The sequence below is a fragment of the Oryzias latipes genome, chromosome 2, assembly GCF_002234675.1.
Source record: "Oryzias latipes chromosome 2, ASM223467v1".
NCBI lineage: Eukaryota > Metazoa > Chordata > Actinopteri > Beloniformes > Adrianichthyidae > Oryzias > Oryzias latipes.
Window position 1 is genome coordinate 18,293,656 of NC_019860.2, and position 144,179 is coordinate 18,437,834.

The 144,179-nt window shown below is 40.3% G+C and overlaps 4 protein-coding genes across 9 annotated transcripts; 2 read left to right on the plus strand and 2 right to left on the minus strand.

Annotated features, from left to right (window-relative positions):
- Positions 1-10,520: 10,520 nt before the first annotated feature.
- c1ql2 (complement C1q like 2) lies at positions 10,521-12,481 on the minus strand. The gene is made up of 2 exons (XM_023965670.1): positions 11,562-12,481; positions 10,521-11,095 (listed from the first exon to the last, which is right to left on the minus strand). Exons 1-2 carry the CDS (start codon positions 12,147-12,149, stop codon positions 10,916-10,918), a joined length of 768 nt encoding a protein of 255 aa, XP_023821438.1. The 5' UTR covers positions 12,150-12,481; the 3' UTR covers positions 10,521-10,915.
- Positions 12,482-20,427: 7,946 nt separating this feature from the next.
- Positions 20,428-39,171, plus strand: steap3 (STEAP3 metalloreductase). 4 transcript variants are annotated; one of them, XM_020708762.1, is made up of 9 exons: positions 26,624-26,735; positions 27,318-27,558; positions 30,962-31,228; positions 31,305-31,832; positions 34,469-34,633; positions 37,425-37,484; positions 37,623-37,740; positions 38,801-38,863; positions 38,948-39,171. In XM_020708762.1, the coding sequence occupies exons 2-9, from the start codon at positions 27,331-27,333 to the stop codon at positions 39,019-39,021; spliced, it is 1,503 nt and encodes a 500-aa protein (XP_020564421.1). In that variant the 5' UTR covers positions 26,624-26,735; positions 27,318-27,330; the 3' UTR covers positions 39,022-39,171. The 4 variants fall into 4 exon arrangements, with proteins under 4 accessions (XP_023821390.1, XP_020564421.1, XP_020564407.1 ...); XM_023965616.1 differs by lacking the exons at positions 26,624-26,735; positions 27,318-27,558 and having other exon boundaries at positions 31,122-31,224; XM_020708748.2 differs by lacking the exons at positions 26,624-26,735; positions 37,425-37,484; positions 37,623-37,740; positions 38,801-38,863; positions 38,948-39,171 and adding exons at positions 26,982-27,128; positions 35,890-36,887.
- A 2,029-nt stretch (positions 39,172-41,200) lies between these two features.
- Positions 41,201-51,336, minus strand: LOC101169670 (vasoactive intestinal polypeptide receptor). 2 transcript variants are annotated; one of them, XM_020708790.2, is made up of 13 exons: positions 51,251-51,336; positions 50,116-50,215; positions 49,663-49,773; positions 48,657-48,757; positions 46,886-46,995; positions 46,676-46,805; positions 45,297-45,450; positions 45,150-45,210; positions 45,004-45,073; positions 43,146-43,237; positions 42,887-43,025; positions 42,769-42,810; positions 41,201-41,658 (listed from the first exon to the last, which is right to left on the minus strand). In XM_020708790.2, exons 2-13 carry the CDS (start codon positions 50,153-50,155, stop codon positions 41,473-41,475), a joined length of 1,236 nt encoding a protein of 411 aa, XP_020564449.1. In that variant the 5' UTR covers positions 50,156-50,215; positions 51,251-51,336; the 3' UTR covers positions 41,201-41,472. The 2 variants fall into 2 exon arrangements, with proteins under 2 accessions (XP_020564449.1, XP_004066628.1); XM_004066580.4 differs by lacking the exon at positions 51,251-51,336 and adding an exon at positions 50,338-50,700.
- cfap221 (cilia and flagella associated protein 221) lies at positions 50,878-96,990 on the plus strand. Of its 2 annotated transcripts, XM_023965578.1 has the most exons (25): positions 50,878-51,021; positions 51,318-51,463; positions 51,549-51,649; positions 53,430-53,516; positions 53,606-53,701; positions 53,835-53,935; positions 54,055-54,158; positions 58,117-58,276; positions 66,998-67,115; positions 67,295-67,421; positions 68,404-68,500; positions 68,701-68,788; positions 74,305-74,394; positions 74,868-74,963; positions 77,231-77,300; positions 83,261-83,352; positions 83,494-83,574; positions 85,274-85,381; positions 85,467-85,613; positions 85,707-85,792; positions 87,838-87,916; positions 88,010-88,110; positions 93,946-94,038; positions 94,138-94,245; positions 96,319-96,990. In XM_023965578.1, the coding sequence occupies exons 2-25, from the start codon at positions 51,343-51,345 to the stop codon at positions 96,443-96,445; spliced, it is 2,478 nt and encodes an 825-aa protein (XP_023821346.1). In that variant the 5' UTR covers positions 50,878-51,021; positions 51,318-51,342; the 3' UTR covers positions 96,446-96,990. The 2 variants fall into 2 exon arrangements, with proteins under 2 accessions (XP_023821346.1, XP_023821357.1); XM_023965589.1 differs by lacking the exon at positions 50,878-51,021 and having other exon boundaries at positions 51,257-51,463.
- The last annotated feature ends 47,189 nt before the right edge of the window (positions 96,991-144,179 follow it).

The following is a 144,179-nucleotide window of genomic DNA, read 5'->3' on the forward strand; positions in this document are numbered from 1 at the left end:
CACAAAGCACATTGTTGATTTTAATACAATACATTTCTCGTCTGAACAATTTTAAGTGTGTCTTATTGTACAAAAACATAGTAATCCTAAATTGTTTAAATTAGGCCAGTCTCCCTTTTTTATTTTTGCCCAAAACCCTGAAATGAGCAGCTTGTAGCCACATTTAAAGTGGAATGCACCATTCACATGCACGTTCCACAGAAATACCTATTTTTGGAGTGGAATCTCTTTGCACAGATAAACCTGCCGAACAGTCGTCTGTCTTCATCCAGCTGGACGTTTATGTAACACTTAAATCACTAAAAACCTCCTTTATATACCTTATAAACTGATTACATGCAGATTATTCCTAGACCAGTTTAATTCCTATCAGGGTGACCTTTCAAATTATCCTGCCAAGGGAAGGAATCAGCTTCCACTGCCTCTGTACTGGTGTTCCACAGGGTTCTAATGTTGGGCCCCTTCTCTTTTTATTTACAAGATTTGTAATTCACCTTAAATAAAAGTGTCTGTTAAATGTGGACACATCTGTAAATACTTTATTTCACAGCGTGACTCTAAGGGTCTATTCAGACTGGACACATTTGGTTGTCTTAAAGTGAACCAGAATTAGTTTGCTCCGATATTCTAGAAAATAATTTTAGCCTGAAAACATCCAAGTGGCCCTTGGTCCGGGATCAGGAACCGCTCTCTGACCCATCTTTCAAGGTGGTCTCAGTTCATTTCCAATCGAATCAAGCTTCAGTCCGCTCTGAGTTTCCTCAGTCTAAATGCGCTTCATACTTGGAGTGGAAACACTGAACCAAAATGGCCACCGGAGTCTGACTTTTTGTGACGTAAACACTGTAGCAGAGCAACAATGAGACACAGCAACTCATTGAAATCTGGTTGGAACACATTGCTTCATTGCGTTAGTGTACCTTCTTAGCTGTCGTCTCCACAGTAACCGCCTTCCAGCGTCTCTCCACTGTACCAAAGTAGCAGTTAAAAGTCTTGAACCTGACGTTGATGTAGACGTTCAAAATTAGTCTGCGAGATATTAAGTATGAATAAGTGAACTATCCCCACAAGGATTGCGAAGCACAGAACTTCCATAATTTCTGCCTCTCGTTGCTTTGCCCCACGCTTCAAAGTCTTAGCCAATGACTGAAGAGATCTTTATGTGGTTTTGTTAACAAAAGTTTTTGTCCAGAATGGTCTGAAAACAGTCCAAATGCCAGGTTTGGACTGCCATTTGGACTGTCCAAACCTGGTCATTCCTGGTCACACTCAACACACTCTAAGGTTTTGTTCATTAAAGCCTTTTTAACCGGAGAAAATCTGTGGCTCTTTGAAAACTTAAATGATTTGCAGCGTTTGAATCATCAGTCTGTGAGCTCTGAAAATCCCCTCTGCGAGTCGGGGTCTGCAAGAGTTTTTCTGTTCAAAGGAATAAAGGTCGCAGAGACACAGTGGAATAAAGCAGTCACAATAATGGATGAACACACTGCCACAGGCACCTTTTGACAGGAAAAGCTGTGTTTGTGAAAATTTGCCAAACAACCTCATTTCCCTGAGAAAGCCTTGAAGGGTTGCAGCTGTTTCTTTTTTTCAAACGGCTCAAGCCATTCTTTGTGTTCTTTGTTGTTGTCTGTCTCTTTCCCTCATTTGGCCGATTCAACGAGTGAACAGATTTCCAAAAGTGCAGACTGACAGATAGCATGAGTCAGCGTTTGTTTCAGTCATTATCCAGCGGACGTGCTGCAGAAAGCCCAGAGTTGGGTTTCAGGGATGACTTTTTGAGGTGCATCACTCTAAAAAACGTTTAGGCTGCGGCTCCACGGACACGTCGCATCGGATTCACTGAAAGAGACAGTTATTTTAAAATAATAGTTCTCATTTATCACCAAAAGAGGATATTAAAAGGCACAAAAATGGTCATATAAGATATAGGTTTTACCACTCTGTGACTGATAACAAAAGAACCAAGAAGTCCACTGGCATGTTATACTGTAATAAGGATTAACTGGTATAAAAACAAAAAGAAGCAGTTAATTCAGATTAATTATGTTTAATTCAATTGAAACATTAAACTTGCTATAACATAAAAATTTCTTTGCTTGTGTTGAAAATAACATGTTGGATGAATACATTTGTTAGAATAAAAGTGCTTCCATACATATTTCACCTGTCAGGTGATTTACACAGTAAAAAACAAAAAATAAAATAAACCTCTGTCTTTTATAATTAAAACACAATGTCAGGTTTACTAGAACTGTATTTTTCAACCATTTTAATTCTAAACAGAAAATACTATATTTGTGTTTGAGCTGTATTTAAAATTGTATCTACGTTGTTTTGCTGTACCTTAAACTTGGATGTCTTGAGGGAAAATTCTCACTTTAGGACTTTTATTCTGAAGGAAAGTCCCTTATTATTTAAAAGGTCGTAGGAGGAAGCTGTTGAAATGAACGTAACGTCTTCTTGACGGCCTCGTCTTTACTTTGGCTGATGCCTCACACAGGTGCTCTTAGTTTCCCCGCTTAGCTCCGTCTCTAATGCAAAGACTCTCCGCTCTAACCTCCTCTTCATCCTTTGACACAGCCAAATAACAAAAGGAGAGGAAGATAAGCTGAAGATTTTCCAGCGCGCACATCCTCCTGGGATCTGTTTTGATCTCCCTCTTCATATTTCACTCATGCCGTGTCGGCATTTGCATCTCAGGCATGAACACGGATCAATCATTGCGGGGATGAAATCGTTGGGGTGAAAGAACGAGGGGAGCTTTTAAAAAAAAAAAAATGCCCCAGTGATTGGCTGCCTGTGCAGACAGCTTGTCAGCCGTAATATTTCACGCCGGTTTGGCAATCAAGACGCGCTGTGGAATGGAGTGGAGCAGGCTGCTCTTTGCTGTTGGAGACCCGTGTGGCGTCTTTGGTGGAAGATCAGACTCTGTAATCATTGTAATTAATTAGAGCCATCATTCAGGAAGATGGCGGAGCTCGGCAGCTGGAGCATGCCAGCGTTTTTCCAGCATGTGACGCCTGTTGCTCAGTTGCCCGTCGAGCTGAAATTCCCCCAAACGGCGAAAGTGTGTGCGTGAGGCCTTGGCCCCCGCTCCCCTCATCAATCAGACTTTCACAGCTCCGCCTGTCAGTCAGTAATCGCTCACTGTCAGCCTGACCAAGGGGGCACGGAGCGTCCCGATCATCTATCGTGCTGAAAGATTCGCGGTAGGGAGGGAGGCTGTTAGCAACACATACTGTTGATGTCTCAGTTGGCATCAGCGATTCCACTTTTCATCCCAAATGTGTCTGAGGTGGAGCCAGGAGCCCTAACAAGGTCATCTTTAAAGAGTTTAGAAAAGCCTCTGCTGATGACACCGGTGCTTCAGCAGACTGTGTTGTTACCCCGCTCCATTTATGGTAGAGCTCAATGAGAAGAAACACAAGCTTTTACTGTTCAAAGTGCCAAAACATTTCCTCTTTGGGTGCAACACGACAAGAACAGAAATGTGCCCGTTGCCCTTCGTCCGCCCCATTTGAACTCTTCTTCAGTGAAGATATTTGTTATTACCGTGTTTTCCAAAGTACAAGTCGCAGGAGCCAAAAATGTGTAATAAAGAAGTGTAATCTAAGGCTGCTTCAACGCCAAAAGCAATTCAAGCCCCATATTTTGCATCCACTGCCTCTTTTTTGATGCAGATCAAAATCCAAATGTTTGATCAAAGGTTTTCTCTTAGATTAGATGCTCTGTTTTGTGTGTGGGAGGAGCTACTGTCGTGTTTTTAGCCTGATCGCCACATGGAAGCTCTCATTTACAACACATGGAAGAGGCAAAATGATGTTGAGAGATCCGGTTTTCATTCATTTTGAAGAGCTCCAAAAAACCATCAGTAAACACATCTCCATGTCTGGGTTCATGAGATCCTTTAGAGACTCTCACAACGTTGACGTTCACCATCTGTAACTGGATGGCGACCGCTCTTAAGCAGCACTGTGACTCCGTTAGTCAGAGGAGGGAAGAAGATTTTCATTGTTGTCTCAGTTTGAAAAACAGAAAATATAAGTTCAGGGGGAGAACGACCAGATTCTCCTCCATTTTAGTTTTGGACTCCACCCGCTGATCGCATCATCAACACGTCACGGGCTAAAGCTGAGCACCTGATTGCTTGACGCAACGCAAATTTTTAGCCAAAGCTTAGATTTTTGAACTCTTGGTGCCCCTGCCAGGCACACGCGCTGTACCCGATGCTCAAGGACCTGTGATCGCATCTGAACATTGACTTAACATTGAAACTGGACGCCTCTGATGTGCATAAGAGATGATCTTGGATTTCAGTAGGGAGGCCACTACTTGTTGAAAACACCAAACTTAGCGGCGTTTTTTTTCTTGAAAGTTATTCAATTGGTAATTAAAAAAAATTGGGGTTAAATTTTGTTTATCAAACAATAGTTATTTGATTTGACTGTTTAATACAGATTCATATTAGTGAAAATGTTGAAAACCTTTTAATTTTTACATTTCCCCATTTGCATCTTAAAAGTGGACAAAGAGAATGTTTAAAAAATTAAGGACTTTTTGGTATTTACTTAATTCATTAGCTTTCCTTCATGGAAATACAGTAACCCCTCTATGAAATGCAGTTCAGCTTTCGCAGTTTGAATGTTTTGCAGATTTTTTTGCGCAGCTATGCGTGCTTCTTTTCCTTTTTTAACAGCAGATTGTGTTCTCAGTCCTGATTGGCCGTTGTGTCTCCTGTACAGAAGGCGTTTAATTTGCTAAATGTTCACAACTCTACAATCTTTGGTTTCATTTCATAATAATGGATTAATTTGTCTACAAAGGTTTGAACTTTGAGTGTTTAAACGAGAGAAAAGTATGAAACGTGAATAAAAGTGTGTAGTGAGTTGTTTAAAATAAAAAATAAAAAGATGACTTTAATGCGTATCGCACGTTCATTTTAGATCGTAACACCCACGATTAATTAAACTCGGGCTTAACTTTTCACCAGGGATTTGTCCAGAAACTTGAGTGTCTGTGTTTATTTTAATTGCACCTTACAGAGTATTGCAATTGAAAAAGAGCATTATGCTAATTTGTTAACAACAACACACTAACAACACAGCGGTTGTTAAGAGCCTCAAACTTTTGTGAATGACCCTCAGCAGACACAAACTATAATATCTTTACATGCTGATTTATAGTAAACAACCCACTTAAAAAATTCACTTTAAAGAGTGTGCAACAGAAAAATGGACAAAAATGTGAATTTTTGTTCACCTTTGTTAATTTAGTTCCACTTCTGTTTTTTAAATTGTTTGCATTACAGTAACACTTTAATTCCTACAAAATGTAAGAGTTAAAGTGTTACACAAACTCCTTTTGAAAACAGATGAAACCCATTAAGGAACCATACCAAATAAATGACTAAATGTTAGGACTGTGTATCCTCAAAACTCAGATCCCAAACTGGAAATTTAATGCAGTTTCTTTAATTTTGCATCTGCAGGAATGTATGGAACACTGCGAAACCCAACCCACCTTCTCAAAACGTTTAAAACAACACAAGTTAAACTGAAGCAGCCAGGACAGAGGAACAACCTTCCCTCCAAGCTGACTTGGTGTGACTCTTTTCTTAATTCCCGTCCTTTTTATGGGTCAATTGCTCGACTTGCTGTGACATTCGGTGGGGCGGCTATAACAGCTGACTAATCAGAGGACACCAGGGGCAGAGATGGTCTGAGAGTTCGGAGGGACCTAATCCAACGACTAAGATGTCTTGAGTACTCATCAGTAATGCGCTTCTCAGCAAAAAAAAATATGATCCATATTTAAGGCAGTGACTAGCTGCAGCCTGTGCCGTCAGCACCGTAGAAATCCTATTTGATTCCAGCTTATCTGCAAGTTTAGAGGTCTTTTCCTCTTAAGATTCAACACTAAGGGAAACCAACCACTAAGATCATATTTTATATTATATGTTGTAGAAATACAACAGCGTATGACTGTTTTATTTTGTCTTAAATGGTCTTCCTTGACCAAATTGCTGGGTCAAAGGTCACATACCTATAAATACTCTGTGTGCTTAAGATTTACCAGCTCTGTGTTGGGTACACCATGCTTTGATCTTTTGTATTTTCTGTACCATAGATAAACTTGAGTCTCACTGTAAAATCTATGTATTTAGAGACCAGTTCATTTAACAGACACTTTGCATTTAAGGTAAAAATTAAAAATCTCGTAAATGAGAAGGAAAAGGGCCCAAGATTAGAACCCTGTGGAACACCAGAGCAGAGGCAGTGGAAGCTGATTCCTTCCTTTGTCTGGATAATTTGAACATTTACCCTGATAGGAATTAAACTGGTCTATGAATGATCTGCTTGTACTCAGTTTATAAGGCATATAAAGGAAGTTTTTGGTGTTACATAAACATCCAGCTGGATGAAGTCATGCAGGCTTATCTGTGCAAAGAGATTCCACAATAGAAAACAGGTATGTCTGTGGAACGTCCATGTGAATGGTCCATTCCTCTTGGACTGAAAAATGTGACTAAAAGCTGCTCATTTGAGGGTTTTGGCAAAAAGTAAAAAAAGGGAGACTGACCTAATTTAAATAATTAAGAATACTTTGTTTTTTTAACTATAAGGCACACTTAAAATCCTTTAATTTTCTCTATATTACTTGTGTATAAATTACTGACCTAGAAATTCTTTTTTTGAGGTACATGGCGCTCAAAAATCTGTCCAAATATTTTAGTAAAACTTTGGTAAACTACAAAGCCCGATGGATTGTTGGAGCACTATGGGGACTGTAATCGTGAACCTGGCAGAGTGGTACACTTTAACACAATGAACTGAAAAAGGGAGAGTTTTGTTTTGTATTTTTATGTGTTACTTCTGAACAATGTTATTGTGAACAAAGTTGGACTCCACTGCCATGGTAGTCTCTCTGCAAAGGCCGATTATTGCAGATAAAAGACACAAACATGAAGAATAAGACAGTTCATTAGAAAAACTTCCCGTCAATCCCCCAGACCAATCCACTGCTGCCTGTTGGCCCCTCCGGGCACTCTGGGTTGTGTAGTCATTTCACATTATCTCAGTGCATGACTTTGCTTAATGCGCCCTATAATCCGCTGCACCTAATGGTCCCATTATTATGATCAAGCAAAAGTTACCAAACCAAAGTAGAACAGTCTTAAGTGAAGATAAAAATGGTGTAGTTACATTAAAGGGCCAAATCTTGAACCACTTTAGTCAATCTCAAACATTTATTGCATAAACAACTGATTCACACACACGTTTTCATCCTGCTTTACAATGGAAATTACAATTTAACATTAAGAGAGCATTTTGGATGTTTAAGCATTACGCATAATGTGTTTTTACGCACTTGCTCTTTTGCTTTTAAAATATTAAATCCCAAAACCCAATGCGAGTAGCCTTTTTTCTTTTCTCACTATATTTCTGGCATAACTACACAAGATAATCCTGAAAACTGGCAAAGACAAACGTGAGACCGGAGGGAGAGTTTTTAAAGCAGCTCAGACTGACAGTCCTCTCAAAGGACAACAGTTTGTTTGTTGGGTGCAAGAAAATAAGCCAACACCTTAATAGAGGTTTATCTAGGAGGACATGCCAATATTTGTTTCTCACGATTTCCATTTAAACCGGCCGGATTGATGTGTAAACAGCTGGTTTGTGTGTGCTCCAGAGGGGATGGATTCATAAAGGAAGAAAAAAAAATCCAAAACACACACAAAACAGCCATTATCTTAATGACATGTTTGGGTTCTGGAGCAGCATTTGTAAATATCACTACAGGCTTATGTATGAGGAGAGCACAGGAGGCGGCAGCAATCGCTTTTCCTCTGCAGCTTTTTACTCTTCAGAGGTTTTTAAAATTAAAACTAAAGTCACAATTATTTTTAGAAAAAAGCTAAAAAAAAAAAGAAAAAAAAAGAAAAAAATATAGCCAAATCAGCTCAAAACAACATTTTTCAAACAATTTTATTGATATATTTGTGAAAAGAATCAACCAAAACCAACATGAAAACAGATTTTGTGTAACTGGTTTACTTCTTGACTATACTGAAAGCACCCCCATTTAAAATGTTCTGGCAAAACAAACTTATTGCCTCAAACTAATGCATTTAGTTGATATTTTTAAAAAATTCCAGTATAATAAAAAATGCTAATAAGCTTCCAATAACACCCTTTGTTCAAAATAGCAGCAAACAGAATTCACAGTAAAAAGATTTTCTGTGCCCCCTTGAAAATCACGGTTGATAAAGTGAGAGAGATTTTCTCCATAGCCCACACAATTGTCCCTCCTAACTAACGTAGGTGCAAATCACAGAAGGAACTGTAAAAAAAATATTAAACATGTGTGTGTTTAGTTGATATTTCTTCTGATGCTGTCGGACAATTGGATTCTTATTTATTTACTCTTATAATTTGGATGCATTTACAACAAAACCACTTTTGTAAGGTAAGAAACAGATGTAACATATCAAAGAACGTTAAGAGAAAAGCTCCAGTGTTAAGCTACGTTCAAACCGGGCATGTGACACATGTTCTGTAATGCGGTAATTCTGTTCACACTGGGCAATCAGGGAGGGGCTTCTTCTATTTATTTGCTGCTGTTTACTAGCACGTGTCCACCACCTGCAGTTAAAGGAGACTTGAAAGAGTGTGAAATGTCGAAGTGGTGCAAATCTTGCTCCAGGCTTTTTCTTTCACTGCTCTGTTCTGATATAGGAACGACTTGGTGTCATAATTACAGCAGGACAGAAACGCAATTATTAATTGATGACCAATTTGCAAACAGTTGGCACTCCCTTGAATTAAATAGGCTCGCCATCCATTCGTCACTACCATGGATGATACCCTGGTTGGTCAAAGTTCCACCAGGTTTAGCTTGAAAAACACGCTCTATTGTCACACATTTTGCACGTAGAGCCCAAAAATTGTCTTCAAAATGTGTATATCTAAGCGTGAATGTGAGAGTTTTGAACGCAGATGTCATGACATTCACATTTACACGCACTTTTCATTGAAAGTAGTCGTTTGATCCCACATTGCAGAGGGCTGTGTGAACGTAGCCTTAAGAGGTTAAAAGATATCACCTCAAGACCGAAGTTGGATGTTAAACTACGTTAGCTAAAAGTCATGCTAAATGCACTTTAGCGCTCCTCAGTCAAAACTGTTTTTGAATCATTCTTATGATTCACTTCAATACAAATAGCTTTATTTTATCCAAAACATTTCTAATGGCTAAGAGTTGTTGAAAACTTTGAGAGACCTCAGTGTTCAACAGATAATTCAAATAGGATGTGATTTTATAGCAAGCTACTTTGTTAGCTCGGCAGTTCTTTGTTAGCAAGAATTTTCTATAGTAAACAAAAGAAATGGTCAACAGTCGACTAAGATGATATAGATGTTATATATATATATATATATATATATATATATATATATATATATATATATATATATATATATATATATATATATATATATATATATATATATATATATATATATATGTATATATTCATATATACAGTTGGCTCAAACGGAATGTTGCGTCACACAGCCACTGCGTACATTTTGCGCATATATGTGAAGAAACTTGGGAAAAAGGAGATTTTCACAGATTTATCACAAATGAACCACATTCAAACTACAGAAGTATAAATAAACCACGCAAAGAACACGTAAAGCAACGTAGAACATAAAGCGTACGCGATTATTTTGCTGTTTACACACAATTCATTAGTGATTCGTACGTCAATTACGTCATTTTGACTTAATATGTGTACTGCATACGCAATATAAAAGTTGTATTTCGGAGGTACATGCGTGAAAAATCTGTTAGACATACGTGGAACAGTCGTGGAAAGCCACAAATTTGCATATGCATTTAGCAAAAATTGCACACAATTGCATTAGATTTACATAATAATTGCGTATAAACAATATAAAATACGTATAAACCACGTAATTCTCAACCAACCAACAGCTCAAAACCAAATTTACTTAAAGGCCCGTCGGCCAAAACCGTCGACGTTCATCAATGAATGACGAACGCAAGAAACACCTATAAATAACGTAAATCATGCATATGTCATAAAAGACTGAAATTTCAAACGTTGAAATTGCGCAAAATGTTTATAGCGGCTTTGTGACAAGACCTTTAGAATGGTGTAATGGACTAAAACAATAAATCAGATCAAATAAATAATAAATCAGTCTTTGACGTGTGTTTGACATTTTCAACATAAACATACTTCTGTCTACCATTCACTTTCACCACATTTTGATGCAATGGTGTAACTTATGATTCGGTTTTGAAGCATAATTGTGGTTCAGATAATTATTTTTGTGGACCTGCACAGCATTTTATCTTTTTAAACCTTAACATTTTTTTTATAAGTATTGAACGCTTTCAGGCGCAGACAACAAAAAGTAACTTTTCCAGTAATCTCAATACTGTTTTTGCATAATCAGCATGTTTTTTTGCATTCAAACTCAGAGTCCTTTATAGGTTGATAGTGAAGTGTCGAAATTTAATTTATCTTGTATGTCTTTGAAATTGAAGTTACACTAAAATACTGTTTTGTTTTCTTTCTAATCTCATGCTGGGCCATCAAACCATAAAATACCTACAGTCAATATTTTTTAAACTAAAACTTTAAGAAGTACTTTCAGTAACTTATTAAAGGATCCTGTTAACTTTTTGAAACTTTTTCTCACACTAAGACACCACTCTCACACAGATGACACCAACTTCCAGCAGAACTTAAGATAAATTAAACATCAGATAAACACATCTATTTTTTTAATCTTGACACATACATTTTTGCAAATAAACCTGCTAAGAAGTAAAACATTGATTTTGGAGTGGATACAGTCCAGCGCGTCCTGCAGGAGGTTCAGTCAGGGTACAAGATAAAGCCAGAGAAGGTGCTATACTTGTTGTTGTTCCCTCCGTGGGCTTTGCCACCATCCAGCTTCACATACACTTCATCTCCAGAGTCCAAGTGCAGGACTGCACTGTTGCTGGCATAGTCGTAGTTCTGGTCTGCATCCTGAGCGATGGCACTGGCACGAACCTGGAGGGGCAGAAGCACAGGACCACTTATTGGGGGGGGGGGGAGTGAAGCAGCAGCTGCTGCTGCCTGAAAAAATGATTCCAAATTTAAACATAATCCTGGAGATTTGAATTGGCCAAATTAAACAAAAAAAAAGCTTCTAATTTGAGCTTATATAAGTTTGATCTCAACCTTCTGTCAGAACCTATAAAGGATAATTGCAGCTGCAGTCTGACCCTGCGTCCTTCTGCAGAGGGAACACTCATCCAAGGATTTACGCATGAGCGCCGCCGCCAAACAACTTAGGCGAATGCGCTCGCAGATCACCATAAATATCACTGATGTTTGCTGCAGTTTAAGATATAAGGCGCTTACATAACTCTGCGTCACTGTGCGTAAATTCCTCCTTTGAGGACGCTTCTTTAAAATGAGTCACGTGAAACTAAGTTTTTTTTTTTTTGCGCTATTCTCCGGGTCTTTTGCGCACCTGTCCGTTCTTGCACAGGTCCGCCCACATGCTGGTGCCGTCTCCTCCGCGCATCAGTACGTGATAGGTGAAGAAATAGATCCCTGACACGTGGCACGTGAACTTTCCGGTGCTTTGGTCGTAGTGGTTCCCCAAGTTTGTGATCACGTCGTCAAACTTCAGCACCTCGTAGCCCTCGTGCGGGTTCTTCAGACCCACGTAAAAGGCGATCCTGAACGCGCTCCCCGTGGAGTTCATCCCCTCCGCGTCCCCGGCTTCAGCCCCCGAGGCTCCGCTCAGAGCCGGGAAGGACATCTTACTCCCCCCGCGCTCTCCCGGTGGCCCCCTCGGACCTGGGGGTCCGGGTTCCCCAGGTGGACCGCGGGGTCCGGGTTTGCCGGGTCTGCCCGGCTCCCCGCGGGTCCCCTGCGCCATCGGGGGCTGCGCGCCGTTTTGGATCACCTCCATGGCGGTGGCGCCCCCCGGTTTGGTGCTGTAGGGGTCGCACACCATCCGACAGGTGCCCATCATCTCGTAGTAGTGCGCGGTGCTCTCGGAGGAGCGCAGCAGCAGCAGCGGCACGGCCACGGTCAGAGCCAGCAGGAGCATCGCGACTGCGGTCACGAGGAAGACCACGGACCACTTCCTCCGCGCCGTTCGGGGACCGAAGGACGACAGAAACCCCGTGGAGCCGCGCTGGGGGGGAATTGTGACAGATGGAGGGGAAGTTGGGGAAGAAGAAAACAAAGTGCGCCCTGTTCGGTCCAGCCGCTCCGACTGCGGCTCCTTCCCGCCTCTGGGCGAAACTGCTGTGACCGGGGAGCGAGCGCGCGCCTGAGTGGGGGTGCGCGCAGCCAGCTGCGTCCAGCTGTTTGTGAAGAGGAAAGTAAAAGAAGCTGAAAGTAAAACTAGTCAAGGAAGCATGATGGTAAACACCGGCGCGCTCCCAGTGCTCAACCCCGTCAATAATTCATGCATGGTCATTCTGTCATCTGAATGAAAACAGCACAAACATCAAACAAATGAACAAAAAAATATGAATCGTGGTTGTTCAAAAGGAGAAACATCCACAAACTGTAATGAAGTGACGGGGATTCAGAAAGTCAAATGAAAACTCAGACTTCATTTGACTCTAAGGGTGTATTTAGACTTAAAGTGAAACAAAAATGAGATAGTTTCCCTGATAATCCAAAACAAATTTTCAATCTGAATAAGATAACATAAGATGAGATAAGATAAAGATACTGTATGGGTTGTTGGAATAACTATATACATGCTCAGTACAAACAAACAACGAGTGACAGCCAAGCAGACACTGCAGGAATCGCTCTTGGACCCATCTTTTGAGGTGGTCTCGGTTTCGGACTGAGCTTCAGTTCGCTCTGAGTTTCCTCAGTCTTATAGACTCTGTGGTCAGAGCGGAACACCTGAACCAAAACGGCCGCTGTAGCCGGGCATTACAGGATGTAAACAGAGTTGGAAGGACACATCCATGACAAGGAGACACAGCAATTTATAGAAATTTGGTCGGATGAATGCAGGCTCATTAAAACTACTTTGAAGTGAAACACATTGCTTCTCATTGTTTACTGACAATCTATACATCAGAAACACTTATCAGCAAATGTTTTTAACCTGTTGTCCCCTCAGTAACTGCCTTGCAGCATGCCTCCGCCAAAGTAACAAGAAAATACTTTTCCAAAAGTTTTCAGTTTCCATTTCTTCACATTTGCACTTTGACCTGTCAATAGTACTTGAAATGCACAATGTGCCTCAGCCGAAAATGTTTTTCTTGAATAAGATACTTTTGATTTTGCTCTCTCTTGGATAAACGGAACCGCACTTTGTTGCAACTTGTGACTTTATTCTGCAGATGTCCATGATGGCACAAAGTCACCGTCACCGACACACACAAATAAACAAACGTAAAACTTTAAGTTTAGACATGATGGATAACATTAACAAAAATGAAAACACGTACTTCTCTGGACACATGAGAGAGCCAGAAAATTCTTTAAAACAACTTGATTAACGTTTTTTCCAATCCTTCTGCTGTATGGAACTCCTTTTATAACTTTGTGCAACAGCAAAACACATTCTTCAGGCACACAGCGTATAACAAGGGTTCTACCCAGAAATGCACAAAAAAACAGGATCCATACTTAGTGCACTGACCACACTGACACTGGCAGTTCAAACTAATGTGTAAGCTTCTGTTAAAGCATGCAAAATCAACTTTTTGAGCTTCTTGGTGCATTATAATGTTAATTCCTCAACCCCAAAGTGCTATTTTGATCCATTCATGCATTTATGAGCATTCCTTTAAAAACCTGCTCTCTTGACCACCAGCCCCTCCAAATGCACAAAAACGAGCGGGTTCCACATTATGACGTGGACCGGTGAGGACCGCCCCTTCCATGAGGAGTCCGCGCTGCCAGCACCGCCCCCAGGCCACCACGCACGCCCACTTTCTCCATGGAGGTAGCGGAAAAACCCATTCATTTTACATGCACGATATGTACATCCATCTTTGCAAAAGTTTGGATTTTGTTTGTTTTCGTGGGAGAAACACGGACATGCTGCTGAGGTCAACTCTAGGTTGACGTCATAAAATGGGTGGCACCCACACGGAGAGAAAGGCGGAGCCTCAGAGAACAAGTTGTCTTACTTCTGGGTAAGAAAAGAGCTCAGGAAAATAACTAATATTTATTTTAAAATCTGTTCTTAAGTGTGCCAAACGTAACATATTATCATATACTTTGATGTAGTTTATAGTTTTCTAAAAGGCTTTACAAAAGAATAATATAGGCCCATTGACTACTGATTGCTTGCAAGGATTTCCCATGAAGCCAGTGAATTTACGTCACCATTTAGGTACCAAAGTCCTGCACTATAAAAGAAGAGCTACAAAAATACAAAGAGAAAAGGAAAGATTAAGTTAATATTGAGAACAACACCTAAAACATCAGCAAAAGGGCAAAAAAATACATGAAAATAAAGGAAGTAAAAGAGAATAAGATGCCACCAATTATTTAAAAACCATTCTGGAGAGGTTAATCTTGACATCTAAAAGGGTTTAGATCTGATATTATGTGCAGCTCTGGAGGAATATCATTATTCCATATCTGGGGGCCGACAACAGACATCTCACGGTCACCCCAGTGTTTCTGACATGGCCCGGGTCCATCAACAAACCAAGTCTTTATTCCACAACGTGTGGATTTTACATCTTGATGTCACTTTGCCCTGCCTAACCTCAGCCACACATCCGTCACACACAGCCCAAATCCTCCTCTTCGTCAGTCGATCCTTCACCATTCCCACCATGTCACAACATTTGGACCACATCTGGCAAAACCGGCCAGAACCCAAGTCAGGCCGGGTCATATCCGCTAGGCCACATCTGACCTACATAACACTCAAGTGAACCACCAGTGAAAGGGAATAACCCAGATTTGGCGTGTGTTTGTTTCTGCTGTCGGGGCCTGTGCGCTGAAACGCTGACAAGTGTCATCCTGTATAATGAAGTGGGCTGCCTGCTGCTGCTGCTGCATATTTACACTTATGTAATCTGCTGGGCTAATCACGGACCACGTCTAATTGTAAAAGACACATGTGGGCAGGGCTTTCTAAATATTAGGATTCCATTTCAAAAAGGCCAACCTGGACTTTTCTTCCTCAGTATGCTAGGAGTTTAAACATACACTGTTTTAGCATACGTGCCACCAAAGCATTTAGCAGCATTCCCAAACCCAACTCAGTTGGGATAGGCAACAAGGGCCGTTTGCAAATCCCAAAAATTACATTTAAAATGACTTTACTGGAATGGGATCTGTTTAAAGTCACAAACATGTCAGTCAGACTAAGGTCCAGGCTTTAGAGAGTCACTCTGATGCTTTCGACATGTTCTAGTGGCATTTTTTCCCATTATGGAGGACATATATAAAGAGAACTAGACTTACTGAGTATTTCTTAATAAAAAATGTTGTAAATCAGTGGCAGATGTCAACGATTGTATTTGCTTTGCTGAGCGGGCCACAAGTCCCCTGCTCCACTACATTCTGATTCTTGTATGGGCGGCCGTGGTGCAGCGGTAGGGCGGTCGACCCGTGATCGTAAGATTTCTGCTTTGCACGCTCATGTGTCGAAGTGTCCTTGGGCAAGACACTGAACCTCACCTTGCCTCTGGTGGAAAGTTTGCATCAGTGTTCGGCAGTGGAGCTGTCACCATTGTGTGAATGTTTGTGTGAATGGGTGAATGGGTTTGTGACTGTAAAGCGCTGTGGGCCTTCAAGGAAGGTAGAAAGCGCTGTACAAGTATACGCCATTTACCATTTGTAGATGAGTGCCCACTCCAAAGTGATGGACTTCTTCGTCTTTGTCCTGCAGATTTACCCAAGAGTTCTTGAGCTTGAGATCACAGACTGATGGTTGGAAATTCTTCTTCAGGATTACTTTGTAAAGGCCAGAAGTTACGGTTCAATTAGTCATGGTGAACTGTCCCGGTTCTGAAGCTCCAGACCGTCAGACTACCACCACCATGTGACGTGCTTCTTACAATAATGTTCATTTATTTGTAAATAGGCCTACTCTTTCTAAACTTTCCCCTAATGTCTCATTAGCTCACAAAGCACTTTTCTAAAGGTCTTGGAAAAACCTTGATGTTCTTGTCAAATCTGGGACAAATCCTTGGTCCGAAAGTCTTTTTTCAACCGGAGTCAAGCGAGGTCTGCAGCACTCACCATGTTCTTCTGTTTTTTTATTACCTTCTGGATGAATCTTCTGCGTTTCCTTGGTGTCTCTGTGGTTGGTTGTTCAGCACTGCTTTTAAGTTTGTTTGTTTTACTCCCCGTATTCCCGTATTAGTGTTTCCCACTAAAAAGGGAGAGGCTCTAGCGAGCCCCATGTTCCTTCTTGAGATGAACAGAGGACTGCCCAGTCCTGGTCCTCGAGATCTACCATCCTGCCTGTTTTCCAGCTGTGCTCAGTCAATCAGAACATGGACACAGCGGAGCCAGCTAATCAGCAGCCAGGAGGGAAGGGAATGCTGGCAAATAGGAGAACAAGGATTGGGCAGCCCTGGAGTAAAACAATCGACGGATGGATGAATGGAGGGATGGAGTATTGATAGATGATGAATAAATGGACAGTACATGGATGGATGGATTATAAATGAATGTAGATGGATGAATGGATAGGTGTATGGATGGATGGAGAGAGGAAAAAGCCCAACTATGAGTGAGTGAACACCATTGGTCTCAGTTCTTCTCTATCCGTTCATCCGTGAGCATCCCTGAACGCCAAACTTCTGCACGGCGGTGTTTACAAATGTCAGAGGAAGAGGCTTGTTTGTAGAAAGAGAAAAGCCTTCCTTCCCGTCAGGCTCCACATGCCGGCCAACTTTGTTTTGAACCTGAATGAATTCAGGTCAAAGTCAGACGGAGTGAATGACTTCAACTCACAGCGGTTAAAGACATGACCAAATATTCGACTCAGACTGTGACTCTCGCAGTCACATCATGTGGCCCAGGGCAGGTTCACAAAATGGTGACATCAGCTGACAGACTGTGTTGGTTGGAGGGGAAGGGGGTGGGGGTGGGGGTCAGCTTATGTCTGCTGGAAGTGGACCAGCAATGTCTGACGGCGCTGCGAGCCGCGGGGAAATATGAGATGTCTTGTTTCATGAGCGCCACGAGCTTTGAATTCCGATTCTCAGTCAAATTAAAATTCATGGCGTGCAGATTGTCACCCCCTCTGCACGGATACCTCTTGAGTGCTCCTGCAAGTGTGCTTGAAAAAGACTTTTATCCAAGTCATTGGGTATTTTCTGAGATGTGAGCAGCTGAGGAACTTAATACAGTATGGATTTTCAAGTAATTCCTTGAAAGAATTGGTGGAGTTGGAAACGCAGAGGTGGCTACACATCCTCAAGGAATGCCTTTCAAAAGTCAGATGAAGCCCCTCCCCCTTACTTCAGTTCCTGATTTTGCCTCTAAGATGGTGGAAGTAACTACAAAAGGGGAGACACTAAATAATACATTCCAGAAAAACAAACAAACAGGAAGCCCGTTACGCTCTCTAACTTTGCTGCATGACCTTTAGTCAGGATTAATACAGTGTACTGCGCCTTCAGGCCATGGTGAGCCATGGTGAGCCATGCACCGCGCACTGTCCACATTATGCACCTCAACCTCTGAGATCCCCCCCCCCCCCCCCCCCCCTCCAGCAGCGGCATCCTGCCTTGCTAGAGTGCTGCTGCGTCAGACGTGCGGAGCATACCATGACGCCAATTAAGTAATCGGTCATTAGCATCTGGCGCACTTAAAACGATGTCATCAGCTAAAAGTTCATTCATGAAACAGGATTCTGATTAGTTTATTCAATAAACCAACATGGGGGAGGGTAAAAGAAAAGGAAACAAAAGGCACAAAAACATTTAATTTATTGACATCACAAAAACGTTCAATACTTCATGTTATGCTTCTGCATGAAAGATTCTTGTTTTAGCCGGCAAAAGGTAGGGATTTGCAGCCTTTTTTCTCACCTCTCTGGCTTCCCTTTCTTTACAGGATATGACATCAGAGAACCCGATTGCTCCTAAAATCAACAAAGAGGTAAGCCATGCAAGCCTGGGCATTTGTGAAACCAGTGACTGTAAATGAAACCCATAGAAAATGACTTACTTCTGGCTCCAGCTAACTGAGTCAATTCAATCACAGATTGTTTTGCCATATGGACGCTGCCATGTTGGAGCCAGACATTCTCAGTAAGCAGTGATTGGTCCAAATCGGTCTGAATGGATGGCAATTGGCCAGAGGGATTGATGGGAAGTTTTCCTAGTGAACAGTATTGTCCCCATTGACGGTATATGAGAACTGGGCCGTGTGAATGTGACGCCACCCATAGAAAATGGGGAGGGCAGCCGTGGTGCAGCGGTACGTTGGCTGACCCCCCCATCGGACGACTGCAGGCTCAATTCCCACCTTTCCCACGCATATGTCAAAGTGTTCTTGGGGAACACTTTCCTCCGGTGCAAGGTTGGCGCCAGTGTTCGGCAGCGTGTGAATGGGGGATAGGGACTGTGCCGGTAAACCGCCTTGGGCTTTCGAGGAAGGTGCTTCTCCAACGGTATGAAGTAAATTCAGTTGAAGTAAAATGACTCGATCTCTGAGGCACCGGCATTCGCTCCTTGTGGGGACAACGTCAACCTACAGCCGTGTCTGCATCTCGCCCACGGAAAAAAACAAATCCGAACTTTTGCAGAGATGGGTATGCATATTGTGTGAATAAAAGGAATCACCGCTAGCTCCACGGAGAACGTGGGTGTGTGTGTTAGCCTGGGGGCGGTGCTGGTAGCGCAGACTCTTCATGGAAGGGGCTGATCTCAGTTTCACAATGTGAGAGAACCCATTCGTTTTCGTGGATTGGGAGGTACTGGGGCTCAGAGATCAGTTTTTAGTGGAATGCGTGAACAGATCAAAATATTGCTTTGGGGTGTTTTTTTTTTTTTTTGTGAGGAATGAACATTAAAATACACTTAAAAGCTCAAAGAAGGGAAAAAGTGGATTTTGCACGCTAAAGGCCCTTGAAAGTGTTGGATGTCATCGCAAAGCTGCTTTTTTTCAGCTTTCAGAGCCCGTTGGAATTACTTTAATTACTCAAATGGTTAAAGAATAACGGTAATACAAAGACAGTGTGTTGTTTCCTGTTGTCTGGGATGAATTATATGATGGAAGGAGCATGTTTACACAGCAAATTTAGGATTAGATTGGAATAATGGTGTGTTTCTATTCAAATATGTGGAATTTCTAACCTTTTCAGGACTTGGACTCAACTTTTTGACTTTTCAAATTAGGTGACATCTTGCTTTTTCCCTAAAAAAACCCGCTGGCCATTGCACCAGTTTTCCCATCTTAAGTGCTGACATTCAAAGACTATTTTAGCTGGAACTGAATTAAATCCAGATTAAGGCATATGTGGGATTACTCATTCCAAATGTGAGGATTGTTTTGTATTTTTTTAAGTTTGTTAAAAATCATCGTCATCGTTTCATAGCAGGGCTGATTCCACCCCCCCAAATCCACCATACAGTGTTTCTCTCAGCTTTGCTCTCATCAGGCACGTGTCGTTGGCGGCCAACGACTTCATTCACTTTGCATCAGTGATATCCTGTATCTGCTGGCAGACATATGTCATAGACCATTCCTACAAAAAACTGACCATCGTGGAACCCTGACTGGACAGCTACAGGAAGTTGCAGCATCAGCTCCTGTCCTAATGGGTGACCCTAATGCCACACAAAGGTCACCGAAGACACCTCTGTCCTCGTCGGCTCGCGTGCCTTTACCGACGATGAGGTCCTGTCGGGTCATGGCAGGGGGCTTCTGTTAATCTACCTGCACACCTCCAGCAAACCTCTTCTGACCTTTCGTCTCGTGCTTCAACATTTTACAACTTCAAGCCGGCAAAGTTCAGATGAAATGAAAGGAAGAACAAAAACCTGCAGTTTTGGTCCATTCTCTCCATCAAACTGAATCAGAATGAACTCCATTGATGTGATTTGGAGAAAGAAATGGGCTACCACTCCAAGACATCAGCAATTGAAAGCTGTGAGTGAGGAGCCTTCAAACCACATACATGTGCCGAGGACCTGCAGCGATGTGAACAAACACGAGTCGCTTCTGAGGACGGAAAGGCCGTGTTTGCCAGGGTGTGTGTGCGAGAGGCAGCACGGCCAGCCGGGGGGGTTCAACCTTTTGCAAGTGGCAAAGGCAGACATGATGAAGTCATGGTGACAGTGCGCGGCCCGCGGGCAGACATCTTTTTAACACGCTTCTGCTTTTTTATCCTAATCCTAGGGCCAGCTTATCAAATACACCAGCTTTGCAGCGTGAGGGGGGAAATGAGAGCAGAGCTGCAAGCTACAGAAGCCGGGAAAAAGGTATAAGACCTCATTTATTCATGCAGTATTTCACTATTTAGATGATTTAACGCGCCAAGAGCTCCACATCTGCATTACTCTTGTTCACAATTTAATAGCCTTTTTTAAAGGAGGACTGACGAGACATTCTTTTATTCTTTCCTTGAAACCTTTCATTATTTAGGTGCAAATAAGTTAAAAAGATGGACCAGAAAAATAGACCAGAGCAAAACTATGAGGGACTTAAAGACCCACCCTGATGAAAATTGCGTTTTCAACATGTTCTTGTAGCATTTTCCTGTTGATGGCGGACAAATATTAAGAACATAAGTTGAAAATTGCATTTCTGAGTCTTTTTTTAAATTCTAATTGTTGTAAATCAGGAGCAAACGACAAAAATGCCAGAGATTATTTGAGATGTTAAAAATACAATGGGCGGGCCACGAGCTCCCTGCTCTGCTCCATTCTGATGCATCCACTTGTGAACGGCTAGATAAAAAATGTCCTCGTCCGAGCTGGGATCCAGCCTGAAACTGTGGGGCTTCACAGCTCTAATGTTGCTCGCCATGTTTTGTTGCACCTCTAATGTTAGATTGTGGGTGTAAGAAGCTGTAAGCTAGCGAGAGGGGGTGTAAACAGAGAGCTCTCAGCAGCGATGAGGGGAAGGGTACTCCACGCTAAAAGACCGGCCTACAACTCCTGCCGGTCTGTAGACACTAAGTCCCAGAAATCGACCCAGATTATTTTAATTTTTGCTTAAAAACGACATAATCACGGTTAAAAGATGACAGGGAATGGTTTGAAAATTGATCAAAGGGTGATCAGAGGTTTTGCTCCACCTGGCAACAACTTTAAAAAAAGTAAAGACTACACATTTAAAAAAATTACCATATTTTCTGTACTATATGTTGCTCCCAGGAATAAAGAATAAAACATAATTAAGTCACTATTTCAGGGACGATTAAGAAACAAAAAACGCACTAAAACAACTGAAAGGCAATTTATTTAATAGAATAGAAAAATAAAATCTGAATTTATATATTCTTCGCTAATGTAACTGATTGATTCACAAGGCTTCACTGAAAGGGGGGGGCAGGGCGCCGGGGGGAATGTGGCAAGGAGAGTGCAAGGCTGGAAGACGTAAAATAACGGTTGCTAAATTTATGAATAAAAACATTTTTGGGGGGAAAATGCACAGAAAGAAGCACAACTTTAAAAAGGAATATGAATAGATGAGCTTTTCCTTTCTGTCAGGAATATATTCCTAACTACCAAATCCACACAAGCAGCTGCTGTAACTGAGTGATGGTCTCATTTTAATGCACAACCTTTCAACTGTGTCCTTTAAACCAATTTTATTTACATGATTTATACAATTAGTGATGGATAATTAAGTTTAGATCATATTAAAACTCACATAAAGATCAAAACTAAGATTTTTGTCAAAAGACCCAAAAATTAGGTGTATTTTGTTGATGGATTGATAGAAAGTAGGATTGAATTTTGATGGTTTTTATTAAAAACCAATGGTTCTCTATGAGTGAAATTGTACTGACTTGTTTGAGCTAAGAAGAATCCATTGAAGAAATTGTTAAAGTCATCAGCTGGTCTTTTATCACTCTAACAAGGCTGTATTTATCAATAAAACCAAAAAATGTGAGTGTAAAGAGAAAACAAAGTCAGTCGGAACCTAGGACCAATTGATCCTTGTCAATGAGAAGCAAAAGATAATGGGGCAACTGGAAAACAGGCAATCTAGAAGAACCAGGGTCTTAACATTGAGCCTTGAGGTACTCCTTGAGAGTGACGATCCCACTAGTTATCAATTTCAAGACATTCTGCTCTTTTTTACTTAAAATAGCAGAATGGTCCTTTTCAGTGAGTAATCTGAATGTTTGCAAGATCATGGAGAGTTTCTGCTTATTAAGCTTCCTCCTCAGATTGTCCTTTTCTACTTCTGATAAAGACATCACACTTAGGACATGCACTAACACCCATTCACGGGTCAACAGTATTTCCATTGAAGGAACAAAGAAGAAGCTTGCATCCTTTCCTCCACAAAGGCAGTTACAGCTGTGTTCCTTTTAGCCTGAATCTCAGTCGCCGCCTTTGACCTTTTGTTCCTTTAAATAAAGAGCATGAAGGCGTTTGGTGGCTTTTCTTGACAAATTCAACCTTTCTGCACACATAAAGCAGAAACAGAACCAAGGTCTGGATGTAAAATGATTGGTTGGACCCCAATCTGTAGGCAACCACTAATCAGGCAATTAAGCTAGGGGGAGGCTGGGCGACGGTTGTTCCACCAATCGGGGGTTCGTCTATCAGCTGTCCCCGACCTATCCTCCTTCCTCAAACAGCACTGTTTTAATTGCACCTTAGATATGTGCGACCCTTTGTAGTGGCGGTGCTTGGACATCACTGCCAGCAGTCAGGAGATGTCCTCTCAGTCCCCTACCCACCAATTTTAACTGCACCCTTTAGTACACACACCGTTTACCCTAAAACAATATATACTCCTACATGCATGCACACACAAAAAAACAAACAGACACACACACGCCACACTAGGAAGGTGGGACTTTGGATTTTCTGTCCCCTAACCCAGCGGTCCCCAACCTTTTTTAACGCCGCAGACCGGTATGACGTCATACAAAATTTTCACAGACCGGTCTTCAACATGTGGCGGACGATTAATGTAGCAACGCTACGATGAAGGAGGAACAGAGACCTGACGAGACGAATCTCGAGCTTTTATTTTGACACGCATAGCATTGTACACCGCACAGGTGTCATCATCCTCTCCCCTTCCCACACTCATGGTGCAAAAAAGAAGTACTGTCTATTAAATGTAGCTTTCTTTCTTTTGGAAGTTGATTTTCCCCTTGGCAAAGAAACGTTCCAAAGACGTTTGTTTTTTACTCATTTTACTAGCTCCTGGGTTTTATTTTAGCGGTAACCTATCACGTAACCGAGAAGAGCGCCTTGGCCTGCGTCAAGAGTGACAGCTGCCCCAACCCATCCCTGGTGGGGGGAACCCTAAAGATTGTACAATTGTTGATTGTAGATTAAATTCTACTCGACAAACATTTGATTGTTTTAATCTATGGCATAAATCAATCTAGATCTTAACAGAATAGATCTGACACACTTAAACAGGTAAAGTGTGTTGTAGTTTTTCTGGCTGGCTACAGAACACAACACAGAGGTTGTTCATTTACAGAGTTTTGCATAAATGATAAACATTTGCGTGCAGATCAGCTGCATTAGGGATCACACAAAGTGAAACCAGAAGCATCTTCAGCTGACAAAAAGCTTTCATTTCATTTCATTTCTGCCATAAAACTTTAGTATGTCTGACCTGAAATATGCTTTACTGCATTTTTCTGCAAATGGTTCAAAGATCATTTCCCATAAAACTTCTGTTCAGCTTTAAAAAAATGTTGTCTTAAATGTATTTTTAACTATATTGTAACCTGTATTTTTTTCTGAAAATTAAAAAAACTATAGAATAAAACCTTATCAAACAAATATTTGCAGAACACCTTACTTGCTACAACTAAATGAAACTTTTTTATTGTTTTCAAGAAGTATATGGAAGGTTTGAGCACAGATAACTCTCTTCACTAGTTAAGCATGGCGATGGAAGGGTAATGGTTTGGGTTTGTCAACTTTACATTGTAAAGTAGCTTGATTGGTTCCTTTGAAATAAAACCTTGTTTTTCTATTAAAAGGTGCTATTTTTTTTTAGCTTTTTACAGTAAATCCATACATATGATAATATGTTACCTTTGGAACACCGAAGAACCCTTTTTTCCCACGAAAACAGACCACATCCTCTCTTTTTCAAAGATGAAAGGAAAGCGTTTAGCCGATCTCCACTGGCTCCACGGAGAAAGTGGGTGTGTCTGTTGGCAGGAAGGGGTTGTTCTCACTTATATACGTCAATAAGTGAGGACATGTTTTTTCAGAGGTTGGGAGGGCAGGGTTTTAGAGAAATACGTGAGAGAGATGCGTGAATGGATCATTTGGGGAGAACTTTTTTGAGGAATTAACATTATAATACACTTAACAGCTTAAAAAAGGGAATTTTAAATGATATTGGCCCCTTATACTTTTTTAATTATCGCTTCATTGTCTTGAGACACTGTGTTATTTGGCAGTTTTTGGTGATTTATTATAGGATAATAATAATGTAAATCCATTGCAACCTGCTTGATTTTTTTCTCTCCATTTACCAAACATACGTAAGAAGTTATCTGATCTTAAATCGTCTTCCAGAAGAAGTCAAATAAGAAAAAAAAATCTTTGTTTTCACTTATCTCCAACCAAATAAACAGATACTTTGTAGGCGTATCTAAAATGTAAATAACAGAAGGAGGTACAAGACAATGCAGATTAAAAAGAGGAGCAAACATACCGGGGAGTGCAGGAGACAGATAACAGATGTAAAGCTGGAGCAAGGTGTCAGATAAGAAAGGGAGTCGACACAGTCAGTTTAAGACTCGTCACACAAGGGAACAAAAGCGGTGGAACTTAAAAAAAAAAAAACTGCAGAAAATGCTTTTAACTTCTGCCTAAAAATACTTCTATTTACTTCTGATATGCTGAAAAAGAATGTGTGTCATAATTACACAGAAGGTTAATTTAAAGACTGTGTGCTAAAACAACCATTCTACCAGAAGGATGCTGATAAAACTAGAATGCCAAAATGCCATTGTTAGTGTTCCACATTGACAACAAAACGGATGTTTTTTACTCTAAATCAGGGGTAACCGAACTTCTGACGAAGAGGATCAGATTTAGTGTGTTTTAGGGCCAACCATGTCGCTGACATTCTTTTCACTCTGATTATACTTGAAAAACAATTTAATGAAAATTCTAGTGCTATACGATACTTTTTGTTTCTTCTAAACATATTGTGCGTTTTCCCCCCAAAAATGCTGTGAATTTCAGAGGTGAATGAAAAAAGCCTGTCAAAAAAAATAACAAAACACTTTTGTCAATGTTAAATTTTCGATTCAAATGAAAAGTTACATATCAATTACTATTAGATACCTCCACATTTGGATTGTATCAACAAGAAATAAATGTTTTTATTTTTATTTAATGGTATAAACCATGTAATATTTATTTTAATTCATTAAAAAATACTCCAATCTATACTTAGTCCGACTGGTCTAGCTGTCAACTTCTTTTTTATTATTTTCCGTCCTCATTTTAGAAATGAACCAACCAAAGACTGCCATCACCCACTTGTCTTCTTACTGTTTCTTAGCACTGTTGTCACTTTAAACTGTTATTATTATTATTATTATTATTATTATTGTTATTATTATTATTATTATTATTATTATTATTATTATTATTATTATTATTATTATTATTATTATTATTATATCATACGTATGCAGTATATTTGACCACTAAAGCTGACTTCGCTTGATTTGACGCAACTTAAAATGAACTCTAAAGTTACAGAAGGGTCCCACCACAGTGATGTCACAGGTTTACAACGGCTTATACCGGAGTTTAGCCAATCACGAATCAAGAAATCGTACACACAATATCAGTGATTTTATTACAGGAGCCTGCTGGCCGGTGGAAATTTTAAGGCAGGCCGTATTTGCCACAAGAGCCGGACTTGGGACATGCCTTCCATAAACTGTATGAAAAAAAGCAAAAATTACAAATCTCAGAAATCTGTGAGATACAAAACTGAGTACATGTTTAATTTTTATCAAACTTTTGTGGAATATACGAATTACATATTCATCAAATAATATAAAGCATAATTTTAAAATTAGAATTTGCTTTACAATTTAAGAGTTACAGGTCTGTTTCAGTAACTGCTCCACTTATTCGCAGACGTGCATCAAATAATTGATGCAATTTACAGTTAATGATATATTCTAACCTTTTCTGTCAGTTAAAAAAAGTTTTAAAGGAAGACTTTAATTTATTACAGCGCTACATAAATGCTATAATCTTTTACTTTGATTCTGTTTGGATTGTTCTTCTTTCTGATATACAAAATGTGAAGATACATTTGGATGTAAATGTGATGTGTACACAAAAAAATACCTACGTAAAAGTATATATTTTTTAAATTTTAAAAGAAAGAAAAAACAAAACGAAAGAAAAGAGGGGCGGGGTTATGTCGCTTTCGTCACTCCCGCGTGGTAGGGCGTGGCTTCAGCTACCGCGTGACGTTATCAGGAAGAAACAGGACTGCAGATTACAGTAAACGGCGACGCGGCTCCATAAAACAGCTGCCGGTAAGTAAGAAAATACAGTATTTAATTTCCTACATCATTTGCTTTATATGCATTGCAGTCCTGTGGTTTTGTTTTTCCATCCGGCTCGTGTTTCCTTACTTTTACCGCGCGGTGTTTGAATAAACTTTATTTGTAGCGTAAGTTCTGACACAACAAGGACGACGTGCAAGGTGGTTTCTACTAGCGGCTTTGCCGCTGAATATCTGCGTTCATTATGGAGCATTATCGTACTGCTGCGTGTTTATTTTTTATCTACGTGCAGTATATCTTATTTAGTGGTGATTTTAAAGACTTGGGGACTTCTTTTGACGCTCCTTTAAATAGTTCATCAAGGGAAAATTCAATACAAGTAAAAAAAAAAGTGACCAAAGTCGGAGAACATACAGCATCTAGGTTGTTTGTGGTTTGCCTTAATTGTTGTATTGTATTTTTATCCTTTTAATGGGCAAAAAACAGCTTTGAAACTGTAGTTACAGATTGAAAATCTCAGCTGAGTCTCGCGTAACAATATCCTGCAAAAATATTTGTTTTTGGCAACAAAATCCTCTTTTCCCTTAGTGTAATTTCTTATTTTGTCTTCAGATTTGCAGAAAAGATGCCGGACGAGATGTCACGGCCACTGGTCCCAGGGTGGAGTGAATCAGGAGGCTCCAGACAGCTTGAGGCCTCCCTGTCGGACCCCAACACCCCCACGATCGGCATTCTGGGAACAGGTGACTTCTCCCGCTCGCTGGCCAGGCGACTGGTGGCTTCTGGTTACCAAGTGGTGGTGGGGAGCCGAAGCCCCGCTCGGTCTGTGGCTCTGTTCCCAGAGGAGGTCGAGGTAACACAAACACATGCAGGCTCACACTCGCCTTCATAATTGCTGTTTTTCTGGTGATAATTGCACCTTTTCTGACTTTTTCCCCTCTGTTTTCATGTATACACAATTGATCTCAACTTACAATTAGTTGACTTTTCTAAATACGAGATTTTTGAGGCCTTGAGTATTCTTTATATGTGATATCATGATGCATTTTTTTGGTAAATCTCTTTAAAATCATGACGTTTCTTATGTTATTCTCTTATCTACGATATGAGAAAAACTTGCGATATTAGCGAGCAATAATGCAATGACGATATGACTTACGATGCATGAACAGATGGCAACAAAAAAAAAGGAACGAACACATCATTTCCATTTTGCTGCAACATTTTTATTTGATTAAAGTCAACATAGAGTTAAATTATGCTCCAAATGACCCTCGTCTAACATAAAAGAGCTCCGTTTGATTGGCTCTTAAATACTTTAAGCTGCCATTAAATTGTTTTAGCATTTAAGAATGATCATTTATCACATTTTATCTTTTGCAATACACATATCACATAGGCTGACATTGTGCGAACGATACATTTGTGATTTGTTCTGCTGGCCTGCCTTTTTTGTTCTTTGCTGCAGAAAGACTACAATTTCTCTTAAATCGAGGTTTCACATGGTTTTTTTGAAGGTTTATTAATATTTTTTGGACCTTTATAACAATTTAAGCATTAAAATCCTGCTCAGCTTAGTTAAAAACCAAAACCAATGATGGAGCCAATGTTCAAAAATGGTCAGAACAGGTAGAATAGGGCAAAAGAAGGAAGTGGCTGATCCAAAAAAAAAGGATATCTAGACGAACACACATTTATCTCATGACTTTTTTGTTCTTTTTTGGTTCTTGAGTGATTCAGAAGTCATTGTGAAGTATTTTAAATAAACAACACAGCCGTCTGGCACTTTTCAAGCCGCACCAAAAATATGTTTTTTCAGGAAAGCCTGAAAAGATCTGCCGTAAAATTTTAATTATCAAATCATAATTTCGCTCCTAGAGGGACAACCAGTCAACGCATGAGAACTGTCATACGTTTTTTTTACGATGTGCTATCAGGAAAAAAGGAATTGATCGCTTGGCTATGTTGGTTATATCTCTAGGTTTACTCTGAACCTTTCTAAGTAGTATTTCAGTGCTTTAGAAAGAGGAATTTGAAAATTCTTATGTTGCAAGGATTCATACTTGAAGATCACACTTTTCCAAAAACAAAAAAATCTGTAATCTGAATCACCTACATAAATCTATTCTCTAAGAATTCAGTTGTTTTTTCTATTTTTTCCTCTACTTGTAATCTCCAACAGTTTGAAAATAAGTTCCTCAGCAACAGTTTCACATCCATAAAAATCTTAATTTGTTGCTGCTTCATTAAGATGAGGAGACGAATAGTCACTAATTTCGAATATGATGTCGACGATTTTACAAAGTGAAAATCTAATCGATATAAGCATTTTGTGACGACTATTTATGAACTCACTGTTCTGATGAAGAAAATGTTGATGGTTGATTTAAAAAATATGTTTAAATACTTTTTTTAAATTGTTCAAACGCAATGCATTGTGGTCTGTACTCGCCATTCTAGTAAGCATCGATGGACAATGTTTTTTCGCAGAGCCTTCTGGGAAATGTCTAAGGCACTGGATTTTGGAATTGTAGATTCGGACAGCACCATAAAATGACAAACGCACTATATAGTGCACTATGTAGTGAGTAGGGAAGGAAATCTGGACACAGCCATTGTGTTAGAGGGATAACATGAATGGAAGTGGGCTAGCTTTGGGCAAAAAAAGCTTAGAAGTTCCTAAAAACGTACTCCTAAAATAAATATTTTGCTGTCACAAATAGTAATTGAATAACTTTTAAGCCTCTTGAGGAGACACAACAACAGCAAGTTGGTGTTTCTGCTTTTATTTTTAGACTTGAACTGGAGCCAAAAAAGTAGGAAAAATCAAATGAACATTAGTCACGAGTCCCAAACCTAAAACTGAAGTCTGACTCAAGTGCTCATCTCTGAGATTAGGCAGTAACACCTGGTAATAGCTAGTGAGAAAAAAGTTGAAAGTACGCAACTTGGCAACAAGTTTCTGAGAAATTGTAGAAAATGAAAACTGTATCAATGTTAGAAAATCTCAGTTTTTGGAACAACTTTTTACAGAACATTTCCTACTCATTGGGATGTGTGTAAACGGAGTTGTGACTCGTACTCTGTAGGAAGTCTTATAACTACTCCAGCACTGCCGGACAACGGCAAAGCACCATCAGTAGTTCTAGTATAACTACATCTAGTTTTGTTGGGGATTTGAATGGTGATGTCAGTAATGGTCAATCTATTGGAATCACACTTTGATTCATGGAGGACTTAAGAACAGGAGATCGATCCGAGTAGCGTTGAGAATTGTAAAATCTTCTTTTAACAGATTACGAGGACATTATCGGTCACAATAAAATGATCCAAACTTTGTCTACTGAGAAGAACATTCTTGTCTTTTGGTGCTGTTGATTTGGTGGGTGTGGAATGACTTCCAATGAAAAGTCCATGCAAACGCGTGTTTTCACGGGAAAAACTCTTGTATTCACGCGTAGCTACGCAAGTTTCAACCGATTTGGTAGTGACACATCGATGGCGTACCTTTGAGTTCACATGGAGGCGAAATTTTGTGTCTGACCAAGTATTTCAAATCCATGGAATTGAGCGGGGAGGGGAAAGACTCGGAACAAGATTCATGAGATTTGCGTCGCCTCAATATTTCGCACCAACCCTCTTCCGACTGTAGTCAAGTAGACATGCGAACATGGGCTAAACACGGCCAGTGTGAACATAGCATGAGCTCCAAACATCTCCCTGCTTTGTTCAACAGAACATGAAAAAGTGTGACATGTGTGAGTTAATCTTGCAGATTAGGAAACAGTCTTTACAAGTTTATCACATTAACGTGAAGACTTTGAGTGCCCACTCTCATTTGTCTGGCAACTGGACTTGGTTTGGCTTTAATTACTAAACACAAGATGTCTTGAAACATCTTTAAAAACAAAGGATATACAAAGTCTAGTTGCTTTTTTCTACCTACTATTTTAAAGTTTTGTGAATATTATTTGAATTTGTATGAAGGAATTTTAAATGGATTCTTGCTGGCCGGAGTGACCTTTTAATCAAGTCAAATCCCTATAATAAATGGAGTTTAAGGACAATGATCAAAGAGACTCAACCAAGCTGGTTTTGTACTAAGGCAAAATAAAACTTTCAGTAGTTTGTAATAAGGAAAGGCCTGGTGTTGACATTGATGAAAGGGTACACCCGTCTGTCCATGCAGATGTCGGACTCTGAAACTGCTAGGATCCTCCAAGCATCAACAGAAAGTGCCCGAACTGTTCTTGCAGGTGTCATCCCAGATGGAGGCAGCGACCCAGGCGGATGTCGTTTTCGTCGCAGTATTTCCAGAGCACCACTCTACGCTGGTGACCCTGAAGTCCGCTCTGGCCGGGAAGACGCTCGTGGACGTCAGCAACAGTTTAGGCATCAACCGAGACGGGCCGTCCAACGCCGAACACCTCTCCAACCTTTTCCCAGACAGTTTTGTGGTGAAAGGCTTCAACACTTTATCCGCCTGGACGCTCCAGATGGGACCGCGGCATGGAATCAGGCAGGTAGGACTCATCAGCGGGTACTGAGGGTTTTTACATTGATGGGGTTGGGTTTGATGTATGTTTTTGTTTTGGGCAGGTTCCCCTGTGTGGCAACAGTAGTAAGGCCAAAGACTTGGTGAAGCACATCTGTCACAGGATGGGCTTCATCCCTGTGGATATGGGCTTCCTGTCATCTTCCCTGGAGGTGGAAAACCTCCCACACCATCTGTTCCCTTCATGGCGGATCCCTGTCCTCTGCATGCTGTGCCTTTTCATCTTCTTCTACCTGTACAACTTCATTCAGGAAGTCATTCACCCCTTAGTCAAGACGGGAAAGGGCGCCTTCTACAAAATGCCCATCGAAGTTGTCAATGCGTCTCTTCCATCGGTGGCGCTGGTGATGCTGGCCCTGGTTTACCTTCCAGGCTTGTTTGCCGCCTTCATCCAGCTTCAGTGGGGCACCAAGTACAAACGCTTCCCCGACTGGCTGGACCGATGGCTCACCGCGAGGAAGCAGTTTGGCTTGTGTAGTTTCCTGTGTGCCGTCACGCACGCCGTTTACAGTCTCAGTCTTCCTCTGAGAAAGTCCGCCCGCTACAAACTCTCCAACATGGCTTACCAACAGGTGAGTAAAAAGAGCGAAGGAGTCTCTGGTCATTAGTCAGACGGCCTTCAATCTATCTGTGCATCCATCGATGCTTGCTTTTTCCTAGACAGAGCTAAAGATGGTGTATAAATATGAATCTGTGTTTTAGGTAATCAATACAAAAGACTAGCTTTAAGGATTTAAGCAGTAGCTTAAGTCTAAAAAAAGCTCATTTAGGTTACAATTACAATTATTTTCCGGACTATAAGTCGCCCTTTTTTTCATAGTTTAGCAAGGGGTGCGACTTATACTCCGCAGTGACTTATATTAAATACATTGTCAACCCTCCTGTTATGTTCATTTGTGAGGAACAGAGATGATGTTCCTGGGTCAATTTGATGTATGAGGTATGTTAAGTGTTAAGAGTATGTTAAGTGACTCAGAGAATCAGCAAACTTTTTTTAAAGTAAGATCTTGAAGGCTAACAACATAATATTCTATTTTCCAATGATTTCATAGATTCAGAAATGCAATAAAAATGACAACTGTTTCTACAAATACAGGATGAAAACAGAGTATTAGTTGGCCAATGATGCTTCATGAAAGGAATAAATAAATAAGTTTGAGAAAGAATTACTGTGAAATTATGAGATAAACAGTCTGCTATGATTGTGTCATATAAGGTTGTGCAAGTTATTAGTTCTTGGTCTCAGATTTTGTCAAATAAATTTCCCGTCAAACTTCGACTTATGTGTTTTTTTCTACTTTATAATGCATTTTCGGGCTGGTGCGACTTATACTCCGCAGCGACTTTTAGTCCGGAAAATACGGTAGTTTTTTTTAAGTCTCAAACTTAAAATGACAAAAAACACCATTAATAGCTTTATTATTAATAGCTTTATTATCACTAGCGGCCGTGGTGCAGCGGTAAAGTAGTCAACCTCTGATCGGAAAATTGCAGATTCGATTACCGCCTCGCCCGCCCATGTGTTGAAGTGTCCCTGGGCAAGACACTGAACCCCACCTTGCCTCTGGTGGAAGGTTGGCACCAGTGTTCGGCAGGAGCCACCACCAGGGTGTGAATGGGTTTGTGACTGTAAAGCGCTTTGAGCCTTCGAGGATCCCAAGTATTACCATGTAGTTACAAAGGTTAAAAAAAGTATTGGCCCCCTTTTGTGTCTGCTTTGGTGCAATAACTACCACCCGCTCGGCCGTGCACTACTTCATGTTGTTTGATGTTTCCTTCCAAACAGGAGCCTCTCAAATAATTTGCATATTCAGAAGTTGTCGACAATTAAATGGCAAAGCCCAAACATGGTGGCTGTAGTGTGGTAGTGCGGGACTGTTTCAGTACATGGACGACTGCCCACGATTGTTGGAAGTCGTGAATTTTGTGATCTGCCGGGCATCCTGGTGCAGGGGGTCATCCCTCAGTTCATTAGTTAAGGGCAACTCCCAGTTTTGGGGCAACGATGATCCTGAGGAAACGGGCAATTCTTCACTCACTCCAAGAACCAGATTGTTTTTGCAATTATTCTTTCTTCCTGCGCCACATACCTGGAAACTCGCCCAAACTTGCACGCACCTCTTACTCGATGAAAATGACTGTGACGTAGTTAACGGCAGGTTGTTTTTTTTTTGCCTCCCAGGCCAGATTTTATTTTCTGAATTTGCTAGATATGCTTTTGTAGCTGTGCTATGGGTTCAGATGGTTTTGTCCACTTTCGACGGTCCAGTGTGAAAGTAAACCAAAAGAAGACAAGACTGTAATGTCATAAAAATCAGAAGATGGGGGGCATCAATGCTGCACGGTGGCGCGGTGGTTAGCGCTCTTGCCTCACAGCGAGAGGCGGTTCAAGTCCCGGCTGGGGGATATGAAACACACAACATCAATGGGGGACCTTTCTGTGTGGAGTTTGCATGTTCTCCCCATGCATGCGTGGGTTTTCTCCGGGATCTCCGGCTTCCTCCCACCCTCCAAAAACATGCTTCATTAGACGCTGAGTAGCTCGGTTGGTAAGGTGAGAGACTACCATGCAAGAATCCAGGGTTCGATTCCCGGAGGGGAAGAAACAATGGTACTGGGGGCAATTACCATATCAGTGGGGAGCAATTAACCTCACTCAGTGAGGGTCCTTAGGCAAGACCCTTAACGCTACTGCCAGTAGTAGTTCAAATGCGGAGAAGAATTTCCCCATTGAGGGATAAATAGATTATCCGAAAAAATAAATAAATATAAATAAATAATTGGCAACCCTAAATTGTCCCTAGGTGTGAGTGTCAATGGGTGTGTGATTGTGGACACTCTAACCCTAACAGACTGGCGACCTGTCCAGTCTGTTGTGCACCTGTCCTGGTCCCTGGACACCTGTCCACCAGGACACCAGGACAGGTGTCCAGGCACCTGTCCTGCTTTCACCCACAAGTGACCGGGATAGGCTCCAGCAGCCCCGTGACTCTGAAAGGGAAAAACGGAATAAAAAAATGAATGTGTTCAAATCTGGACCATAACCTTAAATATTTTGTTGGTGAGGAGAGTATCATGCTAAATAAAACATACTTTTTTTTTTAAAGGAACAGTGTGAATTATGAATAAAATTGTCAGATAATTTGAATTGGAAAATAACAGTTTAAAGGAAATTATTCATTTCATGCTCTTATTTTGACGCCGTCAGGTCAAAGCTGGGGTTGAGGATTCATGGAACGACGAGGAGGTGTGGAGGATGGAGCTGTACGTCTCTGCCGGCATCATGGCGCTCGGGCTGCTCTCGCTGTTGGCCGTCACCTCACTGCCGTCGGTGGCCAACACCCTCAACTGGAGGGAGTTCACCTTCATCCAGGTGCTGGCACGTGCCGAGGCTTCCGCCTTCTCCCGCTTTCCGGCTCTTCCCGTGCCTTCTCGTCTCCGTCTGAAGCTCTCGCTGCTTTCGCGCGCCGGTAATCCCCCGGCTGTCAGATTAGTCCCATCCAAGCAGACGGTGCGGTCTCTGCCCGGCACTGCAGGCCAAAGCTGCATGTGTGTTTGGAAATACTCATCCCGGATTTGACCGCTTTCTCAGTGTTTGACTTCCCTCTGCAGGGAGAGGGGGGATGTTTTCACCGTTTAGGTAAACGCTTAGTTTTCTATATTTTCATATCATTTGTCATTCTAGTACCTTTTACAAAGGTAAACCCGGTTCTCTTAATTTACATTAATGTTTGAGATAACTTTATTGAGAAAGGAACGATGCACATTAATGAACATTAAAACAAACGTGAATATGCCAGATTATAGCCACAGGCTCATTTCCATCTTTGGCAGGTTGATGTTAAAAGAAATAAAGTTTAAGCGATTGACAATAGATTATAAAACACAGATTTCCATTTAAATATAGAGAAAAATGTATCATTGTAATCATTGAAAATCCTCATTTATAAATATTTGAATATTTTTTTAAATATTTTCAAAAAAGGTCAAACTATTTCTAATTTGAAGCTACTTTACAAAACTAAATTCTAATTTTAGCTTTAAATAATATAAAAATAGATGAAAAATAAAATATACATGTATTGTTAATAATTAATAAACAAAACATTAGAATAAAACTTTATTGTTTGCACAAAGGGGAAAATGACTTGTTACTTTATAACAGCAGATAGACAATAAATAACACTACGAATACACTTTAAAAAGTTAAAGATCAATAGTAAAGTAATAAAATAATGATTGTTTAAAAAAATTAAATTCACAAAAATTACTAAAGAAGAAAACCGAATCCTGATGCCTAAATATAACTGAAAACAAAAATTTTGATAGAAACTGAAATAAAATTTAGATCTCATTTGAAAAGAAGCAGTTTCCTGTTGATTATCATACATTCTTTAGAGCATTTCTGTCAAAAATCCTAGTAAATTTATCAACTTAACTACTTTTTTATACATGTAAAAGCTGAACAGATGTAAAATCTTTGTTTTTTGCGTCTTTAGTGGTTTAAATTCTTTCAATCCTAAAGGGAAAGCTGGAAAATCACAACACCTCACGGAGCCTCGGAATGAAAACAAACCAGGTTTTCCTCCCCAACAGTCTTCAGATCGGCTCTCCTGTGCTGTTTTTCAGTCGTCTCTGGGTTTCTGCGCCCTGGTCACCGCCACGGCCCACACGCTCATTTTTGGGTGGAACCGCGCCTTCGCCGCAGCTCGCTACCCCTTCTACCTGCCCCCGAGCTTCGTCCTGGTCCTCATCCTCCCCTGCTTTGTCCTGTGCGGACGCCTGGCTCTCCTCCTGCCCTGCGTGGCCGCCCGTCTCTGGAAGATCCGCCGCGGGTGGGAGAGGAGCCGGCAGATCCGCTTCGCCCTGCCGGGGGAAGACTGCCGCAACGGAGTGGAGGACGTCAGCAACGTTTGAGAAAAGGACGATAAGCTACGAGTGAAGTCACTTTCCCTGTATCTCTGGGATGGAAAGCTCACATCTGGATCCAAACACGCTAACGCTACACTTTAAACAATCTATATGTGTTTAAACAGCACAATCTCTAAGAATAAACTAGATAGCTCTGTGACAAACTTAAAAAAATAGTTTCACTCATTTCTGTTGCAGTACCACTGATGGCCACTAGGCGCTGTCCTTTATATCCTCCTTGAAAGTCTCCCACCGTCCACAAATTGCTGAATTTTCCCTTTTTTTCTGATGACGTTTTGTTGCTCCTTAAGGTTTTTTGTGAAGAAAGTCTATGCTAAAGAAGAAACATCATTAGGCTGTTTGTTGGCGACGCCTTATTGATCAAAGACTCCTAATTGGTTCATGTGTTTATTTATATCTTCAAATATTGTTTAAATTTAAATACCAAAAAGTATTTATGTTACTTTTGAACGTGTCAATCAGTAAGTTAGCACTTTTTTTTGGCTTTCATTGGTCTGCTGATTCCTTACACTTTCTAAGTTCCACATCCTTGGCTGTTGATTTGACGGGTTTAATGTCATTTTTGTTTGTTTTGTCACTCGCTCTCCTAAAAGTCTCTTTCTGTTGGAATCGTAAAAATGTGTCGTGCCAAGTTTTTGTTACTGATACGTCTGTAAAAACTTCAAATCCAAAACAGTAAAGCAGATATTTTTGAACCTGGTGTTCTAGAAACGCTTTTTTAAATGATATTTTGGACTTTTTTCTTTTTCTTTTTTTTTTAAATCAATGTCACTAAAACTGGAATTAGGGATTTGACACCATTAGCATACCAAAAATGAAGTTTAATTTTGCTGTATAAAAATCTTGTTCGTCATGTTGCATCATCTCCTTCTGCATCTCTAAAGAAAATACAAATAACAAGAGTTTAAAAAAAGTCTTGTTTTTAAAGACTAAGTTCCCTTTTTCACAATTTACAAGACAATCAATTACAATGTGGAAGAAATCAGTTAAAAGCAGATTTACCCTAAATGTAAACAATTTAAAGGATATAATAAAAAATAAACTCAAATATTTTATTTATTAGAGAATTTTTAATAAAGAGACATAAACCAATTTAAAGTAACAACACTAGATTTAGTGGCTAGTAAGCCAGTCGATTTCATTTAGAGTGCAAATGCTGCCCTCTTGTGGTGAATTTGTGTAATTTGGGCGGTTTAGACAAAATCCCGCCCTTTCCTCTTGTTCTTCCTCAGATTCAGGTGAGACGGCGAGTTGGGCGAGTCCTCCTGATCAGTCTTTCTGCAAGCATGGCTGTGAGTACCAGCTTTTTTTAAATGTAGTTTTACATTCGTGGCTTTCGAGGTCTTTAGTTGACATGTTTGAACACGAAGAGCCTGGAGGTGGGTAGTGTTTGATCTTCTGCTCTTTTTTGTTGTCGTTTCACCAACCAGGAGGCCTTTGAGAAAGCTGCCGAGGAGGTGAAGGTGCTGAAGGAGAAGCCGAATCAAAGCGAGATGACTGATCTCTATGGGCTGTACAAGCAGGCCACGAAGGGAGACAACGACACAGGTGAGGAATAAGTGGGCAAACGCATGCGGAGCCACAAATGACACAGTCGCCATGTGTTTCCGTCGGTGTCAGACTCGTCCAACAGGTTTTTACCAAGCCGTGTGTGAGAGGATATCCTAAAAAGACTGACAAAGCTTGAGTTTAAAAAAAAAAGTCAATTAAAATGAGTTTGAAAGAAAAAATATGAGAGAAATGTTAAGCCTACACATGATTAAACACATATTTCTTGTTTACCTTTGACTTTTTCCGCTAACATGTGAAAAACTGGTCCATTTTTGGTTAAAATAGGACCTAAAATGAGATTTTTAGATGTATTACTGTAGTAGAAATCCGCTGTTTAACTTTTTAAATCAATAATACAAATAAAAAACCCACAAAGAATCTTTTCCATAGTACATTTTAAAAAGCAAAACCTCCTTTTTTATGCTAAGTTCCAGTAACTTGAACCACTAGAAGTGGTTACTTAGTGATAACTCCAATGGAAACTTAAATCTACTATAAAACTATATTAACTTACAATCGGGTTTCATGTTTAGGCTATTTAATTTTAATAACAATTATAAGTGTATACTAAATGTATACCAATTTGATTATTTTCTCATTTTTTACCTGAAAAGTGTATCAAAATGTATCAACAAGTGACTACTCACCTCAACAATAAAACATTTAACTGATTTTTACCTTTTGATGTCTAGATGGAGGTTTTAATTAAAACAAAGATTTCTATCTGTTTAAAAAAAAATTTTTTTTGTTTTTTTTTAACAGTTTTAGTTCAAACAATTGCAATTAGTCTTAAACTTAATGTAAGCCATGGATTTAGCATCTCTGCATCGTTTTGTAGCAATAAATGTTCAGCAAGTTTCTAAAACCAGAGATGTCGTTTGAGGAACTGCAACATTTTCGAAATTGTAGATTTGCAGCAAATTCAGGAAGACGATGTTGGGGCTCGCAGCTGAAAAGAATCACAGCATCACAGGCTGAAAGTATTTCCTGAAATGCCAAACATTCACCTTGGAGGACTGTTTTAAAGCAATTCAACGCCATACTTCTATATCCACAGAGCGGCCGGGATTTTTGGATTTTGTGGGCAAAACAAAATGGGATGCTTGGAGCTTAAAAAAAGGTGAGATGAAAAGAAAGTTTACGATTCTGGAAAGTAATACAAGTATTTAAAAAAAAAACCTTTTTTTTTTCTTCCTACTTACAGGTCTATCCAAAGAGAAAGCGATGGCCGAATATGTCGAATTGGTGGAAAAACTCAAATTAAAGTACGGAATCTAGACTCGGTCTCCTTAGAGATAAATGATGCCTCACAGTTTAGTTTTGACCGAAAATTCAAACCAAATGGCGTGGATGACCTTTTATCCACAGACACGATGCTCACACTAATGCTTAGGGAAACACGCAACAATAAAACATTTTAACAAATGGTTTCTTCCGCTTCTTTTATTATTTGGAGGATTGAAATGTCTTCCCAGAATTCTTTTCTCCAGCAGGAGAAGAATAGAATCCTGGGAAACCATCATTAGTAAGAAGTTTGTTAAAGTTCTTATTTTTTAACTATTTTTTTTAGGATGACTTATTGTTTTAATCTGATTTAAATGTTTGTTTTGAAGCTGATTCTTTAGGTTGTTTGTGACACTTCAAAGCTGCATTAGTACTCACACCATTAAAGCTCACTCACATATTTAGATTTTTATTGATAAACTGTGATTGATGTTAAACTACATTTGTTCAAAACTGCACAAAATATTATTTAGGGATTTATCCAACCTTCAGAAGCTGGAAGAAATTTATCAGTATAAGAGCTGCAGTTTAGCTTAATTGTTAGATGATCAGAAACTACGTCACTTTCAGGGTTTGGAGCCTCTATAACAGAATATTAGAACCGAATTTGTCAATTCTTGAGGCCATACCATTTCCTTGGTGTCCCCCAGTGTGGTTTCTCAAGTCTCAGGAACAGCCCTCCATTGTTGTGGAAACTTTTCATCTCGCTAAAAGGTCAGTCCAGAGGGGGTCCGGTTTTGGGACCACAGGATTTCCTCTCTCCTCTTTGCAGATGATATTGTCCTGTTGGCTTCATGGAGCCAGGGCCCCCAGCGTGCATTGGGGCGGTTTGCGGCTGGGATCAGCACAGTTAACTCTGAGGTTCTCGACAGGAGAATGGTAGTTTAAATAGGTGGAGGAGTTTAAATATCCTGGGGTCTTGTTCACGAGTGAGGGGAAAAATTGGAGCGTCCACTGTTGTGCAGTCGCTGGTCCGGTCCATTGTGGTGAAGAGAGAGCTGAGCCAAAAAGCAAAGCTCTCAATTTACCGGTCGATCTTTGTTCCAATACTCACCTATGGTCATGATCTCTGGGTCATGACCCAAAGTACGAGGTCCCAATTACAAGCGGCTGAAATGAGCTTCCTCTGCAGGGTGGCTGGGCGCTCCCTTAGAAACAGGGGGAGGAGCTCGGTCATCCTGAGAGAGCTCGGAGTAGATCAGCTTCCACATCCAGAGGAACGAGTTGAGGCGGCTTGGGCATCTTGATGCCCCCTGGACGCCTCCCTGGGGAGGTGTTCCGGGCATGTCCCACTGAGCGGAGGCACCGGGGAAGACCCAGGACACGCTGGAGATACTACATCTCTCGGCTGGCCTGGGAACGTCTCGGGGTCCCCCCAGAGAAGCTGGAGAAAGTGCCCGGGGAGAGGGAAGTCTGGGCATCTTTGCTTAGACTGCTGCCCCCACGACCCGGTCCGGGATGAGCGGAAGAAGATGGATGGATAAAAGCTGCAGATCACTCCTTTGTTTCCACACCGTGACTCATCAAATCTGTCTTTCTCTGCTCTAAGTGTATTTCTGACACAATCCTCTACTGGTTGATGTCCTGACCACAACAAACTTTGAAATGATCATAACAGAGAGGAATTTAGCTCCAATGGTCTCTCCTCAGGTGTCCAACAGGGTTCTGTGCTGGGGCCCCTTATCTTTTAGACTTTACACATAGTTGAGATCCAGCGTTCACCCGTTTTTCTGTTTCTGAGCTGAGGAGATACAAATGCTCCAGGTTGTTGACTCAGATGTGTCTCTGCTTGGAGACCCTGATCTTTCTTGGATTCATTTGTAGTTTTTGTTCAAAAATGAAGTCCAAAAAAAGAAAAATAAATTCTGTCAAACATTTTAAAGACCACCTAGCTTACACAAACACACACAAAACAGCCTGTGAGGATAAACAGTCATTAAAAATATGTCAAACTGATATATATTTATTTAAATCCAGTCTCCTTTTAATAATTACATTCTAAACAACATTAATAAATAGGCCGTTTAACATTCCAAAGAGATTTATAGGTTTTGTTTCGTAGTTTCTAAACTTTACACCCAGTTTTAGTTTCTTTGAATCAATAGTTGCAATCTCAGTCTGTAGATTTACCACTAACAACATAAAATATATCAACTTTATAACAGCTTCAGTACATTATCATGTCTTGTAGTTTATTTTAGTACGTGTTTGATGGTCAAGAAGCTAAAGGGAGCTAAAGCTAAGGGTTAGGAGAAGTGGAACCAAAAAGAAAATGAAATGTTTGGTAAATTAAGTCGGAAATATATTTAGTCCACCATTTAAAATCCGGAGACTTTGGTAAAACGAGGAGGCCAAAGAGACACAAAAATAAATAAGAGTTCTGTAGATTTGAAAAAAAACATCTCTGCATCCTCTCCAACCTAACTCCATCTTCTAGTTTGTAGATCACATCTCCAGAGTGTCCACAGGGAGGACGCTGCTCGCCTGGCTCCCTGGGGAGGAGGGCAGCAGGGACACCTGGGTGTTGGCAGAGCCGCTGTGGCTGATGGAGCCGTGGTGGTGCCGCGGCCGGTTCGGAAGGTGGCGGACCAGCTTCCACCTCCTCCACCGCCTCTTGAACTCCTGCTGCACCTACGGAGCCAACCAAGAGATTCCCATGCTACGTTCACACTGGTGAACCGCGTGTGACGCGCGGTCAAGAACACGCATATACAGTAGCTCATGGGGTTCACACTGAAGAAGCAGGGAGGGGCTTCTTCTTTTTTTCTCTATGGTTTACTAGCGCATGTCCGCAAAGTTGGAAGCGAATTAGTGCGAAATGGACAGGTCTCCACAAGGTCTAAATTTGGTTCTTGGGTTCTTTAACCCTTGTGCCATCTTGTGGGGTCCAGATGACCCCACCCTTACATTGCCGTGTTATCCCTACCATGACAGAGGTGGATAAATGTAATCCAGTGAAGATCACAAATCATTGAAGAAAAAAGGTTCTTGTGGCCCACTACCAATGCTAACGTGCCTCCAAGGCACATTAACATTGGGAGTGGGGTCAACTGGACCCCACAAGATAGCACAAGGATTTAGAAGGTTTCTATCCGACGAGGTGTCAACAGATTAGATATATAATAGGGAGCCTGTCCTTTTGTAGCATTCAAGGTTAAAACTGGGAATAAAACTAACAACCCGACTGGTCAAAGTTAATCTGGTCTACCTTGGTACGTGCGTTCAATGGCGGCACGTTTCGTACGTAGAGCCTGAAAAGAGTCGTGAAAATGTGCGTAGCATGGAAGACCGAAACGCTCCTTCACATGGAGTTTTTATTGAACGTGCGTTGCCGTTAACGTAGCGTCAGTAGGATGACGAACCACAGAAAGATGATTCTTTGACTCTTAAAAATTCACTTATTTTAAGGCTAAATTGGTTTTATTCACAATTGCTGTTAATTGCTGTTAATAACTGTTTTGGCATCGTTAGTGACCCAAACTCACATTGGTAGAACTTTCATTCAAAACAATTGAGAAACTTTACATCGAAACTAACAGAAAATTCGATTTTGTCGCATTGGGGGAAGCATTAGAGTTTTTTTGAGTAAATATGAGTTTAACTGTTGTCCAGCTTTTCTCAAATTTGAGCAAATCTGCTTGAAACTTTGCCAGAGAAAGCGAAAAGCCCTAATCCCACGGGATTTCAAACACAAAAGGTCATGCAGGTGAATGAACACACCTGCACGCCGGCAGCCCTTACCTCGCCGTTCATGAAGCAGTAGAGGGTCGCGACCATCAAACCCTTTAGGAGAGAAAACCCAGAGTTCAGGCGTGCGCCTCACTACTCCCACGTCACCAGACGCCGCCCCATCATTTACCTGCGTCGACGACAGAACCAGCTCGGCGAACATCTTGATCTTCGACATGGAGCTGCTGGCTTCCACGCGCAGGAACACAAACACCATGTAATGCAGGCCGAACACGGCCACCAGGAAGAACGTGGACTTGATCAGCTTCCTGACAAAAGGAAACGAAGACACCCCAACTGACAACTACGCATATGCTTCCTGGCACTTCCATGTTTATCCTCACAGCCGTGTCTCACTCATAATAGAAACGGGACGGAGCTCTACTCACTTGTACTGACTGAACTCGTTCCTCCGCGCGTCGGGCATTCGGAGTTTGCTCACCAGAACCCTCAATATGCCCAGAAAAAAGATGAGGTTCGTCTGAAATCGTGACATTTGTTTAGAAAAAACAGCTTGGCGAAAAAAAGGCTGTCGGTCGTATCTGTGCTACATTTGTACAAAGTACCAGACGTGTCTCAGAAAGTACTGAAAATACAAAAGTACTTTTTACACATCTGCTACAGCAGGAAGAGGGAAATAGGCTGAAATTCAGCAAATTCAATTCGTATAAGGATTATGCTACCTTTAGCACTTTTAGTCTGAAGTTTTCAGTTAGGCTATGGTCACAAATATAAACGCCACCGCACGACTTGGAGGCGTCTACAGAATCTTCAAGATTTCGTGCTGCCACCCCCATTTTTTGAACATGGTTGGCGTGGTCATGAATGTAGACACCGGCTGTCGGGTGTCAGGCGGAGATGACACCTTTTGTGAAATCAGGCGGCCATAGGGCGGTGGCAGCCCAATGGAGGGGGACCTGGTGACGCCTAGACATCATTAGCCGGAATTCCGGTTCTGGCTAACAGTGTCAGGGCGCCATGTGGTTCCCTGCAACCAGGTCCTCTTGGCTGGATCGCAGGTGTCCCAGGGGTATAGAAGAAGCTGGCTATTTTGCATCATTGGTCATTCGCAACTCAACTTATAGACAAAATGCAGCAGCCCAGAGCTTCAGCGCCCAAAACGAAGTTCCAGGGGGTCCAACCACAGCAGGATTCATGTGCAGGACTCACAGTGGCCAGGATCACCAGATTGTCGTCTGGTCATCTCCGGGCCCATATCAACAACCATCGTCCAGTGCCTGAGCTGCAACCGTGGTGTTTCTAACAATCAGGCGTGGAAGAGCAGCTTGCGGGCTTGAGGGTAACAGTTGGAAATCGGACGTTTTTGGGGTCCTTGCAGACCCTCCTATCAGTCAATTATCATGATGCTGCCTTCCTGACACTGAACTGCCATCGGACGACCTCCAAATGCTCCCCGGCGGTCACCAACCGATGTCAAAGAATCATCTCGTCACCGTAAAATTTTTCCTTTTTTGTAAAACCTCCGCCCGGCGTGTAAAAATGCAACTGCCGATTACAAATGCCGCAGCGTGACCACCTGCCGAATTACCTCGCTGAAGCATTTTGGGATGTGTGACCATAGTCTTAGTATTTGTCCTACACTACGTGGTCTGAAGAACACCTGCTGTACTCAAGTATACTTTAAGTGTAGTACTTGAAGTATGCTCACTGTGCTGAAACCTCAATATGCTTGCAGCCAAAAACAGCTAAACATTTATCTTTGTGAGATCAATTTCAGACTAAGTCAACTCAGACTGAGGCTAAAGCAAACGGGCTGCTGTTCACAGTGATGTTCAAAGCAAACTGGACGTGAAAGGTTTGGGAAATTGACAATAATTACCTCAACATTCAGCTGTGTTTACACTTAGTTTGCATTGTCCATCCCTTAGCAAAAAGTAGTAAACTTGATGTTTCTTTTATCAAAAATACTTACAAGAAACATACTACAGACCATGAACATGTAGTGTAGGCAATATACTACCTGAATACTTTTTCAGACTAAATTGGAACATTTGAAGTTTACTTTAAATAGATGGTATATTAAAAGTAAACAACTATTTTGCATATACTGTTAGTACACCTAAATAGACTACTTTTTGCTAGAAAAACGACAAAACATTGAGTTTCTGTACTTTTTCTTCATCCTATTAGCTAGTTTAGTACACAAGTAAAGTAGCATACAAGTGTATCTTTTTGGTTTTTTTAAACAGATGTTTAAAATAATATTTAAAGAACAAGAGTGTTTACACATATTGATAGCAGAACCGGCACTCGAAGGATCCATAAAATCCATTCGTGGCTTCCTGTTTCCCAGCAGCTGTGGACAGAGAAGAACTGGTCACTGTCACTGTCAGATCCCACCGCCTGAAATATGTCCGTTGGTAGAACCTCACCCTTCATCTTCATAAAAATACCTGGCACACGACCAGGCGACGATCACGATGAGCGGTAAGCCTGAGCAGCGCAATGAAAATGGTTACATTCAGAAAGGGGAACCTGAATGTTTTGGGTTTTTCTTTTCTGTGTGTGTGAATTATTACCCCAGCTGAGGACGATGTACCAGATCAGATGTTTCTTCAGGGAGAAGAATGAACGGCTGACTAACGTGAACAGGAAGTGACCCTCCACCAGCAGCCAGCTGTAGTTGGCCAGGATGCAGTAGTTGGAAAAGATCGGCACAAACTTACAGCCCACCTGAGGAAAGTGAAAGACACCATTAGTAGATATGCAGATAGATACTTTACTGCCCCTGTTAGGAAAGTTAGGAAGGCTGTTTTTGTTTAAATGCGTGTATTTATGATGAGTTTTCATTGCCTCACTTCCTTTAATTTGTTCTCTTTGTTCATTCTTTTAAAGAAAAAACCTCCGTAAATATCCCCCACCAAGGAGATCCACACTTTATTCCCAGAGATAACGTGTTTTGTTTCCTGAATTGAACAGATCTTCAAAACTTCAGCTAGATTTTTTTTTTTTATGTATCAGCTAATTGTGTGGAGGTATTAGCTGACAATAAACGTTTTATAACAAACTAGGAAAGGAAATCAATAGAAATCAGCGGAAATGAAAAACTTAATGTAAAATATTTAATATTTTCTTTGTATTATTATGTAAACCTGGTTCTGGTTTCCAGCTCTCCCTGCACTAAATCTGGTGTGTTCATAACCTGGTCCAAACACGCATGAGGTGCATTGCTCTAAGGCGACCAGCAGATGGCACTGGTGAGTCCTTGAAACTCCCAGGAATTAGTTTCCTTTAAAAGTTTACAAAATAGCTTTGTATTTTCTAAAGTTTCAAACTAAAGTGCATTAAATAAAAGGAATCTTTAAGTTTTGCTATTTCAAAAACAAAACAACATAATTCTAATAATGTATGTTCTTAAGTGATGTTACATTTAAGACCCACTCCAATGAAAATGGTGTTTTTTCGGATGATGGACACGCGCAAAGACGATTAAGGTTGATATTTCCTTTCTGAGTGTTTCTGCATTCAAATAGTTGTAAATCAGGAGCAGAGGAAAGAAACGCTGTTTGAAAAAGATCCTATTTGTGAAGTAGAAAACACGCTGGGAGGGCCACAAGCTTCACGCTCTGCTCCATTCTGATGCATCCGCTTGCAGACGGCTGGATCCACGTACGTCTCTGTTTTCCTGGAAGCTGACTCGGATCTGTGCGGCAGGATAGCTCCAGTGTTCCTCGCCGTTCTTGTTGCATCAGTTAGTGTGAGGTTGTGGGTGTGAGGGGCTGTAAGCCAGCCAGATAGAGAGTAAACAGAGATCTCTCAGCTATAGGAAGAGGGCAGGTTGTGCTCTCTGCCGCTCTGCAGACACCGTTTTGTTTTTTTGTGTGTGTGAACAGATCAAAAGAAGAACGGAGTGGAGACTCTAAATGGGTTTTTCTATTGTGGAAAAGAGCGTTCGTACCGGGTAGGAGTTACAGTGATAGGTGTTTTCAGAAAAGAGCAACGTGTCTCTGGCGAAGATGAAGATGGCTTTGAGGATGAAGGAGATAAACAGCTGGATGTGAATGTAGTTCCGAGTGCAGTGCAGTTTCCTGAAGAAACATTCAAAAGCGAACGATGAGTAGACAAAAAAAGAAAAGAACAAATACAACCAGAGGAATGCTTTTCTCACCTAAACAGGCACAATATGGCGATGGCGATGGCGAGGGAGATGAGGGAGAGAGCATATCCGACAGTGTAAACGGTCCTCACCGAGGAGAAATACAGATGAGTATCTGGGGACTAAACCAGAGGAAACAACTGGAAGTCTGGAAAAACACCATATTAACCACGACTAAACTGTTTGGCCCGAAGGATGCAAAAAGGTTTTGGTTTGGACTGAATTTGTTCAAAGATCAGCAGTAAATTTACAAAAAAGGACATTCTTTGATGTTTAAAAACTGAAATAATGTCAAAAAATAATGTATTATGCTGCTTCTTAACAATTTTTACCATTTTGTTGCATAAAATATGTTTATAGCTAAAGTTAAAAAATTCAGTAATTATTTAACATTTAAATAATGAGAGTTTAAACAGGAAAAGTGATGTCATAAATCACATTTGTTTAAAAAAATGACTTATTTAGGCTTTAAAAATTTAGGTTTCATTTCTTCTCTTTACTTGGCTTAATTTAACATTCAAAAATATAGTTTTTCTCAAACATTACACAATTTGGGATTTATAATTCTCTCTGCATTGTTTACATTTAGAAATCTGTGGTTTTAAAAATAATTTACTCACATTTAAAAGGAAAAACTAAAACTTTAAAAATGTGGAACTTTTGCTTTTGGGGTATTTCTTTTATATTGTATTAGCAAATGCAGAATTTTTACATTAAAAATTTTTTGAAAAATTAAAGATCACAAAATAAACAATCAGGACAATGAGATAAACTGTTAAACTATTCTGTCATCTTACATTTTAATATGAAAGACAATTTCTAATTCAATTATGATTTCAAATAATTCACTTAAAAAGGTTAAAGAGAAAATGCTCATAAATAAATTGCATTTATTTAAAATAAATCATTAAGGCATCAAACATGTTGGTTTTATTTCTTTTTATTAATTTATTTCTCTTAATTATATATTAATCACAAATTGTATAATTTGTAATCCTCTGCTTGTTTACATTTGGAAATGTAAATTTTAAATGATAGCCTAAAACTTACAAAAAAGGGGAAATTTTGGTTTTGTGTTCTTTTTTTTCTATATTCTTATCACAAATTTACAATAACGATCCAACATCCTCTTCGTTTCTTACCTTTGATGGTGTATAGTTATTAGCTAACAGCTAGCTGAATGTGCAGCATGGACTGTTAATAAAGTTTGTTCATAGTAAAGGACAGCAGAGGTCAAACTCAAAGCTTTTCTTTTTTTAATGTGGGGTTTTTGGCTCCAACTTTTTCCTGGTATTTGATCGTATCAGAACAGAGCTTGAACAACGTTGACGCTTAATTCATGAGATCTCATTTTCAGAGAAAGCTTCTTTAAAACATCTGTTGAATAGAGATTACAGCAAAACTGTTCAGGTCCCTCAGAGACATTTACGTCAGCCTGGTTGTTTGGACCGCAGTAATCCTATCAACAAATCTCTTATCAACCAGGCTGAAAAATGACCAGGTTCCCACGCTGTTCTCAGTCCAGCACAAAAAAAGATGCTTGTTACTATATTTCCTGTGCAGAGATAAACTCACAAAATCAGAATTTTATGGCATTTGACATAACGTCTAAAAACTACAAGCCTTTGGTGCTCTTTAGAGTAATGACTTCTTTTATTACAAACTGTCAATAAATGTTTCGTTTTTTTGTATTTAATTACCAGTTAGCTTCATTTTTGTCGCATTTGTTTTTAGATAAAAGGTGAGTTTTAATGTTTTAAAAAAAAGGTGAAAAGGAGCCGACCTCATTGAGAAAGTGGAGAGTGACATTGAAGACGCAGGCGTCCTCATATGGGATAAAAAGTTCTGTCCATCCGTTGGCTGTGCAGTTTCGCTGCACTTTACCTGCAAAATATACAAAAACTCCATTTGTCCCCTTTCAAATTTAATTAAAATTCAGTTCAAATATGCTAATAAGGGGGTGTTGCCACAATTTAAACAAAGCACCAGACACCATTTCTTGTGTTGAAATGTGTTGTTTGCCCTTTTAATTTAAACTTTTACTGTGTTTTTTTGTAAAAAAACACAACACAGTTTACTCGTTTTTATTTTCTATTTTCTGCATTATCAGGCATGTAAATCTGACTTTATAATCTGGGTTTTTTGTTTGCTTTTTGGCCTTTCATCCATCTATTTTCCATTTTCTTTTAAAAACTCTCCAGGCAAAGATTGACGTATAAATTACATTTTTGTTTTGGCTCCAAGTGTTGATGATGACAGAAAGCAGTGAAAGTGAATCAATAAAACATTAATCTGCTTTGGAGCAGTTTTTCCCCCAAAAGGACAAATAAAACCCCAGAGGATTCAGTTCCACAGAAAGATTATGAGTTAATGTATCAGAAACAAATGTCTTTTAAAGGGGAAAAGGGCCAAACAGTTCTGATCTTTGAGAAAGGCATCGCCACCTTAAAGAAAAACCTCCAATATGCAGATGATACGCTGCTTTATTTAAGTTATTTCTAATGTGAAATATCGTATGTTACGTAAATGCTACATAACGTACAATAAAATAAGGACCATGTCACTCTATCAGATAAGCTTCTACTACTTTTTATAATTTATTACGCCACCTATTATTGTCATCCTGCATTATGCTTTTGTTTTCCCTGGCCTCCTTGTGTAAACACACCTTTTATGGTTGACCGTGTAAACACAGAGGTGGAACATTCCTCACTTTCCTATGGAAACAGGCGAACTGCAGCCATGCGCTGTGAAATAATGCAGGTTAAACCAAAGTTTGAGCATCTCACCTTCAGAATGGAAGAACTCAGGACACAGTTTAGAGACGGTTTCGCCGAGGGGAGCAGCAGGCCAACAGGTCAAGTTGTCCCACATCCCGCTGCATTGCACGCTGATGTTTTCTTAAGAGAAAGAACGTGAAAATAACAAGTTAAACTGTTAAAATAGTAGCTTAAATACACAGACGGAAAAAGTGCATACATGGATGGAAAATATTTAATTGATAATATCAATAATGACCAAAAAAAGTTAAAAAAATATACACTATTTATCTGTAGCTTTTGTCGGTGCACTTTTCGATGTAGCCACTAGATGTCACTAAAACACTGCTTTCAAAGTTTTTCCAACCCTTAATATCAGCTTTTTTTAGATGCTAAAAAGACAGAAAATACCTTTTTTGTATATATATATATATGATTATTATTGAAAATACTTTTAAAAATCGCGTTAATGTAAAAACATACCTGTTGATTTGAGTGACTTATGAAACAGCAGATTCCTCATGCAGTCTTCCTCTTCTTTAACAAGTTTGACATTAGGATGACAGTCAAGGAAAGACTTTGCCTGCAAAAGTAACACAGAAAATACAAATAAAAAAAAGAATTTCAAAATAAAAATGAGGCCAATTCATGTTTAGATTTAGCTCTACTTAGTACCATACAGATGTAAGAAGAAACAGTTCTCACAGGGGTCAATAGCAACACTCCCAGGATCCCAACTTTTTCCATCATTTCCAAAAGGTAAAAGTTTCCTGGAGATGGGCTAATAAATCCTTAAAAAAAACTAAACACAGGCTAGATCAACCATCCTGTCCTCCGGAGGATACATGAACCATGAAAATCAAACTTGTGTGTGTCAGTAATCATCCCGTGTATCTGCAGGACAATCTCAACAACTCTGCCATAAAATTGTCTTTCATCAGATGACAAGTTCCTGTCAAGAATTTCAAAATAAAATCGTGACCCGCCGACAGCTATAAACACAACCCGTAAATATATTTTTGATTGACAAGATCTTCAAAAACACTTGTAAAAGATTGAATATATGTATTTTCTTAATAAAGAGGGTAGCTTAAAACATGTAATAGTTGTTGTGTTTCAAATATTTTGAAGGCGTACTGCACATCGTCGGGCCTTGTGGCTGGAGTGCTGACGGCAGTTTGATTGAGGGAGCGGGTAGCCAATCGCGTTCTTCCTTTGAAACGTGTTCCCGCTCTTCTTTGTCATTTGGGTCGCCATGGTAACAAGAAGACCCCCCCCTCGCCCCGTCGTGTGTCGTTCACCGGTGAATAAACAACACAACGAAATGAAGCGCTCGTGCCAGAATACAAACAGATAAATAAATAAAGCGACCGTTCATCTTTAATAAAAGTAAGTCATAAATGGAAGGTTAAAACGTTTTATGGGTAAATGTGGACAAAGTTTGTGTTTGTGAAGTCAAGTTAACTAATAGCTAAAGTCTAATTTGTTAGCCTCTATGCTAGCTATTTTTTGTTGAAATGGGTTTTCTAAGGGGGTTTTGGAGCTGAATTTTAGCTGAAAGTGCAATAAAATAATTATTAAATTTCCCCGTGAGTCAGCTAAAAGGTCTCAAAATTACCTGTTCTGTATGTAGACACCATGAGTTTTGATGCTGCAAACTTTCCCTCCTTCATCCTCCTCACAAGGAGCTGGAGTTGACCTTCCTTCAGGATGGATGTGGCTTTTTCTGGGCTCCAGATGCTCCCTGAGACCCCCAGGACAGCGAGGCCCCTGCCCCTGAGACAGCTGGTGGAGGAGAGCCGGAAAACGCCCAGGCAGCTGCTGGAATCCAGTAAAAACGCCTTGAAAAGCCTCATTTTTTTCCTCTTTTTTTTTTTCCGCCTTTCTGCCTAATTCTTGGTTCTTTGTCTTTGTAGAGACTGTTGCCAACCCAAAACGCAACAGCCAGGTCCAAGCAGAACCGCCAGAACTTCATTTCAGTGGCTTTCAGCTGAACAAACATTATCAGAAAACTCTGGTACAAAATTTATTTTTGTTAAATTTAAAGCTTTGTAAAAAAAACAAAAAAAAACGGGGGCCATTCAAATATTTCACATGCTTTTACATGTAAAACATTAAATCCAGATCTGAAAAAGATTAAAACATGAATAGATTGAGAAAGATTATATAAAAAACAATGTTTTGATGTTATAAAATAGAAATTTTTTACTTCAAGTCCAAATAAAGACCTAGAGATGACAGGATAGTTTTAATAATTTGAGCATAAATGTCCTCTAAATGGTTAATGCTTAAACGCCACACGTTAACATTTAAACCCTTATGAAATGCACATATTGTTTGTTTGCCCATTTTACATCAAATATTAATAATTTTCTCACTAAAGGATAAAAAAAATAATTCAGTAACTTCTAATCTACATTGTGAGTCATAAAGCAGCATTTCCAGAACAAGGATACACATTTATTGTTTTAAATATGATCCACTACTAACCTTGTTTTTTATTCCTTTATGTTGACTTAATCTCATTTATTTACACTCAGTTTTATTGTGTGGCACTTTTTATGTCAACAACACAAAGTACTTTACAAGTATACAAATCGACATGACCTAAAAATAGCAAACAAATGTAGCAATTAATAAGATAAAATCAAAAAATAGAATTTAACATTACAAATCGGAGTAAGTCATGTCAGAATTCGCAGACGGTGGGAATTAATTTTTGCAAACTCAATGACCCCTCCCCCTTACTCAAAAGAATTATGACATCACAGCCGGAGAAACCTTAACAAAAAATGAATGGGCCCACAATCTCTTATGGGGCTCAGAAATAAATTCAAAACACACATGTCTGAGATATTCAAAGGAAGTTTTAAAATTATTATGGGATGGCCACAGGACTTGCAGCCATTTTTCCACAATATGGCAAAAAAAAACACCTGTTTGCACAATCTTCACAAAATTTGACCTCAACTGAAGTTTCATCGTCCTTTGAGCTCAGGAAGAAGGCGCCATTTGGAATTAAAAATAAAAAAAAATCCCCGTCAGGACCAGCAAGAAATTTAAACTCCTCCACTGGATTTCCATCTACCCCCCCCCCCCCCCCCCCCCCCCCCCAAGTCCTCAAGCCTCATTGGACAGCTGTTAAAAAAAAACAAAAAACGTTTTGTAGGTTTTGATCGTTGAGTGTTAGTGGCGTTCCAATGATCCTTGCATATTTTTGACCGAAAACATTGTCAAAATGTGATACATGAATCCTTAGTCCAAGCTCAACGGAACAATGTATATGAACGTGATAGGAATGTTGTGTGCGGTTAATAAAAAAAAAACACCAGTTGCCACAGAAATTAAAAAAAAAAATTACTTTTGCCAATTCTTCTAAAAATGAGATAGACCTGTTCGTCACCCCCAGGTGACCAAAAAAAATAGTATAGTTGCTATGGAGATAGAACCAAAAGAAAAGCCGCCATTTTGATAAAAGCTTTTGTCAAGTGCAGCTCTGACCAGGGGGGATGCTGGTTGACGGGGGAGAGCAGGGGTGCGTCAAGAGGGGGTTAACTACCATCGCCACTCCATGCATCCAAAGTCCACATAGAAGGGACACATCCGGAACTCAAACCAGGGCCTTCTCACGGGGGAGGTGCTAACCGCCACACCACCGTACAGCCCCTATTCAACTTCCGTTTAGGGGCAGATTTGACTGGGCTGGATAGAAACCCTGCGACCATGGAAACGGGTCCTTCAAGTGCCAACCGATGTGATCAAGGTAACCGCTTCTCCTTCTCCCCCCACCTCACCAGAAACTCATCAACGTCTCATCAGAGGCCCTGAGGATTCACATCGTTCCGACACTCACCGAGCACTTCCAGACAACTTTCACCAAAAAGGTGATTGGTTTTTGTTGTTTTTTGACTCCACTGGTGGTTAAGCGCACTCAGGGCTGCCTCTCATGACTCAGCTGTCTCTGTCTATCAAGTATCGACTCATCCCCGGGCTCGCCTACACCCTGAAGGTCGCGTTTTGTCCGGACGAGTGGCGGTACTTCTATGACTGCATCCATGTCTGCTGTGAGGTACGGTCCCGCAGTTTTCATGCACTGGGAATGATCCGCTTTACCTGAAGGAATTAGAAATGTTTGCATCAGATGTGTTTTCACTTGTGTGTTGTTTTTCTAAAAATCTTTTATGGGCATTCAACCCTCCAAGGGGGAAGAGAACCTGTTAATTCCAGTTCACGCATACCCTGTCATCGACGACCTGCACATCCCCGCCCACATCGACCTGGCAGCCGTACCGCTCGGACAGAGGTGTGTCGGGTTTGGAGATCCTCAAACGCCCAGAGTCGCATCTGTCTCTTTGTGTTCTTCACGCCTGAGCCTCCCTCCGTGCATAAAAAACGCATCTTTTTTCTCTCTTTTGTCCTCAGCGTTCAGCGTGTCATTCCTCTGAGATGCCGCTGTCCCGTCGATTTCGAGTTCCAGGTGTTGCTCATCCAGTCACACGAGGCTTTCTCCGTCCAGCCTCTCGCAGGTGCCGTTTGAACCTTCCATAAGAATGCATGATGAGAGTATGGATGTCAACAAAAGCACGAGTGTTGAGGGAATTTATTTGTGAATTGGAAGGACCTGATTAGACAAGCAGAAAGCCCGGCGCTCGCGTAAGGCTTCCTCACAACCTCTGCCCTGTGTTGTGCGTTACATAAGTCCTAATGGGGGCTGGAGTGAAGAATGCGTCTGATTTCCTCACGGTGACAAAAAGCAGCATTCCCGGTCTGGAAGGCATCAAAACAGATGCCGGAAAGGGGCTCGGGATCTGGATCACAGCTGGCGTTTTTCCTGGAACGAGACAAAGAGACACAAAGGAAGTTGTCGCCTCAGAAAAAGCCTTCCTCCTTTTAAAAGAGCAGAGCCTCACTCTCCAACGATGATCTGGAAACTTTTTTGTGGAGTAGTTTGTGTTTAGGAGGCAACCGCCTCAGAGGAACTAGAGCAGGGGTCGGAAACCCCAGACACACCTATACGCCTCTGTTTTTCATTTTCTTCAACCAAAGACATACAACAAATTATTTGAAAAAAGTACACTGTATTTTTTGCGCAATAAGCGAAACAACAAAAAAAAGTATTATTTCACCAGGCTCCTGACTACGCTAGCGCTCCGACATTCCATCAAAGTGTGCAGCTTTGCAATTGACCAAAGTCGTACCAAAACAATTGGATGGATTTTTGAGCGCCATGTACCACAAAAAAACCCCTTTGAGCCCAACGATGCGGTGCACCAGATAATGAGAGGGACTGTCTGTTTTAAAAATAATCAAATAATTAAAGTGTGCCTTAAAGTAAAAAAAAAAAAAAGTTATAAACTATTTAATATTTAAAAATAAATGACTAATGTTCTCTTGATGTTTTATTCATGCCAAAAGCGCAGTAGTCATTTATTTTGATCATAATAGTAAACATATCGTAAATACAAAGCACTTTTCTTGTTGTTTCCTTTTGGATTATTCCATGAGGGGTCGCCACAGCGGATCATCTTTCACGGATTCGATTCGGATTCCCCAAATATCATCTCCCCACTTCAGGACAAAGCCAGATTTCTTCATTTTGGTTAATTCTTGTTTCCTTTCCATGGTGTGTGTATTTGTGTGGGGCATTGTATTTAAGACAAAATAGTTGTGTAAGGTTTTGCTTTTTTGTTTTTCAAATTTAATTGTGTTTTTTACGTGAAGCACTTTGAGTGACATGAGTTGGAAAAGTGCTAAACAAATAAAGTTGGATTCGATCAAACTACCGGCAGCCAACCGGGCCATCCAGCCGCATCAGTGCCGTACTTTTCTAAGGGTGAAAAAAGATTTTGTGATGTTGTTGTTGCCCAACACGGCTCTTGATGTGTTAAAGGTTGCAGACCGCTAAACCAGAGGCACCGGCCTGTACCCAAATAGTCCCGAAAACCTCCGTCGTTTGAAAACTTTCAAACATTGATGCCTTTTGAAACGAATACAAAATGATGAATGATAAAAACAGACAAAGCCAGAAAAATAGAAAAAGAGTAAAATTGAAAGCCTTTCTAAAAAGGTAAGTCTTAACACTCTGAGTGTTTTTTATTTATTTATTATTTATGATCTGTGTCATTTTCAAGGACATCCTGTAGTTTCTGCAGAGCGGCAGTAGCTTTAGAAAACCGCCTTGGAGTTGTGGGCGGGTCTGTTGGCGCGGAGTAAACCACGCTCCCCTTCCCGTTGCTAAGAGCTCGCTAAAAGGCATGTTTCTACGTCACAAATAGGATCTTTTTCCAAACGGCATTTCTTCATCTGCTCCTGATTCACAACAATTTGAAGAAAGAAATACTCAGAAATGACATTTTAATTTCAAGTTTCTCTATTTATGTCCTCCATCATCAGAAGAATCACACAAGAACATGGAAAAATGCCCAAAACCCCGTTTTCATCAGACTTGGTCTTAAAGGTAGAGGTAACAAAATTCAATTTCTGGCAATTCGTGCTCTCCAATTAATTTATTTTGAGTTAGCTTTTTTAAATCAGTCGGGTGGTGAACAGAGAGTTTAAAATGTATTTTCTTTTATTTTGAAAAGGACAGAAATGAGTAAGTGCCACAAACGGTAATGTCATCTGCATATTATAAACTGTTGAATACAGAACAGAGAATATTGTCAAGTTCTGAGATAAAATCGACTTTTTATCTCTTAAACTTTCTCTTTAAAGACCACGTCCAATAAAAATGGTGTTTTTAACATGTTTTTGTGGTGTTTTTCTAATGATGGAGGACTTGTATAAAGAAATTAAAGCTCAGAACCTCTGAGGATTTGGCAGACAAAATAGTAAATGATACTATCAATAAAGACGTCCGCATAACCTAGTAATTATAAATGATCGTATTTGTTATGCAGAAAATATGCAAAGCTCTGTGCTCCGCTCTATTCCGATCCATCCACTTGCAGACTAATAGATCGTTTTCCTCGTCTGAGCTGGGATCTGGCTCCAAACTGTACGGCTGGATAGCTCCAATGTTGCTCGCCATTTCTGTTGCACCGCTCATGTTAAGTTGCTAGGGGCTGTAAGCTAGTGGGAGAGAGTGTAAACAGATGGGTGACGCATTGTAGGACTTGCATATGAAGCTACTCACTGATTTCTGGTGATGAAGATAGAAACGTAAAATCTGTTGTACATCATCAGCATGATGTGAGTTTGAGGTTCAGAGGCAAACAGTTTGATAAGATTTCAGAGAATTAAAAAAAAAAAAAAAATAAGCTAACAAACCATTCCAGGAAATATAAGTACATGTTCTGAGCTTATTGTGTTGTTGTTTTTTCCACATGGTCCTTCCAGCCCAGAGCCATTTTGTTCAATTGAATCTTGTGCTTCTCTCTCGGTTACTCTGATGGCTACAGAGTCTTTACAAATATAAGGTTACAGTATTATTGTTATTTAATGTCTTTCAGATTTGACCAAAGCTGCTTCAGGCCGACAGCCTACAGCTGTAAAAGCTGCTGTGAATTCATGTTCGGGTCAGACCAGGAGCACAGGAAAGCAGCCGCATTAAAAATTAAATAAAACAATGAAAAATAGTTGCAGCTTCAAATTAGCTTTTAAATATTTAAATAAACTTTGAGGAATTTGAGACACTTGAGGTTTTTTTTTAAGCAAACATCTCATAAAATGCCTTTTTTTTTAACCATTCTCCTGTTTTTTCAACTACCTTCATGGCTTTTCACAATATGTATTACTAGAACTACATTTAAGGGTAAAATCATAAAAAAAAACAATTTTAAAGCAATATTTTGAACTTGTAAAAAAAGGTTTCTACTAACTTCTATTGGCTTAACTGCAGTACTGCTGAATTAAGCCTAAATTCCCTTTTGCAGTCTATGTTTGTGGGGAAAAAACATTAAAATTTAATCTGCTTTTGAAGTTCAGCCTTTTTTTTTAGTTTTTTAGAAAAAAAAGTGTACAACTAGATGAACAAACCCTTGAGGGATTTTGGCTCAAAATTTGAATAAATGTTTTGGAAAATGTTTTTAATCAATCAAGTAACTTTATTTCTACAGCTCTTTTCATACAATCAAAATACAATCACTTTTAAAATTACATACAATCATTTCTAATTATTACATTTAAGGAACACTGACATAATTCTGGGGATAGTGGGAAACTTCTTTTTTTTAATTATTACGTAAATACTTCTCAAATAAATAAATATGTCAGGTTTTAAAAAATTTTTATGTGGAAAATCCTCAATAAATAAACACACAAACTTAACGAGTGGCTGATTAAACCCTTCATTTTGTTCTAAGTGATATAATCGATTTTTCTTTCTTTCATTTTTAGGAAAATAATCTCTATTTTAGAGAAACAAATGCAGACATTTATTATCATCCTTTAGAAACGTAAACTGAAGTAAGCATTGAAGCAGATTTTCTAATAAAACATGCTGATCATGCTGGCGCCTTTGACCGTCGATGCTTCCCTGTCCAGGTGTCATCTCAGCCAACGAGGAATCAAAGATCACCGTGACCTTCAGTCCTCGTCAGTACCGGACCTCCAGCATCACCTTCCAGCTGGTGGTGTCGCAGTTCAACACCAAGCCTTACCTGTGCACCGTCACCGGCAGCTCGGCGCCTCACTTAGGCCCGAGGTAAGGCTTAAATGCACTAGAAATATTTCTGTTTTACCAGCGCCAACATCCAGGACCAGCAGTCAATAAAAAAGCAACCAGGTGGAGATTTTTTATTACGATACTATCACTGGAAAGCAACAGTTTGTCGGAAAAAACAAGAAATCAAGAATATTTAGTATTGTAAGCTTCATTAAATTCCTACTTAATTGCTCCTAAATGTTAATTTTCCACATTTTCAGTTAAATAAATACAGATTGAAACAGTCTTAGAGCAATAATTTTGTGTAGGATCTCCTATAACAACCGTAATAATCAGGTTTCTCCTTCATTTTCCTTTAAGTGTTGAAATCAGATGCTAAAAAACTACAGTCATGAACAATAGGATTTTGCCTTTCTAGTCTGTGATTGGACTCTTTTGTGGCACATTTGTAACCTTAAGACCGTGAAAATGAAATAAAGACTAGATCCAAGAGAACACAGCAGAGAGCAACTAAAGAAATTATTGAATGTAACACCGCCAGGTTAACGAAGAGATTCACAACCAAAAAAAGAGGAAAACGGGAACAAAACAGTTCAGGCAATTCACACCAAAGCCAGAAAACATTTCTAAGCCTTTCTAAAAAGGTAAGTCTTAACACTCTGATCATCCTTTGATCTATTTTATAAGTATTCCAAGTGTTTACTTCATTTTTATGAGTAGGACTTTTTTTTTTTTTAGCCAAGATGAAAAATTCTGTCATTTTCAAGGACATACTGTAGTTTCTGCAGTGTGGCAGCATCTTTAGAAAACCGCCTCAGAGTTGTTGCCGTGGAGTAAACCCCGCTCCCCTTCCCGTTGCTAAGAGCTTGGAGCAGGAGCCTTATGGCCCGCCCAGTATTGAATGTTAAAATATGTTTCTTTTCGCTGTTTTTTTTTATCGCTAAAGGGAAACTTTTGAGGGTAGAAACTGTCAGTCGGTATCTCGTGTCAAGCTCTTCTCTTATGCTAGATACATCTTCGCAGAGGGAATGATGGGTGGGGCTACCCCGCTCAGCTCCAATGGCCACGCCCATGTAGATTATTTAGAGATTATGGAAACAGACGCTACAGATAGACAGGAAATATGGCTTTCAGGTTTTAGGATTTTGGTTAAAAATGTCATCATCATAATTAAAACACCACTGGAAACTTTTTTTTTTAAATTGTTATTGGGGAGGACTTAAAGCTGATGTTTAAAGCTGTTCCGGTCGGCAATTATGCAGGCCAAAGATCGGATTTGGCTAGCAAATGTGTTATTTTTTTTACTGTTATGTTCAAATTTGCTTTTTGTTCTCATTGCTGTTTCATGACAACATTCCCACTGTCGTTCCATCACTAAAAAGCCACGAAGTAGCAATAACTATGAAATAGAACACGGTCACACAAACATCACAACATGTGAACATTTACTGTGGGTGGAACTTGTGACAGATTCTTATTTTTGTCCCCAATGTGTCTCAACTTAGTCTCAACTCCTGGCATAGAGTTCCAGAAAGTAAAGATTAATCCAGAATCCTGTGATTTACAGGAGGAAGTTGAGAATGATGAGACTTTTTATGATTTCGCTGCCCATCAAACTTTATTTCTGAAGGAATTTACAACAGCCACCTCTGGACTGAATTTTTTTTCAGCATGTGATGTATGGGGTCAAATCAGGATCATCTTAAGTGAATGAAAAACCAGATTGTAAATATGGAAAAAAAGAAAAATTATACGTTTGAAAACTATTTTTAAACTCAAAGGTAAACTTAAAGGAAATATTGAAAATTGGAAAAATACAATTGTAAATTTGAAAATAAACCTAATTTAAACTTGGAGGAAAAGGTTGAAAATAAAAAAATGTAAATTTTATTGGAAATTGAATTAAAAAACTTAAAAGCTAAACTATTATCAAAGGGGAAAAAAAAGTTTATTTGTAACAGCTTCTGTTTTGTTATTTCAATTTTTGTTTTTTCGTTTCTCTTCCTCTTGTCTTTCTCTCCACAATTTACAGTTTCAATTCAGACTTCTTGTTTATGTGGTTAAGCCTAATTTTTCAAGCCTTTTGGCTACCAAGACATTGGCATCGAGTGATGGAGGTCATGCTGACATCTTTTTATTGGGGTTTGAGTTTCTTAAATGGTTTGGTACATAAAGAAGCTCCACAGTGTTACATCTAGTCCAGTGACGTGCGGTGAGGTTAATGGCTGGTGAGGCACTGAATCCTCTGGAGTTAATGGCTGGTGAGGCACTGAATCCTCTGGAGTTAATGGCTGGTGAGGCACTGAAACCTCTGGAGTTAATGGCTGGTGAGGCACTGAATCTTCTGGAGTTAATGGCTGGTGAGGCACTGAATCCTCTGGAGTTAATGGCTGGTGAGGCACTGAATCCTCTGGAGTTAATGGCTGGTGAGGCACTGAATCCTCTGGAGTTAATGGCTGGTGAGGCACTGAATCCTCTGGAGTTAATGGCTGGTGAGGCACTGAACATCTGGAGTTAATGGCTGGTGAGGCACTGAATCCTCTGGAGTTAATGGCTGGTGAGGCACCGAATCCTCTGGAGTTAATGGCTGGTGAGGCACTGAATCCTCTGGAGTTAATGGCTGGTGAGGCACTGAACCTCTGGAGTTAATGGCTGGTGAGGCACTGAATCCTCTGGAGTTAATGGCTGGTGAGGCACTGAATCCTCTGGAGTTAATGGCTGGTGAGGCACTGAATCCTCTGGAGTTAATGGCTGGTGAGGCACTGAATCCTCTGGAGTTAATGGCTGGTGAGGCACTGAATCCTCTGGAGTTAATGGCTGGTGAGGCACTGAATCCTCTGGAGTTAATGGCTGGTGAGGCACTGAATCCTCTGGAGTTAATGGCTGGTGAGGCACTGAATCCTCTGGAGTTAATGGCTGGTGAGGCTCTGAATCCTCTGGAGTTAATGGCTGGTGAGGCACTGAATCCTCTGGAGTTAATGGCTGGTGAGGCACTGAAACCTCTGGAGTTAATGGATGGTGAGGCACTGAATCCTCTGGAGTAAGATTTACAATTGCAAGAACTAAATATTTCACCTTTCATCCAACCACAGCTATAACAGCTTATAAAATACACACAAGAAAATATTTGTCCTACAGAGAATATTTATTTTACAGACATGGATATAACACTCCTATTGTGTGTAAAATATTCATATGTACTGTAAACGAATTGTATATTACAGATGTGTTCAGCACACATTTGACCCTCAGTAACTATTTCTGGTATTTTTCCAACTTCAAATTCTGGTGTTTAATCAGTGTTACTAAATGTTGTCTGTAAAGAAATGATCATAAAAATAAAACAAATTATTTTTACTTACATTTTTACCCACTTACTCCAATGTTATTTTTAATAAACAAACATTGAAAAACGTGTTTGGCCTTACTTTTTGAGTCCATGTGTTGATCCTTCTCCACAAAAAGCTCTATGATCTGGTGGAAAAGTTTTCCTTATTTTCCTTTAGTTCATATGAGTTTCTGTTTCTCCCTTTCAATGGAGACAGACGTTCTTAGTCTGTTTCTACAGCACCAGTGTAGCTAAAAAGCAGCTGTCAGCTCACGTCTGCCCCCTGCTGGTGAGGCATGCCTCCCCTGAAGCCTTTTATGCGGGTGTACAGCAGTGTTTCCACCCCACGTCTCTGTTAACATTGAGCCCTACCGTCAGACATGAGGCACAGCGCTGCCGAGCCTCACCCGGAGTTGTCGCTCCGTCTGTGATTGCACAACACTCAAATTTGGCGATTTTAACCTCAGAACCTGTGGAAAACGTGTTGAGTTGTCTGAAAATTTATATTTAACAGATCAGTGGAAAATAATATTTACTTAATTTACCTTTTTCTATTTTAACACTATTCTGACAGGTGAGGCTCTGCCTCACTTGCCTCACCTGACCGCACGTCACTGATCTAGTCTAAAAACAGTCAAAATATACTGTTGGGGCAGTTATTTCAAAGCCGGTAGGGCGGCGATTTTTCCATAAACGATAATCGTTTAATGAAGTCCATTGAGATGAAACCACTTATCTCCTTATCTGACGCTAACGCTACACAATCAAGGTAAACGCGCGTTTCGGACTTGTTCACACATAGCTACGCTGATTATAAAGACTGTTTTCCAGGCTATACGTGCAAAACATGCTGCCACTGAACATGCGTTGAAAGTTAAAACGGTTCAACTTTGAACCATCAGGTCCTGTTTAATTCATACAACTGCCAACTGTTAGAAAATGATTCATGGAGGAGAAATGAATAATGAATTATATGACATCAAGGCCGAATCAGAATTCTTCCACCTACCCTTCCTGCGCCTCCCTACCCCTACATTTAGCCCTCCAAACGAAGACATGTGGAAAAACAGTGTCTTCAAATTCGGACGTTACTGCCACTCAATGACGTCATCAATGTTTGCAGGGCTCGGAAAATACATAACAACATTGTTTGGTAACACTTTATATTAAGATTCCTTAACAAGCTTTGTTAACACATTAACAAGCATTATAAATGAATTTATAGGGTGTTAGCAAGACATTTATTAGTACAATAAGTCTAATAAGGTTTATTAAATTACTTAGTTAACACATTTACAAGCATTATTAGGATGTTTTTAAGATGCTAATGATGCATTTACTGATATTATAGGTGCTAAACAAATGTGTCAATGTTAATAAGCTTAATAAGATTTATTAACAACCTTTGTTAACAAATTAAGAAGTAATATTTTTGTTATTTTTGTTTGGGGTTCTAGTAAGATATTTATTAGCATTATTGACGCCTGACACAAGGGAGCTGGTTTAGCTCGTGCTGGTTTGCGGCGCCTTCCGTCCGTGAAACCAGGGTTCGACTCCGGGCTGCTCCCTGTTCCCTTCTCTACCTCTGTGCCCGTTCCAAGCCCGGTTTGAGAAGGTTGCGTCAGGAAGGGCATCCGGCGTAAAACATTGCCAAATTTACCATGCGACTTGTTCGCTGTGGCGACCCCTGATGGGAGAAGCCGAAAGTGGAAGAAGATTGACGCCTGACACAAGCCTAAGTGTTCATAAGCTTAATAAGTTTTATTAATTAACTTAACAAATTAATAGGCTTTATTAATGTGTCAGATGCTAGTAAGATATTTATTAGCATTATAGATGTCTTGCAAATACCTGAAAGTGTTAATAAGATTTATTAACATCTAAAGTCAGACCATTGTCTTCTAAATCCATATTACTAAACTGCTTATAAGCTTTACAAATGTATTAATTAACTTTGTTAATAGTTTATTAATTGTTTTGCAGCACCTCATCTAAAGTGTGGACGTTTTTTAGCACAAACAACCACAAAGCATAAAGATTGTAAAAAGAAGTTTATGACATTAAAACAGACTAAACATACACAAATCGTTCTGTAAAAGATATATAATAATTTAATTCAGACAAATAATTTTTTTTTAAAAACATATATACTGGTGTTGGATGACTAGCATCATAGCTAATAAGGATAAAGTATTAGCATCTATCCTGAGTGAAACATTCATTGCAAATCCCATCACCAGGAGACAGTTCTCTGCATTCAATGCCAACTGCATTCAACCACTGTTGCCTTGCTTCAAAGTCCACAAGAAAGTTGCACAAGCCAGTAATTTTTGAAGACCGAAGACAATAAACCTACAGGAGCCATGCTAAAGCTAACACGCTAACGACCGACCGGTACAGAATCAAAGATGGGCGGGGCTTTTTTCGTCACCTGTGTGAAAGCAAAGTCTCAGAGGCCATTCAATTGGCTGAAAGTGAGCACGCCTGTTTTGCTGATGAGTTTGATTGACAGATTCATTAGCCAATGGTGACATTAGTTAACCTGCCCATCTTTGATTCATAGATGGGCAGGTTAGAAATTAGAAAAACGGGGAGGAGCCAGAGGGATAGGGGAAGAATTCAGATTTGGTCCATGTCTTTCTTATGTTGTGAAAGAAAAAGTCTGGGGCAAGATTCGCGATATTTGCACCGCTTCCACATTTTGCACCAAGCCTCTTCCAACCGTAGGCAGCGGACATGCGGTAGTAAACAGTAAAAAAAAGTAGAAGCCCCTCCCTGCTAGACCAGTGTGAACACACTAATGTGCTTCCAAAAACCTGTGTTTAGCACGTTTTTAAATGTGTGTCCGGTGTGTCTAGTTTTCTTTATTTCCACCTACAACAGACATCTTCACGGTGAAGCCCTTTCCTCCCCCCGCCTCTTCTTCCTGATTGGTTGTCTGAGTAAACAGCCATACCCAGGTGGTGGTGGTGGGGGGGGCAAAGCAGACACCCAGCAGGGTCCACAGGAAACCTCTACGCGTGCTGATTAGAAGATCTCATTTATATATTTTTTTCCTTTCTTCCTCCGGCGAGCATCAAGCCCAGAGTTGAATCCTGTTCCCATGAGAATGGCGGTGCCATCCATCACGGCGGCTGCCTTCCACCGCTCCGCCTGCTCTTATCTCGGCCCAAAGTTAATAATTCATGGAAATGACTCGGTATCTGGCGCAGTGATATTATGACAGATACGCCTGGCAGTAGGATGTTTAGCATATAAAACACTCTCCTTCTGTTTGTTGTGTCCCCAACAAGCCGATGCGTTGCGAGCATGTGAAGGATGAAGAAAACGTCAGCCCTGTTTCGACCTGACTGGCTCACCTTACAGAGAGATAGTGGCTATTCTTGTCATAAACCGATGATTATCCTGGTAATATCTTAATGAAAGGGCTTCTGCAGTGCATTTCCATCAGCGTAATCCATTTTCTACCTGATGTTATCTAATAAAGACACTTCCAATGGATCCCCTGGTACATCTTCAGGGTTGGAGATGCTCGGAGTCAACTCCCCCGCGTTTTAAAGCTACATTTAGACGCCGGCGTGCTGCGCCGGATTGCATTACCCAGTTTGACGATGTTTCGCCTTCACTTTTACAAAAGGAAAATTGAGATGGGAATAGGGCGGATAATATCTGACAGGTGACCTTATTGCTCAGTCTCCCTGCCACCCCCACACCCTTCAACTCTTCGCTGTCCATATGTCACAAAACAAACAGACCTTATGTCGACTCGTCGAGAGGGGTCAGACAACTTTTCACCTTTTCGCATAGAAAACACTCCAGTTTTCTGTGTTTAATGGAAAGGTTTCATCGTTTGATGATTTTCAAAATCCTTCCTCATTTGAAATGCAAACTTTTCCTCCAGTTATTAAAAAGAAAATTACAATAGTTCAAAGTGAAGACGTAAAATTAATGAAAAAAAGAAGAATAAAACAATAAAAACAAAGCTTTTCCATGTTTTACTAAATGAAACTTGATATAAAAGTATCACCACAGTTCAAAAGCTGGTCGATTAAACATTAGGAGCTATATTTTTCTGTTTCCCACATAGTTGTCGAGGGATTTTGGCTCCTGGTTCTTGATGTCATTCCTTGCCTTCACATTGGTGTTTAAACATTCGTCTATTCATCCAGGATATTTCAGTTGGACCGAAGTCTGTCGCTGCTTCTTAATTTGCACCCAAACATGTCTCCAAATTAGTCAGAAAATGTGACTAAAAAGTCAGTTTCTTGAGGAATTCCTAAGAAACAGTTAACATTTGTAAAAAGGGAGAGTTTAAAACTTAGCGTGAAACATAAACCTATTTATTTTAATTCCAATTAAAGCCAAATTTCACTTAAGTTATTTGTCTGTATATATATATCTATATATATATAGATATATATATATCTATATATATATATCTATATATATATATATATATAGATATATATATATATATGTTACTGTTACTATTGTGATTAATATAAGGGAAGTTTTTTGGCACAAACAAAGCATAAGCATAAAGAGAAAATCGCCTTTTTTAAAATATTAAACAGTTTGTAACTTTTGACAAAGGATCAGCAAATTTAGTGGTAAGTGGTGTAATGTCAGCAGTGTTTTAAAAAAAATATAAACAAATTAATTAATAAAGTAAAATAGCAAAATAAAATATAATCAGAGCTAACTAAGTGACTCTTAGTGTTTTTCCAACCACTAAAAATCCTGATATTTGCTCAAAAATTGAAAATTCCCCTTATAATTCAGTGAACCCCAAGTATGAGTTCTGGTTGTGTTTACTGAGCTCAAATTGGTTTCCTGTGCTACACAGCTCTGACAGATCTGTGATTATGTTTAAGCAGGACTTTAGTAAACTATGAAGCTGACCCGCTTGATGGATTGTTGAAGAATTACGGCGTAAACGAGCTACATGTGGCTCTGGAGCCTCAGTTTGCAGACCCCCGCTCTAATCAGTGAATGGGAACTTATTTACTTGTTGGGAGAGGATGAAAACGCCAATAAGGGTTTTACATCTGGAAGGTTTCGTAACCTGGTATTAAATGAATGCTAACAGATGTGAAAGTTTGAGTTTTTTTGGTACAAAGCTGAAAAAACCATGCAATACCAACAGCTGATCATTTGGGGGCAATGTTGTTCAGTAAGAGCTCAGACCAGAAAAGAAGAAGACAGCTGCTAATCCTCCAACAACCATAAACTGTATATATTTCCATTTCTATCACATACTTTTAAGATTTTCTGTTTTTTTTCTTCCTCTTCTTAATTTAGCCACAAAAACAAAGTCAAACACATGCATGTACAGTAAATGTACACTTAAAGAGGAGCGAGCGTCTTCTCAATCCAACACGATCATCTCAAAGCTGATTTACACTGAATTGATTCTTGTTTCCATGGGACAGCGTTCTGCAGAATCAGCCGAGTCGCACAGATTCAGCTCCTCCAGAACAGAAGGGACTTGCTCCCCTGAAAAGAGACAAAACCAAACGCAGGTCAAGCAAGGAGGCGAGCAAACTGAAGGTGAGATAAAGCTAACATGTAGGGGAAATTTTCAATTACCCCCCCTTTTGTTATTGTTGTTATGAAAAAATTATCCCAAACTGATTGACACTTTGCACATTTTTGTGACAATTTTCCATCTTGAAACTATTTTTAGCCTTTGCCTCACAAGCTTTCCTTTTCTTTGTGTCGCTTTGTAGAGGCTGGGAGATCAGGCGGGTGTTAGGCATGGATTAGCACCTTCCGTGGATGTCTGCACCCCTGCAGGGGTGGCCAGGACGCTCATCAAAGACATCAATAAACCCAACGTTAAAGACCCAGAGAAAGGTCCGTTCATCCTGGAGATTAAAGCCGAGCTGCTCGCAGAAACAACCAGGATGTTTATGTCCTGCAGCAGTCCTGGACTACAGGGATCCGCTTGTTTTCACAATACTGCTTTCAAAAATCACGTACCCGGTGAAAATGAATTTTTGAAATGTTAACACCCCCCCCCCCCCTCACTGTGATGTCATCATCAAATGAGTGTTAAAAAAAAATGTATGGGGCCAAATTCTCGTATGGGGCTTTAGGAAAAAAAACCCAACATTTCAGAATCTAATAATGAAACCAAAACACATGTTGGGAATATCCAAGTTTGCCAATTTTTACAGTTTCGCACAAATCGGGCAAAGAAAATTTTTGTTTGATTTATCTTTAAGGCTAAATGTTCACAACGACAGTCGAAGTTTTCTTGAACTTTGACCTCAGGAAGAGCCTGCTATCTTGAATTCTGCCCAAAAGTCCCTCCGAAATTAACAAAATTCCTCCGAGGGATCTATTGCCTATTGGGGGGGGGGTTCAAAGTTTGTAGATTTGAACGACGTTAGGATTGCGAGCTTCCAAACTGATGTTCCCTTTGTTGCTCGCCCATTTTTTAACTGGGATATTGTGAAAATTTAACACATGAATCGTTGGCTAAAGCTGAACGAGACAACATGAAGTACAATATGAAAATATCAGGAATGTGGGCGTGGTTAACGAAGAAACGTCTGTTGCCAAGGAAATCCAAAAATGTACTTTTACTGATTCTTCTAAAGATTACATAGATCTGTTCGTCTCCCGCAGGCGACCAAAAAATAAAATGGTTGCTATGGGGATAAAATCAACAGAAAAGCTGCTATTGTCATTTGCAGCTCTGACCAGGGTGGCAAAGACCGAGGTGGAGAGGGAAGGAGATGTTGTAGCCACTTAGTTAGTAGGGGAAAGGCTAAAAGGGGGTAATGAGGGGGCTGCAACTACGCCTCGAACCTTGTTGCTCCTCTGATTGCAGCTGCAACTTGTGACAGTATGGTGGTGCTGCAGAGCAGGCAGGTGAAGGAGAAGGTTCTTCAAGCCAAGAGGGAGGAAGAAGAAACCAAAGAGAAATGGTACTAAAACAAACATTTGTAGACATTCGTTAAGTTTTTCTTTACTAATTCTTGTTTTAAATTCAAATATCCAATTCTAAAACCAACAAGACAGTTCTTATGTGTAAAAAAAGACCCCTTCACGTTTTAATCCATTATTGAATTTTTTTTCTTTTTGCATGTTTATCTCCATAAAACGTGTTCCCATAAAACTCCCACAGCCAGACCCGTCTGGGCACGGATCCCATGTCGGAGCAAACCAGGAAGCAGATCCTGGAGGAAGGAGAAGCAGCTCTGCATGAACTGGCGGTAGGCTCTCCCATTCACTGAGCAGAGAACTCTGCTTTAAAGAACCGCCTCTAGCCGTCTAGTCTGTGACCTTTTTCGTCTTGTTTAGCTGTAATAACACATAACATTTGGGATGCAGTTTTCAAACCCACAGGCTTTGGAGGGTTTGTACATTGTGGTTTCACCTGAGATGAGCAGTTAATAATCCATATATATATATTTATATAAAAACTAAGGATTCTCAGTGAGTTTTGCTCTGATTTTTCTTCTTTATATTTCCTTTCGGGGCAACTTGGCTCTGCCACATTTGTCTGATTTGCAGCAGAATTGGTTTCCTCTGCTGATCGCCTTTGTTTGGCAGGTCTGGAGGCTTACCTGAACTCCAAACATGGTCCATCTGAGAACAGGGGGGGCGGGGTTGTTGTTTGAAAATAAACTCTGGTGTGGTTCAGATCAGCGCGAATGCACACAGAGTAACCCAGAGAGGGTAAAGGACGAAAATCACGTCTAAAGAGAAAAAGAAGCAAACCTAAAGAAATTCAAACCACAGATAAAAAATGTAAAGTATATTTTAGTAGTGAGGAAATTAATTAGTCATTCTTTTGCCTGCAGTAATAAATGCAGAATACATGAAATGCATTTTTTTTCAATCATTCTTGCTTCTTTCAGTGTGAAATTGATCTTAAATTAATTTTTGTATGCTATAAATCATATTTCCAGACAAATCTTAACTCGATTAAATAGTAATAATAATGCCTAATTGGAAGGTAAAAACTCGTTTTAACAGCGTTTTAAACAATAAAATGAAACCAAAAGTTTTTTTCTTCACACTTTTTTTTTACTTATCCCCCTTAGCCCCGCTCAAATGAGAGAAGATGACCAACTTCCGTGTCTTCCGTGTCAAAAACTAATCTTTTTTTTTGTTTAGATTACTTTGAAACCAGGAATCTGTAAAACCATTCAACGTTCCATTCTTTGTATTCTGTCAATACTGTAAAAAAAATAACTTGGATTTCCCTAAAATTCCTCAGATTCTATGTTTTAAAGGATCCATACAGATCCAATCCATACAATCCAGCCAAAGTGTCCTTTAGAAAGGTTTTCATCAACATCCCGCTTAAAAAAATCTTTCTGAAAGTGTGTCAACCCAATATTAAAACTATTTTCATTTTATTCTAGACAACAAAAAAACATGTTTTCATTTGGAAACATATGTTTGCCTACAGTCTTACAGTTCCTACATTTTGGCTACAGTTTCTCACATTTGACTTCATGTTAAACATGTTTCATTTAAACTTGTTTAGTTCTTAATATGAGATTTACTTGGAAACTTAAAAGTTAGTCCGCTTAGGTCAGACACAACACTTCTTCCCAAAGAACCACCTGTTCTTCTTCTGCAGTCCTGGACTACAAGGACCCGGTTGTTTTTTGCAATTCTTCTTTTTTCATTCTGCACTTAAAAACTCCCCAACATTTCTCCCCACCCCCAAAATAGATGACATCACATTACCATGACACCTAAAAGAATAAATATCTGATGGAGCTCAGAACAAATATTTCCAAATCCACTAACGTCGGTGATAGCCAAAGGAAGTTCAAATTTATTATGGGATGGCTTAAATAAAGGCTTGGCGGCCACGTGGTGGCAAAGTGTGAAATTTTGTAATTTTTTTTTTTCCCCTGCAAAATATAGAAAAGAAATGTTGTTATCTTCCCAAAGTTTCACACTTATGCCACCAGGTTAAGTCTACAACTTCAACCAAAGTATTGATGTCCTTTGACCTTGGGAAGAGGCACTTCCTAACTCAGGGGTCCCCAAATCCAGGCCGCCATGTTTTCCAACCAACCTGCCATGGAAGCTCCTTATTGGCTAAACACACCTGATCCAGGTAATGCGTCAAAGTAAACCTTATTGTCAATATCTACCGCACCTTCCGTTCGTGGAACCTGGGTTCGAATCCGGGCTGCTCCCTATTCCCTTCTCTGCTGCTGTGCCGGTCCCAAGCCCAGTTGGATTGAGAGGGTTGCGTCAGGAAGGGCATCCGGCGTGAAAACATTGCCAAGTTAACCATGCAACTCATCCTGGAGGGAGGGTTGTTTCGCTGTGGCGACCCCTGATGGGAAAAGCCGAAAGTGGAAGAAGATCTATAAATGTTTTCACATACATTGAAAATGAAATTCAGTTTCTCTCAAGCTCCAGTCTAAAAAGGGAATTTAACTTCAAATTACAAAATAAAATACAATAAGACGAAAAAATAAAGTGACCATGAAAAGAGAAAATAAAGTGACTGTAAGAAGAAAAATCAGCAGCAAATAAGGCAGAAAACCTACAGGACACCGGCTCTCGAGGCCTGGATTTGGGGACCTCTGTCCTAACTCATCGAGCATCGCATGAAAGCTGCTTGAAAAAAATTGTTAGTTTTAAAATGTGTAGATTTTCAACAGCGCAACACTTGGAGTATTGTTTAAGCAGAATGATACAAAATGGCATACAAAATGAACATATCAAGATGAACAAAAAAACGTCGCCATGGAAATCAAAAACATTTACTTTTAACGATTAATCTGTTTGTCACCCCCAGGCGACCAAAACATAAAATAGTTGCTATGGAGATAAAACCAATAAAAAAGCCACCATTTTAAAAAAAGAGTCCTTTGTTATTAAGTTAATAATCAGCCAGTGAGGGCGGGTCAGAAGGAGGCGGCGGGGGCGGAGGGAGGTATCGCCTGTTTGGCATACAACGGCGATCGCTGCTCTCTTTTTCAGTAACATATTGATCAACGTGACACTAACTGAACTGAAATCATTCTTCTGTATTCCCCAACACGAGTGCCAAAAATAAAACGGCTGCAGCACATTTTGGTTTTTCTGATTTATGATGGAAACGTCGCACTTTTCTACAGCATCCTCAGCTCTGAAGTGCGTGAGTTCCCATCAGTGTTTGATTAACTGAGGGCTCTTACTGACATGTGAGCCACTTCCTGCCTCACCTCCTCCTCTGTTCAGAGCACGCGCATAGAGAAAGAAGGATTTGATGCCACACCGTCTCCGGTTTACAGCTTTATATCGCCTCCCTTTGGGGTTTTACCGGAGCTCTCAGATCCTTTGATGGATCAATTTTTCATCTTTATTAAAAAACCAGAACACAAACACAAAGCGTTTCAGTTCAGTGACATAATTTATAGTTTAGCTGCATATATTTGCCACTCATTGTAATATTAAAGAAAACTGTAAAGCAAAGTTTGTTGCTGAAGCAGCATTTTTTGTTTTCACCTAAAGGATTTGAGTTTATTTACAAAACAAAAAACAATGCAACCAAACGCTCTGCAAAGCTTGTAAATCGATCATATTCTGTAAATCCCTCAAACTAAAGGGAACAAAGCAGATTTTAGAAGGCATTACAATAACAAGTTTTTGCTCAAACTTTTGTTTATTTTTCCTCAATTATTCAAATAAATACATCATAGAATTGGCTTTGCTAAATTTAAGTGTTTATGTCCTTGACTGAATGCAAGCGAGAAAAAAAATAACTAAACGACTTAAAAAAACAAACAAAAATTTTATCAAATAAAACCAGAGACTCCAGATAAAGTTGAATAAAATGAAACTACTAAAAGAAAATGGCAGAGGTAGGGCGGTGTCCCCTCAGTACGAAGCATTTGCTTCTGGATCTGTGACTGTAAAGCACTTTGGGCTTAAAACAAGGTGAAAAAACGCTACAGAAGCATACGACCTTTAGCATTTACAAAGGTAAACTTTGGTCTTTGTCATAGTGATGGATACATAAGTGTGTAAAAGTGGCAGACAGAAATCAGATGTAAAAACTAAATGTAAAGACTAAACGAAATACAGTCAAACAAATATTTTGAGACTTTGGGCTACATCCAGTGGGTGTCGACGCAGCGAGTCTTCTGGTTCCATTTGGGATTCGCACATTTTGGATTTTGACCATGGTTCTACGTTGAATGCATTTTCACAAAAACACTGGATCGCATTATGGTTAACACAAAAACAAAAACAAATGACGCATTAAAATAAAACCGAGAGGACACCTAGGTTAACATTTCCTACTGATTTGAGGTCATTTTGAGGTAAAAAAAAAAAAACAAGCAGCTGTTGTAGCTTTATCTCCACGTGTCTTGGTCCCTCCTCAGAAGTGTAATGTGAAAGTAAACCAAAACCAGACAAATGTTCATATTGTGTTTGAGCCATTCTGCTTGCATTTAAACCATGTCTGTCTACTTGTCTACCTGTCTGTCTGCCTACCTGTCTGTCTGTCTGTCTGCCTACCTGTCTGTCTGTCTGTCTACCTGTCTGTCTGTCTGTCTGTCTGCCTACCTGTCTGTCTGTCCGTCTGTCTGTCTGCCTACCTGTCTACATGTCTGTCTGTCTGCCTACCTGTCTGTCTGTCTGCCTACCTGTCCGTCTGTCTGCCTACGTGTCTGTCTGTCTGTCTGCCTACCTACCTGTCTGTCTGTCTGCCAACCTGTCTGTCTGTCTGCCTACCTGTCTGTCTGTCTGCCAACCTGTCTGTCTGTCTGCCTACCTACCTGTCTGTCTGCCTACCTACCTGTCTGTCTGCCAACCTGTCTGTCTGTCTGTCTGCCAACCTGTCTGTCTGTCTGCCTACCTGTCTGTCTGTCTGCCAACCTGTCTGTCTGTCTGACTACCTGTCTGTCTGCCTACCTACCTGTCTGTCTGCCTACCTGTCTGTCTGTCTGCCTACCTGTCCGTTTGTCTGTCTGCCTACCTGTCTGTCTGTCTGCCTACCTACCTGTCTGTCTGTCTGCCTACCTGTCTGTCTGTCTGCCTACATACCTGTCTGTCTGTCTGTCTGCCTACCTGCCTGTCTGTCTGCCTACCTGTCTGTCTGTCTGCCTACATACCTGTCTGTCTGTCTGTCTGTCTGTCTGCCTACCTACCTGTCTGTCTGTCTGTCTGTCCGTCTGTCCGTCTGTCCGTCTGTCCGTCTGTCCGTCCGTCCGTCCGTCCGTCCGTCCGTCCGTCCGTCTGTCTGTCTGCCTACCTGTCTGTCTGTCCGTCTGTCTGTCCACCTGTCTGTCTGCCTACCTGTCCGTCTGTCTGTCTGCCTATCTGTCTGTCTGCCTACCTGTCTGTCTGTCTGCCTACCTACCTGTCTGTCTGTCTGTCTGCCTACCTGTCTGTCTGTCTGTCTGTCTGCCTACCTGTCTGTCTGTCTCTGTCTTTCTGCCTGTCTTTCTGTCTGCCTGCCTGCCTGTCTATATGTCTACCTGTCTGTCTGTAATGAAGATGTTGCTGTTTTCTTGATCTTCTCACTCAGCAGTTCAGGCTGGAGAAATAATTGTGTTGCCTTTGCGGTTCAGTAGTCCGTGCGGTCTCAGGTAGATTAAATTGGTCGTGTTATGCGCAGCTCTCAGTCTTCTCTGGACGTTTGTTAAATGCTGGAGCCACTGGTCACCAGGTGCAAGCTGTTTGAGAATTGTTCTGACCTTTTCTGATGTGTTTCTCTTGATAACTGAGCCTCACCTTTGCTTCCCTACTTATTGTGTTGCAGCGTAAAAGAGGAGATGCAGAGCCGGCTGAAGACTTTGCTCCTGAAGAAACCATACTTTCATCCGGAAGGGTGCTTCGTGAAGCAGAACAGGTTTGCTTCGGTGATCTTTGATTCATTTACACATGAGGAATTCCCCTGCTACACTGGTCTTACCATAACCCCTGACCCTGAGATAACAATCACATCCCTGCATTCTCTGACCTGGTTGTAGTTCCTGCCTCGCAGTTTCTTTCATCCTCAGAAGAACTGTTCAAAATCGATGGGTTTTTGCCCCGAGGGGAGTTTATTGTTCACTGAGGTCATTTATTATTATTATTTATGATAGTCCTGGGGATCCTCGAACAATAAACAGCCAATTATAAGTGTGTGGAATCAAAATTCTCCACCTTGCTGCTCAAGCGAACCTTTTAAACCAGTTATATACAAATTGCCCTTAAATTATACCACGCTTGAATACACTTTACAATAAAAATCCAACACTTTTTCATCTCTTAGGACTACTTGTGCTCTTATAATTATTTATATATGAGCATTTCTGGTCTATAATGAATTTCTGCTTGTAGGTTCCTGAGGGGTTTTCGTCCTTCCAGTTTCTTAGCCCTGTTCCATGGGAGCTAAGCCTCAGACTTCTGCGACTGTTTCAGCAGGCAGCCCACAAGGTACATGCGATAAAACCCCACTCCCTGTTCCCGGTGGTTCTCTGATCCCGTCGTTCTGCTTTGGCCACGTGGAAAACTCAGCTGGGGCCTTAATACCGGTGCGCTCGGCAATTTTCGTGTTTAAGGAGATTGAGATTGGTAGATAGTTCACGGCATGCAACCACACAAAGAATCGTAACACTTCTTTTGACTCCGTTTTTCTGTGTAAATCACATACAAAGGCTTCATCTCAGTTCACAAAACAACAGCAATACATACTGTACACCCCGCAGTCATTCAAACTTCGGGACTGTGAGTCAAGAATTTTAAATGCAATGCATTTGAAAAATCTAGACTAAAATTAACCAACATGCTAGGATTTGAACCTCACGGGTTTGAACGCCGGCTGGCACCTTTCTTTGTGTAGTTTAAATGTTCCTTGCATGTTTTGTTTGGGGACTCCGGCTTCCTCCACAGTCACTAAACATGCTAATAAAGGGTGACTATTAATTGTCTCTAATGCTACATTCACATCGGCAACACGTGTTCAAGCGGCCATGTCTAATGAAAAGTCTATGTAAATGTGCGTATATGCACTTTTGGGGCTTCCGCATCCATAACTCACACTATCATGAGCGGGTTCAGAAGATGGTTGGATGAATGGGCCATTCTATTATCATTGGACTGAACCTACTGGATTAAAGATGGTAAAGATGTTAAATATTAGCTTTTGATGCTTTTCACCCCCAAATTTTCCAGAAAAATTTGGATCATTTATATTGTTCAAAAACAGACCAGAGAGAGACATTTTGTTAATTAACCCTTTAAGAACCGTAGCTTTAGCTCCAGTGTTTTTCTATATTTGGGTTTAATGCTGTTTTATTTTTGTAAACGTCTTTGTGGTTTTATTCTGTAAAAAGTGCCAACTAAACAAAAAATGTACTTACTTACTTACATGAAAACGTACCATCATGCATCGTACCAAAATCTTCAATTTTTTCTTTCCAAACTTTGTCAGCTTTTTCATCCACAATATTCTGTTACAGTATTTTTGGACTCATATTTATATATATGGACCAGAAAAAATGTAATTATACATGAACAAATAACAGAACGTAGAATGTAATTACAAAGTAAACCAGAAAAGGCAAAAATAAAAATAAAAATACTCTCCCACCCAATCCACCCTGGGCTCTAAAAACAGATAAAGGAACATCAGAAAAGAAAAAGGAATAATTGATAACAGTCTCCATTTCTCACATCTAGGTCTTCAACCCTCAGGGGTAAATGTTTTCACATATTCAATAAGGGGGTGCCACGTCACCGAAAATTTTTGTTGTGTTGATTTTTGGGATCTGAGCTTTTCCAAAGGCAGGAAGGAAAGTAACTCTTTTAACCATTGGGAGACCGACGGAGCTTTGTCAGATTTCCAGTTGAATAAAATCCGTCTACGTGCGAGTGGAGTGGCAAATGCAATGGCATTTTCCTGGGATCTGTTTGCTTTATGTTGAGGTGTCATAATTCCAAAAATACCAATCCGAAAGTCAGGTGTCAATTCTTTTCCATAGATACGGGATAGGACCTTAAATATATTTCCCCAGTACTTGTGAAGATTGGGGCAGGACCACATCCTGTGGCCCTCAGTAGCTGGTACATGTCTGCATCTTGGGCAGGCAGGATTGGCACCTGGAAAAGTCTCTTGTATAATGGAGACGGTGGAGTATTTTGAATAGAATTAGACCGTGACGAACTGTGTACACGAGTCAGACAGGATTCCCACTCCTCTTCCGACTTCAATTATTTTTTACACCATGGATGATGGGAATTTGATTCTTAAGGTGGAGGAATTTATTTACTTTTCTAGGCAAAACAGTCATATTTCAAGGACAAGTTTCATCACAACTTTGCAGGCAAACACAAGAAGGTCAACACAAATATGACACTTTTGCAAAGACGTGCACTACAAATTAACAGCTGCAGTTCCCCAATGATGTTTTCAGTGTAAATTCATGGCCAAGTCTGTTTCATCAGATGAAGGTTTGACTTGATTTTTGCTGCTAATCTGAAAAGTACGACAGGACACACGTTTTTTCCGGTTGGAATGTCATTTTACCAGGAGGAGGGGCCTCATCTCTGTAACTCCTTAAAGAGCCAGAAAAAAAAGACTTACCGGTAAATGCCAGAAGACCGATGCAACCCGGCTGAACCGACATCCCCAGACTGACAACTCTCTAGAGATCACGAGTATGAGTGACTGGTGAAACGGTTTCTTCACCTCTCTCTTCCAGATCGTTATCCAGTGTCGGGTGAGGAGGAGACTGGCCTGTTTGAGGAGGAATCTTCCCTCAATACAGAAAGGTTTGAGATCATCTTTATACTACTGTTTACAACGATACGCTTTCATCAGGATTCGGTACAAACCTCGACTTTTGGGTCACAGTTTTGTTTCGGTTTGCTAAATCATTTGTGTATTATTCAGAAAATTAGCAAGTAACAATGAACAAAATCCTTTCAGTTGACTCACACTAATACAGTCAGGACCGTAAATATTTGGACAGAGACACATTCTTTCTAATTTTGTTTCTGTACATTACCACAGTGAATTTTAAATAAAACAACTCAGATACCATTAAAGTGCAGACTTTCAGCTTTTATTCCATGGGATGAAGAAAAAGATTGCATAAAAATGTGAAAAACTAAAGCATTTTTGCATTCACCTGGATCTGCGCAGACAGTCTGTCTCTGAACACCTCAGAATTCATTGGGCTGCTTCTGTCCTGTGTCACGTCATCAATAAACACTAGTGTCCCAGTGCCACTAGCAGCCATGCACGCCCAGACCATCACACTGCCTCCACCGTGTTTTACTGATGATGTAGTGTGCTTTGGATCATGAGCTTCTCCACGCCTTCTCCATACTTTTCTCTTGCCATCATTCTGGTAGAGGTTGATTTTGGTTTTATCTGTCCAAAGAATGTTTTTCCAGAACTGTGCTGGCTTTTTTAGATGCTTTTTAGCAAAGTCCAATCTAGCCTTCCTGTTCTTGAGGCTTCTGGGTGGCTTGCATCTTGCAGTGTACCCTCTGTATCTACTTTCATGCAGTCTTCTTTTGATGGTAGACTTGGATATTGATACGCCTACCTCCTGGAGAGTGTTGTTCAGTTGGTTGGCTGTTGTGAACGGGTTCGTCTTCACCATAGAAATGATTCCACTGTTGACCACTGTTGTCTTCCGTGGACGTCCAGGTCTTTTGCGTTGCTGAGTTCACCAGTGCTTTCTTTCTTTCTCAGGATGTACCACACTGTTGATTTTGCCACTCTTAAAACTGTAGCAATTTCTGGCATGGTTTTTTTCTGTTTTCTCAGCTTAATGATGGCTCCTTTCACCTGCATGGAGAGCTCCTTTGACCGCATATTGTCTGTTCACAGCAAAATCTTCAAAATGCAAGCATGAGTCCTCTAATCAACTCCAGGCCTTTTATCTGCTTCACTCATAATGACATAACAAGGGAATTGCCCACACCTGCCCATGCAATGGCATGGAAGTCAATTGTCCAAATACTTAGGAGCCCATGAAATAAAGGGATTGTTTTTAGTAAATGCTTTAGTTTTTCACATTTTTATGCAATCTTTTTGTTCAACCCATAGAATAAAAGCTGAAAGTCTGCACTTCAATGGCATCTGAGTTGTTTTATTTAAGATAAGATAAAATAGATAAGCTTTATTGTCATTGTATAATCACACTTGGTACAACAGTATAATGAAATTGCAAACTGTTCCCATTGGTGCAAAGAGAAATAAGAAAACAACAATCATCTCACACACAAAAAAGTATGAAAAAATATATACATATATAAATTTATATTTACACAAATATATAAACAAATATACAAATATGCAAATGCACACCAGGTGTATATACAGACTCTACATTCCTCCTTCCCCTAGAGAGACTAAACCATGAGTATGTGTGTTCATGAGGGTTATTGCTCTATTGTAAAAACTGTCTCTGAGTCTGCTTGTCCGTGATCTCAGCACCCCTAGTCTTTTTCCAGAGGGCAACCATTTAGACACCTGGGTGTGTGCAATCTTTCATGATATTGCGTGCCCTCCCAAGACAGCGAGTGCTGTAGAGGTCCTTCAGTGAGGGAAGAGGGTAGCCGATGATCTTTTGGGCAGTGTTTTTGACCCTCTGTAGAACCTTCTTGTGTGCCATGGTGCAGCTTGAAAACCACACAGAGATGCAGTATGTTAGTACACTCTCAATGGAGCAACGGTAGAAGGCAACCAGCAGCTCTCTCTTCAGGTTGACCCTCCTGAGGATCCTCAGGAAGTGAAGACGCTGCTGTGCTTCTTTCACTACCTCTGTAGTGTTTGAGCTCCATTGGAGGTCTTCATCAATGTGCACACCAAGGTACTTGAAGCTTGGCTCTCTCTTCACACCCTCCCCATTAATGACAATGGACTGCAGATCACTTCTCTTGCTTTTGAGGTGTTTAGGACCAAATTGTTGTGCACACCACCCCACCAGCCTCTGGATCTCATCCCCGTATGCCGTCTCATCACCACCAGAAATAAGCCCCACCACCGTTGTGTCATCGGCAAACTTAATGACTGCATTGTCTGGGTGTGTGCTGACATAGTCATATGTGTACAGTGTGTACAGCAGAGGACCCAGCACACAGCCTTGTCGGGAGCCGGTGTTTAAATTCAAGGCTGTGGAGAGATGAGGACCCACTCTGACTCTCTGTACTCTGTCAGAGAGGAAGTCTCTGATCCAACAGCAAGTGGTGAGAGGAAGTCCAATATCCAACAATTTTGCTGACAACAGTCTGTCTATCTATCTAGTATTGTATTAAATGCAGAGCTAAAGTCAACAAAGAGGAGCCTAGCATAACTCCCTTGTGTTTCCAGGTGGGAAATGGTGGTGTGGAGCACTGTGACGACGGGGTCCTCTGTTGATCTGTTAGCTCTGTATGCAAACTGTAGTGGGTCGAGTGTGGGTGGGAGGTAGGACATGACGTGACGTCGGACCAGTTTCTCAAAACATTTCATCATGACAGGTGTCAGAGCTACTGGTTGGTAGTCGTCGAAGCTGCTGATGGAGGACGTTTTTGGCAGCGGGACAATTGTGGCTGACTTCAGGGATGGTGGAATGTAGGACTGAGACAGTGATGAGTTGAAAATGTTGGTGAAGACCCCAGCCAGCTGATATGCGCACTCCCTGAGGACCTTCCCAGTCACACCATCTGTTCCCGCGGCCTTCCTGGGGTTCACTGCCCTCAGCATACACCTCACTTCATGCTCCTGCACTGTGAGAGTGAAGCTGCTGCAGTCTGAAGTATGGGCTTCAGCTGTCCCAGGTCTATCCACCTCGAAGTGTGCCAAGAAGTGGTTTAACTCCTCTGTGAGCACAGCATCGCCCACAGCCGTCATGGTGTTACAGGGCTAGTGGTTGGTAAGGTGCTGGACCCCTGCCACACCTGTCGTGTGTTGTTGTCTCTGAAGTGGTCCTCAATCTTCCTCTTGTAAGCTGCCTTGGCCTCCCTGATGCCTCCTTTAAGGCTCGCCCTGGCTGCGCTTTGTCACCGCATCTGAAGGCAACATCACGATGTTTCAGCAGGACCTGGACCTCTTTAGTCATCCAGGGTTTCTGACTGGAGTACACCCTGTGACCTTTGACCACGGTGACGTTGTCAACGCAGAAGTTGATGTAAGAGAGCACGGATGAAGTGTGCTCCTCAAGGTCCTGGTGTGCGAACACATTCCAGTCTGTGTCCTCAATGCAATCCTGCAGCTGTTGTGAAGCGCCGTCCAGCCATGTTATTACAGTCTTTGTCACTGGAGGGGCTCTCCTCCTGACGAGGGTGTATGCTGGAATCACCGACAAGGACGTGTGATCAGACAAACCCAGATGTGGTAGAGGGGTTGCTCTGTAGCCTTTCTGGATGTTGCTGTAGGCTTTGTCCAGTGTGTTTGCACCCCTTGTTGCGCATTTAATGTGCTGATCAAATTTGGGGAGTACTGACCTTAAATCAGCATGATTGAAGTCCCCAGCTATAATATGCACTGCGTCAGGATGAGAGTTCTGCTGGGTGTTTATTGTGTTGTGGAGGACCTCCATGGCTACGCTAGCATTAGCATGGATAAGGCCGTTACCATGACGGCGGTAAACATTTGGAATGTAGAAGGGTCTGCATTTAACAGTCAGATAGATATTCCACATCTTGGGAACAGTAGCCGTCTACCGTTGTTGCATTTCTGCACCAGTTGTCGTTGATGTAGACGCATAGCCCCCCTCCTCTGCTCTTACTGGAGTCCCCGTTCCTGTCGTGGCGGTAGGCCGTGAGGCCTGCTAGCTCAATAGCCGAGTCCGGTATGGAGGGATTCAGCCAAGTCTCTGTGATTAATACGACGCAGCAGTCGCAGAAACACTTGTTGGTTGCATTGTTCAGCCTCAGTTTGTCAATTTTGTTCAAAATGGATCTGGTGTTGAGGGGAAAAGGCTGGGGAAAAGGTTGGGGAGCGGCGGCTTAAATGGTTGTCTCCTTTGCCGCGCTATTGGGCCACCCCTGCAGCCTCGTTTTTGCTTCCTTTGTTTTCGCTTCTTCTTGGGCTTGCCGCAGGGGAGAACCATCCACGGAGATCCCTGGGGTCTCGCTATGCCCTCTGGAATGTCGTGGGAGCGGTGGAAGTCAGATGAAATTATCCTTTCACAGCGCAAACCCAAGCTCAGAAGAACCTGACGACTGTATCTGTACTGTGCCCAACATCCCATGTTTCCAAAGAGTAGAACACCAAACCAAACACACACACAAGGAAAAAAAAGAAAAGAAAAAAGAAAAGAAAGCTCCGGTCGTGAGGAGCAGTGAGCCGCTGCGTCTGTGCGCGCCGCCGCCATTACGCCATTCAGTAATGGCGTAAAATTCACTGTGGTAGTGTACAGAAACTAAATTAGAAAGAATGTGTCTCTGTCCAAATATTTATGGTCCTGACTGTACTGCGTTCCCGCCGAATGCGATTCGGGTGTCAGGGGTATTGAGTTTCAATTTTAAGTCAATGTACAGACACGATCTGGGGACGGCGTCGGTGCAGCAGCAGGGCGTTTTAGGTGTCGCAGCGCGTCTAGAGTGAAAATGTTTGAATTTTGGCGAGGTCGACGCATCAGATAATCCGTTTTGGGCACATGATATGTTCAGTGACTCAGTCTGCGAGTGAATTGCAAATCCAATATGGAGGAACCATGCGAGTATTCTCGTCCTGATCTTCCATCCATTTTCTTAACCTACTTTATCCCTTACGGGGCTGCCAGAGCCTATCCCGGCTGCTGCTGAGCAAAGGCGGATACACCCAGGACAGGTTGCCAACCTGTCGCAAGACCCAAAGGGCTGGACCGAGCGAGCTCGCTACACCCGACCACAGGGAGGCTGACTTGCAGGCAGAGAGACGCTGTGGCATGGGGAAGCATTCTGCTCGGGCCTCCAGAACTTTATGACGTTTTCTTATTTGCATTGAGTCAATATCAAACAGATCCTTTAAGTTATTCTTATTTTTCCCCTCTCTGACTAATGGGGGACAGGAAATCTCACGGAGACTTGCAAGTAGCTGCTGAAACCAGCTGTCATTCAAACACAACTCCAGCTGCTGGGAGAGAGTCTGAATGATCTCATGACCCCAGACATGGAAGCTTTTGATGCTTTACCAATGCTTTTGTGTTTTTTTTAAGATAAATAAATCCAATCTTTAAGCGTCCTCTGTGTCTTCCATTCATTGCAAATGAGATAAACTCAGACAGACACGGCTCCATGTCGCCTTCAGGCTAAAACATCTGGCAGTAGCTCTTCCCACACGCGTCTGGGGCGTCGGGCTTATGAACACCTTTATGGACAGGCCTGGAGAAGCAAATTTGATGCGCGTCAAAAGAGAAGCGTCCGACGCAAATGTGATGTGCGAATCGCGTTTGGTGTGAGCCTGATATAATGTAATAAAACCATTAAAAAACGACATCCTTCCTAAATGAAGCACAATTGTTTTAGAATCAGAAGTACTTTATTGATCCCAAACATTGGAAATTTGTGCGTTACAGTAGCATTGTAATCATGAAAAAATAAATAAATAATTGTAAAAAAGAAGGTGGTATGATTTAATTTAATGTTTGACACTTTCAACGGAAACATACTGATAGGCAGCATGTTTCGGTTATTGGTGTACCATACGCTTCAGTTTTAAATCGAGAATTGCGGCATCCCTAATAGTTACTAAGACGACACATTTAGTCAAATTTCTGTAAAAACTAATTTTCATGCATTCTTTGCTTCAGCTGCAGAATCAAACAAGGGGTCCTTTCAGATTCCTCCAGACAAAGTGTTTCCTCCGTCCCTCTTGGTCTTCTCCGGTGAGGACGATCCTTTGGTGAGCGAAGTTTTACCCCCCAAAACCAGGCTATAAAAACATGCTTTGAGCTCCGAAAGCACCATGAGTCAGAGATCCCTCTGTTTGATCAAGTCCTTCAGTCCTCAGACAACAAATCATTTGTTTTCTTGACATTTTCAGACTTTCAGTAATTTAGCGCCAGAACCGGTGGACGCCATCAACGTGACCGCGGCGACACGTGTCCCTTTCTTCCAACTTCAAGTAGGTACCAACCGACTGCAGCTGTGTTCCTGACACATAGAAATTAGCAGGTCTCAATTCGATGTTATGAACCCGTAAAAATACCCATTTATTTACTTCACCGGCCTCATTCTGGAAGGTTTCGGGCTGCCAAAGCCGCTCCCAGCTGACATTTGCCAAAAGGCAGTGCAGACACTTATCAGGATGCCAGTGCCTCACAGAAACAGACAGCCATATGTTCTCACACTCCAACCAGGTTAGCATCACCAATTAACTCCAGCCGCATGTCTGTGGACAGGAGCAGCTCCACACCAAGATCCCAGCCGGGCTTCCCAACATTGTCAGCTTTTAATCCTCCGTTAAATCCCTCACTTGTTCTTCTTTTATTTAATGTTTGCTTCTGTTGTCTTTTTGTGTTTATTTTCCGACCTGCAGGATTTATCAGGAAACTCTAGAGGCTCGACTTCTTTATCTACAATAAAATGCCACAGATTTCCATCATCATTAACATGCTGTCATGTAAGATAAACATGTCGGTCACCGCCTGAGGGGAAAAGTTGTTTTCCTGGATTTGGTGCTTTTCCTTTAACGTGAAAAAATTGTTTTTTTTTAATAGTGTTTCCTATATACAGACAAATAAAATAGTAACAAGCGACCTTCACTTTGTGCTGTTCTACCTCCATTTAGCCGATTTAAGACACATTCATTTGTCAGCTCAGTATTTTCAAGCGAAATGTTCAGTATTTAATTGTTTCCACAATTTATGTTATACTTAAAAAAAACACCTGGAAGGCGGAAAAACCTAAACGTAAATCTAAATGGAGAGCAAACTATTAAGTAAATAAAACTAATGGGTAAACAGTTGACTTCGGGGAAATCTGCACTTCACAAATAACCACTAGTCTGCTCATCCAGCGATTTAAGTTGGATAAAAAAAACTACAAACATTTAAGCAATGATAATAAAGAGAAAAATAATTTCTTTTTAATTTTTTTCTCTTGTAAAGATGGATTATAGTGGGAATGTTGTCAATCATTCACACTATAATCCAGCTTTACAAGAGAAAAAAATTGTTTTATGGACTTTTTTTTTTGTTCTGTGGTTGGCGTTTAAATTTATGACAAACTTGGCTTGTGGTGGATTTTTTATAGACTTTATTTTGTTTGATATTTAATCTCCAGATTGTGCAAAAACAAGGAGTGTCACAGGCAACAAAAGTATTTTCCTATATTGTGGGAAAATATAAAAAAAAAGCCAGATTTCACAACTTGCTACATAATGGACGTAGGTCCTGTGGCCATCTTGTAATGACTTTAAAACTTCCTTTAGAAACCCCCGACACCTATGTTTTGTTTTCGTTTGTGTATTTTGAACTATTTTTGTGAGCCCCATAACAGATTTTGGCCGCATATTTTTTTTTGGACAGTTTTGCCCCCTGTGATGTCATCATTTTTTAGGGGGTGGTTGGTTATGCCTGAAAATAATTTTCACCGGGTATTGATTTTTTGAGGATACGGCAGGGATGGAACCTTTTATTTAAAGGTGCAGCAAGACAGAGGAGATGCAAAGACAATCTGGTCTGTGCAGTCCAGGGCCAGAATAATACTTTATATGATCTTTTTTATTATTATTATTAATTGTTATCATAATGTTTTTCCTTTATCATAGAATTGTCACGTCATCTTTTTTTTATGGTTGATTCACTTGAATGTCTGTCCAGGTTCCTCAGCACTACAAGCTCATGGGCTACCGACCCGTTTCATTATGGGATGCTTTTCATTCCTACGTTCCAACAACTTTGGCCAGGCCACTTCGCTCTGGATCTCCGGTAACCTGAGCTCCAAACCTTTGCTGATGTTCTATTTCTTTTATTTTGTAACGACATTAATAAATTGGATTTTGAATTTTCATAGATTGAAGCCCAGAATTCCGAGTTAGTGGAGCTCAAAGGAATGCAGAAGGAACTGACAGATCCAGCAGACGAGGAAGCGCTTGCTCTTTCTTTCAGGGCTCCGGACGCTCTGACCAGACCTCTCGCCGTAAACCCGCTCAGAATTTTCGTAAGGCTTTCATCATATAGATACAATCTTCATTATTGCATTTTTATTTGCACATGTCTGCTAGCTTATTTGTCTCATTATGTTTTGGTTCAGAATCCAGCACCTGGTCTTCAGGCTTTCAAGCCTGTCCCAAAATTCCTTGAGAGCGATCTGGAGTTTTATCTCTGTCCTTTACCAAGGTAAACTCATAGTTTTTAAAAATTAGTAACTTTCTTCTTCTTCTTTTTTTTTTATGACATTTTTGTGTAAAGATGTAAAAGTCTACTCGCATTTTGTGTCATTTTAGTTTTTACAAACACAATCTTTGATCAACAAAAAAACAATACTCTCACCTCAAGTACAGTAAACATGCTCAAAATGTAACCAGAAAATTCAAACAAAAAGGGTATGTTTATAGTAAAATCAGGCCACAGTTGTCTTTGTCAGTCGCTGAAACATATCTTCATGCAATCATCATGTCTACTGTATTGCATTGTCTGCCTGCTTTGTCACTTGCAACAAATGAAATTCGTGAACCAATAAAAACTTTACAGTAGAGTCTATGAGGTCCATCATAGGCTCCCAGGCTGGTTTCACCATTCCTCTGTAGTATCGCTGTTGAATGCTTTAACATTTCAGAATTGTACTTTAAGACACGGACTGAAACTTTAGAACCAAGTTCTAAATGGAAACACTTCAGCAGCACTCACTGCAATGGCTCCAAAACTCAGATCCACCAGATGTGGTAGATCTGGTAAAGCCACAAATGGACTCTTGCGTTATCCAGCATTTAGGAACGCCTAAAAAACAGAACTCTAACATCACCAAGTCATTTTAAAAGAACGTCTATACTCTATTTAAAAGACAGATCCAGCTGTAATCACTGACATTGCTACCAACTTCCCCTCATGCTGTTTCTTCTTATGAACTATTTACGATTGTTCTGCATTTGTCTTGGTATGTGTGTTGGATGTCTTGGGTTATTTGTTCTGCAGAGCAGGAATCTGTGGAAAAGCAGTTTATAAACTGAGTCAGACCCAATTGTTTTTAATCTTTTCCTGTTTTATAAATGAATGAATGACTGAAAAACTGTGTTGAGCTTTGTCTCATAAATGAATGAGGCCAAAGTGGAGACTGTTTACCCTATATAACCATTCATGTCATATTTAAAACACATTTCGGAGACCCCCTATTTCATTAGCACGATCAAACCTTCCTTAAAAGCTCATTGTATGTAACATGGTCCATATTTCCTGCCCTGTAGTTCATTATCATTCCACTAGGGGCAGTAGAAGGGCTTTCACAGCTCATTTCAAAATGGCTGCTTCCATGAACTCTCAAAAACAGTTTTGGCGGGAAAAGGTTTAAAACTTTATGGTGAGAGTACCTCATCTTTTGTTAATCATTTAAATGCCTACTTGCTACATTGAAAGAATACAACATTTATTGGCAATTAATTCTTTGTAACACAGTTACATCACGTTAAAATGTGCAGATCAAATGGGACACAGAGAGTAAATAAGGTGCTTTTTTCCTGAACACTTTCCTGAATGTTTTGGTAACCTAAACTAACATTGTTGTGAGTCAAACTGTAACAAATCACCCAAGATATCATAATTGATACTATTTATATCTCAATTTTTTTGTGGATCTCTGTTTAATATCCTAAAAAGTAGAACTTTATTTATCTGATATAGTGGGTTCACAGGATTAAACTGAGATCTGTAATAGGAAAACAAATCAAGCAAAACTTTGCATCTGAAGACCGTCCAACCAGCTATCAGGAACAGTGGATGTTAGTGCTTACATTCAGTTTAGTGGGATTATCAGTTGATTATTAAACTTGAATCAAAAAAGACGAGCAAATCAGCATAATTAAACGAGAAAAGTAGCTTTTGAGATAGATGATATAGGCGTAGGCAAAAATTAAACCTGACCAACTTTCTCAGATGCTGTGATACAATGTAACCTTTAAGTAACTATTGTAATGTAAAAAAAAAAAAATACATAAGTATCTAGAACTTTTTGATTGGTTAATAAAAGGCTTCTGTATAAATCTGATTAGTAATAGATCATATTTAAGTCTTTTTTTTTCATTTTGCTCTGTATTTACAGTGATCAGATGACTTTGGATGAAAAGAAATAGTATTAAAAGAAGGAACGTTAGTTTTTGTGTAAACCGAACTGTCTTTCTGATTGAACATTAAAACATTTATGCTTTTTTTAAACATTTTTTTTATTACAGGTATTCATTACCTGAGAACAACTCGAGCAGCTTTGGAGCTCAGACCTCAAACAGTCAGAAGAGGTTTCTCAATTACAAAGTAATCTATTTTTCATTTGTTCTTTGAGTCTTTAATGCATCGGTAGCTGTAAAACTCATTGCAGCTGTTTGCGTTGATGTATTCCAAACCCAGACGGAGCTGAAGAAAGTCATGACGTGGCAGAACTTTGATTCCAAGTTGCTAAATGATTTGTCGAGTCAACCGGCTCTCAGCAGTGCCAGCGCCCCTCGGAGGTAAGCCAGATCCTGTTTGACGATGTTTAGTCCGCTCAGCTCTTTCCTCTCACTTCCTGATTGAAGCTTGTTCAAAAAGTAAAGGTAAGTTGAGCCACATGCAGTTCTTCCAATAACCACAGGGGGAGTTGTAACACAGTGGTATCAGCGGCTGCAAACACATGAACACACATTTTACATTATAACTGTTCTTTTTCATGTTTTTTCAAAAAGGTTTCGTGTTTTTTGATGATCTCATATCCTGCCGGGATGGCACCAACCTACTAAATAGAAAAGTTGTCCTTTTTCTTATAACTAATCAGTGCTTCTGTTCAGTAAAGTAATATTAAATTCTGCTTTAATGCTGTCTTTGTGCTGGAAATCCTTTTAGCTTCTTGCAAGCATAAATATCTCATAGTTAGATGTCAAACTGTGCTGTTTCACGCTTTCTTTGAAAAAAATAAAAGAAAAGTCTCTTAGAATAAGATAAAAAATTTAGATTTTTTCCCTTGAAGGTAAGCAAATAGTTTAGACCAGTGTTTTTCAACCTTTTTTAAGCCACGGCACACTTTAACCTTGACAAAAATCCGACGGCAAACTAGCATAAAAAAAAAACAAAAAAGGAGAGACTCATAGTCTGTATTGATCTACAGCCCCTCCACGGGGCAATCTCACGTGCATTTTTGTAATAATTGTGGCAGAAAAAGCTGGAAGCTGCAACTGTTTTTTCTAAAAGATGTAATAAATGTTAAGTTAGAAGATTTAAAAACTGTTTGATGTGTATTCGTTGTGGTTTCAAGACGTTTAACAAGGACGACTCATAGTGCGCAGAGACGCTGTCACTTTAACCCAATGCATCATGGGAGATGTGGTGCAACCAGCCGCCGAACACAGATAGACTCGCTTCTCTAAACTTCATGGTTTTGTTCACTTTTTCCACGGTCTGACACCGGATTCTGTGGAAAGCTACACCGCTAAAGACGAGCTTTAGCTGGTATTTTTGTTGGAATTGAGAGACTTATGAGCAGAATCAGAACAAGGAAGTGAAGACTTTAACCACTTCTGGTTGGTCAGACTGATGACATGTGATTAAGTCTCCAAGAACAATTGGTGGAGACAGTAAAAGGGGCGGGACTTTTCCTAAAAGAGCTGACGCTACGGCTAAATCGTGGTACTATCATTTTTATCAAAATATCTTTAATAGAATCAAATAAACACAAAGAAAAAAGTATTTTATGATCTTTCATATTCCTAACTACTCTGTGTTTTATCAGGGCCTGTTTGGATGAACAAAGAGCTGATGTCCTGGAGATGGAAAATGTTTTTAGAAAACAATTAATGATGGATGCAATCATCAAAAACACAACGTTGGGGAAATCCATTTCTTTGCACTGCAGTCACTTTGGATATTTCATGTTTTCAGCAAAAAGATTTTTATGTGTGTTGACAGAAAATCCTTGTCCTCATGTCTCATGCTTTTTACCTGCTTTCGCCTTAACCGCTCCTCAAACTGGATTTCTCGCAGTTATTTGGTATAAATATGTCATACGAAAGACCACAAAACTTCCATCGTCTGCCAGCTTGCATGATGTCACATCTATTGTTCGTAATCTACCCCACAACTCATTTTACATTTATGGCCAGCTAGAATTTTTCAGGCTGCGTTTTATAAAAACTGCTGGTGTGGTTATATTTCTGTCATTCTCATTTTTTTTTTACAAAAAACAAAACATGAAAACTGTCTCGGTTGGATGGACGGAGTTGCTCATTCATATAAAATCACTTTTCTTTTTCTGCTGCTGTGCGAGATCTCTGTGTGGGTGTTCCTGCAGAATCTAGGTCACACTGTACAGAGGCAACGTCTTTACTTTTACACCCAAAAATAATGATCTGTTTTTTTTAGCTAAAAGGAAACCGAGAAATAGGTTTTTTCTTGTTGTGCATTGACCGACGGCGTTGGTTCCATTTGACCACACTTTCCGCTGCAGCCTGTCACAACCTCGGCCAATTGGTGGTGCACACATTTTCCCTGACCCATCAGTATATGTTGTTCATCCTGCCGGACAGAATGTCCCCAACAGTGTTTGTACACCAAAGCTTGATTTGTAAAAACATTTAAAAATGCTTGTTTTACAGGAAATTTAAGGAGGTTTCTTTAGTTAAATCTCCTCCTCGTTTCTTTGTAAAGTAAGTTTACTGAAACCCTCCTTTGACCTCTTTACATTTCTGCAGCTGTGTCATTATCTGTCTCTACACAGATTTTCACTCAAGTCAAAGAATCATCAAAAAAACGACAAAAAATCCCCAAAATTGCAGACTTTCTATATGTTTTATGTACATAATAAGTTCACACAGAAAAATAAGAGTCTAAGATATTAAAAACAATACAGTTCTTAATGTTGAACTGCATATATTTCTACCATCCATCCATTTTCTTCTGCTCATGTGGGACCGGGTCATGGGAGCAGCAATCTAAGCAAAGATACCCAGACTTTTCTCTCCACAGCCACTTCCTCCAGTTCCTCTGGGGGGATCCTGAGGTTGTTCAGAGAGCAGTCGAGAGATGTAGTCTCTGCAGCATGTCCAGGGTCTCTCAGGGTGTCTCCATTAACCGCCACCATAACGTAGCGGAGGGGCTTGAAAGCTTGGTTGATCCAGGGTGCTGTCTGAGGTTTACCTATGGTAGACAGGTCCTGGGTGACGAACCACACAAAGAGCGGTTCAGAACCCCCTTCATGAGCAGAATCCATTGACTGCATATGAGAACCAGACTGAGCAACCCGCTGTTCCCTCGAGTTCTAAATGGGAAGTACCAGCTGGTCCCCAAAAAAAATCGAAATCCTGTAGACTTCTATTGAGAAAATACAGGTATTACTCTGTCTTTGTGTTTGTCAGAATAACCATTCTTGATTTACCACGTCTTTTTAGCATGTTCTTGCTAATCATATTTTTTTATTCATGATGTTTTTGCTTCAGCACACGTTATTCAAGTTATAAACAGGCCAATCGGATGCGTCAATAAAAGTAGGTGGCCTCGCGTCGAACGTTCACAATGTTTGTTTGACACATTCTCTTAAGCCCGCTTTCAGTAGAAGTGGTGTGGCCTTCTAACACGCTCACCACTGATTGGAGAGAGTGTGGTTGTCACAGAAATGTAGACTAAGCCCGACATGGACCAATCGCGGCTTACATCTGGCTCCAACATGGCAATGGATATATCGTGGAAAAATGGCAACAGAGTTGACTTCATTTGGTTGGAACTGGAGTCGAGGCATTTTCTATGGGTGACGTCATACTAGATTAGACTTCTATTTTTATATCCAACCAGATTCAGTTCCCCAGATTGGTGTCACTGGGGCCCCTGGGGTTGGAGCTCGTAGGCAGGCGCCCTGTGTCCGGCACCCTTCCCACAGGTCCCGGTCGTGTCCACACCGAAGTTATTATGCAACCCCCATGGGCCCATCACCTGCAGGAGAGCCCAAAAGGGGCAGGTGCATTGTGGTTTGGGTGGCAGTTGAAGGCAGGTGTGTCGGCGGCCCAAACCCCAGTCATTTCAAATGACCGCATAAAAAGGTAAATATTGGTTTCAGTGAATATTATCCAAAAGAAAACATTTTTGGAGCCAAACTGTTATCTCGTTTGTATTCTTTAAGTTGGACTGAACTCAGTGAAACCATTGGAGCTACATTTCCTTTAGTCTATTTGATACCTTGTTATTCCGCTCATTTTTGTTTGCTATTGCATTTCTTTTCGGTACCAGTGTAAAGTGGGCGGGGCTTGTGGTCGTAAATTCGCCGAAAGCCAAACTGACCTCTGTTTCCTGTTGTTTTTCGACAGCGAGATAGAGCTCTGTAAATGCCGTTCACCCCACAACTCAGTTTGATTAGAATCACAGGCAAGGAAGAAAAAAACGAAATACAGTCATACTCTTCAGAACTGAGATCTCAGATGTTACTCTTATAAAAGCTGCTTCATAATCTTCAGAATACGCCTGGCAGAAGATGACTGGTTGAGTCAACTAAAACGAGTTTTTGTTTTCTTTTCAGCTGATGTTTGGCTAGTTTCTTATAAGATCTCCTTTTATGTTTAAAGCTCTAAAACCCTCCGTCAGCCATATTTATATTATGGTAAAAAACACCATCGCCACCGTCCAATGGGCAGGCATCAACAGAATCTTCAATATTGGCTGCTGCCGCCCGATTTTTTAAAAAGAATCATTGGCGTTGTCATGAATGGAGACAGCAGGAGTCAGGCGTCGGCCAGACGGGGACAGCTGGGCGGCCACAGGGCGGTGGCAGCAGCTCCAATTGGACGATATGTAAATGTCTTCGGACGGCGACTGTCCATACCAAGTGCCACCGGTGGTGTATATAAAAAGCGGACCATTCTGCACCACTGGTCATCCGCAACTTAGATTTGAACACACGTAATCTTGTCAATTTACAAATTTACACATTTTTAGACAACATGCCTCCCAAGAAAGCCAGCAAGGGCAAAGCCCCAGCACCCACGAAAACGAAGGTCAAAGCAATCCTACCACATCAGGAGTCTTCATCGGATGAAGAGCATCAATGCTGTCTCCCCATTTACATGCAGGACCCACAGTGGCCAGGATCAGCAGATTGTTGTCTGGTCATCGTCGAGTGGCCGCGCTGCTACTGTCAGTTTCTAACAAACAGACGGTGGCATTGGGACGGCAGGACAGAGACAGGGGAATGGCTGGCAGTTTGTAATTAGCTGATCATCAGACGATTTTTTGGGACCTTGGAGACCTTCCTATAAGTCATATGTTGCGCTGCTCCCTTCCTGCCACCTGGCTGTCTCTGGACTGCCACCGTGTGCCCTCATAATGTGCCCGGACCGATGTCAAATAATCGTCTGGTCACTGTAAACTTCTTCTTAAAGCCTCCACGGCCGCTGCGCAGTGTGCAGAACTGCGACTACCACCTCCCGATCACAAATGCTGTAGCGCAGCCACCTGCTGGATTTGCTGAAAAACTTGCATTTAGTGTAACTGTAGTCCTAGCTACCTACTACGTTGTTGCTTCTCGATGACACTAGGAGAGAGAACTTTAACCTGGGAGCGCGCACAGAAACCATAAGAGGACAATGTTTGGCCGTTGTCTGAGACGTTCATGTAAAACAGGCAGCTCCTTCATACTTTATTTCATAGGTGTAGATCATTTATTCATCGGTACATGCTTGAATATCAGGCTGTTGAGTTGATCCCTATTTGACTGTCTGCCAGACTAGTTGATGGTCTTTTTCACCGACCGCTTGTAGTTATATATTTATATATTTTGTATCTGGACTTGCAGCCTCAGCATCACCTTAAGCTGATTTACTTCCATCTATAAGAACCCTTTGCATTTTTTTTCTTGCCTCCAAATCCCAGCTGTTGGTATCGACGCTTGTAAATCGGCATCCCACTATCCTTTTTATTTTTTATACCTGGGCGAAGAATGAGGAGGCCTCTGCATCCCACCTCCTGCGTGACACACTGCAGCTCATCCTCTGCTGTCAGGAAAAATGCTTGGGGCCATCCTTTTAAACCTTTTACCATTTTCAGCGTACAAGACCTCACCTCTGTCGCACACCGACTCACCACCAGCATCAAGCGCTCTGACTGTAAACATGCAAATTCCCGCTCTAATCTCTCTGCTTTATACTTTCTTTTCAGTCTGTTTGTGTGTTTCCTCATTAGGTGATAAATGCTTGTTAGTGAGGGTTTTATGTGCTTCCCTATCAGGCGTCATCTCTGTTCAGGGGGAGGCTTCAAACAACCCTCAGCACTTCTTTCATCTCTCCCAGAGAGTTTGTGAGCATTATCTCCTCGTCTGTGTTTGTCTCCTGTAGGTCCATCGACTACAACACAGATATCCTCCGTCTCGCAGCGCCTCCTCCCCTCCCCGCTCTCCCTGATGATCTGGTGCCACTAACAGACACGCCGTGAGCTCACACACTTGGCTGTTGACACAGCAGCGCCTCTTGTTGTCTCCTCCTTTGTATTAGCCCTTAAATAACTCACCGGCACTCACATGTGTGCAGGTGCGACGGCTCAGGAGTGCAGCTGACACCTGAGATGATCCGAGCCGAGTTCCTGTCTGGGAAAGCGCTGGTCGCCAATAGCAACCTCACCGCAGGACTAACAGCTCGGTCAGTTTAGAACTAGCAGGATGTGTGCATGTTACTAGGAAAACTGGTTAGAAACGCAAGGTTTTCAGGTTTAATGAGTTGGAGCTCAAGAAGTGATTTTCTTTTTTTTTTACTTTTGGAACGGACAAAATAAAACTGAGTTTTACGAGGGGAAGCAGTCAGTATAAACCAAACATGAAGATATTATTTATTTTTCCCACAACATACTGAACATACCAACACTACTGGGACTTTATGCACGTCATCCAAACGTCCCTTTAACGCGGCATAAAATCAATTTTAAACCACATTTTCTATTTATAGGACATTAAAAATAAACCAAAATCTAAACGTCAGACAATTGGGTTTGTAATAAATCAGTCAATTTTAACTTATCGTTATAGAATTGCAAAAACCAAACAGGGTTTACTAATATATCTAAGGGTTAATAGCAGATTAGCTTTACATTATCAGATTGCACGCCGTGGAAGCCTGAATTTGCTTCCGCAAAGTCCAGCATTTTCTGATAATGCATACTTTGAAGGCCATTAACCCGCTTATACCATGGTCACTTAAAAAAAAAGAAATACTTATTCAATCACTTTTTAGTACTTACTTGTAATGTTTTTCGGTTCGGATCTCTTTTTCGCAAAAAGCTGACCATTTGTTACGTGGTGCGGCGCGTTGTCATGTTACCGTGACGACGCTCCGCTTAGCCGGCTGAGCCGTTCCCGACAAAGTGATATATATGCTGATCGTCACGATGTGTTAATAAATAAAGCATCAGTTCAGAGAGAAAGTTCCCCTCCTACCGCTTGTTTTTGTCCAGATGATGAAGCTAAAGTTTGTTTTAAAAGAGCCGGCTCAGTGACATTTAAGCTACTTCTTTTTGAAGCGTGCATTATCGGCTTTTATACCATGGTCCGGGCGAATACTCGATTCCGATTGGCTGCTGGGTGTGCATTAAAAAGTGATAACGCACAGTGATAAACGCACGCCCCAAAAAGAAGTTCCGGTCACCTATCCTAAATATTCTGTCACGTCAGAGGGTTCAGGCTTCCACGGGGTGCGTTAAAAAGTGATAACGCATATTTCGTCGCCCATTAACCCTAACTTAATCCATACACAGCAGCCAATCAGAACTGAGTATTCACCCGGGCAATGGTATAAATAATATTAACTGGAGCTGTCACAGGTGACAGGAAATAACACACACTCTTTAAATCACCGTAACTCTTAAGATGTTTATGGACTTAACACAATTCCAACGGAAGCGCTAACCTGTTTTTCTTCACGTCAGAATCCATCGGTTTACGTTAATTGCGTAAACACTTTACTGTTGTAAAGGGTTGCATGTCTGCGAAAGCTGCATGCACGTCAAAGCCCTGGTTTCAAAGGGTGAAACTCCTCCATTCTTGTTGCACAGATGATGTAAGATTGGTGGTGGGAGGGGCTGTAAGCTAGTGGGAGAGAGTGTTAACGGATGCATGAGGGGAAGTAGGGGCGGGCTCACTCCATGCCAGTGTTCCCACCCTCAAATCGGAGGCAAATTTCTAATGATGTCCTGCTTCTCTGCAGAAACTATGTGCTAGAAAAATGACAGCTTTTTTTTTGGACTAAAAATGGCATAATCATAATTAAAAGACCGCTGGGAACAATTTTACAATAGATGAAAACAGAATAAAGATCAGCTGTTTTTTTGAGTTACAGTTCCTCAAATAAGAGGAATGACACTTTAAGGAGCATCTCCCTCTTCTAACCTTAAACAGACCTGTTGCTGTCTTCAGATTTACAATAGGCTAATACCTGTTCCTTCCAACTATTTTAGAATTTAGTTGTTTTAAACAATCAAGTGGCTCACGCTATAACTCCACATGTTTTTTTTTCTGGTTTTAAATGTTTTATTATTCTTACATAACACGACAAAAAGCCCCACTTAATGTGACCGATCTTCTGTTTGGGTTTTTTAAAGAGTTTCCAGCCTATTTAAGGAGATCTGTTTATCATTTTCCTCCTTCTCCTCACGACTTCAGCTGCTTCTCAGCGCCTTTAACCCCCTCCTATCAGTAATGTGGAGTTCCTCTGTCACCGCAGGGAGCGTCACGCAGAGGAGACCCGCCGATCTGAGATCAGCCAGATGGGGAGAAGAGTGATGGCCAGGCTGAAGGAGCTCCAAGTCACAGGCAGAGAGACCCACTCACCGGCAGAGGAGTGTGAATAGGCAGAACCCAGCACTCCAAAGGCACATTATACATCCCACTCGCCACATACACTCCGAAAAAAACCCCACCTTGAAGGCTCTTTTTCCACCCACTCACAAGTACTAGAAAGGTTTTAAATGTGTTACTCCCGCCTCCAGTCAGTTCCTCTGCAAGCACAGCTGCAGTGTAGTGTGAAAATCTGCAAATAATGAGGCAGTTTTCCTGCAAACGCAGAAGCACGGAAAGCCGTCTGATATGTTCTGATGCTTTTTCCCCAAAATTTGACATATAAAGCAACAGATTGAATCTTGTAGATGCATTATTGATTTTTTATTTTTTTAAATTCACTGTTCACATGAATGAAAGCAACCCAGCCGAGGTCGGAACGTAAACAAGGGAGGTTCGCCCACCACCCATAGAGGGAGCTCCGACTCTGTGAGTTTGGCGGCAGCCAGAGAAGGGTGACCACATCTATTTGTCCTGAGTTGCGGGCTGTAAATACGAAAAACAATTCCCTGCATGAACTCCCTTTTCCAGACAGAAATATGCAAAAAAAAAAAAAAAAGGTCACATTGTTCAGACATGGACTCGGATCCTGGCAGGAAAACTGAAGCCCGTAGCCATCTGACTTCCCTGTCAGGGTATATTCAGATGACAGCAAAGGGTGCTCTTTAAAGGACACTGCTCCGGCTTTTTTTTTTTTGCCACAAAAGGAGAATTCAACCGAGAAATTATGATAAAGACCCATCTGATGGTAATCTTCCTCCTCTTTACAGCCTGTAATCCCCAAGGGAAGCAGGCCTGCACCTACATATTCATTTCAGAGAACAAAGGTATATTTAATAAGTAATGGGCTGTGTAATGACAGCAAAAATGACTCAGCATCTATCTTTTAAAAAAAAATATTTCATTAAACATCCGTGAATGTCTTCAAGAGTGAAAAACCGCTTCGTTTCAGCCCTACAGAAAATTAAGTGTTTTTCTCTTGATGACCGAGCAGTCCTCCCAAAAAAAAATAATATATATATATATATATATATATATATATATATATATATATATATATATATATATATATATATATATATATATATATATATATATATATATATATATATACTTTTTTTAATGCCCAAAAAGAAAAAGAGGCCATTTCTGGTGCGCAACACCCCCCTGTCTGCCGTCCCATCGACCGTAGAGTGAAACCCCCGGGAATAAGTCGTCAATAACCCTCAGCTACAATCTCCTTCTCTACCTGCTTTTCTTTTTTTTTTCTTCTTTTTTCTTCTCACACATTCCACCTTATTATTTTCCTGCTCTGCTTAGCTTTGCCTTGAAGTTGCAGCTTCACTTCAAGTCTGGCAGCTTCTGTCAAAAAGCTGGACTTAATTCAACTCTAAATAGTCCTTGTCTGCTTGTAGAGCAGTGTTTACGCCGTCAAGGCTGAACTTTGCCGTTACTTATAAAAAGCTCTGAAAGGAAAGGACTGTAAAGATGACGGAACGGACAATTCAGAGAGCATACAGGCTCGGGAGAAATCGGAGCTAAAGAATCCCAAACCTAAAACCTAAAGAACCGAAATGTTTCACAACTTTTTGGCTGCAACTGTTGGGCCTCTGTCTGCGAGGCTTAATGGCGGCGCACCTGAACCATTTGCAGAGCGGAATGACTGAAAGGCCGTCCAAATGATACCCCCGGCGCATTCCGCCGCGGTCCAAATTGAGTGCATTCAGGTGGGAGGAACAGCAGAGCTGGCACAAATACACGGCGAGCTTTAATGGAAGCAGGTCAGAAAGCAACAACAGGGTGAGCCGGGGTTGTAGTCACCCAAATACAAGCCCAGAACTTACTGTGTTTCCGTGCACCGGGTCACCTCAGTGACGCTTTCTGGTTGATTATAATTTTCAAAGTTGGCTGAATTTTTATTTATTTTCAGTCTTTTTTATATATATTATATATTAATATATATACCATACAACAGCAATCTTAAAGTCCCACTCCAATCATATTTTGATCCATTGTAAAAGAATTCCTAGTGGTCTTCTATTTATGATTTTACAGTTTTTAGCTAAAATGAAAAAATACTGTGTTTTCTAGGACATAGTTTCTGCAGAGCGGCAGTAAACCCTCCCTCACTTCCCATCATCCATCTGTTTCTCTTTCGCTAGCTCACAGCCCCTCACTTCCAAAATCTAACACCACCAGTGCAACGAACAGCCAGCAATGTTGGAGCTATCCAGCCGTTCCGGTTTGAGCCAGATTCCAGCTCAGACGAGGAAAACCAAGACGTACATGAATCTGTTTGTCTGCGACAGAATGGATGCAGCAGAATGGAGCTTGTGGCTCGCCGAATGTAGCTTCTACATCACAAATAGAAGATTTATGAAATGGTACTTTTTTGCCTCCTTCTGATTCACATTGATTTAAATGAAGAAATACTTAGAAATATAGGTGGAGCCGGTTTAGCTCGTGCTGGTTTGCGGCGCCTTCCGTCCGTGAAACCAGGGTTCGACTCCGGGCTGCTCCCTGTTCCCTTCTCTACCTCTGTGCCGGTTCCAAGCCCGGTTGGAGAAGGTTGCGTCAGGAAGGGCATCCGGCGTAAAACATTGCCAAATTTACCATGCGACTTGTTCGCTGTGGCGACCCCTGATGGGAGAAGCCGAAAGTGGAAGAAGAAATACTTAGAAATATAGTTCTGAGCTTAATTTACTTTAATAGAGGTGTAACAATTCAATTTTAAATTATTTGGAGTTGCCGATCAGATTCCCAGTTAATATTAGTCCATTTTGAACGATCCGATTCACTGACCTAAAATGGATCCAGTTCATCTTTATCCAAAACTTCAACCTGTGTGACTCAGAGAGAAATATCTGGGTACAATACAGGTGAAGTTTTCCAGATTCCTTGTATTTCTTGCAAGATAATCAAGTGTAAAATAAATTTGTGTACAAGTAAACAAGAATTAATGGCAAATTCATTCAAATTTTATCTTTTATTTGATTTGAAATGTTTTTTTTTTCAAGCAATCAAAGCAAATGCAAAAAAACAATACAATCAGCAGTTCAACATTCATACTAAGACGTATCAACTTAGGACAACTAGATAAGAGACATTTTAGTTCCATAAAGTTCATCCCGCTGTTTGTTTTTATTTACATCAAAATAATACAAAAGGAACATGATTAGAACATTCTACCAAATCAAATGGTCACATCTCTTTGCTATATTCAAAGTCTTTCCACACATTGGACTGGAATGATAGGAAGATCCTTTTTTTTTGCTGACATCACATAGGTTTTGTCTTTTGAAGGCACTTGATGTTTTATAGTAAATAAACCTACTCTACCTAATCTAATCCACATGGTATTTTCCAATATCGATTGGATTATTGGTTTATCTCATGTTGAATCCTCTTTTTTAATGGTATAGATCAATTCGATTCGGCCTCAAACAAATCGATCTGGTTAGATCGTAGGCATAGCAATCGATTGATTGTTATACCACTATTCTTTACATATGTCCTTTGTCATAAAAAATGCCACAATAACATGTGAAAAACACCATTTTCATTGGAGTGGGTCTTTAAGGAAACAGTTGTAACATAATCAGAACATACTGTTTCCTTTCCGAGCTTTTACTTTACATTTGAGCACGTGAGCAATGCCAAGAAAGTTCACCAGCAGTTCTTTATGTATTAATGATCAGTCAGAGTGCAGACGTTTACAAAAGCAATGTTTTTGCAAGTTCTCCACTTTGGAGGATTTAAAAATGTGCAGCACAATGCCAAGAGTGAAAGACATTAGCGGTTATCCGGAGGGAGAAACAGCGTCAACAACCAACGCGCAACTAGACACTTGTTTCTATTATTTACGGAATGATGTCCTACTTTTTTGCAACTGAAACTAGAGCTTATCACGAGACAATCATTAGGATGAATTACAGAAATCCCTCTGCGCATACCTTCAGCTCTTAGCCCTCTAAAAGGCCGGAAATGGGACAGTTAGGACTCCAAGAGCTTCTGGTGTTCTTTGTCTGAACAAACCGTAAGATGAGTGAGCGTCTCCATTTAAACAGAGAAAGAACTGGAATGGATTCTTTAAATATTGCTTTTGCAGATGGTTTATAAATTCTTCTAACTGTTGGGATGGGGGCCAAGCATGCTAACAGCAATGGCAGTTGTCATTTTAGGTCATTGTTGATAAAGGAAATAGGACATTTCTGACATTCTGTATGCGGTCATTCCTAACGTTTCATTGACGAGCATCTCCTCCTCCTCGCTGTAATCAAAGCTTAAATCATTTCCCTTTTTAGGTTAAATGCTTGCAATGTTACTTGTTTTTCTTTTCTTTTTTCTTTTTAGAAAAATTGTCCCAATAAACAGAATTTTAAATTGAATATAAGCCACAAATTTACAAGGGTACCTTAATTCACCCAATTTCAACCTTATATTGGGATCTGCGAAGACATCAATGATAAATATCAAACTTTTTTAAATAACTGTGAGTATTTCTGCCCGTAAATATTGTCTAAATTCCATATATTTTGCTGGTTAGGACCCAGTTACCCTCATAAAAAACGAGAAACCGCCATTATCTTTGACTCTACAGGTCCCACCAAACATGGTAAAGTCCTTCAGAGCCCAAAGAGGGAACAGGGAAACATAAATTAGGTTGTCGAAAACAATGCAAGAGAAAATAGAATTCAGCCTTTTACAGACAAATAAGATCAAAGTGTTGTGTTTTTTTTAATGACCAGGACCATCTTTGACCTAAACCATTAAGTGCACTAACAGTGAAACACGGTGGGGTAAAAATGAGGATTGGGGTTGATTGGTAGAACTTAACCATTTATGCTCAATAGGGTGGAACAGTGGTTATTATTTCCAGCCCTCAACTTGATAAAAAACAAAATGATTTACGCGCTGATTCAAATAAATGATCACGTCTCAGGAAAAAAGGCCCTTAATCTCACACCACTTAAGATGTAAGAAAACTTTGGATGAGAGCTGAAGGACTAAAAATGTCATTTCTTTTGATTGTTTAATTTTTAAATTTTTCTCCTGTTCCTCTTTATTTCTTTGTTATAGTGTCTTCCGTCATTTTATTGCCACTTAACTCCTACAATTTTAACCTTTCAACTATTAAAATGTTCAGCTTTTTCCAGCTATGACGTTTGGTCCTTCAAATCCTTGAACTTTTCAAGATATTCCAGGTTTTCCAGGATTTTTGCCTTCATTGAAATACATGGGGAATCCTTGGTGCAGAAGCTCGCTGGTTCGAGACCCGGCTCTGTCATTTTTCACAAACATACTGTTTTTGTTACTGTGCTGTTTTCACTTTATTTATGGTCAACTTTGATCTTTTATTTTTTTATTTTTTGCCAATTATTACCCTTTAAGTTTCTTTAAGTTTAAAGAAGTTTTTAAATTTTATTAAACTTTAAGTTTTTATTCAGCAATATAGCATTCAACCCTGCATTTTCTTCTGGAAATGCTGCTCCTTTTAGTTCCTTTTTACGTCTTTTAACTCACAACAAAATGTTTTTTGTTTGTTTTGTTTTCTTAAAAAATGATTGAAAAAAGCTTTTAAAGCGATAATCTATCAACATGGCTGTATAAAGCATTATTCGCTACACACGTGCTTCTTTAGCGATTTTTAATATTTTTATCCCAAAGACATACTTCGATGAAAAAAGTGTTTTTAACATGTTCTTGTGACATTCATTCATCAAGCTATTTAAGCTCAAAATTGCATTTCCAAGTATTTCTTTATCCAAATCGGTGGGAATCAGGAGCCGCTGGAATTGGGAAAAGCATATTCGCGATGTTAGAAATACGCCGGGTAGAGCACAAGCTCTTAGAAATCAGGGAGGGTTAGGGGAGGCGGGGCCAATGGTCCCACCCACAACTCCGAGGTGAATTTTCCAATGGACTACTGCTGCTCTGCAGAAACTATATCCTAGAAAACAACACAGGTTTTTAAATTTTGGCTAAAAATTGCACCATCATCATCACCATTAAAAATACAGTGGTTGTACGTTAAAAAAAAAATTACCGCCAACAAAAAAAGAAACACTGCACACGTCAACTGGAAAGACAACTTCACATTCATCTAAATAACTGGTAAATGGTAAATGGTGTATACTTATATAGCGACTTTCTTCCTACAAGGACAAAGCGCTTTTCAGTCACGGACCCATTCACCCAGTCACACACACATTCACACACACATTCACTCACACATTCACTCACACAGTCACACACTGGTGGTTCCTCCGCTGTTCAGTGTCTTGCCCAAGGACACTTCGACTCATGCGTGTGCAAGGCGGGAATCGAACCTGCAATCTTACGATCATGGGTCGACCGCACTAGCGCTGCACCACGGCCGCCCCTCTGCTATTTGTGCTGTAGATTATTGTTAGTATGATTATTAATGATACAAAACAACAACAACCAACACAGTAATAAGGTGCTAGAAGGGCGTCAGTTGTTTCCTCTCTGGGGTATTTTTGCTCTCCGTACCTGTTCTAAGTTGTGTTTGTCTGGAGTGAGACCGCGCTGTGGTACATGGGACTGGGTTTGGTGCATATTGGAGTAAAGCTACAGAACTCGTTAGTGTTCTTACCGCACACTTTGTGCTAGCTGAATCCAACAGTAAACCAGCATCCTCTAGTTTACCTTCAATCATGGCCCAACCAAATGACGCATTAAAAAAGTACACAAAGTGACATTGTCTGTTTTCCAATTGTTCTTTATTTCTCCTTCTTTTGACAGCGGTGCTCGGGCGAAAACAATCCCCGACAATCCAGTTCTGGTGTGGCTTTTTTTTTTTAATTCAAGTGTTTTTTTTTCTTTTCTTTTTATCTGGAGTTTCTATTTTTGCTGGCACGGGTATGTTTTTTTGCTGCGATTGGTAGTCTCGGCCACTGTTTAAAAGACCACTGGAAACCCTTTTAAAACAGATCTTAAGATAATCAGAGTGGGACTTTAAACTTCTTTTTTTTTTCTTTGTCCGATTTCCATCAAAGAACATTTTTTTTTGCTATTAAAATTTGCAATAAACAGAATCTAATCTTGAAAGATTCTGAACTTCTGTGATTGAACTATATTTTTAAGGCTTCAAAGTTGCTGTAAAATACGCCTCAAAAAAAATCAGAGGCTTCATAGTATTGATCGGATGCGGAATGACTTCAATTGCTGCTGTCATTTTCCAGTCTCACAACCCAAAGTGGTTTTGCTACCTGAGCAACACGAAGAGTCAGAGTGTCAGAGCCATAACTTCGACTCAGAGGGCAGAAGCTTTGAAAAGGACGTTTCAAAATCATCTTATTCTTTTCAAATGACAGCTTTCAAAAAGCGTCCATCTTTTGTCATAGCAAGAGAATTATTTATTGATCTCTAGAGACTCTGTGGTTTTTTTTTTTTTTGTTTCTGTTTAATCCTCTTTAGCCTCAATTGTCTTTCCTAAAAAGAAAAATACATGAATATTTGTTGCTAGTACTTACATCTCCTCTAGTTTAGCTGAGTATTTCTTCTAAAATCTTTGATTTTACTTCTTTCCACAAAGCTCCTAAAGTTCTCGTCCGGTGTACTGATTATATTTAAAAAGAGATTAAGTACATTAATTATTATGAGCAGGAAGAAAATGAGCTCAATTTCTCTACGTGGACGACTTTTTCTCTAAAGCCCTGCAGCCCTTTGTTCTGCTTCAGCTCAGCCCTGATTACTGCTCATTGTCTACGTTAGCAGCACAGGAATCTGTCTCCATAAGCTCCTCTCTCTCGCATATGTGTTTGCAGCGTGAAGGAATTCGGTTTTAAATGTTGCTGCTGCAGCCCTTGACTTAACCTGGAGCGCAGCAGGAAGGCTGCAGTTGTTTTCATATGATTGCAGCTTCAGCGGCGCTTTCAGGCTCCGCCGCTTTTCAAATTGATGGGCTTGGCCGGCTGATATTAGGCTGTCAGGTCGGTCAAATTTGCCCACAAATCTTAAACGTGAACACACGTCTGCCGGAGGATACACTGTCAAAACAGTTCAGACCAACTGTAATGGATGAACCACAAAAGCCATTTTGTATTGATTCTCTTTGAAGAGAAGCAAAAATCTTTTATTGAATAGAGAAATGTAACGGTGAAATGTCTTTACTTCATGGTATAGTACCATCTTGTATTGACATATTCACCCAATTCATATCATCTTTTACTAATATTCTTGGCTTTACAAGTCAAAACCATGGTTTTAAAGTCCTACCATTGACGTTTTCAGTGTTCAAGTCTGGAAACAGTGATCGTCTCTTTAAGATCTTTCTTGCATTTCTGATGGATCTGTCATTGGTGTCCTAAAAGGTCCAACTTTAGCTTCCTGTAGCTAGAGGCTTTTGTCCTTCTTAGACTCCCAACTAGGTTTCCATTGCCACAAAGAAGCAAATTAGTCCCAGAGCATCACTGAGATAAATCCATGTTTAACTGCTGGATGTTCTTCACCGGTGTGAATGTGTGTGTTCTTGTTTGTCTCTGTGTGGCCTGGTGATGGACTGGCAAATTGTCGAGGATTTACCCTGCCTTTGCTTTTTGGTGGCTAGTTAGGCTTTAACAACCCCCAAATGGGAATATAGTTGGTTTATAAAAGGGATGAATGTGTTTTTTTACAGCATAACCATCATTAATGTTCACAATTGATTATTTGGCTTAAAAAAGAAGAAAGATTTCAACAATCTTTCAGTTTCCTGTCTTTTATTTCACATATTAGAACATACTTTTCTTGTAATTTTGGATGGATAGTAGTTTTGTTTCTTTGATATTAGATGAAAATGAGAAATATCTTAAGAGATCCAACACCTGAGCGACACAAACCAAAAAAAATTGTGATTTCAGTTGTTTTTCTTCTGCCATCAAAAAAGATGGGAGCCATTGGAATGATCAAAAGGGACCGAAACTTCTTCATCTGTCAGTCTTTTAGCAGACGTTTAGCAAAAGGCTTTTTAGAAAAGCTACATTGCATCCGTCCCCAACATTAAGCCTTTACCATACCTTTGAACCATAAGGTCCGTCTGTCGGGGCCTTACTATCTGCACCCAAATGCCCGTAGGATGCCCACACAAACTACTCGCCAATTGTCCGATTTCCCAACAGTCAGGCTACGCGCAGGGAGCCCGCTCTGATCATGTGAACAGCATTAACTGACTACTTGTGATGTCTGCTGCATTTAGGGAGGGTCTTAAAATGAAAAATATATACAAAACGCTTGAGTTTCACGTACCTCACACTTACTTACCTTTGCGTTTGTTTGTGTTTTTTACAACCTATCATCAGCAGCACGCCTGTAGAAAAATGTATGGTCAGCTCTACTGGCTGACCGTGTGTGGTCTACGACCTTCGTATTTTGTCCGGCACAAGTTGGGTCTTACCAGCAATTTGCTGATTGAATCCCCGCCAATTTACAAAAGCGTCGCAGAAGTCCAGCAGTTACCCCTCATACGCCCTGACTGTAACTGGTTGTCTGGCACAGGGATGCATTAAAAGATTATTGTTAAACTTTGTGCTGATAAAGTCCCTAAATCTAAAAAATGAACGAATGGATCAATGTGTCTGCTACAAACTTCAACATGTTAGGGGTTTTTAAATCTTAGAATACAGTCAACCCACTTGTTGAAGGAATTGCTTGAAAGTTGTTTTTTTTTTCTTTAAACAGGATCTTAAATAAAGAAATACAAAGATTTAAATATTGGAATCAGTTTACCAGTTTGAAAATATCTGAAGTCAGTATCTAACCAATAATGCAGAACTACACTGACCAAAAATATAAACGCAACACTTTTGTTATTGCTCCCATTTTTTATGGTATGAACTCAAAGATGTGAAACATTTTCCAAATACACAAAATAACCAGTTCTCTGAAATATTGTTCACAAATCTGTCTAAATCTGTGATAGTGAGCACTTCTCCTTTGCCAAGACAATCCATCCCACCTCACAGGTGTGCCATATCAAGATGCTGATTAGACAGCATGATTATTGCACAGGTGTGCCTTAGACTGGGCACAAGAAAAGGCCACTCTGAAGTCTTCAGTTTTGTTTTATTGAGGGGGTCAGGGGACTCAGACAACCAGTCAGTATCTGGTGTGACCACCATTTGCCTCATGAAGTGCGACACATTTCCTTCGCATAGAGTTGATCAGGTTGTCTATTGTGGCCTGTGGAATGTTGGTCCACTCCTCTTCAACGGCTGTCCGAAGTTGCTGGATATTGGCAGGAACTGGAACGCGCTGTCATATACGCCGATCCAGAGCATCCCAGACATGCTCAATGGGTGACATGTCAGGTGAGTATGCTGGCCATGCAAGAACTGGGATGTTTTCAGCTTCCAAGAATTGTGTACAGATCCTTGCAACATGGGGCCGTGCATTATCATGCTGCAACATGAGGTGATGTTGTTGGATGTACGGCACAACAATGGGCCCCAGGATCTCGTCACGGTATCTCTGTGCATTCAAAATGCCATCAATGAAATGCACCTGTGTTCTTCGCCCATAACATATGCCTGCCCATACCATAACCCCACCACCACCATGGGCTACGCGATCCACAACATTGACATCAGAAAACCGCTCACCCACACGACGCCACACACGCTGTCTGCCATCTGCCCTGAACAGTGTAAACCGGGATTCATCCGTGAAGAGAACACCTCTCCAACGTGCCAGACGCCATCGCATGTGAGCATTTGCCCACCCAAGTCGGTTACGACGACGAACTGGAGTGAGGTCGAGACCTCGATGAGGACGACGAGCATGCAGATGAGCTTCCCTGAGACGGTTTCTGACAGTTTTTGCAGAAATTCTGTGGTTATGCAAACTGATTGTTTCAGCAGCTGTCCGAGTGGCTGGTCTCAGACGATCTTGGAGGTGGATGTGCTGGATGTGGAGGTCTTGGGCTGGTGTGGTTACACGTGGTCTGCAGTTGTGAGGCCAGTTGGATGTGCTGCCAAATTCTCGGAGACGGCTTATGGTGGAGAAATGGACATTCAATTCCCTAGCAACAGCTCTGGTGGACATTCCTGCTATCAGCATGCCAATTGCACACTCCCTCAAAACTTGCGACATCTGTGGCATTGTGCTGTGTGATACAACTGAATATTTCAGAGTGGCCTTTTCTTGTGGCCAGTCTAAGGCACACCTGTGCAATAATCATGCTGTCTAATCAGCATCTTGATATGGCACACCTGCGAGGTGGGATGGATTGTCTTGGCAAAGGAGAAGTGCTCACTATCACAGATGTAGACAGATTTGTGAACAATATTTCAGAGAAGTGGTTATTTTGTGTATGTGGAAAATGTTTCACATCTTTGAGTTCATAACATAAAAAATGGGAGCAATAACAAAAGTGTTGCGTTTATATTTTTGGTGAGTGTAGTTTGCCAGAGTAGTGTAGTTGGTCTTTCAGTAAATGAAAAATGTCTCCAAAGCAGTCATTCGACGGGTTTCTCGCCACCCATTCTCGGGGATGTTCTGGCTGTCATCAATTATGTGTGCCGTCAATACTTCCTAAAGTTTGGGAATTATGCTTAGCGGCTGGATTTGACCTGTAAGAATATATATTTTCAAATCCCTCTAAAAAGTCGATGTTTGGGTCAGCTTTATTCCCAGCAGGCCTATCATTAAAAGATTTTTTCCTAAGGCTCAGCTTTAGCTACGTCAGAAAGCTAAACTTCAAGTTTTTTCATTCAAAATCGATAACACTCTAATGTTCTTGGAGAAATTGAAGCTAAGGCCATTGATGGAGCGTCTGTGATGCATAAGATTGCTGTGAGTTAATTAAAAGCAACCCAAAAAAAAAGGTTTATTTCTGTTTTTTTTTCTTTCTCTGCTCCTCTTGAGTCTAACTCAAAAAATGTTTCAAATCAAGAAATTCCCTTCATAGAATAAGAGCAAAGATCCATGCTTTCATTCCACAATGTAAGAGCTGTGCAATGTAGCATTAAATAGGCCATGGACACAAAAAGTGGGACCACATTAATCCCCCTGACATTTCCACAGAAGGAAATACAAATGTTTATTTTTGACAGGAGGGGTGGGGAACAAACAGCAAACAAAATCCCTATTTTTTTAGGGGAGGGAAAAGGGGGTGAGCCTAACCTTGGATTGAGTATCACTGGAATTTTATTCAGAAAAGCCACCATTTGATTGAGTTTCCCGTGTGAGGGATGCTAGGAAAGATGGAGAAAAACCACTCCTAGCAGAAATTGCTATAAGGTTACCAAATGCTTTTGGCGCATAAAAAATGTGTCCTTGTGCTCGCACATCCCTTAAAAGTCAACACTAAGTGCCACAGCGCCGCATTGACTCTTAAAAATGTCAGCATGAAAGAGAATGAAAAGTTAATTCAGCATGATATAGACCAGGGGTCGGGAACCTATGGCTCGCGAGACATATATGGCTCTTTTGATGGTCACATGTGGCTCGCAGACAAATCTTTAATTATACTTTTTTTTATCATTAGTCCAGTCCTTCTCGGGCGCGATGCGATGCCAGAGGCGCGCAGTAGAAGCGGTGCTTGGAGAGAAAAATCTGCGCCAGCGCTATAAGTTTACAATTATCTATAATTTCACAGAGTTTGTACCAACTGGAAACCTGTGAATTGCCGTGCCTAAAAGTGCGCGCTCCCGTCTCTGAGAAAGAGCGCGCAGTTGCGGGGACGGGATGTGTGAGGAAGAAAGCAGGGGGTGGGGCTGAGGGGTTGTGGGGACAGGCAGCAGGTGAATCGCGCAGGGATTGTAAAAACGTAAAACCCGCTGCCCGTCACTCACTGCGGCGTGTGAGTGTGTGTTTGGCTCCCCGTCTGCATGTGATCAGTCTTTGTCACATCTACAGAACATTCAGACGTTAGATCACGTTAAAGTCTCAACGCCTGCATGAAGCAGAAACTCACCACGTATCAACCAGACTAGACCATCAGCAAAACTACCACGAGAAATACTCATCATTTATTAGCAATAGCATAACAATGTTATTAAAAAGAATCCACAGACTTATTGTACTTTAAAAATGTTGAAATTACATCAAATGCACACATTCACTTGTATATTTAGTTTTAAACAAATTGTCGCGGACTGAGTTGGATGGCTGTTGGGCCGCGTTAAAAGTTCTGGAGTTCATTGACCGCAGCAAGCAGAGATCTGATTGGCTCTCAGTTCTGTCGCTCAGCCTGTTGTTAGGTAGTTTGGACCAATGGGGTTCAGCTATGGGCCGAATAAGGGAAATGGGAGGGCTGGAGCGGGAGCAGGTGAATATAAAGTTGGTAGAAGCGCTCTCTCTCGTCTCGTGTCGACAGGAGAGATTCAGGAGTTGCTGAATTAATTTTACGGCGTTTGTTGCGGTCTACAGTAACCAGAATAAAGAACCTTAAAAGAGGTTAAGTCTCTGTGATTCAGTGTGGGATAGGGACGCTACATTATTGTATGGCTCTTTCGAAATTACATTTAAAAATATGTGGCGTTTATGGCTCTCTTGGCCAAAAAGGTTCCCGACCCCTGATATAGACCCTTTAACCCTTGTGCTATCCTATGGCCCCACCCTTAATTTGATGTGTTCTCCCTACCATGACAAAGGTAGATAAAGGTGGAAAGATTTCTTGTAATCCATGGACACCAGTGAAGATCCCAAATCATTGAAGAAAAAAGGTTCAGAGCACTGTCTAGTGCAGAGGTGGGCACTGAGGGCCGCATTCCTGCATGTTTTCCAGCATACCCTGCTCTGGCATGTTCTGATTGGCTGGACACACCTGAACCATGTAATCAGCCATGAGTAGGGCAAGACTATCTGGAAATCATGCAGACACACCGGCCCTCGAGGCCTGGAATTGCCCACCCCTGGTCTAGTGGGTCTAGATGACCCCACTCCCAATGTTAAAGTGCCTAGGATAGCTACAAGGGTTACAGCCGCTCAAATTAGCAACAAAGTTGCTAGCTAAGATTGGGGAAGACAGACCTGGGGTTTCATATAGAAGGTTCATAATCAACACACCATTGAGGGTTACGCTGTACGTTCTGTATATAAGAAACACCACACTGCAAATATGGGTTAACCTTTATCCAATATACATAACACAATCAAACAGGTTTACTTCCTAGTGGGAGTCTAGCTGCAAACTGATGATGGATTTAAAAGCTCAAAACACATTATTTGAAATAATTACAACTTGAAATAAAAAGGTTTGGTGTCATGTTAGGTATTCTAATTTTTTAGATTATTTCAAGTCCTGAATTAGTCTTAAATCCTTGTGTTTTGTGTTTTAAAGGATCCTTATTATCATAAATGAATAAATAATCTCTTCTCAAACCTACTTTGACATGGCCTCTTTCTAAAACCAGGACCCTTCATAGCTGTTGCAATCAAGCTGCAAGAAAGGAGCTTTTCAAGTTTAATTATCCTCAAATATACCAGATGAAAGCTTTCATAAACACATTTGAGGAGTCGGAAATAAAAGCAGTTTAGGTGTCCAAACCCATCAACGCTTACAGGAAAAGCGTACTTTTTCTGCAGTAATTAAGTGATGGGATTTTTCTGAGAGACGGAATGCTGATTATTGCATTTCCACTCATCAGTAGTTCAGGAACAACGGCATGTTTCTGCATTATCCTTGATTATTATTTTTAATTGGGGGAATTAGTGTCTCGAACTTGCCATCTTGGAACAATACCTGCTTTCCTGCTAGATGGATTAGTCTTCTCAAGAGAGCTAGAGGGTCTAAGAGAAGAAATAACTCTCACTTCACTCCCGATATAAGAGTTAGTCGTTCAGGGCCATTGTAAAATAATTAGAAACCCTCAGTGGTACCAAGTCCTTTTAAGTTCTTCCAGCCAAAGCCCACCCGTGTATCTGAGGATAAAGCCGTACATTTATCCACCATGTGACTCTGCTACTTTGTCTTTTCACAATGATACCCAAGAGAGTCACCGTCACTTAAGGACTCATTACGTCCGTGAAGGACTCTGAGGGGAAAAATGTTTTCAACACTTACTGGTTCCTTAGAACCAAAGGGGGGCTCTTTGTGTTGGACAAAAAAACTGAACAGAATCGGGTTATCAGCTAATTTCTTCCTCTAATTAGCTTAACCGTCACGGCAAGGCATTGTTGTGAGCGTTATGGATTTTGAGCTTCATTCATCAATTTATTTTTTTTTACATTTCTTTAGTCACATTGCACAAAAGTTTTTTTTTTTTTTTTTTTTTTTTTTTTTTTTTTTAACTTGTCCTGTCCAACAGCTAGGCAGACAGATGAGAGCTGAGGGCCTCTTGGGTTGGACATATTTTACTTTAACAAGAGGGGTTATTAATCTTCAGACAAACCAAAGGTATGTCTGAATAAACCCCTTTTGTAATTGGGGCCAAACTTTATTAATTTCAAACATGTCTGAAAATCTTTGGTGTTGGACCGGACGGAAAAGGAAAGAGGGGAAGAAGAGAGAGGGACGTTAGAGAGAGGGGGGGTAGGGGGTGATAATAGGAGGGGAAGGGGGATAAGACCATGAAGCAGCATACAGCAACAAGTTTACTGGTTGTTAATCATTATGGTAAGGTTTAAATGTAAAAAAAAAAAAAAAAAAAAGGGCGGAGCCTGTCCACACACACACTGAAATGTTATAAACACACCTGTTAGTTGCAAAAATGTCCACCTGTCGACATGTACACAAAACAGATAATGTTCACACGCATACTTATGCCTTAAAACCAACTAGTGTGAAATATTTCAGTCATTCAGTCTGTTGAGCTAACACCTGTGCTCAGGTGAGTGTTTATGTTCTTCTAAAATGGATGGTGGAACGTGAAAAGAAGGAGGGAGAGTGCCCAGCCATCCCCACCCCAAGACCCCCACCGCACCAGCAGCGGCAGCCGGAATCCCCCCAACGCCACACGGGAACCGGCAGGGAACAACCGCCGCCCGGGCGACCAAGCTCGCCACCCAGGCCAGGGCCAGCAGGGCCGCCGCAAGGCCCCCAGAGCCAGAGAGCAGGGAGGCACGGAGGGAAAGAGGGCGCCGCCCCAGCCCAACCAGGAGAGCAGCCCCCCCGCCGCGCCGGGAGAACCCAGCGCAGGGCCCCACCGGAGAAGGACGCCCACAGCCCCAGACGAGCACCCCACCACCACCCAGGAGTTCCGGGCATCCCCCCGCCCCAACCCCAGGTACGAGCCAGGACCCCCCAAGGGAGACCCACTCCGCACTCCAGGCAGCCATCCGCCCGGCCCACGGTTGGTCCAGGGAGGAGCGAGGCAGGGGCCCGCCGCCCCCGCCCAGGAGGGGGGAACCCCGGGGAAAAAAGAGGGCCTACAAGGGGTGTTGTAAATATGGCCCGACCAGGCTCGGCCACAGTTGGAAATTTGGCGGGGCCCAGCACTCAGGAGCAAGGACCAGAACCCACCCCCCAGGGACACGAACACCACGCGGAGAGAGCACCGCAGGGCCCAGGAAGCCGGCACCCCGGGGACAAAGCCGCCGTTGCAAAGGGGCCCGTACCCCCCACCAGGGAAGAGGCAGGGGACAGATGGTCCTAGGTCCCACCTTCCTTGCAAAATGTGTGTGCGTGTATGTGTGTTTGAGAGAGTGTGTGTGTGCATGTGTGTGTGTTTATGTTGGGATGTATATATTGAGGGGGGAGGGGTGTGTGTACTAAGGGGGGTGCGGTTAAAATTGGCGGGTAGGGCACTAAGGGGACATCTCCTGATTACTCACAGTGACGTCCCCTCACCCTCCCCACCAAGGGGCCCTAAATGTCTAAGGTGCGGTTAAAATTGGTGGGTAGGGTGCTAGGAGGACATCCGCTGCTTGCTGGCAGTGATGTCCAAGCACCCCCCCTACCAAGGGCCCTACATGTCTAAGGTGCAAATAAAACCGAAAGAGGGGGGGCCCACTCCATACGGCAACCACAGGAGGGGGGCCACTGCCTAGTAAACCCCCCCCCCCAAGGCTCATCGCAGGCTAAGCCCCCCACCACCTCACCCTATTATGAGGTTATATGAGGAAGGGGGTAAGTTGGGGACAGATGATAGACACAAAAGTTGAGCTCAGGACTAAACAAGACAAGAAAATTATATCAGTACTTCAGAAAACGGGCTCTTTAGCTTCAAAGTTACTTTGCAGACTTGAAGTGGTATTGTGTGTTACTCTCTAAACAAGTGAGCTTGCCGTGTTATTTTCCACCAATTAGACAATTCCTAACATCTGTTCCGTCTGTTTATCCTGCAAAGCCTTGAAATGAATTACTTTGCATAATTACTTACCTTTGTCTACCTGCGTCTGCTTGCCAAACAAAGACCACACAGTCCTTTGATTTAAAGGGTTTGATGATGTTGCTTTCTCTTCTTCAGACAGGGGTTTGTTTCTTTTTCTCTTTTCTCTTTTGGGTGTCACCCAACTAAGCGCCAAGTCCTTTTTCATGCTTACAAAAAACATATATTTACGAGTACTCGGATGATGGTCACAAAAATCCCAGTTTGGGTTTTTTGTTTGTTCTGATTCATTCCGAAGAATGTTAGAACTTAATGGCAAAAGTTTGGAACTTCCTGTTCCTTTCAAAACTCTAGCTGGTCTGTTTATGGTAACCATGGCAACACTGACAGTCACGTCATTAGCTATGGTGGGAACTGATATGTATGCAAAATAGACAACACATTTCTGCTGTCCTCCATTTGTCTCCCATGAGGAGGAGGCAACGGTTGCCTTGGATTTCCAATGTTATCATTGGTGTCAATTTCACGACTTAAGGGTTCTACATTACATTCATACATGTACAAATTTAAAAAACTAATCAAATGTGCTGGGAAACGTAGTTTTTTTAGAAAAATGACTTTTTAGTTCTGGTATCAAATAAAGGGCAATGAATTATCCTATCTACGAATAACTCATGAAACTAGAAAACTATTGGATATTTGGAATGCATGTACGTTAATAGGCTCAATGGCTTTGTGTCACTGATTGCTTAAACCAACTAAAAACCCCACCTTTGATCTTACTGCCATGTTTCTTACAAGTGTCAGTCTTAAAGCCCGTACACACCGGGACGAATATTCGCCAGGCGTTATTCGCCAGCGTTTTTCGCCACGTTTTTTGTGTTCACACCCAGGCGATTTTCGCTGACGATGAGCCGAGTGAAGATGCAATTTCATTCCCTGACATTAGATGGCACTTAATGTAAACAGAAATACTCCTGTACCCAAGGTGGCGCTGCGCAACTTTACGCTTCTTAAAGTCGCTTTTCACTCAGAAGAAGAGAGCAAGTATTTACGCGCTTGTCCGAATAATACAAAGAAAACATGAATATTTCAAGCACCAGTAGCTCCAACTGGTGCTTGGTTCGGGGATATTTTAGAATGTCCGTCATTATTTCTTCGCGCCATTCTCATTGGTCGAATAGATTTCGACGCGAGGCGTCAAAAAAAAAACGAACCCGAGGCGTTTTTTTTTTTTTTTGACGCGTGGCGTTTTTTCGCGTCGGTGTGCACACTCTCATTGGTGCCCTTTGTTTAGTCACGAGGCGTTAAACGCCGGCGAAATTCGTCCCGGTGTGAACGGGCCTTTATTCGTCTCCAGTTTTTCCCACTTTTTGCAAATCCGTTCTATCCCCATGGAATTTGTTGACTACGGAGCTGGAAGAAAAAAAAGTCATCAGAATGAAACCATGAACTTGCTGTTGGGTACTGTTAGCTTCCCAGGATCCCTTGTAATCTACTAGAGTGGTTACAAGCACTTTATAAGGAAAAGTTGTTGGGGGTTTTTCACCCTGTTGGCTTTTCCACTTGAGAGCCAATCCACCTCCTTAATAAGATACTTAAGGTATAGCTATGAATAATTCAAGAACAATACGGCTGCTTTGTGGACAGAACACTGCTGTGTCTAAAGAAAACTGGGCAAAAAGTCAATTTTATGGGGAGTATGGGGAGGCACTTTATTCTTCGAGTGTCTTTTTCAAAACCCTGCAGAGTCTCATGGAGGATGTGGAAGAAAGTGTCAGCCTTTGAACAAAACTCACACAAACACAAACTCTATAGACATGACATCATCTTTTCATGCGGGAGGGCTGTGAGCGTCAGTGTTAAGAGCCTCAGGAAAGGAAAACATTGAAAGGTTTTTAGAAAATAAGACGGTAACATCCATTCTGGTTTTGTTGGAGAGCCTTCTGTCTTTTTTTCTTGCACAACCTTCATTCAAACTCAGTAAGATATAAGGTTATCCTCTTTATGGGAAGTTAACTTATTTTTAGCCAGTTAGCAAACAGTTCCCAAGATAACATAGGTTTTCCTTAAAATCTAGAGAGGTTAAATGTGCAAGCGAAAGTCATGAGATGAGTTTGTTTTTTACCATGATAGGAAAAAAACATGTTTTTTTTTAGCACAAAAACAGAATCTAACCTCAGTGATGAAGAACATCATGAAATGAGTACACTGCTAAACTATGTGAGGCGATTTAGTATGTTTACTCTGATAAATGGGCCAAAAAACAAAACAAGCTGGATTTTTGCAGATCATCAGATTTCAGCACAACATGCCTTTGGTAATTAGCATTGCTTCTCCCTGAACTCTCTCTGCTTTTCCAACGTTTTTTCCCCAAACTAAGCAAAGGTACCAGACAGAGCACAGCAAGAGTAACATCAATACATATCTACAGATTGGTTCAATCGGTTATATTCCCAAGCTTAGTTAAATATAATATTTGTTGAGCTTCACAGAGAAATATGAGGTCAATCGTTTGCGCTGGTGAATGTCATCACAATTGCAGAACTCTAAAATTATATGAAAAGTACCCATAGGCCTCGTCAGTTCCGGCCTCTTGCCTGGAATCATTATATCCCTTCTTTCTCACCCAGCTGTAATCCAGCTTTCTTTCAATGTGACTTTTTTTTTTATACCGTCCAAGTTTATTTACCTGCTGCCACATCTGTGCAAGGTAACCAGAGTGGCTCCACACTTCAGTTTTTGATTTGTATTAGCCTAAAACCTCCCAAGAATATGGGACATTTACCGTCTGCTGTTGAGCAAATTTCAGCCCAACCTTGGGGAGCATTTTTCCTTCTCCAACACTCTAGTTTCTGAAATTGATTTTTGAGTCTCGCTAAGGCTTTAATTAACATTCCTCATTTTGCGTTTGAGCTGCAATGACAGTGTTCCTGCTATCAAAGCAGCAGCAAAACAAAGCAAATGACATTGCAATTTGTTGATACTGTCAGTGTCTGATGTCTGTTTTTTTCTAAATGGAAAAAACAATGAGGAGATTGAGTGTTTTTTATACTCATAAAAGTGTCATTTCACTTTTAAACTTTTATATTGAAGTAGTGCTGTCAAAGAGTAAAAGCCTACAAACTCTACTTTAGTACTTGTGTCACAGTACATGTCTTCTTTAGCAGAGGTTTACTTATAAAAGGTGGCTTCAGTCTCTGAATTATTAATTTGACCTCAGAAAAATGTTACATTTAGGCCGATTTTATAAATTTCTTGGAATTTTAAAATAACTTTTTGTTATATTGTGACCAGAATGAGAAACATTTTTTAAGAATACAAGTTTGGCAAAAACTGAAAGAGAAATTTAAAAACCTTTTGATCAAACTTTGAATAAACAGTTGGAAACAAAACTGTCAGAAAAAAAACTTTAGCAACAATCTAAATTAAACAAAAAAAACGACATAAATTTGGGCTTACAATAGTGTTGCATTCATATTTATGTCTGCATTTGAAGCATTATCAGTGACATTTGTGCCAGAAGTGCCAAATTCAGAAGATATGTTGTGGATATCCAGTTTGACATGTCTTCTTTCTGTGCACTTTTTGCATGTTGTGACCCGAATACTCCTTAATCTTAAAAAGACATATAATTACTTTTCAACTATTTTGAGGGAAATTAGCTAGAAATTTTAAAATACGTTTAAACTTGACCAATTTCAGAAGAAGCATAACTAAAGTGTTTTAAAAGCTTCAAAACAAATGTTCATGATTTGTTGCATCCCTGTAGGATTCCATTTTTATACCTTTTGTTTGAAACAGACACTGCACCCCACATTTATACTGACAAAAGAACTCTTGTTAAATGACACGCCATCTTTTCCCCATCGTTCTACTAAGTAAAAGTAATATTTAGTCAAAATTTGTAAAGAAATGCTGAAAGGTGTAGAGCATGTTAGCTATAGTAGCTAAAATAATAACCCAACGGCTGGAAGATCTGCAGATTTTTTCCGTAGTGTGGCTGGCCACTCCCTTAGAGAGCATGGAGTAGAGCCGCTGCTCCTCCACATCGATAAGAGCCAGTTGAAGTAGCTCAAGTGTCTGGTTCGGATACCTCCTGGACACCTCCCAGGACACGCTGGAGACACTATGTCTCTTGAATGGTTTTGGAATGCATCAGGATTCTCGCAGTGGAGCTGGCAGAAGACTGCTGCCCTACGACACTGTTGAGGGGAAAAGGATGGATGACTCATTCGTTTCAGTTAGATACTATCAAAATAATGCACACACCCTAAAGGTAGACATGTTAAAATAATGTTCTTGGTTAACTGTCTCCTACAAATAGCTTGAATAGAATGGGCTTCTCTCTCTGTGTTTTCATTCAGCAAAACAAATGAAGATCTAATTTAAAACCTAATGAGAAGGTCAAACTGATGTCAGGAGAGGCATTACTTAAACATGGCACGTATCCTAGATATCTGATGAGAAACAAAGGTCACTCTATAGTTCAATATAATATTTATATTTCATTTAGCAACTTTTACTCTCAGCAAAACCCGGATCCGCCGTGGAATACCAACACGATGTGTTAAATACTCACACTGCTTTGACTCAGTTAAAAATAACAACGCTAATTAAACATTCAAAAGTTTTACGACCTAAAGAGATATTTTATAGAATCATCATAAAACATAGAGCTTTCAGCTTCCATTCAGAGAAAAACATTTGGGGTTAGCGATCACAAGTACATAAAGAGAATTCTACTCGGTAACACTTTATATTAAGATTCCTTAACAAGCTTTGTTAACACATTAACAAGCATTATAAATGAATTTATAGGGTGTTAGTAAGACATTAATCAGTACAATAAGTCTAATAAGGTTTATTAAATTACTTAGTTAACACATTTACAAGCATTATTATTAGGATGTTTTCAAGATGCTAATGATGCATTTATTGATATTATAGGTGCTTAACAAATGTGTCAGTGTTAATAAGCTTAATAAGATTTATTAACAACCTTTGTTAACAAATTAAGAAGTATTATTATTGTTTGGGGTTATGTTTTTAAAAAAAAATTATTTGTCTGAATTAAATTATTATATATCTTTTACACAGAATTGGGGTCAATGTTTTATCTTCCTTTGGTCCAATGACTCAAACTGTGAACCAATAGAAAACAAAATCTTGAGCAACTAATCGAATGCAGGTCCAAACAATTTCCCATGGATCAGCCCATTATTTTTGACCAGAGTTGGAACCAATGGAACTCTACTATGTGGAGTTATAACCAGTATATTTGGTAAACCAGTTGATATTTTTTTGTAAATCCATTCATTATCTATACCTGTTTATTCCTGTGTAAGAGTCATGGGGTTGCTGGAATCTATTCAGCTACTGTATTTTCTTGTAGATTAAAACATAATCTGTGTTTGAAAGGTAAAGATACAATTTAGGTTATTGATAGGCTTTGTTTGGAAAGTTATAGATTGTTTTGTTATCTCTCTTTCTGTAGCAGTCTCTTTCTTTTAGTCAGGTGTGGTGCTTTTTTTGGTTATTTGTAAAGTTGATAAAAGAAAGAAAGAGAAACTTTGAAATATTAAAAAAAAGTCAAGCCACATAGAACGTTTGGAACCATAAATAATTTAGATCGAAGGATCTCCATGATTGCTTTTGGTTAGTGAGTTACAAACCTCTGAGTGAAAAAAAAACAAAAATGACCAAATCACCTAGCTTTGTTTAGTTTAGGGTCACTGATGTTTCTCTCCCAATTGTCACAGGCGAGGAGAGAGAGAGAGAGTACATTGTCCAGTTCATCCCTAAAATCAATCTGGACTCACTATCCTACCCAACCGGTGTGTTACTAGAGGACTGTAAGGTAGATGGAGAAACCCACATGGGGGTGGGGGGAACATGCAAAACTCGAACCGCAGAGGCTCCAGCATAGATTTTTTTTTTTTACCAGGAATCCTATTTTTGTAAGAAAACTGCATTAACATAGCAGACCTTTGCCTCCCTGGTAGAAGCAGTATAATTATCACATTAAATGCATGATGTGTTTGTAGCTTAATTGAATGTTCAAGGCCACCTGAGTCACAGTAGAGACTATAGAGTCAGAGCAATGATTTAGAACAACAGTCATAAGGACACTGAGAAAGGGGAATGATTAATAGTGGCTTTATTTTATATGCATATATTTGACAAAAATATGGTGGTTTACCAGGTTATTAAATATGTGTTTACCCACAAACTCAAAGCAGAAAGTTACCATTCTTAGTCTTCAGGAAAAGGCTAAACGCAGGTTATGTACAGTTATAAAGCAATACATGTCATATATTGTCATATGTGATATGTAATATATGACATATTGGTGTATATGCCCAATTCTGTTAATCATTGATAAAACTAAAGAGCAGTTTAGGTGACGGAGAAATGACAGCATATGATCGCAAATGTGAGGTCTTAGGATATTTAGAAGAGCGTAACTTCAATAAATTGATTTTAAAAACTCTACTACCACCAAATTTGGAAGTGGACAACTGGTAAATACAAATATTTAGTATATAATTGTTTGCAGCTAAAGTGATTTACATGTATAGAAGTGGTAAAGGAGACACTACAGTTAAGCTGTGTTTCCATTAGATGTTTTTACGCCTTTATTCGCCTTGTTGTTGTTTGTTTTATGTGTAAGTGCCGTGTCTAAGTGGGCGGTGAATGTCTAACTCCTCCCACTATTTAGATCCAGTTTATCAGACAGTGGATATTAGGAGAAAAATAAAAATGAGAGACCTTCTTTGTTTTGACCCAATTACAGCAGAGCTCCACTATTTACGTGCTTTTAACTACCATGACTCTTCAACCATTTATGCACACAACAGCTATGCATTTTACGTTAATAATGTGCTGACGTGCAAAGCCGCTTTTCGATTGCGTTAAAGGTACGTCAAAGAGCGTGTGTTATTCAAGAGCCGCCGGCAACTTCTCTGGTGTCACCCTTAAACTTTATTGCTCTTCAAAAAATTTTGTACCCTGCAAAAAACGTTATTTTTGTTTCCCACCATAGCTTGTTTTCTTGTTATTTGTGCATTTCCTACATTGAATTCATAAGAATACGTTCTACTTTTTCTTATTAGTGGCTGCAACTCTCAGTTTATCCCATTGATTGTAGATAAGAACTGGACCGAGCGAGTGTGACATCACCCATAGAAAATGAGTTACGGTTCCAATGAAGTGAAGTCAATTCAGTAAAGGTAGCAGAGCAAGAATGTTTATTCTGACCAATAGTATTTGCTGTTTATTTCTCTATAAAAGTCTATGGGATTTTGGCTTCTTGGAGCCAGCGGGTAGTTCCTGTTTGGAACGTCCAGTTCTCATATACAGTCAATGGTTTACCCTCTATCTAGTCTTTTTTTTAACTTAAGATGTGAATATATCCTAGCTCTAACTCTTAAAGGGCCTACCATGCAATCCATTGTTTGAGATTTTAAGTGTATCATTCATAATGAGCTCTCTGAGGACCTGCTCCTCCGAAATGAGTGGGTTCTCACGAGCTGACATGAACCAATGAGAACAGCCCCTTTCAGGAAATGTCTGCTCACCTCCCCCCTCCAGCCTAACGAAGAAAGACGCCCACTTTTTCCGCAGAGCTAGCGGTGATCGACAGGAACGCTTTTGTTTTATATGCACAATATGTACATCCATGTTTGCAAAAGTTTGGAAGTTGTTTGTTTCCGTGGGCGAAACGCGGACACGCTGCCGAGCCCGACCCTAGGTTGACGTCATAAAATGGGCGGCACCCACAAAGAGAGAAAGCCGGTGCCTCAGAGACTGAGTCGTCTTACTTCCAGGTAGGAAAGGAATTCAGGAAAATAACTAATATTTCATTTAAAAAATCGTTCTTTAGTGTGCCAAAGGTAATATATTATCATATGCTTGGATATTGTTTACTATAAAAGGCTTAAGAAAAGCATAATATAGGCCCTTTAAGTATTTCCAACTAACGTTCGGCTGCTACATTTGCAAATAATTTTCCAGACTCCAGCTGGTTGGGCTGAAGGCAAATGTTTCTGTTTGTTTGTCTTTAGGAAATACAGAAGCGCATCTCCTATATGATTTATGGGGTTCAGTAGAACAGCTCATTAAGGCATTTGGTGGTAAATTGGGTTTCGCTTTTTCTATTTTACAAATGAAGATTTCTCTCCCTCACAAACTGCAGAAGTTCACCCGTTGGTCACCAGCGTTATCGCCGCTTCCACTGCTGTTGTAATTGGAGCTGTTAATTTTCATTAGCTGTTAAATTGCTTCATCATTTTTGTGCTGCACACTGACATGCACAGTAGAAGTACGTAATATTTTGTCAATCATGTCGCCATCACAGAGCTGACATCTTCATATCTTCACATTTCTTCCCAGAAATCGCTCAGCCCTTTTTTCCCGTTCTGCCCTCCCAACCTTTTTTCCTCCCTCCCTGGCGGCTCATGGCGCTTTTTCTGATTTATGTAAAGCTACAGCGAGTGTTACTCAGGAGACCCGTCTCCATGGCCTCAGGCAGATGTCGCCAAGCTACAAAGGAGCCAAACCGACCACAACTTGATTTAACCCTGGCACTCATTTTCATTATCGGCTAATCTGGGGAGTCAGGCGATAATGTGGAGCTGAGTGTCGTGAAGGCACACGCTCCTGTTGGTGGTAAGACTGCAGCCGGGGTGGCCTTGGGCACAGGAGAGTATGATAAAGTAAAAAAAAAAAAAAAAGATGTGATAAGGTCATGCAGGTGCTTAAATGCTGCAATTGAAAAAAAATAGGATTGCATTGTTTGTCAAAGTGGGAAACTGCTGTCTGTTCCTGCATGCAGGTTCTCTGCAGAGCTGCATCCACCTTCTCAAAATAGCTTTCAATTAAAGCATGCATTAGAGCTGTCTAAGTGGGATTTATCACTGCAAGGAGAATGTAAGGGTGCAGATTATGATGGGAGTTTCTACAACATTCATGTTGTTTATAGTGGCGTCTTCGTATGAAGCATTTTACACACGATTAACAGAAATCTTTTACAGCCAAACGAAAGACCATGGCGTGACAGGTGGGGGGGGGTCGACGAGACTTAACTTTTCCTCAGCCCTTATTAACACATTAGTGTTAACACGAATAGTCGCTTCAGGGAGGATTTTCACAGGCTCACAGCTGGAAGCTTCATCCAACGCTCGTCTGTTGAGACGCTGAGGTGGTTCAGAGGAAACTTTCACTTCTCCGGCTCTTACCAGTCTGTAGAAATAGAACAGATCCTATCCTCCCTGTCTCCTTGAGTGGTCTGGTGCAGCTTTATTTTTTATTTTTTACTGCTGCAGCGTTTCTGACGTGAAGCGCTCAGTCAAACTCAAAGGCACTTCAGAAACAGCTCCCAACATCACACAGACAGCCGTTCACAGATTATGGACGTAAGCAGGTTGAGTTCCTTCAGTAAGGACTGTGGATAAGCTGCTCCCCACTCTGAGGTGTTGAGATATAGACAGGTATACTGCTCTGTTCCTCTCTGTCATCAGGTGGGAATCAGTCCATTTTTTTTTTAAGTCAGATCATCTTTTGATCTATTTTCAAAGCGTTCCCAGTGGTCTTTTAACTCTGATTATGCTGTTTTTAGCCAAAATCCACAAATCCGTGTCGATTTCTAAGACTTAGTTTCTGCAGAGCACCAGGGGTTCGTTACAAATTTCACCTCTGATTTGTGAGCAGGACTATACTCACTAGTAAGCCCACCCTACTTCCCGTCATCCATCTTTTTACACTTTCTCCCGCTAGCTTACAGCCCCCTCGGACCCCGAGTCTTACATTTTACCTGTGCAACAAAAACATGAGAAATATCTGAGCCATCCAGCCGTATAGTTAAGAGTGAGATGTAAGATCAGACGAGGAAACGAAGAATCTAGTCGTCTACAAGTGGATGCATCGGAATTGAGGGGAGCTGGTGGCCCACCCAGCGTATTTTCTACGTCACAAATATGATCAATTTTATAAACTGCATTTTTATTGTCTGATTCACAACGTTTTTTATATAGACGTATTCAGAAATGGAATTTTGAGCTTAATTTTCTTTAGATATGTCATCCTTAATAAGAAAAATGCCACAAAAACATGATTTTTGTCGGACTGGGTCACCAAGAGCTGTTCATAAATATTCACCCATCAATATTTTTGGCAAATGTTCTCAATCAAATCATAGATTTCTGGCCTTTACACTGAGGTAATCCTCTACTTGTGGAGATGAAATGCACTCAGTGGGTTGCTTTATTTTATACGCGTCCGTGGCTGCACACGGCGAGGGGTAATCTTCCAGAGATCATCTCCGTCAGCACTGACGCTGAAAAAAAAGGTCCCAGTGGGATCTCACACACATGTACGCTGAAAAACACGAAGCCTGAGCGACACAGCTGCTCAGGAGAGGCGGTGAAGATGGAGGATTACTCCGCACTGCAGCCGCTTTATTTATGTTCTTGTTTTCATGTCCCCATTGGGGACTTGGCGGATTCCTTCCTCTTTGGACATGAGAGCCGAGACACCCATACTATTTCATTTTGCTGTTTCTAACAGTTCAAATTCAAGCAGGAATACGTTTGCTTCTTCCTCTGTTTGTGCACGTGTGAGAGACCTGCCGAAATAATGTGGCGAACCCACAACCATCCATCATTACATTTACCGCACGGCCCATCAGATAAACACCTGATGAGATGAAATATTGATTTTTCTCTGCCTCTCTCGCTCACACGCACGTCAGTTCCCACCCAATAAAACTGTAACCTCAGAGCCTACATGTCATACCCTCTGTGTACTTTAGAGTCATGAAAGATGGGGTGGAGTGATTTGTGAGGGATGGCTCAGCTATCTGTCTGCAAAGGTTTGAACCTCACCCTATTTAAGCGTGTACATGTGTGTTTGTGTGTGTGTTGTATGCAAAGAGGATTTTTTGATAAATTGTTTTAAAAGACGTTTTACTGCGGTGATTTTTAACATTAGGATAATATCGCTTAATTAAATGTTGATTTTCATGCATTTATGATTTAAAACTCTTTTTATTGATATATTTGACAACAGATTAAATTAAAAAGCAACCTCCTTGGCGATACTAATTCCACCTTCATTGCATTTAGCAGCTGCTATACATGATGAAATGCCGCCAAAAGAGAAATCTGAGGAGCTTCAAACCCATAAAAAGTGTGTTGATTAACATAAATTTGGATTTTGGTCAAGTGCATTGTTAGTGTGGCAGGGGGTTGGACTCCAGGGCTCAAGGACCAGCATCCTGCTAGTTTTTCAGGAATCCAGTCCTACTTGCCGACGATGACGATGTGCCAGTGAAAAGCTACAATGGCCGGTTATTTGGAAAACATTTAGGACACCTGTGGTGTAGTGGTTGGCACTCTTTTGTTTCTATGTTCTCTTCGTGGATGCGTGGGTTTTCTCCAAGAACTCTGGCTTCCTCCCACTGTCCACTAACATACTTCATAGACTCTATGTCTATAAGTGAAAATAAGAGTGTGTCCTTGTATGTGTGGCCCTGTGGTGGACTGGTAGATCTGTACAAGACAGGAATGGGCAACTCGAGGACGGCATTCCGGCATCTTCTCCAACATACCCTGCTCTGGCAAGCTCTGATTGGCTGGACACACCTGAACCAGGTAATCAATCATGAGTAGGCCTTGGACATCTGGAAATCATGCAGACACACCGCCGCCCCTTGAAGACTGGAGTCGCCCATACCTGGTCCAAGGTGTACCTAGCATTTGCCAATCTGTAGCTGGGATGGGCTCCGGAAACCCCAAAAGTGAGAAGGTGGGTTTGGAAAATGGACGGACGGTCTGAAACCCACAGATTTGATGATAAACTTATAAAAAAATAAAAAAGCTATTCTTTAGATCAGTGTTTTTCAACCAGTGTGCCGCGGCACACTAGTGTGCCGTGGGAGATGGTCAAGTGTGCCGTGGAAAATTGCCCTCATTAATCATTAACTGATCTAAAAACATTTTCCATCTCCAGGAAATCAGCTCTTTGTTCATCCAAACAGGCCCTGATAAAACACTGAGTAGTTAGGAATAGAAAAGATCTTAAAATTAATTTTTCTTTGTGTTTATTTGATTCTATTAAAGACATTTTGATAAGAATACGGTACCGCGATTTACCTGCAGCTATAGTGGTTTGCGGAAAAGTCCCGCCCCTTTAACTGTCTCCGCCAATCATTGTTGAAGGCTTAATCACATGTCATCAGTCTGACCAATCAGAAGTGGTTAATGTCTTCACTTTCTTGTTCTTAATTCTGCTGATAAAGTCGCTCAGTTCTAACAAAAATACCAGCTAAAGCTCGTCTTTAGCGGTGTAGCTTTCCACAGAGTCCGGTGTCAGACCGTGTCAGACCGTGAACAAAACAATGAAGCTCACAGACGCGAGTCTTTCTGCCCTTTTTCGGCAGTTTTCACACTACATCTCCCATGATGCATTGGCTTAAAGGGCCAGTGTCCCCGTGTCGTCCGCGTGAAATGTCTAGAAACCTCAACGAATAAACAAACAGTTTCTAAATTTTCTAATTTAACTTTTATTTCATGTCTTAGAAAAAACAGCCGCAACTTCCTGCTTTTTCGGCCACAATTATCACAAAATGCACAAAATGCACGTGAGGGGGGGGGGGGGGCTGTCAATCAGTACAGACCATGAATTACTGCTTTTCTTTTTTTTGGATGCTGGTGTGCCACGGGATTTTTGTCAAGGTTAAAGTGTGCCGTGGCTCAAAAAAGGTTGAAAAACACTGCTTTAGATCATGCTACACTAAACATGTGGACCAAACACAACTGTGTGAAAGTGCCTTTAAATTCCCAATTAAACCAGTCAATTAAAACTGCATTACTAACGATGACGTCAATCAGAAATGAAAACAAATTTTTTTTTTTGGTATCTTTGTTAATCTTTAATCAAAAAGACACACAGGTTTTAACTCTAATAAAAAGACTAGTTTTTAAAAAAGATTCTATACCCCAGTTGGGAATAAGACATGAAACAAAAGCATCCAAAGCATTTTTTGACCCCAGGCTGTGTGTATGTTTGTAAACTCAGACTTTTTAACATGGGAAATAGCAACTGTCTGAAACCTGCCTCAGGCTTTTTTTTTAAGAGATTGATATGTTTGGCCAAAAAAAAAAAAAAAAAAAAGCACTAAAATACAGTATCCCCCCCCCATGCATTGTTTTGTATTGAGCCAGCTGCTCCCATTCCAGATGTTCTTTTGGTGTCATTGTCCATTTGAAATCAGCTCTCGCTGTGTCCGGTGTATTCGGTGAGAAAAGAACAGGCAGCAGTGGTTCTGCCGCAGGGCATTTAATGCACTTAAGCCCCGAGCACAGCTTGTGAGTCCTCGGTGTGAAAGCAGTCTCACCTTGAAGCAGGCAACAGTCACGTTGGGCTCTTTATTTCCGTGGTATTGAAGATGGACAAAGGTGCCGCTGGGTTCTGAAGACAGCACAGTTTCCTCGTATTGGGTTTTTTTGTTGATGACGCCATCTCGCCGGCTTCAGTGACCCGTAATTTCTGATGTGCACTGGAGCACTTTGCTGGCTGAATGTGATGTGGATCAGTACCTCTGTGGACTGTGTTTAGCCTGGAAAAAACTGTGCCAGTCGTGTCACTGCCTTGTGATATAACCCATTTATCTGAGCTGCTAAAAGTATCTGGAGAAAACTACAGCAGTCTGCCCTACTAACCTTTTGTTGGATTTACAAAGCCCCTTCCCTAAACTGAACGGATTGGCGTGAATAAAAAAACAAAAAATTCTACAAATCAGTTTATTCTCTTACTTTGAAGCTGCCACCTTCCTGACTTTCAGTGTTTTAGTAAAATACCTCAAAGTATTAAAGACCAAAATAACGCAAAAAGCATTTGGCGTGGATTAAAGGTTGCTTTAGTTCTGTTTATTTATATTGCACCAAATCAAAACAAAAGGTCACCTTAGGGCATTTTGCAAAGAGAGTAAACAAATTAAACAAAATGTCCAATTAAATACAGTCCAATGCCATCCAATTACCTTCAAAGAAGAAAGAATCCAGGGGGCTTAAAAGATCAATCAAATGTGATGAAGGTTCTCAGATGAGGAGTTTGAGTGAAGACGAGGATTTAAAAAAAAAAGAGTTCTGAGTCATGAAATTCAAGAGGCTTGTTTTAAAAAATCTAGAGATTTGAGCACTGCATTCATTTGCTTAATTTTATTATATGTATATATAATTTTCAGCTGACCATTGTATAAGGATTAGCATGCTATCTCAGCTCCAGCTACAATAAAATAGTGTTGTGTTTTGGGGTTTATTTGGAAACAACTCAATATTTTAAAGTTTAAAACCTCAGATGCCTTCTGGTTTTGAATTAGGATGCTTCCTCGGCTCCGGTTACAACAAAATAAGAATGAGTTTAGTGGTCCAATTGTACACGGCTTAATTTTTTTAGTTTTTTTTTAAATCTATCTCAGAGTGACTTTCAAAAGTGCAACTACATATCATTAACTATGCTTTTATCCAAAGTAATTTATATATTTTTTTTAACCCTTGTGCTATCCTTACATTGACGTGTTCTCCCTACCATGACAAAGGTGGATAAAAGTGGAAAGATTCATGTAATCCATGGACACCAGTGAAGATCACAAATCATTGAAGAAAAAAAGGTTCAGAGCACTGTCTAGTGGGTCTAGATGATACAAACTTGGCAGCAAAGTGAAGTTAGATTTCTTGCTAAAAGAGACGAGGGCTGTTCAGTCTGGGAAAATTAGTGGACGAGCTGGATCGGCCATGACTCCAACAGCTTAACCCATAAATATAAAAGTGTGTTATGTCTCAAACAGGATCACAAACACTTATGTCTCCCTAAGTGTTCGGTGACGCAAATAACTGAAGTCTTTTTCACAATGAACACCTTTAACTTTTTGCTTTTTTTCCCCCAGAGATCCATACTGCTACTGCGACGGAGCCAGTACAGTAAAGTGTTACCACATGCCGTGTATGCGACACATCTCACCCCCTACCTCATGCTCTATCAAGAGATGACAGAATCCAACAAATGTGCAAAATGACTCATTCAGCTGTCTAAATACCTCCATTCACAGTTTCTAGAGCACTTGGCAAACAAAAAGCTGCACAAACCTACACCCCTTTACCCCCAATAATGCGTTACCAGTTAGACGGAGCACTGCAAATTGTTTGGCACCTGCAAGACTGCATGAAACGGCAAATCAGTCTGGTTTTCTCTTGGTATGACACATTCTGGATGACGAAATTGGCTGCCTCTTGGTTTTCAAGGAAAGGTGAAAAGTAAACCATTATATCCTTAAAGAGAAAAACTTCATGAGTAAGGTATGACAAAGCTGGAATACCATCTATTTTTTTTTTTTTGTTTTGTTTTTTCTTTAAGCAAAGAATGGACAATACCAATTCCACTAAGCAAACGTTTGATAGAGAATCCAAAAGCCTTGGGAAAGATTTTGCTGTAGCCTAACAAATGTTCTGTCCTGTTATAAAACAAGTCATGTCAGCTATGTGACCAAAAATAAAAAAACACAAACTTTTTACATGACAAACTGAAAAGAAATGTGACTTAAGGACAAAACACTGGCAAGAGAAAGAGACTGAGAGCATCACAGACTATGGATCTGAAATGATTAGGAACAAGAGCCAGGTGTGACAGAAAAGAAAACGGAGCTCAAAAAGACCAAATATACATAATACATACATGATGTTTTTGCACATCATTTTTAGCATATTACTTGTTTAATCTACTATTTTCTATTCTTATATTTTATGATATTTTATCACATATATATTTATTCTTCATTCTTTTTACGTTTTATGATGTTTTTGCACATCATTTTGTCATTTTATTTGCTTAATCAAGATTTATGATATTTTACCACATATTCTTTTTATTTCTAATTAGACTGTTTTCGAGTGTTTTCTCACCCTCGGCTGGGGTGTTTGGGTATATACTGACACCCCTGCCGAGAGGAGGACAGGGCAGACGGCGCTTTCTGGTTTCTCTTTATTTTGGTTTATCTTAATTCTGGTTTAATCACTTATTTATTATCCACTGGTGTTTGTCCTTGTGTATTTTATTGCGCGGGGCTAATTGAATGTATTTTATTGTATTTTATTGCATTTGTTTTTGTTTTTATGTACAGCACCTTGAGCTGTCTTCTCGTCGTGAAAGGTGCTATATAAATAAAATTAATTTAATTTAATTTAATTTTAATTGTGACTGGCATCAGTAACCAAACCGGACAGAACTTAAACAAAAGACTTGAGGCTCAGCAATATTACAATTTATTAAAAAAAATTCAGGCTAATTTTAGTTTAGTTATGATCCAATTTACTTCAACAAATTACTATAAGATTGAAAATATATTTAAGATAGATCCCAATTGAAATCAATGCAGTCAAATTTTTGACTATTATTGCATCAGTCCAAATCTTATTTGATATAGCAAAGGCAAATCTGCAAAATCCACGCAAAAGAATATAGTTAAATTGGATAAAATATTTCCCCTTTTTTAATTTAACCCTGTTATAATTTTACAAAGTCATAATTAATTGTCAGGAAAGAAAATACAAAGCTTTCCAGTTTATATCTAGCTACATTTGGTGCAACTTAGTTCAAAACAGCCTAATTTCTATACAATTGAGAGCATTTTAACTGTAAACAACTCAGAGGAAAAGACAAAAAGAAACAGTTTCTATTAATACAGATTGTTCCAAATCCAAAAGGTTTTATGGTTTATTTAAATTATAATTATTTAAAAATGTCAGGAATCATGATCATTCTTGGCATTGGACTCCAAGAAAGAGGGAAAAAGCATCTTTGGATAGCTATAAGCACTGTAGGGTACATGTGTGTTTACCCCCCCCCCCCCCCCCCCCCCCCCCTCACAGCCATCATGCACACGTGGGGCCTACATGGCAATAAATGGGCTGGAAAATAGGCCTCATGAGGTTTGTCCGTGGACTCCGCGGTGATCTAGAGCTAACCGCCCTTGTTCCTAATAAGATATGTTCTGGTTAGATCACTCATAGGAGATTTGTGCATTGACTGCAAATGGACGGGGTGAGTAGGGGGTTGTTTTGGTTTAAAACCGAGGGAAGCTAGAATCCAGTTTAAACCTGAATCCATAAGATATGCCACGTTTAGAAAAAATATATATTTTTGTTCAAAAACCTGCATAAAGTGCTTTTAAAGCAAGGGAACTTAAGTCATGTCTCCGACTGAATTATGTTCAAATAGTTTAGGATCTTGTCCAACTTGCCCCAGGTGTGGGGCAAGTTTATTATTAATAATGCATTTATTTAATTCATTATTTTCTTGTTTATTTCAAGTTAAAAAAATATCACAGGCCATTTTTTGTTTCGATGTTGCGGGAAAATGGAAACCTTTTGTTAATTTCTGGCTGTACGGCCAAGTGGTGCGGGTTCTTTACTTAAAAACGGTTTACAACATCAAAGGCCAAAGTGCTTAGACAATGGCCTGTGCCATATGAACATATATTTACAACAAAAGAAAACATTAAAAAAAGCTCCTAGTCATTTGCAAATCAATTGGATCTGATTCTTTGAGCAAATTCAACCTAGAGCTGATCATCCCACATGTCAATGCTGCAAGGGGATGTAAGTTTATGCTCCCTCCTGGCTGTACCACCATGTGTTTGTGGTATGGGGGAGTTTCTTGAGAACTCCTTTATCATTTTCTCTTAATGTGAGGATGTGCCGCTGGCACAACTTAACCCACACCCTTTGGCACAAATTACCCTAAATCCCGTCATTTTGTAAAAAAAAAAAAAAAAAAAAAAAGCATCCCCCAGTTGTTTTAAGTCATTATCATGCTAACTGTATAAACTCATGGCATAGCTTACTGAAGCACTGAAGCGTGTGTGAAGTGGTTTTAAATGTTTCTATAATTGTTTGAAAACATAAGAATGGAAAAAACAAACAGAATTTTTACTTTGGAGAGCAAAAAAAATGTTTTTGAACTAAAACGTGCTTTCTTTTCAAACCATGTGGCTCCCTTCTTTGAGTGAAATGGATTCCTCTTCCAAATTTAGGCCAAATCACCATCTTCTTCTGTGGTTTTCTAGATAAGAAGGGTGCCACTATTTGCCTCTTGGAAACAAATTACCCCACTTTTCCTTACATAGTTAAGACTGTAAACCAGGCTTATTTTGGAGTAGAGCAGTCAACTTCTGATTGAAGGATTGCAGGTTCAGTTTCCGCTTTGCCAGCCCATGTGCCCAAGTGCTAGACATTGAACCAACCACATTGCTCCTGGTGGTTATTGGTTGGTTCCATTAATGTAGGTTGATACATTCCGGTTCATTGGTGTGTGCATGAGTAAATGTGACTGTAAAACCTTTTGTCAATTAAGTAAGGTAGAAAAGTACAAGACATACGTATATATTGTTACTGCTGGTCTATGATGTATACCTATACTAAGCCAATGGTAGGCTACCTTTGAATTTATTAGTGCTGTCATTGGTATGTCCATTTGCTGAAGCCATTTGGATGGGTGAGTCTTTTCAACATGGCAGATTTCTGAGACACTCCATAGCAAATTTGGGGCCAGTCCAACCTCTGCACCATTTGTAGTGTAAATCTACTCAATGATTCCCATTTATAATGCATTTAAAGGAGACATGGGTTTGCAGAAGGACTGTGATAAAATATATGCCTGTGTCTGAAATCCCACCCCAACCCCTAACCACTAAAAAGCTACTATCTAGTGCCCTGACTTTTAAAAGCAATTTGGACACCACGCCAACTACTTTTTTTTTTCAACCGGCGAATACGACGTCACTAATTTCACAAATTGATAACTGATATGAGCGTTTAGTGATGACTATTTATGAATCCACTGAGTTCTGATGATGAAAATGTTGATAGTTTATTAAAAAACAACAACATTCAAATACAGTTTTTTTTGCAAAAATTGTTCAAATCGAATCAAACTTTATTTATAAAATAGCGCTTCTCATGCAGTTTGCGCAGCTCGAAGCGCTTTAACATTAAAAACAGAAAACACACAATATTACAGTAAAAGCCCAACCCACCCTTCACCCTTCCCACTCCCCTCCGTTAAAACATATGACCCATGGCCCCCACCTACAAAGAATAATGACTATGTAACTTTAAATAAATAAATAACCAAACAAAAAGTATGGCTTGGCTCTGCTGTGAGGAAACAGTATTTGGGAATCCTTTCATACCAGGAGCCAGCCCGGCCATGGGAGCATCGCCACAGCGCCCACCCAGACTGGGACAACACTGGGGTCCACTTCACAGCTTTGAAGCTGCAAAGTTAGACTCCAGCTGCCACAGCAAGGGCGACGACCGTGGCAACAACCACCGACCAAGCCGGCAAGCCCTGGAGGAAAAGATCCCCACATGAAACACTGGGGCTAAAATCATTATAAGATACTAAAATTAAAGACATATGATGTATATAAAAACAAAAAATTGAGAATAAGATGCATAAAATGAAAATAAATACATAAAATAGCGTATACTACATAAATAAGCAGTTAAAATCAACTAAAAGCTAAATTAAAAAGGTGGGTCTTGAGCCTCTTCTTAAACGCAATGCATTGTGGTCTGTATTCACCAAACTAGTGAGCATCGATGCACACTGGTTTTTCGACTTCTGGGAAATTTCTAGGGCACTGGATTTGGGAATTTATATTTGCACAGCACTTCAAAATGGCGAGCGCACTATATAGTGCGCAATGTGGTAAGTATTGAAGGAATTCGAACATAGCCAGCGTTTTTTTTTTTAAGTTTGCCACAAATTTCCTCGTCTGTCAAATGAACTGAGGGGTAAAAAGAGGGGATGAACAGACAAGGATGTACAAACAAACAGCTTTTGTGTCATCTTGTTTACTCAATGCTGTTGTTTTTCTCCTGCCCTTCTCATTGTTTAGCTGGTGTCACGGGGGTTTGAAGGTGATCCCCAATTCAGCCTCATACAAGAGGCAGGCATGCAGGGAAAATAAATTACCTTTGAATAATTACAACAAAACAAAAAGTCCTGCCAGGAGAACGAGTCAAATGAACAGAAATTCAAACCTGCATATAGATGCGACGCTGGAAACGAGCAACAACAGTGCAGGTGGGCTGACAGTGAAACAAAGAAAAATATATAGGAGAACAATGAAAAACCAAAACGCATTTATCATGGGGATGAAGCTGATCCAGACTACTTTTCCACAACCCAACAAGGACTTTTATGTAGGTCTGTTTATATCAAATGGACAAGTTAATCGGGAAACCTCTTTGCCCTTTTATTTATTTTGTTGCAAAAGTTACATGTTTTGGAGCTGTAAGCTGGATACTTTAATAAAGACATAAATGATTAAGTTTTGTGATTGTTTCCCCCTCAATAATTTCTAATGATAGTGCACTTACAACCTGGACTTCACCTGAGTACTTTTAACCAGAGTTGTGTATTGGTAAGAGTCTGGCGATACGATGCGTATCCCGTTGTACCGGAACACATTATCTTCCTTTATTTTTTTTTAAATATGACTTAGAAAAACCTGGATTTTAACACGTCTTCCATTGTATTAAAAATGGCAAATTCAGTTTATTTAATGATCACAATTTTAATAAGCACAGCAACTGTATCTCATATATCAGTTGCTTTTACCCAAGAAAATTCATAGTGCTTCTATGTTGGTAACTTAAAATATATAAAGGTAAGAGTCAACATTGTCTGATTTCCACAACAAAATATATTTCAGCATGAGTAAAAAAAATGGAATGAATGTATCTTAACCAATAAGTTTCTAAAAGTATTATTAAGTTAATAAAGTGCTTCTCCAGTACTTTTAAACAGTTAACAGACCCCGACCATTTTAATGGAGTGTGGTAAAAGTCATAACTTGGCTTTGAAGGACAGTTCTCCAGCTTGTTTTGCAGTCAACTCAGATGGACACCATCCCAACCAATGGCCATCTGCGTTACTTCTTGTTCCTGCGTGACTTCCTGTATGAGGTAGGTTTTAAAACAAAAGCAATCGGCTGAATGATTTTCTTCATTACAGTGTAAATTCTTTACAAACATACAGTACAAATGGGACAAAATTATTTTTGTTTTTTAAACAGAATGTAAAGGTGATAAATCTCGATTGACTCCAACATCAGACAACCCTAACAAAGATTGTAAATGTATCTGTAACATTAATAAAATCTCAAGATAGGTGTTAAGTATTTATCAAATTTTAAATGAATATTCAGTAGTTTTTTTTGTTTTATCATAAAAACTAATAATAATGCACATATAAATTTTTTAAATGAATTATAGTGTGCTTTATAATTTCTGTAAATACAGACTATATGTCTACATAATTTGTCATGTAAAAAATAATTACAATTAGTGAAACATAATTTAACATTTTAAAATATAAAAAAACAGCTTGATAAAATATAAATAAATACAGTTAATAAAAGAAAAATGTAGTACCCAGCATCCTTGAATAGTCTTAGAAATCGTCACACAATTGACCTTGTGACAGAGCACAAGTCTGTCACGATGTGAGTGTTAAATAAAGTGTATTTGCTTCTGACAGCATCAGTGGGTGCACACACTGTATAGCTGTAAACTTCCAACAGTTCTTGCAATTCACTTTATTTATTTTCTGTTTTTGGTTGTTTTCTATGTCTTATTTGTTTACTTCCTGATTTCATAGGAGTACTTCCTGTATCCTGAATGTCCAGTGGACCCACCTATTGTTTTGGTTTCCTTTGACAGGCCTGTTTTAAATTCAAAATGATTTCTTTTTATTTTGCATTTTTGTTTAAAGAATCTTGTTAAAGTTTGGACTTCTTTGTCTAATTATTGCTTTGGTAATTAGGAAAATGCATGTAATTTTTCTTTTTTTTAGGATATGTTTGATTTTGATTGTTAATTGTGCTTGTTTGGTAAGGGGTGGAGCCAACCACCTATAAAAGACCCGTTCGTCGACACCTCCCATTAATCAAAACCACTAGTATGGCCACGCACACTTCGATGTTTCGAGATACATTACTCAGGCGCGAGACGGGTGTCGAAGGGAAAATAGACTAATAAACGAGAGCAAAGTTTTAAAAAAAATAGTCAGAATTGTGTAATTTGATTTCCCAAGAGCCTTTGGTACAAGGAGACACGCGACATGACCTGTTTGGACCGTAGAAGTTGGAAGCGTTTTGGTAAGTTAGCTTTGGCTAGCCTAGCAGGCAGCTAATAATGTGGACCGGCTAAAGCTGTAGCCACGTGATCGTTGGAACTGTGCCGTGACGTGGCGGGTTTAGGAAAGCAAAAATGACAGGTTATGAAGCGACGTAGAAATAATTTAGGGAGTTTTGATATCACACGAGTTCACTTTTGTTTATTTGGAATTTGTTGTACTGGGATGCACAGCATAGTGTGTTCAGTGTAGCTTAAAAACAACTAACACGGTCGTGCTCTGAATATATAGTAAATAGAAATCAATTAATTGTTGTCTATTTGTGTAGCTGTTAATCAATCCCTCTGTTTTTAGCCTCTTATCAACTATTTATTGGAGAGCAAAAAAAAAAAAAAAAGTTGTAAACAGGAAGTTACTGACTCGGTTCCATCATCACAACAACAGATGATAGAAAACTCAAAGTCTTGCCAACTTGGCATCTTTTTTAAATCAAGCAGCTTTCAAATCCCACAGCAGGCTTACAGAAAATCCAGCCACTTTTGTTGTTATTAGAGATTTATTGTGTCATTGACATGGATTTTCTGTCCTTAAAGAGCTGCGGTTGCTGTTGTCACATATTGTATGGGCTGCATTTGGCTGCTTGGATTGTAAAGCAATGGTAAAAGTGTAAAGTTTGATTTAAAGATGTCTGCCAGGTTAACAATAGATGGAAAATATCCACAATTCAAAAGATGCTTAATGGTTTTTAGACATTCAATAAAAAACTAAAATCTTCAAATAAAAAAGAAAATTTGAGACACTAAAGCAGAAAACACAAGGCAAAAAAAAAAAAAAGACAGACCATGTGAGTATTTCTGTTACATTTTTTCCTTTATTTTGAAAGGAAGTTTTTTACTATACCGTTTGTTTTGAGGGAATAAAACATTTTTTGAAAAAAATGATGCAATCAACAGTTATTAGGAGGAAAAATACAATTTAAAAGAAAAAGAATAAATAAATACATGTAGGCAAAAAGAAGTAAATAAAAAGGTATTTGTCAGCACCATTCCAAAATCGCTTCTTCACAGTTTGCCATAAAATCAGGAAATGGCGCGTCTCTAACAAACACCACTTTTGCTTTTTCAGGCTCGGCTTTTGGCACCTCGGGTTTGAATCCCTCCCTGATGACGAGTGACCTGCCAACCTCAACCCCCGAAACAAGCCGGACCAATTTCTTCCCTGCTGTTGTTACCGACACTCCATCGCACTGTCTGCCAGAGGAACTTCAGGTAGGAAAATACAACGCCTCCTTAATTGCTTTTAGGCATTTTTTGTGAAAGATGGTGCATTTAGACACAGATTTTTAAGTGTTTTTTTTTTTGCCTATTAGCATCATCTGTATTACACTCTCTCATTTGAGACTAAAAACAACGAAGCAGATGTTTTGATATTGAATCATCTGTTAATTATTTGTGTTTCAATGATGAATTTCCATCACAAACCTTTTAATAGCTCTGATATATTTAAATGGGTGATCAAGAAGGCAAAAAGAAAATGCCTCCCAAGTCAACTTATGAAGAAATATTAGAAATCATAACCATCAAGCAAAGACTGATGGACTTCAAATACATTATATTTGTCTAAAATTGTCTCCAGGTTTGCCCTGATGCCAGAATACAAACTTATTTTGAATTAAATGGATACATTTAGATGAATGTGTACGACAAAGCAACATGACAAAGCTTTCATTTTTTCCTTTTATCAGCTTGCTGAAATTGACCTGTGTGCTTGCAGTTGTCATGGTAACGGTGCCGCGGCACATCATCTTGCCAACAGCAGAAGCGTTCCGTGTGCGCTCTGTTCGAGTGACTGACCTCGGGCCAGTCCAGCAAGAATAAATAAATAAATAAATAAAAGGCGCATTAGCAGCTACTTGTACAGTCAGGAGTCTGACGCTGAACCTTCACACCTTTCTGAGGTTTAGGTGGAAGAAAAACACTTTACCTGTGCTTATTTTACTGGGAACACGCTGGGGAAGTGAAGTATGTGTTAGAGCAGGGGTGTCAAACTCATTATCACAGAGGGCCACATCAGCATAGTGGCTGTCCTCAAAGGGCCAGATATAACTTATACGTTTAACTAAATGTAATGAAAAATAAATGTAACCACTCCTTAATGTTAAATAACTCATTATTTATTTATTATAACTTTTTAAAGTGACAATTACAGTTATAGAAAACATATGTTTGCTTGTTACTCTAGCATAAATCCTTTTCAATTTTACTGCTTATTAAAACCCACATAAATGACGTATCAAACTGTCCAAGTGAAAAAAGAAAAATAACATAAAACTGAGCTAGAAAGAACATGTATTACACGTGTTACATTTGACAAAAAAAGGCTGCACACGGCCTTGCATCCAGCTGAGGGTATTCAGCTAAATACAATTTTTATTTTAAGGAATCAAAAACGTTTCTCTTCCGGCGGGTCACTTAAAATGGCATGGCGGGCCACATTTGGCCCCCGGGCCTTGAGTTTGACACGTGTTTTAATTTTGATTGCTTAGCAATGAAGTGACGTATATCACTGCGAGGATGATGATTGGCTGATGACAATTTTGAATATAATTATATGTATATTTATTATTGATGACCTGCAACCTACCCACACATCCTTCGTAATGGACATGCCTTGATGTTTCTGGGACAGTGTACTATAGTTTGTGGACCATGAGATGAACTTAAAATTATTTAAATCTTATGTGTTAATCCAGGTTGTGTTTACTGAACTGGAATTGTATTTTTGTGCTACACGGCTTTTAAAAAACATTCTCAACTTTGTTAAAACTACGAAGCGGTGCCGCTTGATTGATAAATGGAGCATTATGGATACTGTAGTCGGGAGCCTGGCATAGTGATACATACTGGGCTTTAACGTATTACAGTGAAAAAGTGAGAGTGATTTATTTTTTATTTTTTATTTTTTGTATTTCATGTGTTGCCACTGAAGTTGCGAGTCAGGCTGAATCCGAATTACCGGTACTGCCCTCCTTGTATGGCTTCTCCCTCCCCCTACAGTAAACCTTCCAAACGGACGCTTGATGCTGTTGTCATCCACGTTAGCCGCCAGTGCTCGGAAAATACACAGCAATATTGTTTACTTAAAAAAAGCCACGCAAGAACAAAAACTCAATACTTACATTAAAGCGGAAACTTCTGTGGTTCAGAGCTCACCCCCGTGAAGAAATACATTTCTCCTCCCCACCACAAGCGCAACGTGGATCACCCTACCAGTGGAGGAAGAGCCACCACTACAGCTTCAAATCCCCCTACAGTTGGAGCAGTATGGACGAGCAAGAGGAGTAAGGAAGCAACTCGGATTCAACGCTATTGATAAAGTTTGACCTTTCTGTCTTGTTGCTCTCTCTAAAAAGGCTGATTATCGCAGATAAGAGGAGTAACAACAGAAAAAAAACTTCCCATTAACTCTTCTGACCAATCACCTGCCTCTCTGCCACTCTAGGCATGCTGGGTATCTTAGTCTAATCTAATTATGACTTTGTTTTGCTTAATGCTCTCTATAATCTTGTGTGCTTTACGGTCTACATATACGGTACGTTAATAGACACTTTTTTTTTTTGTTAGAACAGGGTTTTTTGTTACTCTTTCCTCACAAAATTAAAATATTATAAGTTATAAATCGCGGATAAATTAGTCCCACAGATTTAACCCATCATTGTATTTGCATTTTAGCCACTTAATATGCCCTTATTTTCTTTGAATCGTTTTAATATGTGAAGCATTAGTCTCCCTATAGAAACTCTGACATGGCTGACCTCATGAGGTTTGAAGGTGTGTACACACCTTGCAGCCTCAGAGAGGGGGAGGTGGGTATTTTTGGTGTGAGGTCTCCAGGGTGTTGCCTCCAGCTATTTTTGACACAGCCTGTCAATACAATGTCCTGAGTCAGACGAAAGGGGGGGTCAAATACCTGACTGGACTGAAGCTCAGCCTTTTCTTAGACTTCCACCATTCAATGATCTGATTTCGATTTTTGGATACATTTTCTAGAAATCTCTTCAAATGAACCAGATTTAATCTTTTTACCTTTATATTTCATTCATTCGGTTTCTTTAGTCATTGAAAACAAGTGTTTGAACAACAAGTGGGTGCCACTTTCACAAAATAGTTGGATGTCCATCTAGTAGAGGTCCTACGTGGCTTTCAACAGCCATCCTACAGGATTAAAAGTTTTAAAAAATCGGAAGAACTTCTCACCATTTGTTTGCATTTGTAGAAACTCTTCAACGACTTAACCTTTGGGTATTTAATCATAACCAGGTGGTTTTCTCTCTGTTTTTATTTATTTTTACAGTTTCTTTTGTTTTCCATTTAAAGATATGTTCTATTTTGTTTCCTCACATCTATATCCATTTCCTGAAGTTTTGGTCAGACGTTACAATTGACTGTATATGAGAACTGGACTGAGCCCTCTACCCTCACGTTCCAAACAGGAAGTACCAGCTGGTTCCAAAAAGCCAAAATCCCATAGACTTGGCTATTACTTATTTGTATTTGTCAGAATAACCATTCTTATTCTGGTTAACTATTTTAAAAATAGCTGCGTTTACATAGACAAAAGTAATCTGAAAGAATGCCTGATCGGAAGAAAACTGCGTCATGTAAAAGTGTTGTTCGGAATACTTTGCCCCGATCAGGACGTTTCAGGAGCGTTTCAGGAAACTTTATTGTCATTTTATCATGATAAAACGAAATTAGGCTCTCTGGTCCCGGGCCAGCCGTTTACATTCAGAGCAGAGCTGCGGCTTTGGGGTGTGTGAGATTTTCAAAGCAGAAATGCCGCCCAGTGCTTTGAAACTGTTCAAACAATCACGTGGATTTGTGTTTCCAGTTGTGTCCCGACAAAATAAAGGCTGATGTTATTCCCATTTCCTGCATGGATTTTGTGTTCTTTAAACAAGGCTAATGTTGGCGCGTGTTAGCCCACCCCTAGCCCTGGCTTCTTCCAGCTCTGTGTTGCCAGAAAGACAGCACTGACCACACAGATTAAAGATAAAATGATGAGCGAACAGGCGCTTCACAGTATTTATAACAGTAATAAAAGCACGTTTAGAAGATAATCTTGGACCGACCTGCTGCATGTATGTATATGGCAGCTAGGTTTGTTTGCGCATTTAACCGGGGCTAATTTTCTTGCTAATCCTATTTTTTAAATTAAATTTCTTAATGTAGTGCAAGTTATTCAAGGTATAAATTGGCCAATTAGATGTCTCAGTTAAAGTAGGCGGTGTCTTCTGGCCTCCTTGCCCAACGTTCGAAACATTTGATTGACCAACTTTCAAGAGGTAGGGGTGTGGACTTCCAACAAGCTTACTCCTAATTGGTGAGAGTGGCTGCTATAGAAATGTTGACCAATCACTACTTTACAACAATTGCGGCTTTCCTGTACATCTTCAGGCTCCAGTATGGTGGCGCCCAAATTGCGAAAAACTGCGATTGAAATGACTTCATTTGGTTGGACCCTGAAATAAGCCATTTTCTACAGCTGACATCACACTCACTTGTTCCAGTTCTCGTACGCAGTTTATGGATATTACCAATTGATGAACAGTAAATGCTTAGAGGGAGTGTCCCTAAGTAAATTATTTTCCAACATTGATTCTGCAACTATTGCTACTTTTTTACTAAAAGAAATTGATTTCTTCCGTAAAGGGCTTATACTGTGCTTTTCTTAAGCCTTCCAGAGTAAACTATTTTCATATACATGATCATATATTACCTTTGGCACACTAGAGAACAATTTTTAATGAAATGTGAGTTACGGTAGTTGAAAGAATGTCAACATTGGAGCTAAATCTTTGGTGTTAAAGGGTTACTCACAGAGCTAAAAGTACAGTGAGAAATGCGTATATTGAAATTGATCATAAACTCCAGAAACTTCTACAGAAATGTTTGTAAGCTCCTGGTACCTCGGTGGGTTCGGTTGCATGAACATCCTGAAGCGATCGAGTTCTGTATTCAGGGGGGTTTGGTTGCTTTTCAGGTGGGACTGGCTTAAGAGTCAGCTGATGTAGCTGAGGGTGAGGCTCTGCACGAGTGTTCAGTGTAGCTCACTGGTGGGCCAAAGGTGTAGTCTGCCCACGACTTAAAAGATAGGGTTTTTATGATGCAACTTCTGCATGAGGTGGAGTGAGCATCTGCTTTTTTACTTTGATGGAGCCTGGGAATCTAAGGCCCAGTTTGGGGCTTTTGGACATGATTTGCACTGAACAACCCTGTCAATCCCAAAATGTCAACGCTTTCTTTCTTTTCTTATGTTATTTTTTCACTCAAAAGAAAATAACCTAAACTCACAGCAGTAAGTTCTCATTTTGTCCGTTTGGTAGCCGCTAAGTCTGTTCTGTTGAAGCAACAATCCTTTAACTTCCAGATGAAACTACTTTAAAAAAAAAATTCCAGATCAGGCACTACTTGGGCCAAAACAAGCTTGTCAGTCTCCATTCAGTCTACTTGTAATTTGATCTGAAACAGTGTTTTGTGTCTGTTGATGGATCTTGTATTAATGTAAATATAGTTTTCACAATTTTCATTTAAATTTAATATAGAATTGAATATAATAATAATAATAATAATGGATTGGATTTATTTGCGCTTTTCAAGTCACTCAAAGCGCTTACATTGTGTCCATTATTCATTCACTCCTCATTCATACTTGGTGATGGTAAACTACTGTTGTAGCCACAGCTGCCCTGGGGCAGACTGACAGATATATACCCAAAAAATCCAGAACCCAGAAAATGGTCCTTTTGCAGAGGCAGCTAATTTCTGACACCAACAATATCTACAAAAACTACTACTTGGTGATAAACTGTACAATGACTATATGTAAGTAATGGAGTGATCATTAATTTCAATCAGTCCATTTAAAAAAATTCAAAATTTCAGCAACTTGGTTGCCATTTATCGACTAAATTTAACAGGATCTTTTATTTTTCAATAACAGCATATATACCCTTTGCAAGTGCATGAACACCCTCTGCCATTTTGTGATTCAAATTGCAGGAGTCAAACCGAGAGTATCACTGCCGTGGAGCTTTTGTGTCCACTACTGCCTGCCTTTGATCAGTTCCCTCAGTGTTTTTGGCAAGAAAAAAAGGGCTGCCAAGTCTGCCACAGATTAAACCGACGTCTGCTGTCTTCTCTGACCTTGTTGTTGCCTGGTGAAGTAACTCAGTTTGGAACTTTATACTCATCCTAAACAGATTTTGAAAGTGTTGGCATTTAAACAGTGTTTTTGTAACCCTTGTGCTATCCTAGGCACTTTACCATTGGGAGTTGGGTCATCTAGACCCACTAGACAGTGCTCTGAACCTTTTTTCTTCAATGATTTGTGATCTTCACTGGTGTCCATGGATTACATGAAATCTTTCCACCTTTATCCACCTTTGTCATGGTAGGGAGAACATTTCAATGTAAGGGTGGGGTCATCTAAGATAGCACAAGGGTTAAACCAATTTTTTGGCAAGTTGTATTATTTAACTAATAGATTTTACTGTATGTGACCTGTATCAGATTAATATAAATATCTTCTAAACATATATAGATTATTCATGTATATATATGCAAATATGTCTAAATGTGTAAACCGTGTAAATTTAAAATTGACTCGTCTCAAAGGGAATCGAGGGGATTTAGTTAAATATAAAAATGTAAAAAATTGTGAATGGAATTGGTTACGGAAATTATTGGTGATACCCACTCCTATTTAGTTTTTTTTTTTTAGAGAGCAAAAACTACAACAGAATGAGAACAAATGTATCATAATTGATATATGGATTGCATAAGAGGTTGTGTACCTTTAGATTCTAAATTGAATGTTTGGGCAGTGATCTTTTATTGTTTTTACAAAGAAATTGATGGTTTACTTTGCTGGTAAATCTAGATGACAATTTGAAAACATTGTTCGTGGGTTGGCTGATCGTTTGGCTAGGTGTCAAGAATCGTTAGAGCACAATTTAAATGTCACATTAAGGTTAGCCGTCGGGTTCAGATATCATCGGTTTCTCAGCGCTCCAAAACCCGGATTGGTTTGAAAGAAAGTGTATGAGAATCGGCTGTAGCAGAGGAAGCAGGTTTGTTCTGCAAACTTAAATTAATTGGCAGCCGCTTTCCCCTGAGAGGCGGAGGAAAAACATGGACTCTGCCCAGACATCGCACCATATTCCAAATGTGACTTGTTGGGTGCTTCCTGCCAAACTGAATGAGCAATTGAAGCATGTTTTTTTGCTAAAAGAAGACAGGCGCCACTTGGCAAAAATCACACATTGTGGCTCAAC

Bases quoted from the DNA above. Each gene is read 5' to 3' on its own strand.
- LOC101169670 (XM_004066580.4), bottom strand. From the start codon at position 50,382: ATGATGGAAAAAGTTGGGATCCTGGGAGTGTTGCTATTGACCCCT. The intron at 49,774-50,115 runs GTATGTTTTTAC...CTTTCTCTTAAG, and splicing joins TAAGTCACTCAAATCAACAG to AAAACATCAGCGTGCAATGC. The intron at 46,806-46,885 runs GTGAGAAAAGCA...ATGTTTCTTCAG, and splicing joins GCCATATTGTGCCTGTTTAG to GAAACTGCACTGCACTCGGA.
- cfap221 (XM_023965578.1), top strand. From the start codon at position 51,343: ATGGATGTGGCTTTTTCTGGGCTCCAGATGCTCCCTGAGACCCCCAGG. The intron at 74,964-77,230 runs GTACATGCGATA...TCTCTCTTCCAG, and splicing joins TTCAGCAGGCAGCCCACAAG to ATCGTTATCCAGTGTCGGGT. The intron at 77,301-83,260 runs GTTTGAGATCAT...TCTTTGCTTCAG, and splicing joins TCTTCCCTCAATACAGAAAG to CTGCAGAATCAAACAAGGGG.
- c1ql2 (XM_023965670.1), bottom strand. From the start codon at position 12,149: ATGCTCCTGCTGGCTCTGACCGTGGCCGTGCCGCTGCTGCTGCTGCGC. The intron at 11,096-11,561 runs GTGCGCAAAAGA...CTGCCCCTCCAG, and splicing joins ACCTGTGCAAGAACGGACAG to GTTCGTGCCAGTGCCATCGC.
- steap3 (XM_020708762.1), top strand. From the start codon at position 27,331: ATGCCGGACGAGATGTCACGGCCACTGGTCCCAGGGTGGAGTGAATCA. The intron at 31,229-31,304 runs GTAGGACTCATC...TGTTTTGGGCAG, and splicing joins CGCGGCATGGAATCAGGCAG to GTTCCCCTGTGTGGCAACAG. The intron at 37,485-37,622 runs GTGAGTACCAGC...TTCACCAACCAG, and splicing joins GTCTTTCTGCAAGCATGGCT to GAGGCCTTTGAGAAAGCTGC.